Raw genomic sequence first — 140,977 nt, 5'->3', positions numbered from 1 at the left:
GCTGGTACCACTGTCCTCCACCTTTGTCAGACCCCATTGGGAGCACTGTGTTCCATTCTGGGCACCATGATTTAAGAAGAACATGGATAACCTGGAGAGTATCCAGAGAAGGGAAGGACCTTGAATCCATTACATTGACATTGGAAGGAACTGGACACAAGAGAAGACTGTGGGGTTAGACAACAAATATTCAAAGGACTCCTCTGGGTGGGGGTGGGGGGGCGGGGAGAGAAGTGGCAAATGTGCTAAATTAGGTCAAATGGTAAGAAAAGCTTCCTAAAAGTGAGAGCTGGCCACAAGCACAAGGGCTTCTTGGAGAGGAGGTTGGCTCCCCCTCCTTGGAGGCCCGCCAGCAAAGACTGGAGCACCCCTTGGGAGGCCCTTCACTGGCTGGATTGGACTTGGGGGACCACTGAGCTTCTTCCCAAGGTTCAGGCTCCATCGGCTCCCTCGTGGTTGGGCTGTGTCTATGTAACCGAAATTCTAAGACTACGTGATTAACTTACAGATCTAGGGCCATATCAAACTACCAAAGGTTTACTTTGTAAAACTAGATAAAGTAATAACAAAATATATTTGGAGGAACAAAATGTCAAGAATTTCAAGGGAAATAATGAAAAAAGTAGGCAGGAAGTGGGCCTAGCAGCACCAGATATAACACAAAGTAATAATCAGCACGAGTATTCAGCGCCGATTGAAACAGAGAAACGTTGTTCAGGGGAACAGATTAGGGACATAAGACAGAATCAAAAATGTTAACTTAGAGTTTACTAGTTTCAAGGACCCCAACTTTGGAGGCCAGGCCCAACCATTGGGTGGGGAAATAAACCTGCTGGGAAAAGAGGACAGCAGTTTGGCTTAGGAGTCTACTCACATCTCCCACCGTCATAAGCTCCCCCTGTTTCCATGACCTAGTTTTGAAATGTCATCTCATAAACTAATTAGAAAAGAAAGGAACCTGATACCTCTCACATTTATGGTCTTAAAGGCTAGAGGACATCATAGGAAGTAAATGAATCATCTTGGAGCATCCATAGGCACTTCTCAAAAGAAGCATTGCAAGGAATCAACATCCATGTGTAAAAAAAATGAGAGAAAAGCTCAAAAAGAATTAAAAAGAAGAGAAAAGCAAAGTTTTCAAAGTTGAGGTTTCGTTTCCTAGCCCTCAGATGGGCCGAGATGAACAGAAGGAGGACAATGGCAATTTTTGGAGGGGATCTGGGAGGTCAGGCACACAAATGCATTGTGGGTGGTCCAGGCACTCCAGAAAGTTTGGAACTAGCGTGTTTACACTTTGACCCAGCAAGGCCACTGCTGGACCTATACCCTAAAAAGTTCAAAGGCAGAGACAAAGGGCTCCTATGTACAAAGTCACCCTTGTTGTTATAGCAAATTGCAGAATGGATGAAGAAGTGATCATGATGGTAGATAGATTTAGATACACATATATTTATACATACATATATATATATATATATACATTTAGATGGACAGACATGCACACACACACATACATATGTGTATGTGTATATATATATCACCAGTTCCTTAGCCATCCCCCAAGACACACACACACACGCACGCACACATACACACACACAATGAAACATTACATCAGAAATGATGAAAGGGATGGATTCAGGGAAAACTAGGAAGCCTTGTGTGAACTGATACAGAATGAAGGAGGAGGAGAATAATTTATATTGACAATTATTCCATGCAATGTGTGAACTACAATGTAAATTGTGCTATGTAATGACCCTGTAACTAATAATGTGTACAACAATCAGGGAAAAGGTCTTGAAAGACTTCGGAATCAATGCAAATCCGCAGTATTAGCAAACCCAGCAGCATGCCCCATGTGCCCCAGCACCTCCTGGCAGAAAGCTGAGACATGCCAACACAGTGTGGAGTTGGGCTGCTTGACTGGATTTGCTTCAGAGAAGGCCTTTCCCTTGGATGGGGGTGGGCAGGAAGGTGTGAGGTGAGTGAGAGTGATCAACCTTACAAGGAAGAAAAAAAAGAGCCTCGAGGAAGCAGTTTTTAAGAGTAAATTCTGAATGAGCCAGGAGTCAAGCAAGACAGTTGGGTTAATTTCATATCTACTTGTAAGAGTATCTGTAATAGACTTCACAGATTTGTATATAAATCTCTCACTCTCGTCTGTATATGGAAATGTTCGTGTTTGTCAAGATCACAATAAAACAAAATTGTTAAAAAGGAGGGAGAGACACAGAGACAGAGGGAGAGACACCCAGAGAGAGAGAGAGAGAGAGAGATGTTAGGTTCTGGATGGGGAGGAGGGGAGGGAGGGAGAAGGGCAGGCTGGAAAGAGGTCAGGAGGGAGGGGTGGGGCAGCTGAGCCTTAGAGAATCCAGTAGGAGGCAGTTGTTCTGCAAATCTCCAGAAAGACACACCCCTTACCTGTTCTGAGAAGTCAGAAGCCTGCCTGATTCCTCTCCTAGCCCTGACCTTCACCAGGCCAGAAAATGGACCAAGGTAAATGGGCATGGGTTGGGAAAAGGGAGGAGGGGAAGACTAAGCCCCATAGGGCAGTGGAGACCCTAAGGATCCCATTTGATAAAGGGAGACTGAGTCCCACATGGTGGGATAGTGCTGGTGGTGGTGGGGTCCCGAGGACTTTTGCAGAGGAGGGACCCTGAGCATCCCAGGGCTTAAATCCAGGAGTTGAGAGACTTCAGTCCAACACTCAGATCATTTTGTGGAGGTAAGAAATTGAAGTTCATAGAGGGCAACTCTCTCCTGCTCACTAATCTTTAGTTGGCCTTTAGAGACCACTCTTCTCAACCCTCTCACTTTACAAGGCATGAAACTGATCCTTGGTGAGAGAAGTAGTCTCTAGTCAGCTAGAACTTAGGGATCAGAGCTTCCATCAGACTTCTTAGAAAGTCACTCATTTTACAGAGAGGAAAACTGAGGCTCAGAGGGAAAACAACTTAAGATCACAGAAGTTCAGTGTTAGCAACAAGGCCCTTAGAGTCCATCAAATCCAGCCCTATAATTTTACAAAAGGGAAAATCGAGGCTCAGAAAGGAATTGGGAGGAGACTTTTAGGCTCCCACACAGAAATTCAGACCAAGAATCCCAGTACAATTTTCTCATTTTACAGATATGAAGCAATCTGAGACCTAGAAAGGCTGAAAGCGATTCAGCGTCACTGAATGTCAGAGTTGAGAACTCAATCCATAGAGCCAAAGGGAAACTGAGGCCCAGAGAGAGGGAGTCATTTAGAAACTCAGAACATCTGAACTAGAGCCCTCCCTGAGATGACATCCAATCCAACTCCCTTATATTACAGCTCAGGAAACTGAGGCCCAGAGAGGAATCATACATATCGCCAATATTCAGAGAAGGAATCAGTCTCACAGGACATCGGGTTCATTGCCCTTAATTTGCATGGGATGAAAAGTATTGACAGATAGCAGAAGACCTTTGGGATCAGAGAATCCCAGAGTGACAATTCTGACCCTTAGAGACCAATTCGGAGGCCTCCTCCCCACCCCTACCTTTTGAATATGGTTTCTTTACTCTCCGCAATCTCCTTAACCATTGTCCTAGAGCCAATAATAATAGTGCACATTTACATAGTGCTTACTATGTGCCAGGTTCTTTATAATTATTATCTCCTTTGGTAGGTGCTGTTGTCATCCCCATTTTACAGAAGAGGAAGCTGAGGTAGCCAGAGGCTATGTGACTTGTCCAGGGTCACACTGCTAGGACTTGTCTGGCCACATTTGAACTCAAGTCCTCCTGCCTCCAGGCCCAGAGCTCTATCCACTGAGCTACTCAGCTGCCACAGACCCTGGCAGGCAGTTCTAACCCTCTTCCAGTACAGAAGAATTGAATTGAATTGAAAACCCCACCTTATTCCTTTTCCATAATTCCCCCTGCTAGCTTCTGGTTATCCTCAAGTTCAGGCTTCCTTGGTGAAGATAGCAGCCCTCTCCCTCCCTTGTTGGCTCCTCGAAGGAAATGAAACTCAAAGGGCAGCTCCTTTGTCTGCTTCCAAATCCAGGGTTCTTTTTTACTATGTAATAGTCCTCAAAGGACTGTCAGCTTTTGGAGGACCTTGAGAGACAACCAAAGAAGTATAGATGGGGGGCCATGGTGGGTAATGGGGAGGCAGTGCTGGGCCCTGGTGGGGGAAGGACTGGCTGAGTCCCAGAGCCAGGCTTTAGGCAGATGACTCAGGTGGCCTGCACAGGGAGGACCAAAGGAGCAAGAGTCAGGTTGGAGCCAGCAGCTACAAGGCCTGGAGAGGAGCCCAAGGGAGAAGAAGGAGGGCTGCCCCACAGTGGGACTATGGGTACGGAGGCAGGGAAGAAAACTCACCCCACCTTCTTTGCTTGACAAGCTTGAATGAATTTAGAAAAATGGAAAAAAGCAGGAGACAGAGAGAGGAGATAGAGGGGGAGAGAGACAGACAGACAGAAGCAAAGAGACAGACACAGAGAGAGCTGTACATGTTAGCTGTTAAGTTCAGTGCCTTGCAAATGTCTTGCAGGTAGACAAAGAGACAGTCATTTGGTCATTGAACAAAGGACTAGGATAGAGGCTCTGTCCCTTTGCTCATGGTCTGAACACTTCTGTTTCCTATGCATGCAGCAAACAGAGCAGGGATGCCACATATGCACCTTGTCCAGGAACTACATGGTTTAATGTCTTCTGTAATGTCTTTACAGTTTGAAAGCATTTCATCCCATATAGTTTAGAGTTGCTGAGTACAGTATTCAGCATGGTGATAGATTGTGAAAAACCTTTCAAGATGTACCAGTCCATGCGATAGCTACGTCAGTGTGGCCAATAGCCTGAGCCTTGGGCCACAGTGATCAGCCAGGTCTATTACCATCTGTTTGTTCACCATGTTACTTTGGGGGTATGTTTGTAACGATCATTATTATTATCTATTATCAGACAACATGTCCGATGGAGCCAAAGTTGACTTTCCTTTTGAGAGTGGTCAGCCAAGTCAGTTGCCCAAGTCATCCCAATTCAAAAATGATGATCCCCAGAATGTGAAGCAGGAGTTTGTGCACATTAAGCAGAAAGTGGATGCCCTGCTGGATCACCTGGAAAAGTTCATGAAAGAACCAGCCAGGTTCCGGGAGATGGTGAGGACCAAGGTTGCAGAGCAGGAGCTGGACGAGAGAATCCCGAAGAAAGCTAAGATGAGCCAGGAGGCCGAGGTGGAGAATGATGGGGCAGCCGGTGGGAACCAAGCTTAGGAGGGCTCCCCTGGAGGAGGAAGAGGACCCTGAAGATCCAGGCAGCAGGACCAGGGCCAGCCCCACCAGGTCCCTCCTTTGGTCTCTGAGCATGTGCTCCCCTCTGTCCTCTGTCTTAGTCACTCCAGGCCTCTTAGCTGCCCACCCTCTGCCCTTCATGCTTTCCCACTTCTTGCAAGTCTCCCAGGAGACAGAGTAAAAGCTCAGTAGTTCTGCTTTTTTAACTTTGACACTTTTATTCAGTTGATAATTAAAGGAAAGTAAATTGCACCTTTTGCCGTTTTGTTTTTTAAAGGGGGGCTGTTGGGGAGGAGGGGGGACAGCCTGGAGTTAGGAGGAGTCTCCATCTTTGAAGGCCTTGTTGGGCAAAGCAGCCAAGTGCCCCTGGGGCCAGGTAAGATGAGGTAGCAGGGGCTGGCCTGGGCACTGGCCTCAGTGGCTCTCTCACACTCAGTCACCCTGGCCAGGCTCTCTTGGGTAAAGCCCTAACCAGGCAGGGATGTGGGGTCTTTGCTTCAGGGAAGCAGCCTGCAGGGGCCAAGTCTTGGCTGAAGCATTGCCCTCGAGCCAGGTGATACCATCAGGTGCCTGCTCCTCTTCCCAGGCCCAGCTTTGATCTCAAGGATCTGGCCCCACATCCTCTCCCCCTTGAGCTGCCTTTTTCTGCAGGCCTCAGACCAGCTGTCTGCTATGAGGGAAGCCTTTGCAAGGCCTGCTCCACCCTCACCACCCTCAAATCTTGTCTGGATCCTTTAGCTCTGGGAGCTATTTCCACTGAGCACTTGGTTGTTGATTCAGACTCCTAGGGGGGACAGCACCGAGGACCTGGGACCATGAGTGCAGGAGGGAGGAATGTGGGAGAAGGAGCAGAAGGAGCCCTTAGCCCAATGGGCCTGAGCAGGAGCCCCCACTCTGGGGAGCTCCTTGGGCCCTTGGCCACCTCTGGTTAGGGGCATGGGGCAAGTCAGGGTCAGAAGGGGACCTCTGGGTCCCTCGTACCTGAAAGCAGGTGTGTGTATGTGTGATTGTGTGTGTGAGTGTGTGTGTGTGTGTGTTTGTGTGTTTGTGAGTAGGAGTGTGTGATTGTGTGTGTGAGTGTGTGTAATGGAAACTTTCACTTCCATGGCATAAAAAAGCTTCAAGATGTGACAACCTTAAATCAAATAAGTGGCCAGGTACCAAGGGGTGAGTGTCATGGGGCCAGTTGGGGGGCATCCAGGCTGCTTCAGTGATGTGTGTGGGAGGTTGGAGCAGAGGGCCATTGGGGGAGGGGGAAGGGATGGGGGGGCTGGGGACAGAAGGATGGGGGGCCTATGAGGGAGGACTGAGAGAGGAGGCTGAGGAAACGTGGTGGTCTGTAGCCTCTGTGCTTGGTGGTATGGGAAAGGCTGTCCTGTGGGGGAGGGAGGGGGTTTCTTCTGAGGTGGGGAGGTGGGAAGAAGGCCAGGGAGAACTTGGGGGGATGGGGGAAGCAGATTCAGACGATGTAAGGAGAACAGTTTCTAACAAGGAGAGCTGTCCCAGGGTGGGATGGGCTGCCCAAAGATGATTGTACATTGACGTGGCTTTGGAGCTTTTGGAAAGACCAGACAGGTTCGATGACAACTTGGGTGAAGTCAGTGCCCATGAAGTACCTCGGGATCTGGGCTTGGCTATCAGTTAGTGGGAGTCTCTATCACAGAGAAGTGGAGGTGGCAGCAGGCTCCTCCAGTGAACAGAGGACCCGGAGCTGGGAGGAAGAGGTCACTCACACACAGGGGTAACATAGTCAGGATCCCCAAACATGTCAACAGGCTGAATTGAATAAGATGGAGTCCACTGAGGAAAAATTTGAGGTTGATTGGGGGTGGTTAAAACCTGTCACTTCACAAATCTGGGATGGGGAAAACATGAGTAGATAGTGGTCTGAGTGCAGGGTTCTGGGGTTTGACTTGACTCCAAGCCCAAGAGGAGTCACCATGGTGTGATGTGGCTGTCAGCAAAGACATCCCATCTTGGACAACCCTGAAGTGAGTTGGAGGGTTCAGGCTGAGGGGTGTGAGCCTTCCTGTCCCCTGCTGTGTTTGGAGGTTGGGCTTGCCTCTGAGGTCTAAATTTAGGAAGGACCCTGACCCACTGGTGTATGGCCAGTGGAGGGTGATCATGATGGAGAGTCATGTCATGTGGGGGTGCTGTTGAAGGAATCCCATTTTCAGCATCAGATTCCTCCATTCTCATCCACTAATCTCCAAGTTCTGCCTGTGTACTGACTGTTTCCCTTTTGCCTACAGATATGCCCACTTCTCCTCCTTCCTGATAACATCCTCACTCCTCTACCCCTCCTCTCTAGCATCCTCCACCTTGCCCTTTTTTTTAATGGTTTGCGCCCTTGAGAAGGCTGTCCACAGCTGGTCATTCCACTTGCAGTCCTCTCGTTTCATTCTAAAGTTGCCTCAGTTTGGTTTCCTACCTTCTCACTCAACTGACACTACTCTCCAAAGTTACCAGGGATGTCTCAATGGCCAAAGCCAAAGGTATGTTCTCGATCCTTATCCTTCTGGACTTTTCTGCTGCCTCTCATATTGTCCCTCCCCCTTTTCTTGAGACTTTTCTCTCTAGCTTTTGGTGACAGTGCGCTCCCCTGGTTCTCCTTCTACCCGTGGGATTTCTGTTTGTCAGGCTCCTCGGCTGGCTCTTCAAAGAGCTGTGCCCATTAACCACGAGTATTCCACATGGTTCTGTCCTGCGCCCTCTTCTCATTTCCCCATTCTGTTTCACTTAGATCTGTATTTTCAACTCTCATCCCTCTCTTGACCTCACCTCCAACTGGCCATCTCATAGGCATCTTAAGCTCCTCAAATCAGAATGGTAACTCATTATCTTTTCCTAACTGCCCTATCACTGTGGAGGCCCCTACCATCCTCCCACTCTCCCAGGCTGGAAACCTATCTTTCATTATTGATGGCTTACTCTCTGTCACCTCCCATTATAGTCAACCAGATCACTTCCTGTTTTTTTTATTCAAAATCTAACAGCAACTACCGTGAACCCCATGGCCTGGGAGCCAATTGAGCTCTTTTTCAATTCTCCCCTTCAGGGTTCTCTGGTACCCTGAAGGGGGAGGGGATTGTCTAGTCTCTGCAAATGGCTCCAGTCCCAACTTACTGGCTTTCCCCTAGCGTGGTGGTGGTGGGGAGGGTTGGCCCTCTATACCTTAGTTCCTTTTAGCTACTAACAAACATTTATATTTGCTTTTACATAGAAATATTCACTTCAAGAGGTAAAATCACAAATCAGTCCCTGGGAGGCATAATTGTACTCCTCTGTGCATGGAGTGAACTGGGATCTTCACCCTCTGGATGTGCAGACTTTTGTCACTGAAAAAAAGCAGCCAAAAAAGCTTAGGGTAGAAAAGAGGATTGCATAGTGCACCGTTGTTGTTCCTGTCCGACTTTCCTTGAACCCATTTGGGCTTTTCTTGACAGAGTCACTGGAGTGGTTTGCCATTTTCTTCTCCAGTTCATTTAACAGATGATAAAACTGAGGCAAATAGGATTAAGAGACTTGCCCAGGATCACCCAGCTAGGAAGTGTCTGAGGCCACATCAGCACAGTCTCAGCAGTTTGAAAGATGTAGGCAGCCACCCAAAAGATACTACCCCCACCCATGTGGTAGGGGATCCAGTGGGCTACATGTTAGGAAATCTGACCATGTTCCAAAGGTGCCTTATGCGGCCCTAATTGAACATGCTCAGGGAGGTCTGGGTTGCAAAATATTTCTTGAATATGCTTCCTTCTCTGCTCTCACACTTGTCCCCCACCTTCCCCAGCTCACCGTGCTACAGACCCTCATCTTCCCACCCCTGGATTACAGGGTAGCTTCTGGGGGGTGAAGGGGAGGTCTGCCTGCTTCCAGGCTCTCCCCACACCAGGACATCCTCCATTCACCAAAGGGGTCTCCCTAAAGCCCAGGAGGGTCCATGGTACCTACTCTCCTCCTCAAAGTCCAGGGCTCCTTTTATCTTCCCCAGAAATTTTCTGCTTGACCCATTCTGGCCTTGGAAGCCGCCTTCCACTCTATTCCCCTCTACATACTCCTTTTCTCCTTGTTTCTTGCAAAAGACCCTTGATCTCCAGCCTCTGGGTACTTTGGCTATTTGTCCCTGGGCCTCTCCCACATCTCAGCTAAAATTCTACCTTGGAATCAGAGGTATTTAGAGTTAGAATTGCACTTATCCTTTCCTGGTGGCCCTCGGGGTTGTCCTGATGGCATTTTGTATGTACTCAACTCTTTCCATGATGTCTCCTACAGTAGATTGGGAGCTTCCTGAGGTCAGAGCCTTGCTTTTCTCTTTCTTTGTATCCCAAAGGCTTAGCAGAGTGCCTCCAAAATGCTTCCTGACTAGACTTGACTCCCTCCGCCCCTGCTCCAGAATCTCCTAGGCCTCTCCTCCACAAAGCAGCCCTTATAAGTCGTTGAATCAGCCATCCCATTACATGGCTCTGTCTTCTCTTCTCCATAGCTTGGTGGCACAGTGGATGGAGTGCTGGGCTTGGGTCAGGAAGAACTGAGTTCAGATTAGGCCTCAGATATTTTCTCGATTTGAGAACTTGGACAAGTCATTAACCTTATTTGCCTCAGTTTCCTCATCTGTAAAATGAGGCTCATAATAGTACCTACATCCCAGGGTTGTTGTAAGGGTCAAATGAGATAATATTTGTAAAAACTTACTACCTGTGTGACCCTGGGCAAATCATTTGACCCTGTTTGCCTCTATTTCCTCATCTGTAAAATGAGCTGGAGAAAAAATGGCAAAGCACTCCAGTATCTTTGCCAAGAAAACCCCAAATGGGGTCACAAGAAGTCAGCTACAATTGAAACAACTGAGCAGCAACAGCACATAGTAGGTATTGTATAAATGCTTGTTCCTTTTTCTTTTCCCCAGTCAGTCTCTGGTTCCTCCAATGGATCCCCTGACTTCCCAGCGACACCCTCCCCCCTGCCCCTGCCCAGTTTTCTCTTCACTCCCCAACCAGCCCCTGAGGAATACTAGATGGACTTGGAGGTGCTGTGGGGAAAGAGCATGGAAGCACTTTAATCAGGTTGTGACCAACTCTTCATCATACTGGAGCCTGATTCCTAGGGGGATCCAAGGGAAGCAGGGAGGACAAAACCCGATATTGTCATGGTAACCAGGCGTATGGGGAGCGGGGGGTGGAGACAGTCTCTGAGGCCCACTTCAGTCACGTGGTACTGCTCCAGGGCCCCACCTCCTCCCCATCTGCACATTCTCAGAGAACCTTCCCCTGTAAGACCAGGATTTCCCAGAAGCCAAAATGCTGTGCATTCTTTTCCCCATCAAAGCCCATTTGGTGCTTGATTTGAAAGGACATGGAAAAATAATTTACACCAAGGTTCAAATGCCCCAGAGCAGGGGTGGGAAACCTTCGGCCTTGAGGTCACATGTGACCTTCTGGGTCCTTGGGTGTGGCCTTTTGATTAAGACCACGTTTTATAGTCTTTTATGAGGGGGATTTGTTCTGTGAAGTTTGGATTCAGTCAAAGGGGGGGTGGGCTGCACTTGAGGACCTAGAAGGCCACATGTAGCCTGGAGGCTACAGATTCTCCACCCTTGTCCCTGGCCTGGAGTGTTTGGGATTTCAGAACAGAAAAGGTAGTTCCTTTATTCCCTAAAACACCTGGCAAGGGGCCATCAAGCTGCACTCTGGGAAAAATCTCCATTTGTGAAAGGTTTTCCTTACGCCCAAGTGGAAGTAAGATCCCTTTTCCATGAGAAATGCTTTCAAGCCCTTGAAGACTGCTCTCCTGTTCCCAACTCACTAAGTCTTCTCCCCTCCCTTGACCACTACCTCCCTCCAACTCTAATGGAGAAAATGGCTGCTGCTTCCCCCAGACCCCCAGGAATAAGAGGCTTCTTCCCCGCCATCCCAGTCACTGGCCCCACTTCTGGCCCAGCCCCTACACCTGTCATCCAGCCAATCAGCCTTTGGGAAGGTGGGACCTGTCAAGTGCGTCCCCAGCTGCTACAGCCCCTCAACCACCCAGTTAAGAAAGATCCCCAAAGAGCAATAGCCAGCAGGCTGGGGTCACTGGATTGGAGAGTATGTGTTGAGGAGTAAAGTATAAGAGGACTGGAAAGGTGAGAGGGGTGCTTGGAATGCCAAACGGAGCATTTGTATTTGCTTCTGGAGGTGATTGGGAGCCACTGAAGATTATTGAGTAGGGGAGTGATGTGCTTGAAGCTGAATTGTAGGAAGGTTACTTTGGTGATTGAATGGTATGGAGCGGGGAGAGTCTGGAGGCAGGCAGACCCTCTCACAGCTAGGTCCAGGTGGGAGGTGATAATGGCCGGCACTAGGATCAGGGTGGGGCAGAGGAGAGGAGGGGTGTACGGTCGAGGATTTTCAGAGGTAAGATTGAGATTGAATGTGGGGGTGACCATAACTCCAGGAGCTCCAGAGATTGGAAGAACAGTGGGGGGAGTGGTAAAGTGGGATTTGGGTGGAAGACAGCCTTCTTCTTTGGACATTAGGAGTTTGAGATGGTGCCTGGATGAATATCCAGTCTGATGTGTCTGAGAGGGAGTGGGAGATGCAAGGCTGGAGGTCAGGAGAGAGATTAGGGCTGGAAAGAGCACATGTGGAAGTGACTGAGCAGAGATGTTATTATCCATTTCCCTAGCGGGCCTTCTAGTGGAGAGGCAGAGCAGTTCCTGGGCGTGGACACTAGGGGGTGGCAGCAGCAACAGCCTCAGGCACCTGTCCCTGAACCTGGGCCTTTTTCCAATCTGAAAATGGCCTTCAAAGGTAAGTGGAGGCAGATGGGGAGGGACAGGTGGGTCCACTGGGCACCAAAAGAAAACAGAGGCTCCAAGGGTGTGTATATGTGTGTTGGGAAGGGTATCAAGGCCTTTCACATGAGTTGTCTTTTTTCCTTCTGAACATGTCAAGTCACCTTGACCTCATTCCCCATTCTCCCTTCTCTATAATATCCTCCTGCCCCTCTTTCCTCTCTGTGGCTATCTCTGTCTTTCTCTCTCCTCCTCCCCTCCCCTCTCTTCTTCCTCCCCTTCCCCCTCCCCTCTCCCTCTCTTCTCCTGTCTCTATCTCTCTCTCTCTCTCCCTCCCCCACTCCTTCCCTCTCTCTCTATCCTTCTGAGACAAGGTTTTCCTATCAAGGTCAGGTCAGAAATGCAGGGGGAGCTCTGGGAAGCCACCTTTTGTGACCTAGGGCTGTATATCCTTTCCTAGGCATCCCAGTGGCCCTACTGCTGCCTCCTCACCCCCCCCCCCCCCCAGAATTACCAACCTTGGCACCAGACTTAGTGTGGACACCAGGTAGGATTTAGGCCTGGGTCAGCTCCCATGGGGCCAGATCTCTCCACCCCTGCACAGTCTCTCATGCACATCCACATCTTCTCTTCATTCACATAGCTGCCAATCTACATGTAGAATATTGCCATAGCCTCAGCCTTCCTGCAGCTCTGATACATGGTGCTTCAATATCCCATCTCCACACCTTTGCACTGTTTACCATCCACCCCTGGATGCGCTCTTTCCTCACCTCCAACTTGGGATTTCTCATTTTAACCACAACCTTCTACACAAAGCCATTTCTCATCCCCGCAGCTGCTAGTACCCCCTCCCAACATTCCCCATTGCTTTGCTTTCTCCCCATATAGAATGCAGGATCCCTGAGGCCAGGGACTGCTTTGTTCCAGTCTCCGTATCCCTAGTGCCTACAACTGTATCTGCTACAGAGATGTTTCTCAGCAAACATTGGTTGATTACATGATTGACCATCTAGTCTCAACTCTTCATTTTAAAAAGGAAGAGGGTCCTAGTACCCACTGTGACACAGGTGAGGCTGGCACTGAGGGGACTCCTGCATCTCTGCCTTTGGGGGCACCTTGGCCTCGGGGTGCATGGGCTGCCTGGCCCTTGGGCCTTCTTCCTACTGCTGAATCACAGGCTGAACTCTGGGGCCACCCATAGGCTATGTAGCCTGGCTATGGACAGAGACCTTGCCCTCTGCCCTGGCCTCTACCAGCACATCCCAAATGTGCCCTGTCTCTAGGCTCCAGGAGGAGCCCAAGTGTTGATCTTGAGGGAGAAGCATCACCACAGGCCTGGTGCCTGAGCCACCTTGGGTAAGCTGCTTTCCCATTCTCTGGGCCTCAGTTTCTCCACCTGTACAATGGCAGAGTTAGACTAGAGAACTTTCAGGTCCCTTTCTGGTGTGACATCCTGTGCCTGTGATCACTCTGGGGTCCAGGCCTCTGCAGCAAACCTGGTTCTCCTGCCACTAGCTTGTTGGACACTTGCCTGCTTGTGAGATCCCCTCCCCCAGCCTCTACAGGAGCTAGAAATTAATTTCCTGGGTCTTTGTAATAGAGTCTTTGGTAAGAGCCTGCTAGTCCACCAGCGCTCAGAGAAGCATGCCTACTGGCGATTGCCATGGAAACTGGAACCTAGCTAGCCACCTCACACAGCCCAGCATTGGTGAGACTTCCTGCCATGATGTTGAATTGGCTGGAGCATCACAGCTCCCTTGGTGATGTCTAAGGTCTCTGCTGTAGCTAGCTCTCTCAGCCCCCACCCCCACCAATGTCCCTTCCTCCTCAGGAGCTCCCTGCTGTTTCACAGACACCTGTCGATTGTTTACAGGGGCTCCATCTTAGCCCTGACTGAACCTTCCCCCATTTGCCTGGGAGCAGACCAGGGGAGGGATATGCTTACTGTAAAACCTAGGCACACCTAAGAAAGTCTCTGTCCCCAGTAGGTTCATTCTTGGATTTGCTTGTTGCGTAACCTCAGCCATGTCCCTGCCCTGAGGTTCCTCATGTGGCAGAGGAGGGGATTGGACTCAGTGATCCCTAAGGTCTCTCCCAAGTCTAACCTTATAGTTCTCTAAAGGTCAGGGAAGGCCCTGGTCTGTAAGATGGGCATCCCAGCACACCTACAGCATCTTAGGGTTCCAGGGGAGGATCCAGCGCCATGCTGCATGGAAGGGTCTTTGTGACCTACACCAGGTAAATGCCACTGAATAGCATTTTTACAATTTCTTTTCACAATTTTTACATTTTTACAATCTATTATCAGGCTGTAGCTCCCGCTGGGGCAAAAGTGGCTTCTGTTCCAAGTCTGGGCAACGGTTCCCTTCATTCAAATTGATTGAATTAAAAGATGATGATCCTCAGGCCATTAAGCAGGAGTTTGTAAAGATTCGGCAGAAAGTGGATGCCCTTCTGAGCACCCTGGAGAAAGCCCCAGACCCACGGACAGAGAGGCAGACGACCCAGGAGGTTGCTAGCAGCGGCAGCTCCAAGGATCCCCCGACTAACATGAAGATGGCCACTGAGGATGACAGCAGCAGTAGCAGTTCCGGAGACTGGGCCTAGGAGAGGCCATCCTGGAGGAGGAGGATCAAGACTGGGAGCACCAGCTGGGGTGGCTCAGGGACAGTGAAGGAGGATCAGCAGCAGCGCTGCTGGGGATGGTGGTGTTGGGGCCTTACGGGGCTCCCCCTGACCTCACTATAACACCAGGGCCCTTGTCCTAGCGCCAGCCTCACCAGGTCCTTTCCCTTGGCACATGCTCACTGTTGTCCTCAATCTTTGCTTCTCCCTTGATCCCCTCTGCCTGCCTTTCCCATCAAAATCATTTGAGGAGTTAGATTAAGATTTCTGTATTTTTCCTCATCTAACTGAGAAACCTTGTTTTGGCCAAAAAAATAAAGTTTTGTGGCTTCTGCCGTTCATTTTGTGAAAGGGAGTTGCCTAGGTTTGGGGAGGGTGTGGGCTAAAACCTGGGAGATAGCGGGAGTCTCTTTCCAACCAAGCTTGTCTTGGCCCAGGGCAGACAGGGCAGTGGGGGTGCGGGTGGCCTGAACCCTGACCTCTTCTCAGCTGCTCCTCCCAGACTGGCAAAGATAACAAAAAAGGAAAATGACACATTGTGGGAAGGCTGTGGAAAAACAGGTGCAATAATGTTCTGTAGTGGAACTATGAATTGGTTCGGCCATTTCAGAAAACAACTGAGATCTATGCTTCTATGATCCAAAGTTACTAAACTGTGCCTGCCCTTGGTCCAGTGATACTACTACTACATCTGTCACCCAAGGTGATGAAAAAAAGGAAAAGGACCAATATGTACAACAATATTTGTAGCAGCTCTTTTCATGTTGGCAAAGAATTAGAAATTGGGGGTGGTCCATCCATTGGGGAATGGCCAGACAACTTATAGTGTACATAAGTGATGGAATACTATTGTGCTATAAGAAATGAGGAAAGGGCTGATGCCAGAGAAACCTGGGATCAATTTCTATAATAATACATATATTGTAAAGATGATCAACTTTGAAATACTTAGAAATTCTGATCAACACCACGACCAACCACAATTCCAGAAAACTCATAATGAAACTATTTATCCATCTATTTGTCCATGGCTAATGTGGGAATTTGTTTTGCTTGACTATACGTATTTTTAGCAGGCTTTGTTTTCCTTGCTTTATAATGGAGGAGGAGGAAGAAGTGAGTGAGAGGGACTTTGGAACTGAAAATCAAATGGAATTAAAAATGACAGGACTTGGTAACAAATTGGATATGGGAAGGAGGGAGTGGGAGAGAGTGAGGAGTTGAAGATGATATAAAGGTTATCAGTAGGGGTGACCATGAGAATTCTAGTGTTCTCAATAACTGGGGCCCAGCACTTAGCCTGTGATCAGCTAAGCTGGTTCAGAGATTTGAGCATTGAGTCCATGATCCCCTTTCACTTCCATTCCATAGTTCCTGTCTTAGTCACTTGTCTTTTGGTTGAATTTGCAATATTAGGCTAGAAACCTGACCTACTTTGGTTCCTCATTGGATTTCCATCACTAGTCAGTCTGGCATTATTTTCAGATCATTGTTGGAGAAAGTGTAGGGGAAGCTGGGCTGTACTGCTTGATCTTGCCCCTCTCATGTTGACTTTGTCCAATGAGGATTTTTTCAGGATGGAGGAGATGTGGGGGTGGGGTTTGAAGGCAGCAGGCAAGTAGCCAATAGACAAGGAGAGATTGAAAATGAGTGAGATATCCAGGGAAAGAACCATGGAGTCTGAATGCAGATCAAAGCATACTTTTGGGGGAGGGTTGGTTATTGTTTTTTGTTTTTTCTTTCTTATGGTTTTTCTCTTTTATTCTGATTTTTCTTTCACAACATGACTAATGTGGAAATAGGCTTAACATGATTGCACATGTATAACATACATCAGACTCCTTGTTGTTTTATGGAAGGGAGAGAGGAAGGAGGGAGAAAAATTTGGATCTCAAAATTTTACAAAAATGAATGTCGAAAACCATCTTTACCTGTGATTGGAAAAAAGTACTATTAAGGAAAAAAAGAAAATGTGTGAGACAAATAGGGATGACAGAGAGGACAATCTGCATGTAGAAGGATCTCCTTGGCAAGGAGAAGCATCCTCTCTTCATCTGAGAGAGAGGTGAAGGAGAAGAGAGTTGGGGAAGATGTCTCAGTGAGACAAGATGAGGAGGGGAGAGAAGAGGGAGCTCTTGCTGACTGGCCCCAATATTAGAAAAGGTCCTCAGCTAGGAGAAGTGTCCAATGGGAGGGGCGAAGGAGGATGGAAAGGTTTTGAAAAGCCATCGTGACAAATGGGATGGTAAATTCATTAGGGCATCATTAGGGGAAAATTTGTATCTCTAAATGCTCTAAAAGAGATCAAAACCAAATCAATAGTTAACCCATTGCCAAAGAATAATAGACCAGTTAGCTCAGTGGTGATATTAACAGACATCAAGCAATCTTGAGTGAGTAAAATACTACTAATAAAATAGTCATAAAACAGTCATTCTCGTTGGTGGAACTAAATCACAGGCATTAATATTCACAAGTGTTTGAGTAGTATGTAGGGTCAGCTCAGGTAATATTGAAAAATCAAACAATTCCAAATCAACTTCCAAACACATCCCATCTCAGAAGCAAACAAAAAACAAAACACACACAACAACCCAACAGCAGCTTAGCCTTCATGGCATTCACCACCTGATACTTCTCAAAATTAACCACTAGTAGGCTTAATTCAACTCCTAACTCAAGATATAAAAACGTTAAAACATAACAATAAAAATCCATTCAAGGTCAAGATTAGAATTAAACCCTGGTAGTATTTGTAGCTTTTGGGCTGGCCACAAAGACCCTGGGTATTGTATTGTTTCTCAAGGGCTTTGTGACCAGCCAAAGCCTTACCTTGGGGCAGCGAGGTGACAGTGGCTATGGAACCATGCCTGGCTTCAGGAAAATCTGAGTTCAAAACTGGACAAGTCACTTAACCTTGTTTGCCTCAGTTTCCTTATCTGTAAAATGAGCTGGAGAAGAAAATGACAAAGCACTCCAATATCTTTGCCAAAAAAACTCCAAATAAGCTCACAAAGAGTCGGACACAACTAAAACAATGGAACGACAAAGCCTTACCAGAGGGTTTTTGCAATAGGAATAAATAAACCTTTCCTTAACCTGGTACCTTGCCAATAAGGATCAAGAGTAAAGCAAGGAAGAACGTTATCACTATGTGAAATAGTAACATAGTGCTAAAAATATTACCTGTAGCAATAAAATAAGGAAAAGAAATTGAGGGAATAAATATAGGCAAAGAGGAAACAGAATTGCTTTTTACAGATGATATGATAGTCTATATAGAAAACCTCAAAGAGTCAACTAAAAGTTAATTGAAACAATATATGAATACAACTATGAAATGTACTTTATAGAAATACAGACAGACATATAATTGGAAAAAATGTTAATTGTTCACAGGTAGGGCATGCCAATATAACAAAAATGACAGTACTATAGAGACTCATTTACTTATTGAGCTAAAACAAGCTACCAAAGGATTATTTTAGGGAGCTAGAAAAGCAATAAAGAAATTTATGTGGAGGAACAAAACCCAATTTTCTTACAATGGTTAGAAAAGCTGGAAATCAGTCTGGTAGAATATATAGCTTTAGACAAATCCCATATTTCATAGTAAAATAGTTTCCAAATGGATATATAACACATATAAAAGATCATATAATAAATAGATTAGAAAGGCAAGAAAGAAATTTCCTTTCAGTTTTCTGTACAGAGGAAGAATTCTTGACCAAAAAGGGGATAGACAGAATTCAGAAGATAAAATAAATGATTTTGATTACTCAAAATGAAAACATTTTTGCACAAACCAAAATCAATGTGACAAAACTTAGAAGAGAAACAGATATTTGGAGAAAATGTTTGTGGGAAATTTCTCTGATGAAAGCCTCACTTTCAGGCTATGAAAGGAACTGATTTAAATTTATAAGGAAAATACCATTCCCCAATTGATAAATTCTCAAGGCTATGATCAGGCACTTTTCAGAACTAGCAACAGCTCCATGAAAAAAATGATCAAAATCACTACTAGTTAGAAACATTCAAAAATTAAAGTAACTCTTTAGTTCCACCTTGTACCCATCAGATTGGAAAAGCTAACCAAGAAGGAAAATGACAAATATTGAAGGGGTTTCAGGAAAATGGCACATTAATGACTTTTGGTGGACCTGTGAATTGGTCTCTCCATTCTGGAAGGCACTAAATGGGACATATACACAAAATGTTGGGCATGGTGCTAAGAGCTTTTTACAAATATTCTCTCATTTGATTCTCACAACAATCCTGGGAGGCAGATGCTATTATTATCCTCATTTTATAGTTGAGGAAACTGAGGCAGAGAGATGAAATGACTTGCCCAGGGTCACACAGCTGGTATCTGAAGCCACATTTGAAATTAGCCATAAGCAAGTCATTTAGATCTCTCAGTGTCCCCAGGCAACTCATTTAAAAAATAACATTAATAGCTTTTGTTTTCTATCCTCAGAATTTCTCCTACACCCCCCCCCACAATAACTATTCCAAATAATAAGGAATAATTTTTAAAAGAAAAAAAGATAGAAAAAAACAATATGGAAGGAGATCAATATTTATTAAGTGCCTACTATGTGTTGGGCACTGTGCTTTACAAATAATATGTTATGTGATCCTCACAACAACCCTAGGAGCTATTATTATTATTCCCATTTTACGGTGAAGGAAACTGAGGCAAAGTTTAAGTGATTTGCCCAAGGTCACACAGCTGGGAAGTGTCTGAAATGGGATCCAAACTGTGGTCCTCTTGACTTCAAGTCCGGCACACTATCCACTGTGCCACCTACCTACCACCTGTTGTTGTTCAGTTGTTTTTCAGTCATGTCCAACCCTTTGTGACCCCTTTTGGGGTTTTCTTAACAAAGATACCGGAGTGGTTTGCCATTTCCTTCTCCATCTTATTTTATAGATGAGGAAACTGAGGCAAGCAGGGTAAAGTGACTTGCTCAGGGTCACACAGCTAGGAAGTGTCTGAAATCAAATTTGAACTTAGGTCTTCCTGACACCAGACTCTGTGTTCTGTCTATTGCACCAACTACCTTCAATACATTTAAAAAATCTGAAACTATAGGCAGTGTTCCATACCCATGGACCTCCCAACTCTGCAAAGGAATAGGATGGGGAGATGTCTTCTTTTCTTTGATTCAAGCTTGGTTTTTGTAGTTTTGCAACATTCACTTTGTGTCAGTCAATAAACATTAAGTGCCTACTGTGTACCCTAGTATTATTCGGTACTCTGTACCCCTGTGCTAAGTGCTGGTTAGATTGCTCTGAGATTGTTTTTCATTGTTGAAATCATCGTGTAAATTGTTTTCTTGACTGCTCACTTCTCTCTGCATCATTTCATGGAGACCCATTTGTAGTTCTCTGGGTTCATCACAGTCCCCCTTTCTGCATAGTATTATCCTATGTCATTCATGGACCACTTTGTTTGGCTGTTTCCCAATCAATGGGCATAGTCTCTGTTTCCAATTCTTTGTTACCACAAAAAGTGCTGCTATAAAGATTTCAGTGGATACAGAGCCTTCCTTTTTGTCAATGGCCTCCTGGGGTGTATGCCTAGTAGTGGAATCTATGGGTAAAAGGGTCTGGACATTTGAGCCACTTTATATTTTATAATTTTAAATGACCTTCCGCAATGATGGTCCTGAGTCAGAGCTCCGCCCATGATGCACTAGTGTGCCCATCGTTCCACAGCCCCTCCAAAATAGACTATTTCTACTTTTTAGCATTGACCAATTTACTGGTGAGAGATGAAACTCAGTTGTCTTGATGTGCAGTTTTCTTATTACTACATTCTCTTTTAGGGTTTACAACAGTTCAGAATTCTTTGTTCATATCCTTTGAGCATTTGTCTATTGGGGAATGGTGTGTGTGTGTGTGTGTGTGTGTGTGCGCGCTGTCTATATATCTTGGGATAACAAATATATGTAACACTGCCTACACTGGCTCCTATTGCCAAGTGAGGAGTTTCTAAGGGTTTGGGGTATTTCCGTCCCCCACTGGTGGCATACTTGCAGTTTTAGGAGGTATTCTCTTGTACCCTGATTCATTTAATTACTTACAGTCAAATTAGCTTTTAAAAAGGACAATTTGCTTCAAAGTTATAATAACAAATATATAACATATTCCGCCCCCTGGGTCATAATTCCCCTGTGCACCACCTCCTACTCTGGAAAAGGGACAAGGTTCCCAGCTTAGCTGAGTTCTTATAGAGAGCCTCCTTGGCTTTGAGTCCCAGGTACCCGGGCTGGCTTCAGCATCCCTCCTGGAATCTTGCCTTCAAGGTTGCCATGGCTTAACCTCCCAGTCCCATGAGAATCGCTGCTGTTACCTAGAACTGAGATGGACAAACAGAACAGAAACAAACACCAGGCCTGCTTCTGGGGCCTAAAAAGCTGGGGGCAGGGCAAGTAAACCCTTCTTCCCAAGCAGGCTCATTTCACCTTCAACTCTCGCTGGACTCAAGAAAGAGCTAGCAGAAAAGAGAGCAAGACCATCCCAATGTGGCAGTCATAAAGATGCAGTCTCTTCTGGCTGTAATGATAGAAAGATGTGATGGAGAAAAGTATGTCTTCTCTCTGAAGCAGGGTGCCCCCAAGTTAGGCATGCTCTAAAGCCCCCACTACATATTCATGCATGTATATGTGCATATGTATCATGCATATGTATGTATGTTGGTTGGTTATCTTTGTATTTTGGATCCCAAATTCTTATCTGAAAAATTTGATGGAAAGTTCTTTCCCATTTGACCATTTTCTGTCTTAACTTAGAAGAATTAATTTTGTTTCTCTAGAAACTTTTCAATTTCATGTAATCAAAAGTATCTATTTTATCTTTTATAATTGCCTCTATCTCTAGTTTGGTTAAGACTCCATCTCCTTTGACCCAAAGATTCTGCTACTAGCCATATGCTCCAAGGGGGCCGCTGAGAATAAGAAAGGCCTCATGCCCACCAAAAGCTGTGGAGCAGCCCTTTCTGTGGTAGCAAAGAACTAGAAATAGAGTAGATGCCCACCAGTTGAGGATGGCTCAATAAATTGTGGACTGTGAATGCAATAGGTCATCACCTGCTGGCTATGAGCAACAAGGCGTGTGTTCATTAAAGAGAAGCATGGAGTTACACACTCTTGTGCGGAATTAAGTGAAAGGAGACAAGAAAATATGACGCAGCCTGACTCCAGTAAGGCAAACAACACACAGGGAATGCTGGCCAATTGCAAAGCCCGAGAAAGGTCCAGAAGGACAGAGAGGTAGGAGGGAGGTCCATGGCTGCGGAGCATGGCAGATGGTTTCAGATTTTTCAATAAATTGATTCACTTCGTTGATTTTAAAAATCTTTCCCCTTTTTCATTTTCTTTAAGAAATATGCTTTCTTATCTGGGATGGCTCCATAGTATGTTAGCCCCTTGGTGGCAGGGCCTACTTTGTGGTTACCTGGCGCACAGCAGGCACTTGGTTAACCAATTGATCACATCCAGGCTTGAATCATTGCCTTGGCCTCTAAGAAATCAGTGCTCTTAAGTGAGCCACTAGCTCTAGCTCTCTCCATAACCCTGCCCCAGGTCTGCTTGCAAAGAGGACAGCACTGATGTGTCTTTTCCTCTGAGCCATTTTCTTCTTGGTTGAAGATCGAGCAAATGTGCAAGAGAGTTGACCAATCCTCAACTCCCTGTAGGGCGAGGCAGCATTGGCCATATACCTGCATCTGCTCCTAATCTAGAGTGAGTCTCTAAGGGGTTAAAAGAAGAGGTTCGAAGAAACTTTGCTTCTCTCCTCCTCCCTCCCCACTGCCAAGGCTAAGAAGGCACAACAGAGCCGGGTGCTCCCTCTCCTGTACTTATTAGCTCAGTTAAGAGCTGCCTCCTGAGAGACCAGAGATTTTACTCATTCCAACTCCTTGCTTGTATTCAATGTTCTAGGCAGCAGCGAGCAGCTATCAAGTCCATCAGCCTGCTCCTGGCTCTGGACTGTCCAGAGATCAGTGCCTGGCATGGCTCCGCAGAGCCCCCAAGGGCAAAGGGCCACAGGAGGAGGCTGGTAGAAGATGGCCCTGTAAGGGAGCAGTGGGAAGGGAGAGGATATAGAGTAGACCGCATTAGCAAAGACTTCCCCAATGGAACAAATCTTTCATCCTCATTTGTCCAGGTCCTAGGAGATGTCCTTGGACAGGCTGGAGGCCCATGCCAGCTCCGGGAGGGAGTCCCACTCATCCCATTGCGAGCAAGGTAAGGCACAGTGAAATGTGATCCCATCAGCCTCTGGCGACCCCCCTCCCGACCCCATGGGCAGCAGCTGCCGCAGGGGAGGAGCCTCTATTCCTTCTCTTTCTGGCAGGTGTAGCAAAGGGGCTCCAGGCGCCCCCGAAGGAGAAGGCAGACAGCCCCTGTTTGAGCAAGTATGCTAATTAAGGAACAATTGGAGTAAGGCAGGCTGCAGAAATAGCCTGGTGTTTTCCCCCCACTGATGCTGAAATCTATCCCACTGTGGCCCCTTCCTCACTCAGCTTGGCACTCAGCTTCCAAATGCAAAGGGTGCTGGTGGCTCCCAGAAGCCTGAAGTACCTGCTGGGTTCCCATTTCTCCTGAATTCTGCTCTGTAGTTATCTGGGCAGTTTCAGTACCTGCAGGTGCCCAGCAGCAAAGCGTCACCCCCACCCCTACACCCCTTTACTTATTTGCAGAACTTTGAGCAGGTTAGTGAAAGGAAAAGCTGCCCTGTCACCCTGCTCCATCCACTCACCAAAGCTCATCCCATCAGCCCGCCAAACTCCATTGCTAGCTTGAAAAAGTGCTAGGCTCCTGTTCCATTTCCCAAAACAGGGGCCAGAGTAGACTGGGTGAGGGGGAGCTGGAATGGGAGAGCAGCACATCCAGAGGCCAGTCACCAGGCCAATATCCCAGTTTAGTCAAGAAGTTAGTGAATCATAAAGCTAGAATACAGAAAAACTGCCCCTGCTTTTCTCCCAAACCCTAATTCTAAATCTACTATGTCAGCTAGGAAAGATCTAGAAATCAAAAGTACGCCTAGGTTGCACATATGTACGTGCATGTATGTGTACATGCATGTGGACACATACATGTGTGCACATATGTGTTTCTGGTACTTTGTTTTACCTCCTGCAGTGACTGTTAACAAGCTCCCTCTGGATAACGTTGGGCCTTAAGGCACCAGAAGCACTCAAACGTCACCTGGTACTAAAGTTTGCTTGATCCTTCTAATATTTTAACCGATTACTCAAAACTAGCTGGAATTTCCACCTCTCATCCCCTGTTCCATTCACATTCATTTAGGGAGTCTTCTAACCATTTCTCATCATGAAAAGCAATGTTGGGATTGATTTCATTTCATTCACTAGCTTTCCCAAAGCTTGATACAATGCCAGGTACACAGTAGGTACTAAATAAATGCTTATTGGTGGAAGATGTGAAAAGTATCAGGTCTGGGTCTTTCCACAAAACAAAGATCCCTTGGAGTAAAGAAGGAGGGCACTTGCTTTAGAGTCAAATCCCACCCCCTCTCACAGTACCTGTGTGACCTTGCACAGGTCACTTAACTTCCCAGGGCCTCAGTTTCCTCTTCGGTAAAATGAGGGGTTTGGACTAGGTGGCCTCTCTTGAGTGGTTCGTGCAGCAGAGTCTTTCTTCTTTCCTAAGGGTACAGATGCCAAATGCATGAGAGGACCAGTCCTTTGATTACCTAGTTAGCCAAGAGAAGGTTCAGAGGTTCTTATTCTAGAGTGTTTATTTTCCGGCACAGGATGCGGCTGACCAGGGAGGCAGGCAGGCAGTCAAATGGATGTGTTTATGTACAACGTGAACAATGAGTTTAATGTCTGAAACAAGACATTTGGAGGTGATGCTGTTTTTGAACTAGAGAGTTGGCATGAAGGCCAATCTCTTCTATAATTGAGTGAAACCAGTGCCTGGCAGGGGCCTGGCTTAAGGGAGTAGAATGAATAATTGTTGTGGCCAAGCTGTTACAGAAACCAGGACTCGGCCTTGGCTCACTCAGAGGAAGGGGAAGGAAGCTTCATGAAATTCCAAATGGAATTCCATTTTCAAATCCCCGAGACTCCCCTACTGATGGGGCTTTGGGCTCTCCATGTCTTTCTTCCAGGAAAATCCAAGGGCAATGTCTCCAAAAAAAAGGCTTTGTCCTTGAGTCCCAATTCTTTCCATTTCAAGCTTTTGATTCTAGGGGAAGGAAGAGGGGATGGGGTGAGGGGGACTCATAGGTGAGCTTTCCCAAGTCATAGCAACCCAGAGCTAAGGAAAGAGTGCGCATTGTATTCAGAGTAAGAGATCTGATTCAACAAATACCCACGAAATATCTGCCACGTACAAACTCCTGGGCTGAGTGAGAAGGGAAATGCGAAGAAGCATAAGATGGGAACCTTGCCCTCAGTCTAATGGGATAGGACAATACACGCAAACTATGAGAGATGACTTAAGAGACATACAGTGTGTTAATGGGAGGTTCAAAGGAGGGGAAACACATCCGACTGAGATCATGAGAGACTGAATGAAGATGCTGTGTAAACTGACCCTCGAAGATTGGGGAGGATTTTAACAGCAATGGGCAGGGGGAGGGCACTTTAGGCAGAGGGCACAATGTAAGCAAAGGCACAGGTGTGGGAAACACAAAGGCAATGATATTGAAAGAACAGTCTGATTATAGCGTAAGGAATGTGAAAGAGAGTAGAAGAACCTCTGGAGCTGGGGCGGGACGGTATAGCTACATCACGGAAAGCTTTGAATTTAGATATAAAGATGGGGACATTTGTTTTTGTTGACTATGCATGTTTGTAACAAGGTTTTTTTTTCCTCTTGCTCAATGCAGGGAGGAGGGAGGTGGGAAAGAGAAAAGGCAGATTTTTATTAATTAAAAAAAATGAAAAGAAAGCCTCGAATACCATGATAAAGAGTTTATACTTTATTGTTGTGGCCAGTGATTCCTATTTTATGAGCAGCAGATCCCTGGGGAAGGGGAGGCAGTGAATTTATTGAAAGGATTTAGGATCTGAGCCCCTACTAAAGGTAACTCTAGCCTTAGAAATCTAGACCTTTGGTACGGCTGCTCACTTTATACCTCCCTTATCCTGTGGGGTAGAGCAGCTACGTGCTGCAGAGGATACAGTGCTTGGCCTGGAGTCAGGAAGAGCAGAGTTCAAATGTGGCCTCAGACACTTAGGGCCTCAGTTGCTTCATCCGTAAAATGAGCTGGAGAAGGAAATGACAAAGCAGTCCACTCTCTTTGCCAAGAAAACCTCGAAAGGGGTCACAAAGTGTCAGAAACAATTGAAGGGCAGTATCCTTTGGGGTGAGTAATGTGTTTTTTCCATCAAGGTTTTCCCTCTTGTCTTGCACCTTCAACTTGGGTCTGAGAAGGCAGAAAGGTGTTCATGGGGCACTACGTCAGTCAGAGAGAAGAGGTTAATATGTGCATGGGAGTGGGGAGAGGGGCAGTGTGAAATATAGTCCAGGGCAGATGGGAGAAGCCAAGAATCCTTAAATCACCTGTGAGGGGCAGAATTCTTCAAAGAGCTCTGCTCCAGATGGGGTCTACACCAGGATCTGATTCTGGGTCCTAATACACTATGACCTCAGGGCAGCTGTTTCAAATGGGATCCTCCCAAATCACCACTCCCCATCCCGAGCCCTCTGAAGTCTAGAAAGATGAGAGAGCCCTGGTGCTCCCAGTGGGGCCACCAGTCAGTCAATGAAACAGAGGCAGCTAGGTGGTGTCACAGTAAGCAGAGCGTGGGTCTGGAGATAAACATGAGTTCAAATCCAGTCTCAGACACTTACTAGCTGGGTGATTCTGGGTAAGTCACTTAATTGTCTTCTGCCTCAGTTTCTTCAGATGTATAATGGGGATAATAATAGCATGCATCTCCAAAGGTTGTTGTGAGAACTGAATGAGAAAACATTTGTAAATCACTTAGCACAGTGCCTGGCACATTGTAGGCTCTTAATGAAGACTTTTTTCCTTCAATCAATCACCAAGCATTTTTTAAGCACCTACTATATTCTAAGCATTGTGCCAGGAGCGGGAAATACAAAGACAAAAATGGAAAGGTTTCTACCCTTAAGAAACATTTGCTCTATTGGAGAGATAGCATGTAGATACATGTGTATGTAAGTACATAGGTATGTATTATAAAATACATGTAACATGTGACACATATAATCCATATGTAGATACAGAAGAAATACAAAGCAGTTATGGAGGGAGGAAGAAAGGCTTCCTATATGACAGAGGTTCTGAACCTTGGGAGTACTCTGTGGATCAATTTTAGGGATTCCATGAATTTATCTGGGAAAAGCCCTCCATCTTTATTTCAATGATTGGTTTCCTTTGTGCTATTGTGTATTTGATTTTATTTATTTAAATTATTTATTTAAAAGCCTGATTCTTTCCCTCAGCTGCCAAAGGGATTCAGGATGTTAAAAAAGGGAAGAGTCCCTTGACTGGAAGGAAGGTGATGTTTGAACTGAGTCTTAAAAGAGGCCATTTTTTGCCTCATTTCTTACCTAACCTTAAGTTATCTCAGACAAACTGAGACCTGGGAAAGACCTTAGCTTGAAAAGGACAAGTCTCCCTCTGCATCCCAGGCCATCTCCAGTCATTCTAATCTATATCTGGCCACTGGCCCCAGATGGTTCTGGAGGAGAAAGTGAGGCTGGAGACCTTGCATAGCCTTCCCTCACTTACATCCAATTCACTTGCATGTCATAGCACCACCTTCCTGATGTCATGGTCCTCTTTGAAAACAAAGACAAACCATGACAAAGGAAGCGAGGGCTTCTATATGTGAAGCTGAAGAGGAGGATTTTCAGGGAATGGAGGGTAGCAGGCCAATGAGACAACCTAGAGAATTCGTATGTGGGGATTAGATTGGAGGCTGCGAGGAGAGTCATGCATGTGACAAGGCTGGGTTCAAATTGTGTGGTGCTTTATAAGACCAAAAGAGGACTTTACATTTTATTCTAGAGGCAATAGAGAATCACTGGAGTTTATAGAGTAGAAGAAGGACAGAGTTAGATTTGCCCTCTTTATTGGGAGAAGGAAGTGTCGGTGTGCATGTGTGCGTGTGTGTGTGTGTGTGGGGGGGAATTTGAGATGAGAGAATGCCCCTTAGGTTTGTTAATTAACCTGAAGTCAAAATTGGCCTGGAAAGTAGAAGCTAATGAAGATCATCTGGGGGGGGGGGGTGGGAAAAGAAACCCCTTCCAATTTTTCCATAGCGCATTTGAGTCAGGTTATACTGAGTGAGCTCTTGAAAGCGATGAAAGAGGCCCGAGGCCAGGCAGGAAGCAGGCAGTCTGGGTCACAGGATCCTGGGTCTGGGGTTGGGGGGACGGGGAACTTGGAGCCTGAGTGCCCCCAGCTCAGCAGCAGGTCTTCACGGAATGGTGGGGAGGGAGGGTCAGGAGTGTGCGTCAATCTCACCCAGAGATGCTCAGCTTGACTCCTTCGCCCCTCCCCTAATCATCCTGCCCAGCTCTCTGCTTGACAGATGGACTGGCTGAGTCACTGTGATTAGCATCTCTTTTGGGAGATGACAATCGATGATGTACCAAGGCCAAGCTTCGCTTCCTGGAATTAATAAGAAAGGTCCTACTGGGATTTTTGTGATGGGCATTAGAGTTGTGTGTGCGTGTGTGTGTGTGTGTGTGTGTGTGTGTGTGTGTAGACACACCAAAGCCACGAAGCCTTGGCTAATGAAGAGACCCTGGAGCTAGCTTTGCCTGTTTTTCCCACAGAAAATGACCCCATTGGTTTGCTTGGTTCTAGACAAGTCCCTTGTTCCTGCCACCCTGGGCATTGAGATCTCTTCTCCAGACTCCTCCTGGCTTGTTTAAAGGCACAAAGCCCAGATTTTGGCTTCACCCTGCAGCCAAATTCCAGTATTGAATTTCATGATCAATTCAGTTGACAAGCATCTGTTAAGGCCCTACTATGTTATTTGCTAGGTGCTAGGAAGGACAGAGAGACAATGGAAAACAATTCCTGCCTTCAAAAAGCAGATATTCTCCTGGGGGAAAGCAATATGCACCCAGAGAAGCAAACACAAGATTATCTGAGGATATGAAGAATGCTAACTGTGGAAAGGCTGCCATGATGAAGTGGTGTCTTAGCTGGGCCTTGAAGTAGGTGAGGGTTTGTAAGGGGGAGGGCATTGCAGGCAGGGGGCACAGTCTGGGCAAAGGCATGAGAGCCTGACTTTCCTTCTGCTCTTAGCAACATTAGCATGGAGGCTGATATTAATTTATTTATCAGTGATTTCCCTCTACAGAGGGCAGCTTGCCACAGCAAAGTCATTCAAGTGTTCTAGGAAGCTCTAAGTTTCTGAGTTCCCTACATCCATGAATTTGGGGATCCAGTTCCTACCCCTCTCCTGCCCCATTCTTCCCTAAGCACATGAACTGGAAGACAATGTGAATAGTGTGGGCAGTATGCCATGTCATAATGGGAGAAAAGGGAGTACATGATGCAGGCTATACTTTATTGGAGAAATTTGTGGAACACGTGTACTGCTTCTCTTTGCCTTAGACCCAGGCATGGTATTGGGTATGGCTGCCACCTTCAGTCAGCCCCTGTCCCATCAGTGGAACCCAGGAGATATGGAGTACACAAGAGGTCAAGGCCACATGAAGGCTGAGGACATGGAATCCTCTGCTAGAGGGGAAATCTGCCTCGAGATGTGTGATTTGGACATTTTTCTCCTAGAAGAGGAAACTGATAACTTATAGCATTTCGAGCCCCATTGGGAATGAGCCCATTTTCAATGTTATCTAAGGCCGAGAGACCTTCTCAGTAATCCACTATATATTAAAGATACTTCTTGGGTTTGCAGGCCTTTCACACCCATAAGCGTGTCCTTCCCTGTGCCTACCTGAGAGTCCCTAAGGCCAAGATACATCTTCCTTAAGTCCCATGTGTCTTGATCAAGGGGCCACTCAGCCATGAACATCAGATAGGATCTCCTCTCCCTTTCCCAGGCTCTGAAGCGGCTTCGTTTTTGATCCTCAGCTGCTCTTATCCATCCTATCATCGGGTCTTCTGCACAGCATGACTAATGGCTAATTAAATCAGGAGGACTAATGACTTATTGAGTTATGGGTTGCTGTTTGGTGATTTGAGTTGTTCCATAACTTTCATGCACACATCTAAGAGAAAGCAAATGTTCAAAATCATAAAACCTTCAAATATGTCTAAAATTGTCTCAGCCACAGCAAACTATCTTCCCCAGAGATCTCTTTATTCCTAGGGAAATGTCTCAGTCCTTGTTTAAAAATTTGCTTCTTTAATTGTGTGTTTGTTTGCAGGAAGGCAAAGCTTTAGATGCATCTAAACGTCCATGTCTCCTGAGCACAGAGTTAGTGAAACCAGTTTCTCCCTGTCCGTTCACCACTGTGCAGTCTTCGGCTCCGACATTTTCCCTTCAACTTAAGGACAGAGGGGAGAAGAGAGTGTGTGAAAAGTGTGTCGCACAGACTCCCCATTGTGGCACTGTGACAAAGACCTGACAAATTCCTTTTTAGGGGAAGGTGGAGCAAGAGGGCCAAATTGGAGGCCAGATGTGCTAAGCTGGACACTCCCCCCAAAATCTGCAGAGAGTTTCATTTTCCTGGAAGTTCTTATTGTAATCCAGACCCTCTCCTAGGAGAATCCTTGAAGCTGAGAGTCAGAAGGAACCTCCAGGTCACATCCAAAGCAGGGACAGAATCATCTAGATTGAGCTACACCTTGGATCAAATCACTTCCCCATATCTACTATCAGACGGAGGCAAATCTGCTATCCTATAAGGTGGTTAGCCTTAAAGGGGGGTATTAGGCCTATCCCCCCATCAGCATTAGAAAGGACTCCCACTCTGTTTATTTTGAGTGATAAAAGAATGAAGGCAGATGAAAAACAGGGATCAAAGCTTCTTGTGTTAGGGCTAAAACCCCAGCTTCCCTGGTTGAGATTGCTGCCCTGTTAGAGCTCAGCCCTAGTCACGTAAGGCCCTCTGAAGGCTAGTGCTCTAAAGGGGACCCCAGTATGGTGCAGAGTCTGTTAAACTGCCCCATGAATGTGGAGACTAGTCAAGGAGGCTGCAGAATACTGAGAATCGAGCATTAACATTAGTCTTGAGTGATGACTGAGGTCTATTTTCGTCACCATGGAAACCTCACCGGCAGGGCCCACTTTCCTACAATGGCAACCAAGGCGGACACCACAGCCGATAAGTACTCCAGCCTCTACATGTACGTGGGCTTGTTCCTGAGCTTGCTGGCTCTATTGCTCATTCTCCTCTTTACTATGCTTCTGCGTCTTAAACACGTCATCTCCCCCATCACCACTGATAACACCAGTGGCAGCCCCCAATTCACTGATGTGGAGATGCACAGCCGAATCCCCACCCCTTAAAGTCAGGCCAAGTGTTACTGGTGACCTGGAGAGAGTGTCCTGGCAGGGATGCTTCACAGACCTTCTTGCGGTGGTGATCAGGATCTTAGGGTCCCTTCTGGCCTTATTCATGTGACCTGACTCTGACTGAGAGACACTGGAGAGGTCTCTCATTTTCTGAGACTCATTCTTTGCCAAGAAGCCTGAAAGAGGCAGCTGGTGGAGAGGCCAGGTTTCCATAGCGACACAAGAGCCCCTGGGCCTTGCAGAAACCCCTGGCTACAGAAAACCCCATTCTATTGTTGGGCCAGACATCGGATCCTTGGGAAGAAGACAAAGTAGCTTGCCCACAAAATGGCTGACTATCTGAGGATCGTCATGTCCTTATTATAAGGTTATAAGCATTCACTTTTGATACCTAAATACTAAAGCAACACTTGTGTAGATGTTCTCAAAGGAGGCCCCAGCTCTCTCCAAAGGGAAGAGTGGTTGAATCACGTTGGGCCATCTGTCTGTCTCCGGGGGGAAGCAGATAATCAGGAACTTTTCTCTACTTAAGGAAGCAAGCTGACAGTGGGGCATTTCTGGGGAATTAACTGAGAGGCATAGAAATATGTGCCTTTTGTATCTGTTGTACTATTACTGCCGGACCTTGAAAAGCCCAGATAAGGAAAGATGTTTCATCACAAACCATCAGAAAGAAGAGTTCCTAACCACACAAGGAAAAATCAAGCTAAAATGCTAGCACCAGAACAATGAAGCTTATATCATGCCAAGGGCTTCTCTTCCTTTCTCTCCCTCCCCATCCTGGTCCAGGATGGAGCTGCTAGACAGAAAAGACAGGACTTTTCTTTAAAGGGTTTCTCAGGAAAGGAGGTGTGAGCTAAGCAGGTTAAAGAGGGAAGTCAATAACCCTGAGATTCTGCCCCTGAACCACTGGGGCTTTGGGCAAAACAGTGAAATCTTCTGGGCCTTGAATTTCCCATTCTGTAAAATGGGCAAATAAATGTTTACTGGGTAGTAGATTGTTCTTTGTGGTGTGTGCGTGCGTGTGTGTGTGCGCGCGTGCGTGCGTGTGTGTGTGTGTGTGTGTGTGTGTGGTATACAAAGCTGAGCAGAGCAAAAACATATATCAAATCTGCATCTGTGATCCCTAGCATGTTGTACCATTAGGAAAGGGGAGCAGATGTTATATTTTTGCTCTGTGTATGAATGTTTGTCTAAGATGCCTCATTAAAAGGGCCCTTATTGAGACTGATGCCCTCAAATCGGCTATTTGTTTCTTTCCTAGAAGTCCCCTCTTCCTGCCCCAAAGGTCATTTCTTACCTATGAGTGTGAAGGACTCAGTTTTCATGAGCAACCTTGGTATGACCTACCAGCAAAGGAGACAGGATTGGGTAGAGCTAGGAATTTTCTTCAAGGAAACAAAGGAGATAAACACCATTTTGCAGGAAGTCTAAACTGTAAATTGGATCATGACCTTGTCACACAAGAATCCCAAGGTCTGAGATAGTGTTTGCTAGACATGGTGACTTCTTGGCCCAAAACCTGAAAGGTGGCACTTTGGTTTCCCAGGGTGCTCCTCCAGGATGAAAGCGGAGCTGAATGACTGATAGTGCAGCCCAGCTTAAGCCTGTGGCCCTCTGTGGGTTGTGACTACTTTCAGGTAGCCCCTTTGCTGTATTCTATATCTGGCTTGATGGTGAAACTCCCAAGGGTTTTCCATTTTTATACGCAGTCATTTGCCAATGCTTACCTCTCTAAGGGGCCCCAACATATTAAATCCCCACACGCAGAACTGAAATTAGCAGCAGTCCTGACCATGCACCTGTTCCAGACCAATAGCATTCTCCATCATCCAGGGTGGCTGGAACAGGTGGGCTGGCCCTTTGTTAGTGTGCATGACTCCCCTCTGGCCCCACATTTTCTGAAAAGCCACCAGCATCTTTTTCTTTGTTTTTTTCCACTTAATTGTATTTTATTTTTTCCAGTTACATATAAAGAAGGTTTTCAACATTCACTTTTATAAGATTTTGAGCTCCAATTTTTTTTCTCCTTCCCTTCTCTCCCCCCTCCCCAAAATGGCATGCAATCTGATATAGGCCATACATGTACAATTATATTAAACATACTTCCACATTAGTCATGTTGTGAAAGAAGAATCAGAACAAAAGAGAAAAACCATGAGAAAGAAAAAACAAAAAAAGGAAGTAGTCTGCCTCGTTCCGCATTCAGACTCCATAGCTCTTTCTCTGGCTGCATCTTCCATCATGAGTCTTGGAATTGTCTTAGATCCTTGCGTTGCTGAGAAGAGCCAAGTCTATCAAAGTTGGTCGTCACCCAAAGTTGCTATTACCATGTAGTCTTCTCCAGCCAGCACCCTTTTTTCTTCATTTTTAAATGCCTTATACCTTAGTGGCTTGAGCTCAGATCCCTTGGATTCTTTGTAACAGGTATTTTTGCAGACACAACGGGGACATCAAGGGCTGCCACTATCACTGGTAGCCCTGTAAATCTCCTGAAAAACACAAAATACCAGCTCATTCCAGGTATATCCTTCCTCCTTAGAATATATGATTCCATTGGCAGTGAGGGAATTCCCTTTACCACTGCATTACAGTGCTAAACTAATCTACAATTTGACCCTTAAAAGATGATCTGGTGCACTGAGAGAAGTCAGATGACTTGCCCCGAGTCCCACAGCCAATATGTGAAAGGGGTAGGCCTGCCCCTCAGGTCTTCCTGACTCCAAGGCCAACCCTATCCCTTTTACCCCCCTACACTGGCTTCTCTAGGAAGACCCTAATGCACTGAATTCTTTCCACAGCAGGAAGTAATCATGAGTCCCCTCTTTCTGTGCTTCACCCTCAGTTCCTAAATACCATGGGTTCTTCAGTTGGCCATTTAGTGAGTCACTAGATTCCTCAGGATCACTCTGGGCCCAGATTGTGCAAAGAAGCCCCATGACTTGGTTTCAGTTGAATAAGGCCAGAGGACAAGAACCTGTTGGTAAAGCACTTTCCTCCTCCCCGTTACCAGCAAAGTGACCTACACAAAGCCATGGTTTCTCCCATGGAAATGAATTCACTGGCCTCTTGTTTTTGACCTTTTCCTAATGTGAGCCATAGACCTACAGGACTGAGATAGTTCCTCAATCACTGACAGGGCCCAAGATTCCCAGTTTATTAGGTGATTATTCACCTGGAAACCAACTCCCTGCTTTTATCACAAGCCCCCTTGGGAGTCAGACTTCCACTGAGCATCAGCCAAGACACAGCTCCAAGCCGCCCATTAAACAAATAAAGCAACATTCAACCCCACAGTATCTAGCAATAATACAAGGAGAGGAGCAGTTAAGCAGCAACTTTATTATAACAATTCAGGGCGCAATTAAGCTTTCAAAAAAGCAATTGATTCCATAAGCGGAGTTACCCTGCTGTAAATAAAAGTGCCTCTCTTACATCCAGCAATATTCCATGCCGTGCATAATTTATGACATCAGTAGATCTTATCACCGAGGTAGGTCTCACAGGAGTGGACACCATTTGCAATGACCTCTCTTGCCTTCTTGCTACCCTCTGATCTCCAAGGCAGAAGAGTTTGATATGGCCCAAGCCACATAAACCAGAGTGTGAATGTGCCCTTAGTAATCACCAATGAGGACTTCTTGTCTGAAGGACAAGCTCCCCTAGCACATTTACAAACATGAGTTTGCACATGTGCACCTTAGAGCAAAGCCCAGCTGTCTGGAAGCTACTTATACATCCTAGGCCTGCCTCAGTTTAGGCTTGCCTTGGGATTTTTACTCTGTTTACTGACTGCTTTGTGTTTTACTCTTTGCCATAGGCATGTATTTCCAGCCAATGGGTCCCACAGACTGGGCTCACTAGGAAGCAAACAAAATCATCCATCCCCAAATAACTGAGTCTGATAGATTTTATGGTCGCATCCCTGCAATTAAGGAGGGTGAGGCTGGCAGGTCACTGGAGCTCAAGAATCCTGGGGTTGGGCACCAACATGGCAATCTCCAAGGCTCCTAGGAAGGGTCAAAGCAACTCAGGTCAGAGGTGGAGGTCAAAGCTCCAGTGCCCATCGTAGTGGGGTTAGAACTGTGAATGACCACTCAACTCCCAGCCTGGCTGAGATAGGGAGACCAACCAATCAAAAAAGCCCATCCCATTCCCACATGTATTGAGAGAACAACATCTGCTTATTGGTCAGTGTACACATATTCACAGTGTTTAGTGTGACAAGTTGACTTACTGTATGTTATGCTATCACACCACTCTCCCCCTCCCCCACAGCCAATCATATTTTCATGAGGCCAATTTGGACCTCCAGTGGGCACAACCTTCAAGCTTAGCCTCGTACGTCAGAGGGTAGGTAGTCTTCTCATGATACTGCTGGTTTCTGGGCTGCGGGGGGCAGGCCCCATCATGTCTGGATCTATAAGAACTCTGGAGCCTTCCTCTCTCCGGGTTGTGGCAGACCTTTCCAAGATAAGGACTAGAAGTTGCCTTCAGGTCTCTGGCAGTTCATCAGCTAAACCAGAAATGTAGGCTTTGTTCAAGTTAATAGTCCTGGCAAGTGACCCACCGGTTATCTGAGGTGATTATCTGATGCTGGCAGTAGCATGTTGTACAAGGGGTTCAGAGTATCGTACAAGGAGTCCAAGAAGCTTTTCCCTGACCTCTGTTACCCTCCCTGAGGGGAGAGGAGTTCTTACCTGGTCCCTGAAAAAACCAAGTGTTGGGTGGTAGGGTCTGAGACAAGGACAGGAAGGGGATGCTTTCCCTATTTCATCTTTGAAAGGGAAAACCACGACTTCATAACTGGCAAGTTCTAAAAGTCTTTTACTCACAAAAGTCAAACTAACAGCATGTTTGTCTGTTGAAAATTTAGGTTGTTGCTGATAAGTTTTAAAGACAGCTTTTGGTTGCCATTTGGCATTTATTTATGACATAAAAATTGCAATTATAACTATTTTTAGTGACCCCTGAATGAGATGTTGGAAATCTGCTTAGAGAAAACTCCAAACTGGGATAGAAGAGCCAGTTAATCTCCCTTTGAATGTAATTTGGAATGTCATTCTGCTCTTGTAATTCTAAAGAGCAGGCTTTCTCCCACCCCTATTTTTAAATTTCCCCACCCCGAGTGCCACATAGTAGGGCCAGTTCATTGGATCATATTGAATTGATCCATTATGATCATCGAAAAATATTAAGCCCTTTTATGCACATGGCCACAGAGCTTTTAAAATAAAACCAAGTTACATAACAATAATTAGACTATCTGAAAGCTATGATCAAAAAAAAAGAATACTGATACAATAATACCAAAAATAATTAAAGAAAATTGTCCTGAAGTGTTAAAACAAGAGAAAAAGATAGAAATAGAAAAAATCCATGAAGTCTATGAAGAAAACCTACAGGAATATCATAGTCAAATTCCAAAACCCCAAACTCAAGGATAAAATATCACAAACAACAAGAAAAAAAAACAATTTAAATGTGGCAGTACCACACCTAGAATCACACAAGACCTAGTAGTGACGACACTAAAAGACCATAGGTCTTGGAACACTATATATTGAAGAGCAAAAGAACTGGCATCGTGGCCAACAATATCATACCCAGCAAAGTTAAGCATAATCCTGAACGAAAAAAGTGGATGTTTAATGAATTGCCAGACTTTCAGGATTTTGTTAAAAAAACAAAAACAAACCTGAACTGAATAGAAGATTTGACATACAAGATCCATGATAAATATAAGGTACAAATCCAAGACTGATTACAAGGGACTCAATAAGAACAGACTGTTTACCTTTAATATGAGGAAATATAAAACACGTCTAAGATCTTTATTAGTAATTGGGTAACTCATAAGAAAGACTGGGGTAGATCTCAGGAAGATGTGATTTTAAAAATTAAAACTGTTTAGGAACAGCTAAAGAGTGATTACACAAATGAGGTTCGGGAGGAAGAAATGACAGAGGAATTAGATGGGGGAGGAGGGCTGGCAGTTCTGGAACCCTACTCTCATTGAGAATGGGTTAAAGAGGGAACAATGCAGACATACATACATACATACATATATATATATATATATGAATATGAAAGTCTTCTAAATTCAGAGTGAAATAAAAGGCTAAGGTGATAAGGAGGGGGGAGAGGAGAAGGGAGGGATTTTTAGAGGGGACGGTGAGGGAATAGGATGGGGGTTATAGAAGGATTCTTAAATTAATGGGAATGGGAGGATAAGGGAGGGATCCTTGGAGGCGGGGCAAGGCAGCAGGTAGGAGTAAAGTAGAGGAGTCAGGAGGGATAGGAAATAAGAGAGACACACAAACATAAAATAAAGATCAGGAGTGGAATTTATCAGGGAGTAAAAGTAGGGAGAGTAATGATCAGCTCAGACCAAGTTGAAGCTAAAATAGATTTAATCAAAAGAGAAAAATAGGGAAAATAGACTGTACATCAGCCATATTAGTATTGTTTTAGACTATTTTAGATAACTAGACAGTATAAGGTTGGGATATCGCTGTGGTGTAGGAAATGACAAGTGGGTAGATGTAGAAAGATATGGAAAGACTCAGATTTATGAAGGAAGAGGTTATTCACCTTCAGAAAAACAGAAGGTAAATAAGGATAGTGTGGTCTTACACAGATGCACTGAATGTATATGTCTATAGATGAGCATGATTATGGGTATCTAAGTATATGTATGTGTATATATATATCTTTCTGTGTGTATGCGATACATGTGTATATATACACATATGTATATGAGTATATGTATATGTATGTCTATATTATATATATAATATCCACAATTAATTGTAGCCTCCTGGGTGCAGGAAGGAAAGGGAAAAAGTGCACAGCAGAGAGCAAAAGAAAATTTATAAGGAAGCGAAGGAAAGATGGACAGCTCAGAACGCAATGTGGAGTGTTTATCATATAGGCTTTCTTGAAAAGGAAACTTATTACTATTTTGAATCCTCTTACTATCTGCTATGCACATGGCAATGCTTGTTTTCTTTTCTTATTTGGTATATGTTTTAATATTTAAATTTATAATATTTCTTTTTCTTTTCTTATTGTATATTTAAGTTTAAAATAAGTTTTAAAAAGCCAGTTAAAGAGCATGGTGAGCCCAGCCTCTCTTTCCCCAGGGCTGTACAGTTGGACTCACTGTCCCTGGGCAGCCAAGAGCTCTGGGTGAGGAGGCTATTTTTAAGTCTACAGTTGTTTTATCTTTGAAATGCTAAAGGAGTTAGTGAAGGCCATGGACTATTGTAGTGTGCTCCTAGTTTTATACTGTAGCAAACTGAAGAGCAGGAAACTCAAATCAAGACCCACAACTGCTCGTTCCTCGCAAGTTAAGGTTGGATTTGCTGCCTCATCAGATCCAGTTGGGAGTTTCTGGGACTCGAGTCTTGGTCTTCTTTTTGCCAGAGCCCTTCTTAGGAGCATGGACCAAGGCATCCTAGACTTGCAGTTTTCCAGGGTGAATGACTTCCTCCTAAATAGCTTCTAGCCTTTTCCTCCCCATAACATTTTCCCACCGAGCTCTAACTAGCAGCAAGGGATCAGAGAATTGAATCTGGAGTCTGTAGCAGCCGGAGTTCATTGTCAAGTATAGCTAGTTAAAATATGAGGCTAGGCCCCTCTCCAGCCATGTCTACCACCTCCCCTTTGGTGGCTCTGCTCCCCCACCCCCTAATGAGGAAACTTTGTCTATCACTTGTCATCCAAGCCTGGTTTGTCACCTTATTCTAAAACCCCCCAGATTCCTTGTTTCAAGTGTGTTTTCTCTTACATCAAAGCATTTGCTTCAGTGTCACTGGTGTCCCAGAGGCTACCCCTCCCCTTCTGCCTTGACACCCATATCCTAAGAGGGGCAGCCTAAAGAGAAGTTTAGGAAGAACTCCCGATTGTGACAAAACCCTCTCCTGCTGTCCTTCCCCCAGTCTTATGCAGGAGCAGGAACCAACCAGGGTTTTCAAGGCTTCCGAAGATGGACACCATCTTGGCCTCTCCTTAGGGACTTTGCTCTGCTCTCTGCTTACCAAGGGCAGGTGACCAGAAGTTCTCTCCCCCATGGTCTCTGCTTGGCTACTCCATTAACTGCTGCTGCCCTTATTCCTTGATTCTGAGGCCCAATGGAAAAGGAGCCCCTCATTGGGGACCTTGACTCCCATCTCCCTTCCCATCCTCCATGGCCTGAGGGGGAGGGTTAAAAAGTCTCTTCCTGAAGGCAGGGACAAAGGTGTTTTCCTTTGTGTCTCTGTTGCCTAGAATATTCCTACCCAGGATAAGCACTTAGAGTTTAGGGGTGGGGTCTGATGGCTTCAAAAACCTTTTGGCCCTAAATACTTCAATGAGAGGCAGGAGAGAAAAATGAGAGAAAATGGGGAGGGATTGAAGGGCAGGCACCCTTTCTGCACCTGGGATTACTTTTCACCCAAGGAAAGGCAAAGAGAAGCCCATAGGAGAGTGAGTGAGGCCATGACAAAGGCTTCCCTGGAGGGGGGGGGGGGGTGCCCCGTGCTACTTATTTCTCATTCTGATAATTCAGCAGGGCTGGCCCTGACCTTGTTTTTCTTCTCATGGTTCTCTGCTTTTTCCATTTTTTCTCCTGGCCTTTTTCTTTACAGCTTCTCCTTCCTTTTTAGGTCTGGCAATGCCACCTTTACTTTCTCAAACTCAGTATCTGCCTCTCAAATAAAATGGGATGGGTTAGAGAACATGAATTTAGTGCCTACACTCTTCGGCACCGACTGCTCAGGCTCCCCCTTGAATGCTTTCCCCTTGCCTTTGCTTCTGAGGCCTAAGAGTGGGGGGAGATTTCCACTCCCCTCGATGCTTTCCCTCTCTCTCTGGCTATTTTTCTCCCTTCCTGCCCCACCTCCAAATTTTCTACCCCCTTCTTCCCCTCATAGCACTTTCACACAAGTCTTAAGTTCACCCCCAGTTTTCCAAAGCCTTCTCCTCTCCCAGCACCCCCTTTGTCTTTTTTCCTTTCTTCCTTAGCAATCCCCTCCCAGCATCCCAGTTTTTCAAAGCCTTTCCCCCACCACCAAAGTCTCCTCTAGCACACAAACTTCAACTTCCTTTCCCCAGAAGCCTCAGGGCTTCTTCCCCGAGGTGGGTGGTGGCCTCCCCTCATAAGAGCCCAAGGGTGATTATTCCCTTGAAAATTAAAAAAAAAAAGGCACTGCTTTATGAAAAACACTTTGGTAGATGTGTGGAGCTCTGGTTCTGGCTCTGGCTATTGTCCTTCATCTTCGAAGAGGACCAAAGTGACATCACCATGATAAAGTGTAATTTCAGTGTGTCCAACTGTGGCTGATCAGACCAATACAAGCTCGGAATGCACTACCACAGGTTGGGCACAGATAGTTCATGTGAACACATGGGATGGACATCCCAAATCTGCGCATCCTGTGTTTACTTTGTGCTATTGTACATTTTGTACAATTTTTTTGTGTTTCGACCCCATAGCGGGATTCCCCGCCTGCCGCGGTAATCAGGCCAGGGTTGGGTAAGCAGACAATGTTTAGGGCACCTTTTCTAGCCCCCTTCCTCACCCCAGGAGGTGAACAGTGCGATCCTTAAAAGGCTGCTCAGACACCCAGGGGGCTGCCGAGTCCCACTGCTGCTTCCAGTGACAAACGACCCTGTGACCTGGGCCACCTGTGTGCAGGCTTGTGACTCCAGCTCCTAGTGTGTCTGCACCTGCTGCTTCATCACTTGCCTGTTGCCACAGGACTTTGAATAATAGTGAAATGGTATGGGTGATGTCTTTTGATTTGCGAATAAATTGGATTTAAGTGAGGCAGAGTTGCTCGAAGTTGTCAGCCTCACTCTCTCCTCCAGAGTCATCATAGTCCAATGGCAGGACAGAGTCAAGACAGCGGCCATGGCTCAGGCTGCAGTGGATGACCTTGGTGTCTTCAGTGTCTAACTAAGCTCTAAGCGCTCCACATCGCCTGCTTCATCTGCCTTCACAGCCGTTGGAACAAATTGCTCTCATCTGCCATTCCACCAGAGGAAGTCTTCACACGCTTGGGGTAGACACCCCCTATCTCACCAATGGGTTTGAGAACCCTTGGTTACCCTTATTAGGAAGCTATTGCAATAGTCCTGAGTGTGCGGTGTGTGTGTGTGTGTGTGTGTGTGTGTGTGTGTGTGTCTGAATTATGGTGGGGGTCTGTGAATAGAAAGAAGGGGATGGGAGAGATGTTGGGAAGGTGGAATTGACAATTCTTAGGATGTGGGGGTGGGGATGTGAGTGAGGAATCAAAGATGGAAAGTTACCTGAAGGATGGTGGTGGGAATGCATTGTTGGTGGAGATGTGAATTAGAACTACCATTATATAAATACATTGGAATTGGGAAAATAAATGGTCTAAAATGTGCATGCCTTTTGACCCAGACATTCCACTGTTTGTAATATATGGCAAGGAAGTTACTGACAGAAAGGTCTATATACCCCCAAATATTTATAGTGGCACTTTTTGTCATAGCAAAGAAATGGCAAAAAAAAATTAGATGATCATTAATTGGGGAAAGGCTAAACGAATTGTGGTACATGAAAGTAATCTAATATTCATCCTGTGCTGTAAGAAATGGTGTGTGTGAAGAATGAAGAAAAAGGCTCATATGAAACAACGCAAAAGGAAGTAAGCAGAGCTAAGAAAACAACAGTCACAACGGTTACAATCACGGAAAAGGAAAGAATCATATCCCATTCCCTCCCCCCAAACAATCAAAGATAAATCCTGTGAAATTATAATAATAAAGAACAAACTTTGGCATCAAAGAAGAGAAAAGAGACCTCTACCTCAACCTACCCTACCATGTAATGTCGGATTTTATATAGTGAATGGTTTTGCGGATTTCCCCCTCTATTTCCTTTTTTTTGGTTGTTTTTCTTTTGAATTCTTTGTTAGAAGGGAGGTCTGTCTGGGAGTGTGTGTGGGTGTTGGGGGGGGGGGACAGAGATAGTGAGGGTATTCTAGGCAGAATAAAGTCAAAGGATAGTCATACAAATCTATTTTTACAAATTGACTGAACAAGCTAAGGTGGGCAGATTGATGGTTCCCTTTCACTTGGTGGCTTGGTTTCTGTGTTTAAAAGCTCTAACAGAATGTTCCTTTTCTTTGGGAGGCCTGGTCCAGGAACATTCACTGCTTTCCCTCTGCTTTTGGATGTTGCCATGTCTGAGGGGGTGTGCGCTCCCTCCTCTTCTGGGGCCATGTCATTTCTGCCACAGTATCTCTGTGGCTGCCATCTCCAGAGGCTGAGAGGTTCCCTGGGGTGCTGTGCAGATGCACAGACTTCCCTCCCCAAGGATCAAAGCCTGCAGTGGCTTTGTGGGAGTGTCTGTGTGCTCAGCTAAGTTCACTCTTCTCTGGTTCAGCTACCTTTTATGGACCTGAGCAAAGGCTCAGATCAAGAAGAACCTGATCCAATCAAACTAGGCCTCAGACATCCTCATGGGGTCAGTCACATTGACCCTTTAAAGTGGTCACACCCTGCCCAGAACACTCTACATAAATATACTGCATAGACATATAACACACAGACACACACACATACATGTAGACACACAGAGACCCATATGCCCTACACAGAACGCTCTACATAGACATACAACATAGAACACTCTACACAGAACACAATCAGCCAAAAGATCTGAGAGAATGTCAGCCCTGGAAGGGACTTTAGAACATCTCTAGTTCAACCTTCTCATTTTACATATGGGGAAACTGAGGGCTCTGAGGTGCAGAGAGGGGAAAGGACTTGCCCAAAGCTATTGCTGCTAGCTAAGAGGCTAATCCCCTGACTTCTTGCTTAGTCCATTGCTCTGCCCTGGCTCCCTCCCTAATAGAACCCTAATGAACGCTAATGTGGTTCAAAGTCAGATTCAAAAAGCCAAACATCTGGGAATTTACCTATGGGAGCAGCTAGGTGGCTCAGTAGATAGACAGCTGGGGTTGGCATCTGGAAGACCTGAGTTCAAGTGTGGTCTCAGACTGGCTGTGTGACCCTGGACAAGTCACTTAGCCCCTCTCAGCCTTAATCTGCTGAAGAAGGAAATAACAAACCAGTTCAGAATGTTTGCCAAGACAAGCCCACGGACAATATTGGTGTGCTACGCTCCATAGGGTTGTAAAGGGTCAGATGCAACTGGATGACTCAACAACAAACAACAACATGCACTTTGGGGGCTGTTTCCAAGGGCCCTAGTGCAAACAAAGTCATTGCTGGAGGCATTTGTAGACGGATTTGCCAGTAGAGGCAAAGTCCACTCTATATGTGAAAGATTTGTTCACTAAACAGTCAGCACTGAAATCCTAGATGACAGCAGGTGCAGAGAGTTATGTGTGTGGGATACTACAGGTCAGGAGGCCTGCTAGGGTCAGGAAAAACACTATGTCGTAGATGAGACAACAGAAGAGCACAAAAGCCCAAGAGACACCAGGAGCAATGAAGGCCTGACAAATACTTGAAGAACTGCCAGATACTAAGGGCCATTGCTAAGGGAAACTGAAGAGCAAAGTTGAGGCCTTAAATCCCCCAAATGAATGGAAATCAGAGTGAATTTCTTGAAATCTGAATGAATTTCTACTGGGGATTTTGATACGGTTCCTATTGAAGAGGGGGCCAATCCCAGCATGTCTTGTCTGTCCCCATTTTGAGAAAAAAGGCCTAGAGCTACCTAACCAGAAGAAAGAAGCTGGTGGTACAGGCAGCTTCTGACAGTGGGCTCCTAGTGGCAATGAGAATATGAAGGAGGTCAGGATGGGTCCCATATTTTCAGTGATAACTCTCCATCATCTTAGAAGACAAAGATTATGTTTTCTATAAAGATGGCTTAGTCTCTTTGACAGTAAGAGCTTTTATTCTGTGTTTATGAGTTGAGGAGGCTAATAAAAGCTACTGAAATTACATGTCATAAAAAACATTCCAAATCTCCAGAGATCTAATGAAAATTCACACAGGTATACAGTGTTTGTTTCTCCATCTAGGTTCAGTTGATTTTGATCTCTCTTCATTTCTACCCACTTCTCAATATTCTTATGGCCTTCCTATGGGCCCAGTGTCCAAACATCTATCCTGACCCAGGAGTGACAATGTGGGCACTGTTTGGCGGGTGCCTCTCCCCAAATCTCTTACCTAAGCTCTCACCCAGGGAATCTCTGGGAACTTCAGTCCCTGACTCATTTCGTTTCAGTCACTTAGGGAACAGTCATTTAGTAAGTACTTACTGGGTACCAGCTACTGGGGGTCCAAAGAAAGGCAAAGATATGATCCCTTGCCCTCCAGGAGATCACATATTATCAGAGAGAGGGAAGGGACACATGCATATATAAGAGTCTCTATGTATCAGGACTAAGATATACAACTTTTGGGATAGGGGAAAGCCCCAGTGTTTGGGGGGAAGGGATGGGAAGAGATCAGGAAAATTTTTACAAAGGAAGTTGCTCTTGAGCCGAATATGAAAGGAAACTGGGGGTTTTAAGAGGCAGTAGTTGTGGAGGGAGGGGGAGATTTTTGTGGTAGCAGAGAACTGGAAAAAGGATGTCCACCATATTGTAGTCTGTTAATGTAAGAAATGACAAATAAGCTGGCTACCAAGAAGCATGGGAGATCTCCATGAAACCAAAGGTAGACCTACATGAAAGCAAATAGAGCCAGGAAACCAAGAGACACAACGGCAAGAATGCCAAATGAAGAGTAGGATATGGTCAAGGTCACATAGCAAGATTGAACAGAATGGATGGAGACATGGAACGGGTGAGGGAGTTGGGAGCCTGGTGACTGGGAGGATAGAAGGGAAATTCTGAAGAGGGCAGGGTTTGAGAGAAAGAGAATCAGTTCTACTTTGGACGTGCTAAGCTTTGTGATGCTATAGGTCATCCAATTCTATGTGTCCAAAGGTAATTGGTGATGCAGAATTAGAACTCAGAAGAAATACTGAGGCTGGATAAATAGATGAACAGATCATCTACAGAGAGATCAGTGTTGAACCCAGGAAAGTTTATGAGTTCACTGAAAAAACTAGTATAGAGGTAGAAGGAAAGAAGGAGCTGAACACATACAGGGCTGGAGGGGAGGGCTTCACTTACAGTTAGTGGGCATGATTTGGATGTGAATCAGCAAGGAGCTTGAGAAGGAGTGGTCAGACATGTAGGAGGAGAAAGAGAAGTGAGAAGTATCACAAAAACCTAAAATAGGGGTGGGGAACACTAGGCCTTGAGGTCACATGTGACCTTCTACATCCTTAAATGCAGCCTTTTCCTTTGTTCTGTAAAATTTGGATCTGGTCAAAAGGCCGCATTTAAGGATCTAGAAGACCACATGTGGCCTCAAGGCCACAGGTTCCCCACCCCTGACCTAGAGGCAAGGGTAGCTAGGGTCATTGTAGGAGGTCAAGAAGGATGGGGACTGAGAAAAGGCCAGTAGGTCTGACAATTAAGAAGTCACCTGAGAAATCACTGGAGAGAGTGGTTTGGGTTGAATGAGGAGGGTTTAAAAGAGAGTGAGAGGAAAAGAAGTGCAGGCATTTGGTCTAAATCATTTTCTCAAGGAGGTTAGCTAAGAAGAGGAGGAGAGATATAGGCTACCAGCCTGTGGGGATGGTGGGATCCAGTGAGGGTTTTCCCCAAATGCACCTCCATGCACTCCTCTGAAAGTGCTCGTAGTAGTTCAGTGTAGTAGTTAGAGTCAACTGTAGCTGGAAAGGTGATCCTAGGCATTTCAGCAGAGGGAACAGACTGTGCAAAAGTTCAGAGAGGGGAGATGGAGTGTCTGATACTTCCTAGCTGTGTGACCCCGGGCAAGTCACTTAACCTCTGTCTGCCTCACTTTCCTTATTTATAAAATGAGAAGGCTGATCCTAGGCCAATTTGGTTCTAATGTAAAGTGAATAACTGGGAGTTGTATGAAGTAAGGCTAGAGAAGTAGATAGGAACTGCATGGTAGAGAGCATTAAATGCCAGGCTAAGGAGTTTGTAGTTGATCCTAGAGGCAATAGGGAGCCACTGAAGATTTTTGAGCAGAAGAGTGGCATGGTCAGACTTGTGTTTTAGGGCAGTAGCTGTGGGGAGGTAATTGGAGAGGAAAGTGACTGAAAGCAGGCAAAATAATCAAGAGGCTATAAGAGTAGTCCAGACAAGAGGTTGAACTAGGGCGTTAGCCTTGTGAGTGAAGGGAAGGGGACAGATGTGAGAGATATTGTGGAGGCAGAATCAATAAGATGGAGCAATTTACTGGATGAGGAGGGGAAATAATCCAGGACGGCCCCAAAGTTACCCATCTGGTGAACCAGAAGCAAGAGAAATAGGGAAGTTTGGAGAAGGGGTGTTATAGGACCTCTTACACTGACTGCTGGGATTCATTTTCTAGTGTCTAGTTGGTGGTTTCTATGGCCTTGCTTACAGTGTGGATACAGCACATCTGCCCCTGCCCATCTGGTATACTCAAGTGCCACACCTCCTCTGAGGGATGCCAATGAACTGATCCATCTGACTAGAGGATCTATAGGGGCACATAACCCCAGATGCATCCATCTGCACACACACATTGATACCTAGCTAGATTTGTAATCCAGGCTTTCCCCTTTCTGTTAGGATCATGGCATTATGGATTTCAAGCTGGAAAGGATCTCAGAGGTCACTGAGTCCAGAGATCACACTGAAGAGCATTCTGGATTGAATAACATAGTCTCATCTCCCTCACCCAATGACTGCTCAACTATTCCAAAGCACAGAACTGGAAGTGGAGATCCCAGGTAACCCCTTCCTCCCCACCAATCATCACAAAAGCAAAGATGATGTAGCAGAGATAGGAAGACTCCTGGACAAAAGGGCCAATTGGGAAAGCTCTTGTGAGAGCTGCTTGCCCACCACCCCAATCTGAAGGCAGATTTGGAGGGACCCAGCATCCTCCTCCCATCTCCAGTGGGCTGTAAAGAATCGTCTGCAGATATGCATAGGCAGTTTTTAGATGAAGAAATTAAAGCTATCTATAGTCATATGAAAAAATGCTCTAAATCACTACTATTAGAGAGATGCAAATCAAAACAACTCTGAGGTACCACATCACACCTATCAGATTGGCTAATGTGACAAAATAGGAAAATGATAAATGTTGGAGAAGATGTGGGAAGATTGGAATGCTAATGCATTGTCAGTGGAATTGTGAATTGATCCACACATTCTGGAGAACAATTTGGAATTATGCCCAAAGAACTAGCACTTCTAGGTCTGTATCCCAGAGATCATGAAAGTGGGAAAAGGACCCATATGCACAAAAATATTTATAGCAACTCTTTTTGTGGTGACCAAGAACTAGAAACCAAGGGGATGTCCACCAGTTGGGGAATGGCTGAACAAGTTGTGGTATATGAATGTAATGGAATATTATTGTTCCATAAGAAATGATAAGCAGGTGGACTTGAGAAAAACCTGGAAAGACTTACGTTAACTGATGCTGAGTGAAGGGAGTAGAACCAGGAGGACATTGTACACAGTAACAGCCACGGTGTGAGATGATGAACTTTGATAGACTTAGCCCTTCTCAGCAATGCCAGGATCTGAGACAACTCCAAAGGACTCATGATGGAAAATGCCATCCATATCCAGAGAAAGAGCTCTGGCATCTGGATGCAGAGTGAAGCAGACTATTTTCTCTTTTCTTTTTTGTTTCTTCCTTCTCGTGGTTTTTCCCTTTGGTTCTAATTCTTCTTTACAGCATGACTAAAGTGGAAATATGTTGAATATGTTCATACACATATGGACTATATCAGATTGCATGCCATCTTGGGGAGGGGGCAGGGAAGGGAGGGGGAGAAAATTTAGAACTTAAAATGTTATAAAAGCAAATATTGAAAACTAGAAAGAAAAGAGGAGTAGGCTTTGATAAATCTCCTTCGGATCTAAGCCTTTAGAGTGACTTTCCTTTTTGCTCTGGATGCTAAGTTACCACATAATCACTCATGCCAAGAGGCTCTGGCTGCCAAATGTAGGGATTACAATGAGTGAGCGAAACAGCTCAAGACTCATCACTTTAAAACTCCTTGGACTCACAGAGAAAAACTCTCATTCCATTACTACCGAGTGGCCCTAATGCAAGGAGCAGGCTTCCAAGGCAAGTTAGCAAGTTCTTTCTGGGGCATTTGGAGTTTGCTATGCGGAGGGGCTGTCTAGGAGACAGCCACACTAGGTCCACTTGACTTCTTCTTCTTTCCTCAAACACCTATGAGAAGCCTCACCAACCGATATCCTGCCTCTAAATTCCAGAGGCAGGCAGCAGAAGCAGACTTGGTTGCTATTATTTCTGTAACCAAGAGATTTTTCCACTAGAAGTGAATGGGCTAAAAGGGCAACGTGGCATAACCCACTTTGGAGTCAGGAGACCCTGGGTTCAAGTCCTTCCCCTGACAAGTACTGGCCAAGCGACCCTGGCAAGTCACCTTAACCCTCCATGCCACAGATAACTCTTAGACTAGAAGTTGCCAAGCAGATCTTTCAGGAGAGGGGGTCCCCTAGAGTACTAAAATCATGAGGCCCATGCGGCCAAACCAGAGGAAGCAAGCACCTCATCAGGGCAGCCTTGGAGGTGAACAGCTTTGGAAGATTTTCAAGGTAACTAGAATTCCAAGGATGCCCCAGCATCAGTTCTGACTTCATCTGATGTTTCACTTGCTGGTTGCCTGCAGAGCCCAGAGCTAGAGGAACACAATTTATTGAAAGAAGAAATAAAGGGTTGGGAGAGAGACACAGAGGGACAGGAGAAGAGGAGGACTTGTTCTAAGTGAGAGGTTTCTTGGCCCCTTCTCTGCCCAGCCTTCAGCTTGTAAAATTCTTCTTGGAACACCAGTATGACCTTGGGAAGTGCTGCCTGGACCCTCTGGAGTCCTTCAAAGGGCACTTGTGAACTTTACTTAGTCCTTTTAGCGTGGAAAAGGGCCGAACAGGCCACTGAATCCAGTCCTGTCATTTGGCAGACGGCAGACTGACCTAAGCTTTCTGAGCAGCTCTGGAATTACAGGTGGAGGAAAGTAAGCCACTGAGAGTGCAGTTTGTCAGCTGGTCATTTGGGAAGTCTTGGGGAGCAACAAGCGGCATTTATTCCAGTTACTGAGGGGAGCTTAGCCAACCTGCAGGAGGCATAAAGCCCTCAATTACTGTAGTCATTGAATAAAAGCAGGCAACCTGTCTGAGCTTATGGTGGGGCCAATTTAACACAGGCAAGGGCCTGCACTTTCCTGTTGTTCTGCCAGCTGCAAGGTCAGCTGACTGAGGCTGCCTTGTGGTTGGTGGGTAAGCAGCCTGGGGCCCGAGCTGTACAACAGGGACATTTCAGCCTGCCATCTTCTGGGAACGTTCAGCAGCACCCAGGCTTTGCTACCTCCAACCAGCACTCAGCAACTGGTTCTCCTTGACCACAGATTTATTTGTATGGAAAAACACACGGGGTATTTGCTATGGATATGCAATACATAGCGCCTAATTGGTACCTCTGGGTAGGTTGTTTGTAAACAGAACTCAATAAGGGCCATGTGCAATATCCCCAACAGTCCTCTCTCTGCTCACTGTGAGGCCAAGGATTCAGGCAGGAACATGGTGCACTTTGGATGCAGCCTCTAAATGGAACTGAATCTCCAAAGATGAACCATCACATGAGACTGGGGATCATAGATGTCAGGACTGGGAGGGACCTCAGAGGCCATCTTGTCTGACCCCCTCCCTTTACAGAGGAAGAGACTGAGGCCCAGGGAAGGGAAGGGTTTTATACAAGGTCACATAGGTAATAAGTACCAAGGCTGGGAATTGAACCAAGATCCAATGACACCAACCTTGGTACATTTTGCTCTGTATCGTTTTACCAACACACTGGGGGAAAAGAGCAATAAGAAATGGTCTCTTCCAAGAGGGTTGGGGACAGGCAGACTGAGAAGACTGGGCATTTTGAGAAGTGGAAGGAGTCTCTGGCCAGGGTGACATTAGCTGGCCCAGCTAAACCCATCTGACCCCACCCTCCCATCCCACCCCTATCCAAGCTGGCAGCAGCCACTTAGTGACTGGCTACTCCAGAAGCATTTTCTAGCTGGGGTCCTTCTCATCAGTTTATTCTCAAGCAGAGTCTGCTGCCATCTGGTGGTTTCCCACCAACAGAGGGGCAAAGAGCTGGTATGGCCTGCATGGGTCAAGAAAACCATTGTTTTCCTTTTGACCATTTGGGACTATACTCCTTGGTTTCTTACCTTTCTCAGTATCCCTAGTATTTAGCACAGTGCCTTGCACATGGTGGATGGTAAATAAATACTTATTGACCTAACTTGACAACATACATAAAGCTCGGAAAATGTACAAGTACAAGATGAAATGTGGAATGTGGTCATTTGCATGTCTGCTTTGCACCAAAAGGTTAAAGGAAACATACTATATGCCCAGGTGAAAACACGGAGATGAATCACTTCCTGTTCTTAATATGGGGGAATGAGGATATTTTCCCAAGTAAATACAACTTAATGGTAAATCCATTTGCATTTGAAAGTTGATGGCCACATTTTTTCTTTCCCTAAAAGAAAACCTTGAGAACGGAAATGCTATCTTTTTATTGGCGGAGATGTTGTGGTCCCATTAGGCTCAGATTTTCACTGATCGTCCTTGCAACCTTGGGCAAGTCACTTCAACTCTCTCCAACCTCTAGAATAAGGCAAGATCTCTAAGGTCCCTTTTAGTTCTGACCAGTCTATGAAAGTGCTGTATAAAAATGACAGATGGATTATTGGAGGGAGGAGTTTGCGCAGAGGTCCTCTCCAATGCCTTCTGCCCACAACTTGGGAGCTGTCACTTTTGTTTATGATTCCTTTTGGAGAATGAGTGTAAACTCTCTTCTAGAGAGCTTGATAGCATACGTGCTCATATAAAAATAATGGTTATGGCAATGTGCCCAGGGTAAATATTTTATGTGTACAATCACTGCAAAAATTCAGTGAAGAAAATTTTCAAGAGATCTTATAGCTCTGATCTTCCAAATTTTTCAAATGTTACCTCCACCAAGTTGATTTTAGAATGATGTCTCTTCCACATCAGCTTACAGAGCAGTGTCTGAAAGTATATTTTAGTCAATAGTTTTCTTTTATCAGAAGTAGTGTTATTTTTAGTTTGAATGGTTAAACTTTTACCCAACAGAGGGTTAACATTATAAACAATCTATTCTCTTTAAAAGTCATGAAATTGAGAAATGAGGTGGATCGGTCATCTTTTCTTATTCACTGTAACTAATAGAATTCCATGTGTGATTAAGGGAACTAGCTTACAATCACAATTTGCTTTTACTTTGATAAAAAGCATTTCCTGGTTTGTGTGGCTTTCTCTCTACAGCTTGTGAAATAATTTTAGGAAAATTCAGTGTTGAAAATGATATGTTTCTGGTTTTATGGCGATATATTGGTTTGGACTCCTATCTCACACAATACACACACAAGAAAATCAAAGCATCTTTGTTATTTGCATTTTGAAGTCATAAAAACCTTGCATGTTCTTTGGGCAATATGCAATATTGTGACTGTTTTTCTTTACAGTCTGTATCTGCAGAGTTCAGCACATTGCTTTGCAAATAGTATGCATTTAAGAAATGCTTGTTGGATTAAATTGGAGAGGAGGGAGTTTTTTTATCAATCAAAGAGAAGAAACCATTGGAGAACACCTGTATGAGTTGGATTACATATGATAAAGGGCTTTGCACAATGAAGAGCAGTGTCTTTGAAATGAAAAGAGACAGATTGAGGGAAAATATTGAAGTGAATGTAATAGACAAAGGTGTGACATCCATGATTTATAAGGAACTGACACTTATCTCTAGGAGCAGAGAAGAATGTGTAGTCCTCCATGGAGACTGAGAAGGAGTGGTCTGCTAGGTAGGAGGAAAACCAGGAGAGCAGTGTCATGCTAACCTAAAGAAGAGAGCATTCAGGGTATGAGGGTGATTGGCAGTGTTAGAAACTTCAGAGAGGTCAAAAAGGATGAATATTGAGAAAAGGTCATTAAGAGATGATTGGTAACTTGGGAAAGGGCAGTTCCAATTGACTGAGAAGGTCAGAAACTAGTCTATAGAGTGTCAAGGAAAGAGTAAGAGGAAAGGAAGTCAAGCTACCAATTGTAGGTGGTTTTCTCAAGGAGTTTATCCATGAAAGGGATGAGAAACAGGAAATGAAATGGGGATAGATAGATCCACTGAGAATTTTGTAAGAATGGGGGAGACATGGGCATGTTCATAGGCAGCAGGGAAGCATGTAGTAGATTAAGGGGGAGATAAGATTAATGAGAGAGTGGGGCTGGTAGGGGGGAATGTTCTGGAGAAGATGGAGTGGAATAGGATTCCTTGTGCATGCTGGCCTTGGCAAGAAAGACTCCATGTGAGAGAGGAGTAAAGGAAGTAGCAATAAGAGAAGGCATTGGAATGATGTGAGATGAGCAGGGGAGGAGAGGGAGCTCTTGGCAAATGACCCAGGTTTTTTCAGTGGAAGATGAGGCAAGGTTCTTAGCTAAGAGGGTGAGGTGAAGGGAGAGGTATGGGAGACTTGGGGAGGGGTGAAATGATTTGGAATATTCATGGTAGTGAGTGGGATAGTGAATTTATTAGAGAAGTACAAAAGGATGGCCGTGTTGGAGTGATGACCCAGCTGAGACTATGTGACATAGTTTAGTATGTTAGTATGTTTAGGAAACCATTTAGTGTGGTTTTGTGATTTACTCCAGCTTTGTTCAGCAGCATGAATAGGCGTGAGAGAGGAGTTTGGTGGGAGTGATCTAGGCTGGGGCTGGGCAGGGCAAGATTAGCAAGAGCATAAGGGGAAAAGGGACAAAGGAGTGTAGTACAGAGTTAGTTCACCCAAGGGTCTAGATGGGGAAGGGAAATGGGTAATGCCCTGGGAGAAATTTGAGGGGTGGAGGGATTGCCGATCCCTCCTGAATAACCCTGAAGTTGAGCTGGTAGGCAATAGCCACCAGAATGTTAATTGGGTGATAAATATGGATTGAATAAGCCTCAGAAGAGGAAAGGTTCCTGAGTGATAATAGTAGAATACTTGGAAGTAGTGATGGGGAACAAGGAATATTCTTATCACCCTAGCATGGTTGATGAATTTGGGGGAGGTGTGGGTAGCAATGATTGAAAAAGAAATCAGTGTTCCAAAGGGTGGCCAAGGAGGTCTTGTCATGAGGAGAGAACTGGGGTTCAGTGAGTACAAGATGGAAGAGATGAAAAAGGAAAAGGTTTATTACTAATGGAGGGAACAAACATTTCAGGGAGCATAGTAGAGGGCTGAGTGTGTGTGTGTGTGTGTGTGTGTGTGTGTGTGTGTGTGTAGGAGATTGAAGGGGATGGGAAGGGGATGGGAATGAAGGAGAAGGCGGTGGGGGTGGGCTGGGGAATGGAACCTAGTTTGGGTAATGGCATCTGAGGGGGTTAGGGTTAGGTATGCTAGTCAGTAAGGAATGAACTGAAGCAGATTGTCATCATGGGGGGTGGGGGTGGAGGGGGGCAGCCCATAAGTACTTCTGGGTAGTCTCTGAGGGTTAACACAGGAATGAAAGTCAGGGCCCTCACCGAAAAAAGACCACTCTGTACAAAAATATTCAGTTGCTTTATTTGTAACAGCTCCAACCCAGAAACCACAGTTGGTGAATGGTTAGATGGGTGTAATACCACGCAACATTATGCCTGCTGTTCCAAAAACGGGTTTATCTAGAAAGGTAGAAGCTGGCTTTGACCCCCAGGGACCTGCCTGTTTGCTCCAGCGCTAAACAGCAGCGTGAGCTTGGCTTGGTCTCCCTGGGCCTCAGTTTCCCTATGTGTTAAAAGGAAGGGGTTGTCGTAGATGACCTCTCTGGTGGGGCCCCAAGGATACAAAGGAGGAAGGCGTTATTGGGGGAGAGGCGGAACGAAAACAGCAGAACCCCCCCGGCTCCATATTGGCTATCTATAATTCACACAAAATGTCGCGATACGACGGCTCCATTGGCTGGAGGGAGGAGGGGTCCCAGAGTGAGTGAGGACGCTCCCCCGCCCCCGAGGTACTTCCGGCAACGCCGCCGACGCCGCCGGGAAGGCTTTGTTGTTAGCAGCTCATTGGCTTACTGGGCTCTAGGGACGCCTGCGCAGTGAGCAGGGTGGGGCCAGAGCCGCCGGCGTATGACGTCACGTCCGGCCGCTCTGAGGCTGGCTCACAGATTGTGGCTATGAAGTCCGTTTTCGTCACCGTGGGCACCACCAGCTTCGACGAGCTCATAACCTGCGTGTCTTCCAGGGCTGCCCTCCAGGTGAGCGAGGTCGCTTCGTCAGTCCGTTTCTTAGTCCGAATTTTTCCCGCCCCGCCCATCTTTTGGATAGCGGCTCAGACTGCGCCTGCGCTGCGCCTGCGTACACCCTGCCGCAAGGCGCCTCTACAGACCCGCAGAGTGCCGCCTGGCCCCCCGCCCCTGCGCCTGCGCACATCTTTTGGCATGGACCTCCCCCCCCCCCCCCCTTCGCCTCTTCAAACTCCTTTCCGAAACCCTCAATGCGAACTACGCCACCCCTCAACACACACCAAGGCCCCCGCTCCGGAATGGCACATGTCCCGTTCCGTCCTGCTATTGGGACAAATGGGTCCTTGTGATGCGGCATAGGGTGTAGGGACCCCAAAATACCCAGAGTTGTCTCAGGAGAATTCACATACTCAAGCAGTCTTCCAGTCAGGTGATAAAAAGTTTATTATGATGTTAATAAAGGCGTTATAAAGGGCAGAGCTCCTTTAGGGAACTCACAACCTAACAGGAGTGATGCTGAGGCTTCTATAGAAAAAGCCCAGTAATTAGGTGGTGAGGATACAGTTTCTGTCCCTTGGGCACAGGCATGTTCCGGGGCGGGGGCGGGAGGCTCTTAAAGGGGCCGCACGTCTCAACAGCTGCGACAAGCTAGCCTTGGGAGTTGACGTCTGTAACTTGACGTCTGGATTGTATACGGCAACCATGGCAATCAGGACATGATGGGTCTGCTGGTACAAGGTAGTCCTGGTCATACAAGGGAAATTCTCCAGAGGTCAGCTTGTTCTTGTAACAGGGAGATGTAGTTTGCCCCACTGGGTCCACTCATGAGGTGTTGCCAGAGATAGTTTCCTAGGGCTGGGGTCCCAGCACCCCATCACTTACACATACACTGTTGAGGTCAGAATCCTTATTTGACACAGGGAGAAGCACTTGACATCACAAAGAGACTTTAGAGACCAATGCCATCATTTTACAGAAGAGAAACTGAGGCCAAGAATGGAGAATGACTTACAGTCTCAGCGGTATGTCACGACACAATGCCACTTTAGAGATTAATCATCTAATTCAACCTTATCTGACAGATAAATAGAAAATGAGGCCCAGAGAAACAAAGGACCATAAGATCATAGGATTTAGTGAGGAAACAGGCTGAGAGAGGAAAGCTTAGCCCAGGTTGCAGTTCAAAGTTGTCTGACTCCGGAGCTGATGTCCAGGGCATCACCAGGGCATTAGGGCCCTTTGATATCACATTCAGACTTACTTTTCAGGAGCATCAACTGAGGCACACAAAAAGGTACTAAGCATCAGAAACCTTTGAATTAAAGCTTTCATTAGAAAAAGGAGCAAACTTGGAGACCACTTAGGGTAGCAGACCTTAGGTAGCCCAAGTTCTCCAATCCCAAATCCCCCAGCTGCTACCCAAAGATGTATTTTTTGAAAGTGAAGATTTTTGTTCTTTTAAGTCATTATCACTTACTAATGAATGACCTATCTGATAACACTATGATATCTGATGTGAGTGGTGGCTAAGCCAAAGCTGAATCCCACTCACTGTTCTGACTTTCTTGAGGGTAGCTGCATTGTCCCTTTCCTTGAGGAACTTGTGGCTGATAGAGTTAGGACCATGATTGAGTGTATGCATATTCCAGGAGTCAACTTCAAGATAGTAATGAAAAGTACCTTTGCTAGTTACTATGAAAGTCACTGTGGCCAAATTCTTGGTCCTGCCTATGACAGGGTTGTACTAGGTGACCAATATGGGCCCTTCCTCTGGGAAATTCATTGAAATAAGACTCAGGGAATCTTGGTTACTCCAAACCTGACAGTATGGTATAGTGCATAGAGAAACGACCTCAAAACCAGGAAGACTCGGGTTCAACATCTGCATTACACATGCTGACTGTGTGCCTTGGGACAAATCACAACCTTTCCATGTTCTATGCTCCTTTCCCAGAGTATAAATTGCCAAGCAGCCTTTTCAAACTTCCTTATCTGGAAGTCCCCTGATGAAATCACAAGTTTGATCCCTCTCCCTGTTTCCTCGAACCTGCCACTAGGTGACACTGCAGAGCACGGGACCCAGAGTCAGGAAGACCTGGGTCATTTACTAGTTGTGTGGTCCTGGGCAAATCACTTCACCTTTATTTCCCTCACTTTCCTCATTTGCATAATGGAAATAATAGTAATAACAGAACCTCCTCCCCCAGGGCACTGTGAGGATCAGAATGAGATAATCATTGTAAGGTGCTTAACACAGTACCTGGTGCTTACTAAGTACTAGAAAAATGTTACTTATTTGATGATGATGATGATGATGATGAGCATATTTCAAAGTAGCCTTTGTTGATTTTTCTGTTATTTTAGATACTCAGGAGACTTGGTTATCGAAAACTTGTTCTACAGATTGGAAAAGGCACAGTGGTACCAGACTCCTTCGCTTCGACATCTTTTTCTTTCATTGTTTACAGGTTCAAGAATTCCTTGAAAGAAGATATGAAGAGATCAGATCTTATCATTAGCCATGCAGGTATGGCCTCTTGCATTTAGAATCCCAGCGTGCAAAACTAGACTAGAAATCCGTGATGGATTTAGGTGTGTGATGAATAGCAGTGACATAAAGGTCCCTGAGAATGTTCCTCAGGTTTGTCGATCACTAGAAGAAAAATGAGCAGGGTCTTTGTGCCCTAATGATGTTGTTTTCCACATATGGAAGCACAAGCACAGGAGGCAGGACACACTTCCATGGCAAGTAAAATGTCAGCGTGTGAGGATTGTAAACAAATGGGACGATAGAAGCTTCTAAGTTTAAGTGAAAATTCTGCATTTAAAATGTGACACAAGCTTGAAAAATAGATTTTGGAAGCAATTTTATTGTTTTATTGTGAATGAATTCAGTTAATAATAGTCAGCATGAAGGTTACCAAAGTTTATCTAGTCAGCTGACTTTAGAATTAGGAAAGCCTGTGTTCAAGGATGTGTCTGACATTTTACTAGCCATGCAATCATATATAGCTCATTTGATGTCTTATTGCAGCAGTTCATTTTAGACATGTTGCTAATCTGCAGGAGTAGAGAGGATTTTCCACATCAGGAGCTCCCCATGCTGCTTAAATCAAGGTGAAAAGTCAGCTCTGCCTTCTGCTCCCCCAACCCAGGAAATGGTGGACATTATTCTGAAAATAGTCCTTTAGGCAGTTTTGGAAATGTGACAGCTAGTGGGTAGTGGAGGGGACCAGGATTTCTTCTTTTGTTAGGTATCTTTCTTCTGCAATTTTAAGGGGGATATTTATCTGAATGGAGCTTGCTAACAGAAGTCAGGGATTTATTTTACAAGTCAATGCTGACCTATGTCACCCACCTCTTGACAAAGAGGAGGGATTCAAGACATACAATGAGAGACATGGACAGTACGGGACTTGGCTTTTCTTTGCTTTGCATATTTGTTGCAATACTTTTTCTTTGTTTCTTTTTACATTGGGAGTGAGGTAGGAAGGAGAGAAGATAAATGCTTGTTAATTAAAAAAGAAAAGAAATTTTTAAAAGGTATGCAGGACCCCCCTTCCAACCTCTCAACCCCTGTGCAAAGAGTGATTTCTAAAGTGTGGAAGTTTCCAATTTGCCAGGTGGAGTTATTCCTCGTGTTATGTCCACATCTCAGGTGCATAAAGACCTGTGCTGCTGTCAAGCACTGTGTTTTGGAAAGTGCCTCTCTCCAAAGAAGTGGACAAATGGGGGAGCAGCCCTGGGTATCCAGGTGGCTCCCCTGACCCCAGGCTCCTCATGCCTCCCTTCTCCTGTCTCTTTTTTTTTGGATGTTCAATTTTTTAATTTAGTATTTAATTTTCCACCAGTTATATGTAAAAAACAGTTTTTTTAACATTTGTTTTTAAAACTTTGAGTTCCAAATTCTCTCCTTTCCTTCCTCTCCCCCTCCCCCTTCCCCGTTATTGAGAAGTCAAGCAATTCCATATAGGTTATAAATGTGTAGTCATGCAAAACATATCCATACTAGTCATATTATGAAAGAAAACACAGACCAAAAAACCGTCAAAAATAAAGTGGGGAATAACCTTCAAAAGGTGCTTCAATCTGTATTCAGATTCCATCAGTTCTTTCTCTGGAGATGCATAGCATTTTTCACCCCAAGTCTTGCAGAGTTGGCTTGGATCATTATATTCTGAGAATAGCTAAGTCTTTCACAGCTGATCATCACACAATATTGTTGTTGCTTTGTACCGAATACATTTCACTTTGCATCAGCCCATGCGAGTCTTTTCTGAGAGTATCCTGCTCATCATTTCTTATAGTACAATTGTGTTCCATCATAATTACACACCACAACTTATTTGACCATTCCCCAATTGATGTGTATCCCCTCAATTTCTAATTCTTTACCTACAGAAAAGAGTTCTATAAATATTTTTTACATATACATTCTTTTCCTTTTTTTAAATCACTTTTGGGTTACAGACCTAGTAGTGGCATTGCTTGGTCAAAGGTTATGCATGTTTTTATAGCCCTTTGGGCATAGTTCCAAATTGCTCTATAGAATGGTTTAATCCACAACTCTGACAACAGTACATTAATGTCTCATTTTTCTCACCCATTTGTGGTGGGAATTCCTTCCACCATTTGTCATTTACCTTTTCTGTCCTATTTTCTAATAAGTATGAGGTATTGCCTCAGAATTGTTTTAACCTGCATTTCACCGGTCAACAGTGAATTAGGATATTTTTTCATATAGCTTTAATTACTTCATCTGAAAATTGATTATATCTCTTGATCATTTACCAATTAGGGAATGGCTCTTATTTTTATAAATTTGACACAGTTCTCTATATGCTAGAGAAATGAGACCTTTGTCAGAGAAATCCTCCATCTTCTTAAAAGAATAAAGGTGGATCTGGGAGACTTGACCATCATCAACCCAAACAAAGAGTCAGAACCCGGAGAGAGGTCGTTGACATTTTTCTTCTTTGTTTTTCTCCCTCATCTCAATGAGATGGATGTGTGGACATTGGTTATTATTTTTTCATTCTTGCTGCAAGACAGGTGGAGAAGAAGTTGCAAAAGCCACATTGTTTGGAGGTTGGATTTCTCTTTCTAGGTGCGGGGAGCTGCTTGGAGGCCCTGGAAGAGGGGAAGCCCTTGGTGGTGGTTGTAAATGAAAAGCTGATGGATAATCACCAGTTAGAGCTGGCCAGACAGCTGCACAAAGAAGGGCATCTTTTCTATTGCACATGCAGGTAGGTGGCAGGCTGGCACTGACTCTTTGGAGGTCCTCCACCCCCCTCAGATTCATTGAGCACTTCCTTTCCCACCTGCCCAAAGACCTGTCTACCCTCCCCAACCCTGTGCCATTGGCATACTTCAAAATAGCCACTAAGTGACGCCACAGACAGGCCTGGAGGTAGGAAGACCTACATTCAAAGCCAGCCTCAGACATTGACTAGCTGGGTGACCTTGGGCAAGTCACTGAATGGCTGCCTGCCTCAGTTTCCCCAGCTGTAAAATGTGGGATCCTAAGAGCACCTACCTCTCCTGGTTGTTGTGAGGAGCAAATGAGTGTTTGTAAAGTGTCTGTACAGTGCCTGGCCCACAGTAGGTGTGCTATAAATGCTAGCTATTTTTATCCTTATTGGTGCTCTGGGCATGTCTCTGGACTTGGAGAAGTGTGGCTCTTCAGAGACAGCCGTGTTGGGTGTTGGGAAGGGGTTTTTTCCCTCCATAAGCCCATTGGGCCCTGAGTAAATGATAATATGTTTCATTGCACAGGTGTATTTGAATTTGGGGCTGACTCCTATGATGATAGTGGAGACTCTTATCTAAATCATGGGACCATTTAAATTAGTGAGAATGAGAATGAAGACAGTGGCTGTCACTTACATAGTGCTTGGAGGTTTGCAGAGGGATATGTGTGTCTTGGCTCATGTGCCCCTCATGACAGCCTGGGGAGCTAAGCGCTCCATTTTACAGATGAGGACGCTGAGGCTTGACCAGGGCCACACAGCTAGTCAGTGTCTGAGACTGGCTATGAAGTCAGACCTTCCTGATGCCAAGTCCCTTCCTCTGGTTTCTCATACCTGGCCTATGGTTAGGCTTCATGATGGAAGCCTAAACAAGGCCTTGATCCCAGGGTTTCCTGCTAGGAAATGAGGAAGTCTATAAGATAGTAATCCCCAGCTTATTCTTCTGTGTTTCTTAGGAAGTTCAGCACTGGACTCACCACAGTCTTGCTCTGTTCTGCCTGTCTCCTAGGGAACATATATTATATCTCCATAGATGTTTCTTCAAACTTCCTAAACCCCCAATTCCTCACTTCCTTCAGAACCATGACTCTCTTCACCTCAGCCACCCATAGAGATGGTCACCTGCTGGGTCTCCCCATTACCCACAAATATTCCACTTCTTCTCTCTGCCCAAAACTTTCTGTCATTCTTGTGTCTCACCCCAAGTCCTTTCTTGGGCCAGTATCCCTGCTCTCTGCCCAGTCTCACCCCACTACTTAGTGAATTCAAATCTATGCTCTACTCTGTTCTTGAGCCATTTTCCCCCTTGTCCTGCCATGGTCTTCTCTTGCCAAACTCAGTCCTTAGAATATTCCCATCATCTCCAGGACAAGTGGCTGAAGGCAGCTAGAGGATGTCTCACCAGCATGCCAGATGGAAATGTTTCAGATTCAGTTATTTAATCTGAACTGGGGCCTCACTGTGGAAAGTCAGGTCTTTGGTTCCCGGCTGATTCTCTCCTCCCCGAATTTATTCTGGAACTTTGTTTCTCACACTTACTGTTTCCCTTCCATTTTCTGCTGAGGATTAGGCCTCTTACTTTATGGAGAAGTTGGAGACTGTTTGCCACGAGCTCTCTCTTTTCCCCTTCTCTCCACCTCATGTCTCCTCAGCGTCATTTTGTAGTCTCTCCTCCTTTCCCCTAGTCTTATAATGAGTTCACCCTTCTTGTTTTTTTTTTAATTTATTTTTAGTTTTCAACATTCATTCCACAAGATTTTGAGTTCCAAATTTTCTCCCCATCTCTTCCCTCCCTCCACCCCAAGACACCATGCCTTCTGATTACCCCTTCCCCCATCTGCCCTCCTTTCTATCACATCCCTCCCTTCTCCCCATCTTCTCTCTTTTTTTGTAGGGCAAGATAGATTTCTATTCCCCATTACCTATATTTCCCAGTTGTATGCAAAAACAGTTCTCAGCATTTGTTCCTAAAACTTTGAGGTCCAACTTCTCTCCCTTCCTCCCTCCTCACCCATCCCCACTGAGAAGGGAAGCAATTCTTTTGTATGCTATATATGTATAGTTTTGCAAAAGACTTCCGTAATAGTCATGTTGTGTAAGACTAACTATATTTCCCTCCATACTATCCTGCCCCCATTTATTCTATTCTCTCTTTTGACCTTGTCCCTCACCTAAAGTGTTTGCTTCTAATTCCTCCCTCTTCCCATTTACCCTCCCTTCTATCTTCCCTTCCACCCCACTTATCCTCTTCTCCCCTACTTTGCTGTAGTGTAAGATAGATTTTCATACCAAATTGAGTGTGCATGTTATTCCCTTCTCAAGCTCAATGTGATGAGAGTAAGCTTTACTTTTTCCCTCTCACCTCCCTCCTTTTCCCCTCCATTAGAAAAGCTTTTTCTTGCCTCTTTGATGAGAGATAATTTATCCCCATTCTATTTCTCCCTTTCTGCTCCCAATATATTTCTCTATCACCTCTTAATTTTATTTTTTTAGATATTATCTCTTCCTATTCAACTCACACTGTGCCCTCTGTCTAGATGTCTATAATCCCTCCAGCTACCCAAATACTGAGAAAAATTTCAAGTTACAAATATTATCTTTCCGTGTAGAAATGTAAACTGTTCAACTTTAGTAAGTCCCCTTATGATTTCTCTTTCCTATTTACCTTTTCATGCTTCTCTTGATTCTTGTGTTTGAAAGTCACATTTTCTATTCAGCTCTGGTCTTTTCATCAAGAATGCTTGAAAGTCCTCCCTTTCATTGCAATTCCATTTCACTCCCCCCCCCCCCCCCGAAGTATTATACTCAGTTTTGCTGAGTAGGTGATTCTTGGTTTTAATCCCAGTTCCTTTGACTTCTGGAATATCATATTCCAAGTCCTTCGATCCCTTAATGTAGAGGCTGCTAGGTCTTGTGTTATCCTGATTGCATTTCCACAATACTTAAATTGTTTCTTTCTGGCTGCTTACAATATTTTCTCCTTGGCCTGGAAACTCTGGAATTTGGCTACAATATTCCTAGGAGTTTTCCTTTTTGGATCTCATTCAGGAGGTGATCGGTGGATTCTTTCAATATTTATTTTATCCTCTGCTTCTGGAATATCTGGGGAGTGTTCCTTGATAATTTCATGAAAGATGATATCTGGGATCTTTTTTTTGATCATGGCTTTCAGGTAGTCCCATCATTTTTAAATTGTTTCTCCTGGATCTATTTTCCAGGTCAGTTGTTTTTTGAATGAGATATTTCACATTGTCTCTATTTTTTCATTCTTTTGGTTTTGTTTTGTACGTTTTTGGTTTCTCATAAAGTCATTAGCTTCCATCTGCTCCATTCTAATTTTTGAAGAACAGTTTTCTTCAGTGAGCTTTTGGACCTCCTTTTTCATCTGGCCAATTCTGCTTTTTAAAGCATTCTTTTTCCTCATTGGCTTTTTGGATCTGTTTTGCCATTTGGATCACCCTTCTTGTTAAGGCTGGTCTCTATATGGGCTCTTCATCCTGTCTCCTCCTATCTCTCTCTATCATTATCCTACCATTCTCTCTGCCCTCCTGCCTTCAACCATGCACAAGTCTCTCCCGTCCTTCTGAACCTTTCCTAGATCCTCCATTTTGTCCAATACCTCTGTTCCCTTTGTCAGCCAAACTACTGGAAAATGTTGTCTCTTGCTGCCTTCACTTCCTCTCCCCCATCTTGCTCCTCAGCCCTTTATAGTCTGGCTTCCAACCTCATCCCTCCAGTGAAACTGTTCTCTCCAATCTCTTCATTGCCAGACATGATGATTTTTTCTTGACCTCTGGGCAGCCTTGCTGTTGTCTCATGTCTCCTCGTGGATACTCTGCTCTCTGCTGCTCTCTGACTTTTTGGAATGCTATTCCCTCAGGTTTTTCCTTTCTTTCCATCTATACCTTCTCACCTCCTTTGCTGTTTCCTCATCCATATCACCCCATCACACCCCCCAACAGTGAGAATTTCCCCAAGTTCTGGTCTAGGTCCTTTTGTCTTCCACATTCTTTCTCCTGGTAATGTCATTAGCCCGCATGGATTTAGCTGTCATCCCAGTGCAAATGTCTCAGTTCTCTATAAAGTGTCCCCAGAGTTTGAGTTTTGAGCTCTGTACCTTAAAACTGTATCACATATATAGCCTTACAGCTTAAAACCACACTCAGACTGTGGGGACCCCCTGTATAAATCCCTCTAGTCTCAGTCTGGTCCTTGAGCTTTAGTCCCATGTTATTGGTTGTCTGTTTCACATCTCAGGCTCAATGCTCTGGACATCTCTTAACTCAGTAAGTCCAAAATGGAATTTCTTTTCTTTCCTCCTAACCCATTTTCCAAACTACACAATTTCTTTCAAGGGCACTACCATGCTTCTAGTCCCCTGGCTTCATAACATCAGCATTTTTGTGGACTCCCCTTTCCCTCCCACTCCACTTGCCATGTCTTGCCCTTTCTGCCTTCCCAACATCTCTTCCATCCAGCTACTTCCCTCCAGTCACACAGCTGTCACCTCTCATCCTGATTTCCTAGTGAATCACCTTGTTCCAAGTCTCTCCCTGTGCTAGTGCACACTGCTGCAGTCAGAGGAATATTCCAGAAGCACAGATCTGAGCATGTGACTCTTCTGCTTACACAACTTCATATTACCTCTAGGATGAAAACCAAACTCCTTTCATTAGCTTTTTACAAAGTTTTAGCTCTACACACCCTGGACCAAACCTCTCTTTCCAGTCTCATTAGAAATTACTCTCCCTCCTACACTTTGTAATAGCCAACAAACAGGCCGTGTCTTTGTTCATCACATGCAGTACTCAATCTCCCATTTCTGTGTTTTGACACTGGCCATCCATCCTCTGAGCTAGAAATGGCCTCCCTCCTTACAGGCTCCTCACAGAGGCCCTGGATTTCTTGAGTACACAGTTCAAGCATCATCGTCTACATAAATTCTTTCCTGATTCCCCTTACTTCTTCTAGTGCTCTTTCTTCCATAAGGCTTACAAACTTACTTACAAACAGGATTTATTTAATTTAAAAATACAAATATTATACTTTCCATAGTCATGTATTTGTTTAGCACAGTGCATGACAAATAGTGTTTACTAAATGTTTCTTGACTTTTCACTTTATAATTATGATTTGTACATTATTACATCTACTAATCTTGACCTTTATGAGAATGTAAATTCTTTGTTGGCATTTTTCAAGCCCTTGACTGATATCCACAGCAGTTATCACTTTGCCTGATGTATACCAGCACTGATTGATGTGGAAATAAGCTGCTTTCTGGAGAGTGAGGTCATTTCCTATATGCTTTGAAGAGTTATCCTTACCTGATTTATTTTGTTTCTGATAAACCATCCCTGAAAGTATTTGTAAATTATGTTTATTCTGATAGCAATAGTTGGAGGTTCTGTGGTTGTGTTAATGTGGGTCCTTCTGTGGCAGATTAGGATTACACTCCCTCTTTGACTTTGCCTTCAGGAGCTCCTGTACCCCATCTATGAACGGGGCTGCCTTTCTCCTCTGAACATTTTCTTGTACAACAGAAGTACATGCCATTGGCAGACCTATGCTTAAAGCCCTTCTTCCTTGGTAGTTTAGTACATTCAAATAGTACATTCAAATCACCTAATTTTAGGAGATTTCATGAAACCCTTAAGAGAAATATCCTAAGAAAACAAAACAGCCCAAGGTGTGACCAAAGCTAGATGGGGAGTCACTGGGTTGGCAGCTATTTAGACTTCTCTCTTCCTTTTTTTTGGACTTCCAAATAAGTTAACCTTGAGGAATGGGGGGGGGGGGGCAGGGAAGAGGAGAAGGGTGGAGGTACAGAGAGCTAGAGGCAGAGCTCAGTGCTCCAGTTGGCAGGAGGCAGGACCCTCAGTGTGTAGTTGTTGACAGATTGAGGATCAAGTCTCTTGCAGGGACCGTTAGTTAGTCCTCGTTGATGGAGTGGGCCAGGAGAAAGGGTGACTTTGCCAGGCTGAGAGAAGCCAGGCTTGGAGGTGCCATGAAACAGAGGAGGAGGCAGGAGAGGGCCTGGCAGATCACTTGGTCGGTTAGTCCTGGCCCAGGAATGGAGTGTGCTTTATAGATTAAGGGCAAACCCAGGTTGACATGGTTCTATGAGAGGAAATTAACTGTCACCTTGCTAACTGATTTATGCAAGTCCACTTTGGCTTATGGGAAGTTCAGCTGCTTCAGGCCTCGATTCTGTCATCCAAATGCTAACCTGAGGATTGTGCCTCAGAGGCTAAAAATCATGCCAGTGAGCTCAGGGTTTGGAGAAAGTGAACTGACTTCTGATTTCCAGAAGCAGTGTATGGACAGGATTGAGTCCATGTCGACCATCAGCCTGCACCAAGTTTCCCTAATCCTTTCCAGCTCCTCCAGTGTCATCTGACTGAAATGAAAGCCAGCAGTCCAGTGTTGTTTCTTGCCCAGAGGCTGATGTATTTTAGGCATGGATGGCGGGCATCTGTCTCCCCTAATGTATGTGCCTCGTCTACATTCCTCCAAGTGTTTGCTTGGTGGTGTTGCTTAGGACGATCCTGGAATATCCCACTTGTAGCAACTGGAATCCAGACAGGCACACATTTCTATTTATTTTTATTTAGGTTATTTATTTATTTTAAATAGTATTTTATTTTTTTCCCTGAGTTGCCATGTGACCATTTTTAAAAAATGGTTTTAGTCTGACTTTTTTCACTTTCCATTTTTTCAGAAAAGTCTTTCTGGGTTTCCTTCTCTTTATGCTTCATGATGTTTGTTGCCATCCTTACCCTTTCCTGACTGTTGGCCATTGACAGTACCCTCAGTTGTTTTTTTCATATTTTTTAAATAATTATTTTATTTGTTTTCAGTGTTCTACAATCACTTCCATATATCTTAGATTTTTTCCCCTCCTTCCCCCATTTCCCCCCCCCCCCCGTATCCTCCCTCCCCAAGACGGTGTGTAATCTTATATAGGCTCTACACGTAAATTCCTACTAAATAGAATTTCACCTTAGTCATGTTGAATAGAAGAATTAAAATGAATGGGAGAAACCATAAAACAAAACAAAGCATAACACAAGAGAAAATGGCCTGCTTCATTCTGTGATCCAATTCCATAGTTCTTTCTCTGGATGTGGAAGGTGTTTTGCCTCAAAAATCCATTGGGAATTTTTTAGATCCTTGCATTTCTGTGAAGGGCTAAGTCTACCAGAAAAATTCCTCGCACACTCTGGTTGTTGCTGTGTACAAAGTTCTCCTGGTTCTGCTCCTTTCGCTCAGCATCAGTTCACATAAGTCCTTCCAGGACTCTCTGAAGTCTTCGTGTTCATCATTTCTTATAGCACAATAGTATTCCATTACATTCATATACCACCACTTGTTCAGCATTCCCCAGTGGAGGGGCATCCCCTTGATTTCCAGTCTTTGGCCGCCACAAAGAGCTGTTATAAATATTTTTGTACATGTGGGACCCTTTCCCATTTTGATGATCTCTTTGGGATACAGCCCTAGAAGTGACATCCCTCAGTTGTTTTGAGTTAAGAATTTGATGTTAAGATAGAGAATAGAATTTCTCAGGGTGGGAAGAAAGTGGGATCAGAACCTAAAACGATGCTCAAGTCTCAGAAAAGGGATAAAACAAGCAGAAGAAAATAGTAGCAAGGCATAATTGTTCAGCAGTCTGGTCCCGTGTGCCCTCATCTCCCCAAATCCAATTCTCATCATGTTGTCTAGCTGTGTCCTTTGGTTTTATTCACTGCCTTTCCATGAATTTAACTTTGGACCATCTTGGTTTTTACCAGCTGTTTCCTGAGGGTAATTACAAAGCCTTCTGAGTGCACTGTCCTGAGGTGGCATTGACCAAGCCTCACCTTTAACCAGTCACTCAGGGAGGGAAATGAGAAAGGATGTCTTGCATTGACATTGAGGGTGTAGAGAAATGATGGTTTTGTTTCTGATATAAAAAGAGACCTTCCCTAGAGGGAGCTCCCAGTATATGGAAGCAGAAAGCCCTGGTGAAATCTCTACAACAGTTTGAAAACCCCCAGGACTATTAGTGAGAGTTTGACGTTGCCCCGGAATGGGCAGCACTAGACTGTAGTGTGGCTCCTGTAACCTAATGGCTTCTTCTTTCTCTTTGTTCCAGCACCCTTCTCGAGCTCTTACAATCAGTGGACTTCTCCTCATTGAAACCTTTTCCTCCTGGCCAGCCAGAGATATTCTCTGACTTTTTGGATAAAGTTGTGAGATTTAAAAAATGAATTCTAGTGTCCCTTTTTGCTTCACTCATTTGAAAACACAGAGATACACACACAGACAAGCCTTCCTAGACAATGCAGTGAAATCCAATCTTCTCTTTAGTGTGTTTGTGTAGTATGACCTGTCCTCAATAAATTTTTCACATCTAAGTATGGATCCCAAGTTTCTTGTGTGAACATTTGTAAACGTTCACTCGGATTGCTCTGGCTAGTGTCAGTGTTTTGGTACATGCACCTCATCTGAACACTTGTGGTGGCCAGACAGACGTGGATTGTATCCTGGCTTCCCATATGGAGATTTTTAAAGCCTTTTGGCTTTTGAGCAACAATCTGCAGAGCTTGCCAGTTGGTGCCCCCAGAGATGTCCAATGAAGGAAAATCCCCCCAAAAATCACAAGGTACTCCACTAGAAACAGTGAATGAAAATGGCTGTTAATTCACCTAGTTTGATTCACTGTCTCCCCACTGAGTGAGCTTCTGCCTGTCATGCTAACCTCTGATAGACAACTCATCCCGGTTTGCCAATCCTACAAGCCTTTATTAAGTGCCAGCCATGTGCCAGGCACCATTCTTCACAGTGGGAATCCAAAGACAAAAGGTGACCTAAGCCCTGGCCACAAAGGGTTTACCTTCTGCTGGGTATGTAGAGTTGGGAAGGGGTAGAGCATCCACATGGAGGAGTATCATGTGAGGCAGAGAATCATGGGGCCCCTGGAGAGACCAGAGGGCCCTAGGAACATCTGAGGAGCGAGGTCACACTTTCAGCTGGGGTGAATGAGGCATGGCACCAGGACATGTGAAACCTGAGCTGAGCCAAGCCTTGAAGAGAGAGGAGGAATCTGACAGGCAGGACGATAGAGGGAGTGCATTCCAGGCATGGCCCAGGGCATGCTGAGGAGCAAATGTAGCAGAAGCAGATCAAATTGCCTGGATGCACTGTGAGCCCTAGAAGGGTTTCAGGGAGGAGCTCCCTCCATTTAGTACTGTAAACCTTGGCTGTAGCAGAGAGAAAACAAGGAAAATCAGGCTGATGGACTTGAGCTCCCCACACAAATTCTGATGTTGGGGAAGCCATTCCCAGCAACGTCTTCACTGAAATCAACTGTGTCCCCAACTCTCCTAGAGAAAGTGGAAACTGACCTTACAGCCCTTTCCTCCAGATAGATTTATATATAGAGATGGGGAAACATGCCTGCCTAATCCCTTCAAGCATGGGGGGCTTAGGGAGGCCTGGAACTCAGTCAAGTCTCCATTCCATGTACTTATGGTGAGCACTAGTAGATCAGATCATCTACATTTCAAAATATTTTCCTGGCAGCCTCTTACCTAGTATTCCATAGCTGATTAACTTTCCCTGTCAGGGGTCCATGGTGAACACATTGGCCTTAGGGAGTTCCACACTGCTGGTAGAATTTGGTGGCTCAGAAAACTTGTAGGCTTCAGAAGATGTGCCATGAGATCCATTTATCCTAAGGAAGAGCCAATGGCACTGCAATTCTGCATGTGCTTTATACCCCCCTTTCAGGAAAAGTGCTGTCCTGAAAATGGAAAGAATCCGTGTTTCTGGGCCCTCTGTGGATCCAGGCATTTTCCATTGCAGAAAGATACATGGAACTCAGGTGGGTTGCTCCAATTGCCATGGTCCTTTGATGTGATCCAGCAATCCCCACCACAGTGAAGTTTTAAAATTAATTCTGTTTTTGACTGTACTTATTATTCCATCCACGTAGAGAGCACAGGGAACTCATCCCCAACCAACTTAAATTATCCAAAGATATGAGCAGAAGATGGAAGCAAGGACAAGGAAGAGAAGGTGAATCCTGGCAAGGGCTCTGGCCCTGAATGCCCTGAGGCTGGCGAGGGAGCCTCAGGACCAAGATACTTTTTGTTAAGATACATTGGGAGAAAAACAACAAGCAGAGGAGGAGTAAGAATTGTGCTTGGGGTGGACAGAGCAATGATGACTGTCAGCAGAGAAGGCAGAGCTGCTTAATTCAGCTTTCCTTTCTGTTTTCTCTGCCAAGGAAAATCACCTCCCTCACACTGGAAAGACAGAATAAAAATGGCTAACGTGAAGTTGGACCCCAGCATGAGTACAGAGAGAGTGGTGGAGTACCGAGTTCAAGTCGCCAGCCCCAACAAACTACACACTGAAGGAACTAGCAGATGTATTTGCCGGGCTTTTGACCGTGACATCATAGAAAGTCGTTGAGATCCAACCAGCTTGTAAAAGGGTAAATGTTTTCTTGATTTTCCGAAAGGAAAGAGAACAGAATCTGTATAATGAGGCCAGTGACCTTGACTTGGTTTCATGAAAATATCTAGGTAGCGATCTTTAAAAAGCTTGTTGGCGAACATCCAATCTGGGAAGCATTCATTACAAAGAGCCAGCCTTGCTTCCTGAACAGGATGCCTCAATTCATTGATGAGGAGCATTCTGTGGCTAGGGTTTACCTAGAGTTTAGCAAAGCTTTTGATAAAGAGGCATGGATTAGAATGGATGATAATCCAATTGGATTCATAATGATTGGCTGGTTGTGCTCAAAGAGTGCACATTCATGGTTCAGTGTCAGTCTAGCAGGACATCTCCAGAGTTGCTCCAAGAATAAAATGTGCTTGATCCTTTGCTGTTTAACATTTTTATCAGCAATAGTTCAAACCATTGATGATCCACTCACCGCATTGGCAGATGATACCAAGCTGACGGGGCCTACCACATGAACTGACAGAGCTGGCATCCAAAAGAATACTGACAGGCAGGAGCAGTGGTTAGAATAGAGCAAATTCATATCCATTAGGGCCAAGTGTAAAGTCTTACGCCTAGATACACAAAAAATCAACCTCCTAAGGTGTAAGATGGGGAAGATAGGGCTCTGAACAAGATACGGGGGTTTAAAGGACTGTAAACTTAATATGAATCAGCAGTACACTATAGAAACCAACAGAAACACCCACTACTGTAATTTCCTGTATGCCAGGCACTCTGCTAAGAGCTGGAGATACAAAGGAAGGGAAAAACACAGCCCCTGCTCTCTAATGGGTGAGGAATGATGCGCACCAAATATGTAAGTCCAAGCTATCTAAGTACAGGACAGCTGAAAAGGAAGGCCATCTTGGAAAAGAAGGCACTAACATGAAGGGGATGGTGGTGAAAAAAGGCTTCTTCTAGAGGTAGGCTTTTAAGTGGGACGTCGAAGAAGCCAGAGAAACCAGGAGTTGGAGATGAGGAGGGGAGAGGATTCCAGGCATGGGAACAACCAGTGAAAACACTTGGAGTCCAAAGGACCCATGATGAAAAATACTCTCCATGTCTGGACAGAGAACTGAATGCTGAATGCAGATTGTAGGATACTTTGTCATTTTATTTTTCTTTTATAACATGGTTAACAAGGAAATATGTTTCTTATGACTTCACATACATAATCAATATCAAATTGCTTGTGTTTTCAGGGGGAGAGATGGAAAGGCAAAAGAAAATTTGGATACTGAAATTTTTAAACAATTTGTGTTAAAATGTTTTTTACATGTAATTGGGAAGTATTTAATGAAATAAATACATTTAGAAAAATACTTGGAGTCAGGAGATGGAATGTGTTGTGTGAATAATAGTAAGGAGCCCAGTGACAATGGATCATTGAGACTTGAAGGGTAGTAACAGATAAGAAGACTGGAAAGGTTGGGAAAGACTTTAAAAACCAAACAGAGGATTTTGTATTTGATCCTGGCAGTAATGCGGGGGGCCGCTGGATTTTATTGAGTAAGGGGTTGACATGGCAGAACCTGCACTTTAGGAAGATCACTCTGAGAGCCCAGTAGAGGGTGGGCTAGAGTGGGGAAAGACTTGAGACCCACACACCAACCCAAAGATTATTGCAGTAGGCTAGGTGTTAAGGTAATGGCTGTGTCAGAGGAGAGAACAGTAAAGAGGTATTGTGAAGTAGAATTGACAAGACTTGGGCGGGGGCAGCTAGATAGTGCAGTGGATAGAGCACCAGCCCCGGGGTCAGGAGGACCAGAGTTCAAATTCAGCCACAGACATTTACCATCTGTGGGACCCTGGGCAGGTCACTTAACCACAGTTGGTTCCAAAAACAAAAAAGACAAGACTTGGCAACAGGGTGAGGGATGATATAGAGTGAGGAGCCAGGGCTGACACCTAGATTGGGAGCTGGGAGGTTAGAAAGATGGTGCCCTAAACAGTACTATGCAATTTAGGAGAAGGTGAAAGGTTGTGTGTGTTTGTCCTTCGTTGCCGAAGAAGACCATGTCATCAAAGAAATACCGACATGACTTGCACTTGACTTTGTTTTGAGTGAGTAAGGGCTGTGCAGGTCACCAGCCTCACTTCTCCTCCAGAGCCATCTGAATCCAGTGACCAGATATTCATCAGGATGACTGGAGATGACCCAGGATGAGGCAATTGGGGTTAAGTGTGCCCAAGGTCACACAGCTAGTGAGTGTCAAGTGTCTGAGGTGAGATTTGAACTCAGATCCTGCACTGGTGCTCTATCCACTGCACCACCTAGCTACCCTAGGTGAAGGGTTAGGGGAAAGGTAGAGTCAGTTTGGGATATGTTGAGTTTAAGATGTCTACAAGACATTTGGTTTGAGATGTGAGAGTGGATATTTGCAGAGAGGTTATGGCTGGATCAAACGATCTGACAGTCATTTGCATAGAGATGACAGTTGATTTCATGGGAGCTGAGGAGATCATCAAGTAAAATAATATAGAAAGAGAAGAGAAGAGGGTGCAGGACAGAATCTTGTAGGATACCCTTGGTTACCAGGCCTGACCTGGCTGCAGATCCAACAAATGAGCCTTAGGGGTGCTCAGATCAGTGGTAACAGATCCAGGACTGAGCAGTGCCATAAGAAAGGGTCCTGGGGTCCTAGAAAGAACTGAATATCAGGGAGAATAGAGAACAATGTTGGAAGGGTGAAAAGAGGTCAAGAAGGATGAGAATTGAGAAGAGGCCATTGACTTTGGCATTTAAGAGATCATTGGCAACTTTGGAGAGAGCCCTTTTGATGGAATGATTGATGTTGGAAACCAGACTACAGAGAGCAGAGCAGAGCAGAGAGGAAGAAGACAGAAAGTGGCAGGTTCTAGATGACTTTCTCCAAATGGAAGAGAGATATGGGCTGCTAGTGGGGGTCATTGGAGAAAGTCAGGGGCTTTTGAGGATGGGGGAGACACGATCATGTTTGTAGGCAGTAAGAAAGCAGCCAGGAGACAGGAAGAGGCAGGAGCTAAGTGAAAGAGTGCTTATGATGAAGGGAGCATTCTGCTGGGGGCAATGGGATAGACTGGGATCACTTGTGCAGGTAGAAGGGCCACCTCTCCTGGGGTTGCTGTTTGCTTTCCGTTTGCTGGGCGGTGAGGCCGCAACATGCAAGTGAATTGGATTAAAGTGAGGGAGGCCGTGCAGGCCTCTGGTGCCCTCGGATGAGATCGGGGTCAAGGAGGAGACAAAGGCCTTGTTGTTGTTGTCCTTTTCTATTTTTAATAGCGGAAAGGGAACTCTGGGTAAGGAGCTCCCTGTATCAAGACTGATGGACATCTGCTCTGCCGCTGTTAGTGTTAGTGGACGGAGGCACCATCACACAGCATGTTGGTCAGACTTGAACCCAGGTCTTCCTGACCAGCTTTTTCACCACCTTGCCTTCCTACTTCTCCAATATGGTAATGAAGATATCCCATTTATACATGTGTTTATATAAATAAGTACATGCACATATGTGCACGCTTATGTGTACATATAGTCAGACAGACGGACTGAAAGAGAGACTGAGGGAGGGAGGGAGGGCCCAAGCCTCAGAGCAGCCCAGTCCTCTGAGGGGGCAGATCCAAGGAATCTCCCTCCAAGAAAGAACAGTCTAGATTCAGTCAGTTCCCATAGGACTACCTACTTGGGTCAAAAAAGTAGTAGCTTTGCACACTTTGCCATCAAATTATACATTAATTTTGCACATTTCCAATTGAAGAGTTTTGTACAGTCATAACTGTTACAAGGCAAATGGAATCTTGTTTGGTCTCCTTACATTGCAGATGAGGAAACTGAGGCCCAGGGCATTAGGTGCCCCTCAGGAGGCCCACCAGGGAATAAAATGCCAGGGCCAGGCTTCCTGGCCCCTGGGCAGCCCAGCACTCTTCCTATCACAACATACCAATCTTGAAATGTATTTACTGATTATTTCCTTAGAACTTATTTTCTCTTTTCTTCTGGTTCCCTTTTGATCTTGGACTGTTGTGTCATTCTGTTCTGGGAGAAATTTCACACTTACCTTTTTTCTTCAGTATTACTGGTTTCTATTAGGTTTTTTATTAGAACTCAGTGAATTTGGAAGTGCAAATTCTATTATCCCCAATTTATAGATGGGGAAATTGAGGTCCAGTGAGGTGATACATTGAAAGGCACATCGACAGTATGTGGGCGAATCAGGACTTAGGTGTTGATTCCTAGACCAGAGCTTTGGCCACTGTACCACACTCCATTTCTCAACTACTTCAAAGGTACAGAATCAGAATTCAGAATCTATAATTAGTGGGACAGTGATTTGGGACACACAACAACTCTGAAGCAAAGGCTACAGCTTGATGATTGACTGAATGGGAAATGCACAGAACATCAGAGACCTTGGAGGGATAGTGAGTCCTGTCACAGTTAAGAGCATTGGCCTGGGAAAGAAGCAGAAGGAACGGGACTCAGCTTATCTCTCTGATGTGTGAGCATGGGGAAGTCACTGATGCCCAGAGTGCTCCAGGAAACTTTCTGGGACTCTGAGTTTCAGATAAGTGGCCATTTTGCATGTGTAGAGCAGGTTTCCACACTGGTTGCTCCTCAGGCCCATGGCATTCAATCAGTTTCAATGTGCCCCATACCCTCCACTCTTTCCCTAAAGTAAATGAATGCAGGTTATTGGCTGCAATTCCAAAACAGTTTCTGGGACAGTGGTAAATTTGACGACTGCATGGGGGAAGGACAAAGTTATTCTCTGAGTATCTTTTTCTTTCAAAGATTGAAGGGAGAAACGATCATGAGTGGAGACTTCAAAGAGAAATCAAGGATTTATTTTTACAAATAGAAATATATGCAGAGCTCCCCTCCCAGCCCCTCAACCCTTGTGCAAAGAGTGATTTCTAAACTGTGGAAGTTTCCAATTTGCCAATTGGAGTTATTCCTCCTGTCACGTCCACATCTCAGGTCCATAAAGGCCTGTGCTGCTGCCAGGCACTGTTTTGGAGAGTGCGTCTCTCCAAAGAAGTAGACGAATGGGGGAGCAGCCCTGGGTGTCCAGGTGGCCCCCCTGGCCCCGGGCTCCTCTTGCCTCCCCTCTCCTTTGTCTTAAAAGGATAAAGGTGGACCTGGGAGACTTGACCATCATCAACTCAAACAAAGAGAGAGACCATGGACATTTTTCTTCTTTGTTTTTCTCCCCCATCTCAATGGGATGGATGTGGAGGAATATTAGTCAGCTAAATCACTGGATGTTCTGTTATTATTTTTTCACTCTTTTGCTACAAGACAGGTGGAGAGGAAGCTGAACAAGCCACCATGTTTGGAGTTTGGATTTTTCTTTCCAGGTGCAGGAAGCTGCTTGGAGGCCCTGGAAGAGGGGAAGCCCTTGGCGATGGACTTAAAAAAGATCATGGACAATCATCAGTCATTTCTACATCCTTCAAAGTAGCCGCTAGGTGGCGCCACAGACAGGCCTGGAGGCAGGAAGACCTGCATTCAAAGGCAGCCTCAGACATTGACTAGCTGGGTGACCTTGGGCAAATCACTGAATGACTGCCTACCTCAGTTTCCCCAGCTGTAAAATGTGGGATCCTAAGAGCACCTACCTCTCCTGGTTGTTGTGAGGAGCAAATGAGTGTTTGTAAAGTGTCTGTACAGTGCCTGGCCCACAGTAGGTGTGCTATAAATGCTAGCTATTTTTATCCTTATTGGTGCTCTGGGCATGTCTCTGGACTTGGAGAAGTGTGGCTCTTCAGAGACAGCCGTGTTGGGTGTTGGGAAGGGGTTTTTTCCCTCCATAAGCCCATTGGGCCCTGAGTAAATGATAATATGTTTCATTGCACAGGTGTATTTGAATTTGGGGCTGACTCCTATGATGATAGTGGAGACTCTTATCTAAATCATGGGACCATTTAAATTAGTGAGAATGAGAATGAAGACAGTGGCTGTCACTTACATAGTGCTTGGAGGTTTGCAGAGGGATATGTGTGTCTTGGCTCATGTGCCCCTCATGACAGCCTGGGGAGCTAAGCGCTCCATTTTACAGATGAGGACGCTGAGGCTTGACCAGGGCCACACAGCTAGTCAGTGTCTGAGACTGGCTATGAAGTCAGACCTTCCTGATGCCAAGTCCCTTCCTCTGGTGTCTCACACCTGGCGTGTGGTTAAGCTTCATGATGGAAGCCTAAGCAAGGCCTTGATCCCAAGGTTTCCCACTTATCTTTCCCTGCTAGGAAATTAGCTGATCCCTAGTCATTCTTCCTGTGTTTAAATATTCATCTACTTTTGATTTTTTTTTTTTGGTGACAACACTCCTGAAGTAGGTTTATAGTTTTATGCTCTAAGATCAACATTGTAAAACCAAATGACTTTGAAAGACAAACAGAGCAAAGCAGTGATTAACCATGATTCCAAGTGATGAAGCAGCCCTAAAGCAGGCTCCCCACTTCCAGACACAGCAGTGAAGAGCCCAGGCTGCAGAATTTGAAGGTACAGCCAGTGAGGAGTTTGTTTTGTTTAACTCTGCATATTGGTTACAAAGTTTGTTTTGTTTGTTTGTTTTCCAGTGGGAGGTGGGGTGTGTGATGGGAGATAGGAGGCAGGGAACAGTAATGCTTGACAATTGGAAAAATGTTTTAATTGTTAAATGTGTGTATGGAAAGTGTTTATTCTGATATCAATAGTTGGAGATTCTGTGGTTCTGTTAATGTGGGTCCTCCCTTGGCAGATTAGGATTACACTCCCTCTTTGACTTGGAAGAGGGTCTTTAAGAGCTCCTATAGCCATGGGGCTGCCTTTCTTTTTTTGTTTATTATTAATTTGTTTTCAGCTTTGAACAATCACTTCCCTGGGTTTTAAATTTTCTTCCCCTCCTTTCGCCCTCCCTCCCCGGGACAGCATGAAATCTTATATAGGTTCTATGCATACATTCCCATTAAATACATTTTCACATTAGTCATGTTACATAGAAGAATCAAAACAAATAAGAGAAATCAAAAGAAAAGCAAAACAAAACATAACACAAGAGAAAATATTCTGCTTCATGCTGCGTTCTGATTCCATAGTTTTTTCTGTAGATGTGAATGGCATTTTGCCTCAAATCCTTTGAGAATGTTTTAGATCCTTGTACTGCTGTGAAGCGCTGAGTCTGTCCTCACAGTCCTCACACACTGTGGCTGTTACTGTGTATGATGTTCTCTTGGTTCTGCTCATTTCACTCTGCATCAGTTCAAATAAGTCTTTTTTAGAAAATTATTTGTTTTCAGTGTTCTACAACTGCTTCCATATATCTTAGATTTTCCCCCTCCTTCCCCACTCCCTCCACACTCCCTCTCTGAGACAATCTTATATAGGTTCCACATATACGTTCCTATTAAATACATTTTTACCTTAGTCATGTTGAATAGAAAAATTAAAATGAATGGGAGGAACCATAAAACAAAACAAAATATAACACAAGAGCAAATGGTCTGCTTCACTCTGCGATCCAATTCTATAGTTCTTTCTCTGGATGTGGAAGGCACTTTGCCTCAGAAGTCCATTTGTATTTTTTTAGGTCCATTCTTTTCTATGAAGGACTAAGTCTACCAGAAAAATTCCTCGCACACTGTGGTTGTTGCTGTGTACAAAGTTCTCCTAGTTCTGCTCCTTTCACTCAGCATCAGTTCATATAAGTCTTACAAGCCTCTCTGAAGTCCTCCTGTTCATTATTTCTTATAGCACAGTAGTATTCCATTACATTTATGTACCACAACTTGGTCAGCCATTCTCCAATGGATGGGCATCCCTTTGATTTACAGTTTTTGGCCATCACGTAAAGAGCTGCTATAAATACTTTTGTATATGTGCGTACTTTTCCCATTTTTATGTCTTTGGGATGCAGTCCTAGAAGTGGTATTGCTGGGTCAAAGGGTATGCACATTTTTTTAGCCCTTTGGGCATAGTTCCAAATTGCTCTCCAGAATGGTTAAATCAGCTCACAGCTCCAACAACAATGAATTAGTGTTCCAACTCTCCCACATCTCCAGCATTTATCATCTACCTGTTCTGTCATGTTAGCCACTCTGATAGGTGATATGGTAGCTCAGAGTTGTTTTGATTTGAATCTCTCTGATCAATAGTGATTTAGAACAATTTTTCAAATGAATGTAGATATCTTTAATTTCTTTCTCCAGAAATTGCCTGCTCATATCCTTTGACCATTTATCAATTGAGAAATGACTTGTATTCTTGTAAATTTGACTCAATTATATATTTTAGAAATGAGGCCTTTATCATAGAGACTAGTTGCAGAAATTCTTTCCCAGTTTTCTGCTTCCTTCCTAACCTTGGTTGCTTGGTTTTGCTTGTGCAAAAACTTTTCAACTTAATGTAACCAAAATGAACCATTTTGCACTTCATAATGTTCTCTATCTCTTCTTTGGTCATAAATTTCTCCATTCTCCATAAATCTGACAAATACACTATTCCTTGCTCCCCTAATTTGTTCATAGTATCAGCCTTTATACCTAGATTGTGTGCCCATTTAGACTTTATTCTGGTGTACAGTTTCAGGCATTGATCTATGCACAGTTTCCACCACACTGTTATCTAGTTTTCCCAGCAGTTTTTGTCAGATGGTGAGTTCTTGAGGCTGCCTTTCTCCTCTGAACATTTTCTTGTACAACAGAAGTACATGCCATTGGCAGACCTATGCTTAAAGCCCTTCTTCCTTGGTAGTTTAGTACATTCAAATAGTACATTCAAATCACCTAATTTTAGGAGATTTCATGAAACCCTTAAGAGAAATATCCTAAGAAAACAAAACAGCCCAAGGTGTGACCAAAGCTAGATGGGGAGTCACTGGGTTGGCAGCTATTTAGACTTCTCTCTTCCTTTTTTTTGGACTTCCAAATAAGTTAACCTTGAGGAATGGGGGGGGGGGGCAGGGAAGAGGAGAAGGGTGGAGGTACAGAGAGCTAGAGGCAGAGCTCAGTGCTCCAGTTGGCAGGAGGCAGGACCCTCAGTGTGTAGTTGTTGACAGATTGAGGATCAAGTCTCTTGCAGGGACCGTTAGTTAGTCCTCGTTGATGGAGTGGGCCAGGAGAAAGGGTGACTTTGCCAGGCTGAGAGAAGCCAGGCTTGGAGGTGCCATGAAACAGAGGAGGAGGCAGGAGAGGGCCTGGCAGATCACTTGGTCGGTTAGTCCTGGCCCAGGAATGGAGTGTGCTTTATAGATTAAGGGCAAACCCAGGTTGACATGGTTCTATGAGAGGAAATTAACTGTCACCTTGCTAACTGATTTATGCAAGTCCACTTTGGCTTATGGGAAGTTCAGCTGCTTCAGGCCTCGATTCTGTCATCCAAATGCTAACCTGAGGATTGTGCCTCAGAGGCTAAAAATCATGCCAGTGAGCTCAGGGTTTGGAGAAAGTGAACTGACTTCTGATTTCCAGAAGCAGTGTATGGACAGGATTGAGTCCATGTCGACCATCAGCCTGCACCAAGTTTCCCTAATCCTTTCCAGCTCCTCCAGTGTCATCTGACTGAAATGAAAGCCAGCAGTCCAGTGTTGTTTCTTGCCCAGAGGCTGATGTATTTTAGGCATGGATGGCGGGCATCTGTCTCCCCTAATGTATGTGCCTCGTCTACATTCCTCCAAGTGTTTGCTTGGTGGTGTTGCTTAGGACGATCCTGGAATATCCCACTTGTAGCAACTGGAATCCAGACAGGCACACATTTCTATTTATTTTTATTTAGGTTATTTATTTATTTTAAATAGTATTTTATTTTTTTCCCTGAGTTGCCATGTGACCATTTTTAAAAAATGGTTTTAGTCTGACTTTTTTCACTTTCCATTTTTTCAGAAAAGTCTTTCTGGGTTTCCTTCTCTTTATGCTTCATGATGTTTGTTGCCATCCTTACCCTTTCCTGACTGTTGGCCATTGACAGTACCCTCAGTTGTTTTTTTCATATTTTTTAAATAATTATTTTATTTGTTTTCAGTGTTCTACAATCACTTCCATATATCTTAGATTTTTTCCCCTCCTTCCCCCATTTCCCCCCCCCCCCGTATCCTCCCTCCCCAAGACGGTGTGTAATCTTATATAGGCTCTACACGTAAATTCCTACTAAATAGAATTTCACCTTAGTCATGTTGAATAGAAGAATTAAAATGAATGGGAGAAACCATAAAACAAAACAAAGCATAACACAAGAGAAAATGGCCTGCTTCATTCTGTGATCCAATTCCATAGTTCTTTCTCTGGATGTGGAAGGTGTTTTGCCTCAAAAATCCATTGGGAATTTTTTAGATCCTTGCATTTCTGTGAAGGGCTAAGTCTACCAGAAAAATTCCTCGCACACTCTGGTTGTTGCTGTGTACAAAGTTCTCCTGGTTCTGCTCCTTTCGCTCAGCATCAGTTCACATAAGTCCTTCCAGGACTCTCTGAAGTCTTCGTGTTCATCATTTCTTATAGCACAATAGTATTCCATTACATTCATATACCACCACTTGTTCAGCATTCCCCAGTGGAGGGGCATCCCCTTGATTTCCAGTCTTTGGCCGCCACAAAGAGCTGTTATAAATATTTTTGTACATGTGGGACCCTTTCCCATTTTGATGATCTCTTTGGGATACAGCCCTAGAAGTGACATCCCTCAGTTGTTTTGAGTTAAGAATTTGATGTTAAGATAGAGAATAGAATTTCTCAGGGTGGGAAGAAAGTGGGATCAGAACCTAAAACGATGCTCAAGTCTCAGAAAAGGGATAAAACAAGCAGAAGAAAATAGTAGCAAGGCATAATTGTTCAGCAGTCTGGTCCCGTGTGCCCTCATCTCCCCAAATCCAATTCTCATCATGTTGTCTAGCTGTGTCCTTTGGTTTTATTCACTGCCTTTCCATGAATTTAACTTTGGACCATCTTGGTTTTTACCAGCTGTTTCCTGAGGGTAATTACAAAGCCTTCTGAGTGCACTGTCCTGAGGTGGCATTGACCAAGCCTCACCTTTAACCAGTCACTCAGGGAGGGAAATGAGAAAGGATGTCTTGCATTGACATTGAGGGTGTAGAGAAATGATGGTTTTGTTTCTGATATAAAAAGAGACCTTCCCTAGAGGGAGCTCCCAGTATATGGAAGCAGAAAGCCCTGGTGAAATCTCTACAACAGTTTGAAAACCCCCAGGACTATTAGTGAGAGTTTGACGTTGCCCCGGAATGGGCAGCACTAGACTGTAGTGTGGCTCCTGTAACCTAAGGGCTTCTTCTTTCTCTTTGTTCCAGCACCCTTCTCGAGCTCTTACAATCAGTGGACTTCTCCTCATTGAAACCTTTTCCTCCTGGCCAGCCAGAGATATTCTCTGACTTTTTGGATAAAGTTGTGAGATTTAAAAAATGAATTCTAGTGTCCCTTTTTGCTTCACTCATTTGAAAACACAGAGATACACACACAGACAAGCCTTCCTAGACAATGCAGTGAAATCCAATCTTCTCTTTAGTGTGTTTGTGTAGTATGACCTGTCCTCAATAAATTTTTCACATCTAAGTATGGATCCCAAGTTTCTTGTGTGAACATTTGTAAACGTTCACTCGGATTGCTCTGGCTAGTGTCAGTGTTTTGGTACATGCACCTCATCTGAACACTTGTGGTGGCCAGACAGACGTGGATTGTATCCTGGCTTCCCATATGGAGATTTTTAAAGCCTTTTGGCTTTTGAGCAACAATCTGCAGAGCTTGCCAGTTGGTGCCCCCAGAGATGTCCAATGAAGGAAAATCCCCCCAAAAATCACAAGGTACTCCACTAGAAACAGTGAATGAAAATGGCTGTTAATTCACCTAGTTTGATTCACTGTCTCCCCACTGAGTGAGCTTCTGCCTGTCATGCTAACCTCTGATAGACAACTCATCCCGGTTTGCCAATCCTACAAGCCTTTATTAAGTGCCAGCCATGTGCCAGGCACCATTCTTCACAGTGGGAATCCAAAGACAAAAGGTGACCTAAGCCCTGGCCACAAAGGGTTTACCTTCTGCTGGGTATGTAGAGTTGGGAAGGGGTAGAGCATCCACATGGAGGAGTATCATGTGAGGCAGAGAATCATGGGGCCCCTGGAGAGACCAGAGGGCCCTAGGAACATCTGAGGAGCGAGGTCACACTTTCAGCTGGGGTGAATGAGGCATGGCACCAGGACATGTGAAACCTGAGCTGAGCCAAGCCTTGAAGAGAGAGGAGGAATCTGACAGGCAGGACGATAGAGGGAGTGCATTCCAGGCATGGCCCAGGGCATGCTGAGGAGCAAATGTAGCAGAAGCAGATCAAATTGCCTGGATGCACTGTGAGCCCTAGAAGGGTTTCAGGGAGGAGCTCCCTCCATTTAGTACTGTAAACCTTGGCTGTAGCAGAGAGAAAACAAGGAAAATCAGGCTGATGGACTTGAGCTCCCCACACAAATTCTGATGTTGGGGAAGCCATTCCCAGCAACGTCTTCACTGAAATCAACTGTGTCCCCAACTCTCCTAGAGAAAGTGGAAACTGACCTTACAGCCCTTTCCTCCAGATAGATTTATATATAGAGATGGGGAAACATGCCTGCCTAATCCCTTCAAGCATGGGGGGCTTAGGGAGGCCTGGAACTCAGTCAAGTCTCCATTCCATGTACTTATGGTGAGCACTAGTAGATCAGATCATCTACATTTCAAAATATTTTCCTGGCAGCCTCTTACCTAGTATTCCATAGCTGATTAACTTTCCCTGTCAGGGGTCCATGGTGAACACATTGGCCTTAGGGAGTTCCACACTGCTGGTAGAATTTGGTGGCTCAGAAAACTTGTAGGCTTCAGAAGATGTGCCATGAGATCCATTTATCCTAAGGAAGAGCCAATGGCACTGCAATTCTGCATGTGCTTTATACCCCCCTTTCAGGAAAAGTGCTGTCCTGAAAATGGAAAGAATCCGTGTTTCTGGGCCCTCTGTGGATCCAGGCATTTTCCATTGCAGAAAGATACATGGAACTCAGGTGGGTTGTTCCAATTGTCACAGATCTTTGATGTTGTTTTACAAGATTGTAAGATGGTAAATACTTTCCTAATTTCTTCAAAAGGGAAGAGAACAGAGTCTGTTTACCAGAGGCCAATGAACTTGACTTGAATCCCTGACAAGATTCAAGCACAGATTATTAAAGTGGTGCTTGATGAACATCTAAATAGCAAAGTAGTGATTATAACCCATGAGATTGTGAACCTGTCTGTTGTACGGTGAGGCCCTCAAGTTTGCAGTGAGTCCCTCTGTTATGTAGCAAGTCCCTTCATTATACAACAAGTGCCTCCATTATACAGTGAGCACCTCTGTTATATGATGAGTCCCTCTGTGATATGGTGAGTCCCTTCATTCTATAGCAAGCCCCTCCATTTTCCTGTGAGCCCCTCCATTGTACGGTGAGTCTGTTACATGGTGGGCCCCTCCATTATACAGTAAGCTCCTCCATTTTACTGTGAGCCCCTCCATTATACAGTAGGCCCCTCCATTTTACTGTGAGCCCCTCCATTATACAGTGAGTCCCTCTGTTATATGATGAGTCCCTCTGTGATATGGTGAGTCCCTTCATTATATAGCAAGCCCCTCCATTTTCCTGTGAGCCTCTCCATTGTACGGTGAGTCTGTTACATGGTGAGCCCCTCCAGTATACAGTAAGCCCCTCCATTTTACTGTGAGCCCCTCCATTATACAGTAGGCCCCTCCATTTTACTGTGAGCCCCTCCATTATATGGTGAGTCCCTCTGTTATGCGATGAGTCCCTCTGTTATATGGTGAGCCGCTCCATTATATGGTGAACCCCTCCATTATACAGTAAGCCCCTCCATTTTTCTATGCCTCCATTATATGATGAGTCCCTCTGCTATATGGTGAGTCCCTCGAATATATGATGAGCATCTCCTTTATATTGTGAGCTACTTCATTAGACTTTGACATCCTCCATTAGATTATGAGTTTCTTGAGGGCAAGCATTATCTTTTGCCCCTTTTTGTATCCCCAGCATTTAGCACAGTGCGTGGCACGTAGTAGGTGATTAAAAAATGCTTATTGCTTGATTGACCATGCTGGTTTCTTCATGGTAAGTCATGCTATCCTAAACTCATCTCCTTCATTGACAGAATTCACAAACTAGTAGAAGAAAGGAATGCTGTGCATCAAATTTATCTAAATTTTAGCTGAAATTTTGCTAAAGCACCTCATGCTAATCTTGTGGATAAGATGAATTGATATGAATTAGATAAGGATGAAGTCAGATGGACTTGGCATTGCTTGGATGGCCAGACTTGAGAAGGGATTTGGAAAGCTTCCATATTGCCATAGAAGGCAGGCCTCAGTGGATGAGCCCAGGGATGAGTGTGTGCTTGGTTCTATGCTCCTTAATACTTTTTGTCAGTCAGTTAATAAACAGTTCTTCAGTGCCAACTATATGCTAGCCACTGGGCGCAGCCCTATATGAAGTACTTCTAAAAGCTGCACACAGTCTCAGTTCTCCAGGAGCTCCTGATTTAATGGCAAACGACCGTGTCTAAGCAAGGTTTAGATGAGAGAAGTAGGAAGTGACCACCAGAGGGCAGGCATGTGCATTGAGGGTGATCAGGAAAGGCTTCTTGTAGAAGGAGGGATTTTAACTGAGACTGGAAGGCAGCCAGGGAAGCTAGGAGGCCTTGCTGAGGAGGGAGGGCATTCCAGGCCCTGGGCACAGCCAGGAAAAATGTCGAGTTGGCAAGCTCATTGTTACTGGATCAAAGAATATGATCTGTAAAGGTGTAAAAACCTGGGAAGCAGAGGGAAGGCAGCCTCTGAAGGCCAAATTTGATCCTCAAGGTGGTAGCGAATCTGTAGTTTGTTCAATGGGGTTTAACATGGCAAGATGTGCTATAGGGAGATTACTTTAGTACCTGCTCGGAGGCTGGATTAAAGTGAAAAGACATGTGAGGCTGAGGGAGCCAAAAGGGGGCCATTGTAATAGTCCAGGTAAGAGGTGAGGGAGCCTAAACTCCTGTGGTGGCTGTGTGAGTCAGCCATTGAGAGATGGTGGAGAGATTTGGGTGACAGTATTTGGTGACCAACAGGATATGTGGGATTCAGTGGGGTGAGAGCCATTACAGTCAGACTATAAACTTGGGCAGCCAAAAGACTGTTGATGCTCTTGGCAATAATAGAGAGGTTTGGAAGAGGGGAAAGGTGAGTTTTGGAAGCCAGATGACTAGTATTCTAGACCTGGAGTCAGAAATATCTGAGTTCAAATCCAGCCTTGAACAGTTAGTAGCTGTGTGACCCTGGGCAAGTCATTTAACGCTTTGCTCAGTTTCTTCATCTGTAAAATGAGGACCGTAATAGCACCTACCTCACAGGGTTGTCATGAAGATCAAATGAGATAATGTTTGTGAAAGCACTCCACAAACTGTGAATTGCAATATAAATGCTAGCTATTATTATGAATTGAGTTTTGGATATGTTGAGTTTGAGATTTCTCTGGGACATCACTTTTAGAATGTCCAAGAAGCAGTTAGTCATGTTGGAGTAGAGCTCAGGAAAAAAAGTGATCTGGCTGTATTGATCTGGGAATCAGTCTACCAATCTGTCAACATCAATTAAGTGCCTACTATGTATAAGGCACTGGGCTAAGCCCTGGAAATACAAGGAGCTCACAGTCTAATGGCAGAGGTGACATGCAAGGTGTATATGGGATAAATGGGAAATAATGAAGAGGGATTGAATTGGGATCACAGGAAGCCAGGGAGATCAGCCACTAATGTAGAGGTGGTAGAGCAGCCAGAGAGAGAATGCCAGAAGCTGAGAGTTGGAGGAGACCAGAGTCTCTGGATCCATGGCACATGCAGGGTGTGAGGCCTGAGAAGACTGGAAAGGCAGGGAGCTGGTAATGAAGGACCCTCAGTGCTGAACAGAGCATTTTATATTTGTTCCTGGAAGTGACTGTGGAGTTGATGTGAGTGGACGTGCATTTTGGGAAAATAACTTTAGTGGCTGGTTGATTGTTGTCCTTTGTTCTTGGAAAGGACCAACATGACATTGCTATTTAGTGGTTGAATGGAGAATGGAAGGAGTCAGGGAGACCCACTAGAAGGTGATTGTCATAGTCTAAGTGCCTGGGTGGTGGCAGCATCACAGTAGAGAAGGGAGCATATTTGAGAGATGTTGCAAAGGTGAAATCAGTAGGCCCTGGCTGGTAGGTTGCATATGGGGGGAAAGAGAGAGACGGGGAGGGGGGAAGGAAGGGAGGAGTCCAGGGTACCTCCTAGTTTGGAAACCTGATGAACTGGGAGGATGGGGGTACTCTCAGAAGTAGTAGAGAAGGTAGGAGGAGGGGAGGAGTTAAGGGGAAAAAGAGTAAGTTCCATTTTGGACATATTGAGTCATCTGCACAGAGATGCTGATTAAGCCTATGAAATTAATAAACTGCATGTGGTAGGGGGAGAGAGAGAGAAGGACAGAGAAGGAGAGAGAGAGAGAGAGAAAGAGAGAGGGAGAGGACAGACAGAGGAGAGAGATAGAAGGAGAGACAGAAAGAGGAGACAAAGAGAGGAAACAAATAGAGAGAGATAGAGGAGACAGATTTTATATATATATATATGGAGAGAGAAAGAGGAGAGAGAGTGAGAGAGAGATAGAGGAGAGAGGGAGGGAGAGAAGAGAGAGAAGGAGAGAGAAAGAAGAAGAGAGAGGAGAGAGAAAGGGAGAGAGAGAGAGAGAGAGAGAGAGAGAGAGAGAGAGAGAGAGAGAGAGACAGGGAGAGAGAGAGAGAGAGAGAGAGAGAGAGAGAGAGAGAGAGAGAGAGAGAGAGAGAGAGAGAGAGAAAGACTTGTTGGTATCAAGAGAGACCTGAATTCAAATCCTGCATCAGATACTTACTTACTAGTGGTGTGACCTTGAACAAGTAATTTCACCTCTCACCCTCAGTTTCCTCACCTAAAAATGGGGAAATAATAATACTTGCCTTATAGGGTTGTTGTGAGGATTTAAATGAGATAATATTTGTAAAGTACTTCACAAACCCTATTATTTTTCATTGGAATCATGGGGTCCTAGAACTAGAAGGGACCTTAGAGATCATCTTCTCTAAATATGGGACGATGGGAAAACTGAGACCTATAGAGGGGAAGTGACTTAGTCGAGGTAACTTAGCTCAGAAGTGGTATGGTTTGAGCTGCTTGAGAGAAGGGATTCTCATCTGCTTTTCTTTCTGTCCCTAGCTCTTAGCATGGTACCTGGCACATAGTAGGCACTTAGTAAATATTTATTTATTGACTGGCACACAGTAGGCACTAAATGTTTATTGATTGACCTGCCATACTTGGCACTTAAGAAATACTTGCTCATTGGCACACAGTAGGTACTTAAAAAACATTGATTTGCACCTAGTAGGCACTGAATGTTCATGATTGACTGGCATATAATAGGCACTTAAATGTTTATTGATTGGCACAGAGTAGGCACTTAATAGGTGCTTGTTGACTTGACTCCCCCCCCCACCCCAGATCTCTGGATTCAAAATCTAGTGCTTATGCTGCTGCACTTTGTTGCCCCTCACATCTCCAACTGCCTCTCAGGTATCTCAAACTGGATGTCTAGTAGAATTTGAAACTCAACCTGTCCAAAACAGAACTCATTGTCTTCCTCCACTCCTACTTCCCCTATTACTTTCAGGGCACCTTCATCTTCCCCATGCTCAGTCTCCCAGCCCAGGAGTCATCTTGAGCTCCTCACTTTCTCTCCCCCCCTATCCAATGTGGTGCCAAGGCCTCTCCATTGCACCTCTGCAGCATCTCTCTTCTGACACTGTTGGGCTGTAGGCCCTCATCCCCTCCTGCCTGGACTATTGCAATCGCCTCTGGGGGGGTCTGCCTGCCTCTAGTCTCTCCCTATTCCAGTTCATCCTCCATTTGGCCACTAAAAGTATCATCTATGTAATTGATAAATTTCAGCGACTCCCTATGATCTCCAGGATCAAACATAACATACTCTGTTTGCATTCAAAGACCTTCATAACCTGACAGTCTCCTTACACTTTACTCCCCTCCATGGGCTCTACAATCCAGTGACTGTTCCTGGCAGGAGATGCTCTGTGCTCTGTCTCTTGACCACAAGTATCTTCAATGGGTGGCCCCCACGCCTGGAATACTCTCCCTCCTGGGTTCCTTCAAATCTCAGTTAAGTCCCGCCTCCTACAAGAATCCTTCCTATCCCAGTCCTCCATAACCTTCGTGCCTTCCCTGGAGGGATTATCCTCAGCTTATTTGTACATAGCAGTTTGTGTGCTGTGAGTTCTGTGAGAGAAGGGACTGGATTTTTTCTTTCTCTCTATCCCTGGTGCTTAGCACAATGTCTGGCACACAGAAGGCACTTAACAAATTCTTAGTAACTGACTGACTTACTGACCTCGTGATGTGTTGGAGTTGGTTTGCTCATATTGGCTGAGAGCCTGTAGTGAAATTTTCAGGAATTTTGTGAACCATTTGTTAAATATGGCCAGCACACAGTTCAGTCCACGCCTACACCGGGACTGTTATTTGTGGCTTTCAAAGCATTGGTGCCAACCACAGCAGACTGTATTTTCAGTTCACTTGAAATGATTGTGACTTTAATAATGAATATTGGAAAGCAAACTTAATTGCATTTTGTTCTGATGGTGCTAATACAATGAGAAAAGAAAGTCTGGAGTAGCTACAAAGTTATCTGAAAATTGTCTGAAAAATCATCCTTTTGGCACTGTTTGAATCACTGATTGCAATTATCACTTGATGATTAATATCTAGGGTAAAACAAGTTAATCATTTTTAAATATTTTTGGATAAAATGTATTATATTTATCACAAATTTAATTAAAGTCTGAGCTAGAAACTGCAACTGGAGATCCTGAAATTCCATTAAAAGCAGCCGAGTTCTGGGAGTGAGACATGAGGTGCTTGCTCCTCCTGTGTAGTGTGAACATCAGGCATCATAAAGGTATTTTTCTCATATTTCTCCTTATTCTGGTTTGGCAAAGAGATTAGCCAGCATTAATTTCTCGTAAGACTTTGCTGACATGATTGACATTCCTGAAGAATTTTCATGACTTTCAGCTGCATTGAAGTAAGATCAACTAACATTAAGAAAGTGCAGAAAATTAATTAAATGCAACATATGAGCTTTGGAAAACAGCAAGAGTGGTCCCAGAAAGCCAGAATCTCCGAGGGCAAATTGGATGAAGTCCAGTAAGTATAAAGACATTCCACTGAATAAAAATAATAAACTGAATGCTCTAGGAACAGGTTACTAGAAAATAGAATTCAACAAGGGAATTGTCTTTTATTGGATAGAAATGACAATGAATGCATTTTAAACGATTTTGATTTATTAGAATCCTCTATTTGGCCTTACTAACTTCACCATAGAGGCTGGTGAAAAAAATATATCACTGAAGTGACATTTTAAAATGTGAAAATGATTTGAACTGTTTTCAGGATTTTGTGGCTAACCGTTTGAAAAGCTAAGAAGACAGCATTATTGCTGTCAGTAGTGCTGATGCTGCTGAAAGAGGTTTTAGTTGAATCAATAGAATTTGTACAAGAGTAACAGTTTTAACTGCAGCCCCCATAGCTGATTTAATGATAATAAACCTATTGAGGGACAGCTAGGTGGCATTATCGTGAGCAGAGCGCTGGGTTTGGAATCAGGAAAATTTCTCTTCCTGAGTTCAAATCCAACCTCAGACACTTCCTAGCTGTGTGACCCTGGGCAAGTCACTACACCCCATTTACCTCAATTTTCTCATCTGTAAAATGAGCTGGAGAAGGAAATAGTAAACCACTCAAGTGTCTTTGCCAAGAAAGTCCCAGATGGGGTCATGAAGACTCAAACATGAGTGAACAACAACAACAAAACTTAATGGGAAAGAGCAAACATCCAATGAAATCAGGAAATGATCAGCCAGAGCTTTCTGTGAGAGAACCGATTGGCTGTCTGGGATTTACAAGTGAGGCATCATATATTTATTACTATTTGTAAACTGTCTGCTTGAGTGAAATTTCTAATAAACATTTCTGAAGACCCTACTGTGTGCCAGGCACTGTGCTAAGCTTACCTGACTTAGATCTTCACTCTGAGGTTCGTGCTTCCAGTTTCCCAAAGCTCCACTGATTGTTTGATTGATTTTTTGAACTTTATGAATGTTACTTGATCTTGTCTACAATGCAGTTGAAAGTAAAAATTCTTCAAGAATGTTAAAAAGAGGCAAAAGACAGTCTGTGCCCTTCAGGGGATTGTAATCTGATAGGGGGTACAATATGCAAACAAATATGTGTGTATACATATATATGTATGTGTGTGTATACATGCACACACACACACACACAGGGTGTGGGGGAGAGAGTGAGAGAGCCCTACATGCAGGATAAATAGGAAATAATTAAGACAGGGAAGGCACTAGAATTGAGAGGAGTTAGGTAAAATGTCCCATAGAAGGTGAAATTTTAGTTAGGACTTAAGGAAGCAAGGGAGGTTAGTGGAGAAAGGAGCATGTTCCTAGCATTGAAGGACAAGCTGGAGACAAGGACAGGAGCTGTCAGATGCTGCGAAACAGCAGGAGGCCAATGTCACTGGATGTCACAGGAAGTATGAGAAGTGTAAGAAGACTGGAAAGGGAGGAGGGGGCAAGTGCTGAAAGGCTTTGGATGCCAAACAAGAGCATTTTGTACTTGCTCCTGGAGGCCAGAGGGAGGCAGTGGTTTTTTGAGTAAGGGGGTGAGCTGGTCAGACCTTTGCTGCAGGAAAATCACTTTAGTGGCTGACTTGAGGATGATTTGGAGTGAGGAAGACTTGAGGCAGGCAGTAGGTAGGGCAGTAATCCAGGAAAACCTCAGTGTCAGAGGAGAGAAGGAGGTGTATTTGAAAGGCCTTGGCAGCAGCTTGGATCTGGGGATAGGCAGACGTAGTAAGGAGTCCAGGCTGACTCCAAGGTGGTGAACATGGGCCACTGGGACAATGGCAGTGCCCTCAGCAGTGACAGGGAAGGCAGGGAGGAAAGGGACTGGGGGAAGATCAGGAGTTCTGTTTTAGCCATATTAAATATTGGCGATGTCTGAAAGTTAGATAGGAGAGACTGGAGATAAACAGAGAGTTTAGGGCAGGATAGGGAGATTTGAGGATCCTCAGCATGTGGATAGATGCTCGTTAAATCCATGGGAGCTGACAAGATCAGTAAGTGAAATAGTCTAGAGGGAGAAGAAGATTGGACCCAGGGAACCCATGGTGACAGGAGAAAAGAAGTCAGAGAGGGAGGAGGAGGACTAGGGGAGAGTGGTACCCCCAGAAGCTAGAAAGAGGAGAGGATCAATGAGGAGAATGGTCAGCGATGTCAAAGCTGTGTGTGTGTGTGTGTGTGTGGACATACATATACAGTGTTAAAGGCTACGTACATATACATAGTTTTTTCCTGCCAACCAGCTGTTAAAATATTTACCAGTGATACCGCTGGACTCACTTCTCTTAGGAGGCTTGTGAATATATGCTTATGACTTGTCTTGGAGGGGAGAGGGTAGAAGAACTGGAATGATTCTGGAGCAAAGTGGTGTCCCCAAAGTCTCAAGTACAGATCCGGGGAAGAAGTGAAGGCCAAATGCCCGATGCCCTGCGATGGGCATAGTAGCCGCTTGGCCTACTGGAGGGAACATTCGACTTTAATCCCCTTCGGACACTTTCAGGGTGTATGACACCCCTCCCCCAGACCTTCCCCAACACAACCATGTATCACAAGGCTGGAAGTTGAGGGAGGGCCCTGAACAGTTTAAATCATGGGCTCAGTGATGGACTTCTCTTGAGCCTCTGCCTGAAGTCATTCCTCAGTGATGAATCTCTCTCTACCTTGACATGCCCTCCCTCTCCCAGTGAATCTCAACTCCCCTTTCACTATTCAAACCTCATTTTTTATCCTCACACTCCCTCATTCCCATCCCTCTCACAGGAACTCTCCCAAACCTCCCACTCTGAAGCCCCCTTCTACTTTGTTCTCTGGAATCCGGGTAATCTTGGGTAACAATCTTGCTTTCATTTTAACCCTTTATCTTTCTCCCTTCTTCCACCTGCTAGTACTCAGGGAATCTGTGTTCCTGCTGATGACATGGCATTCCTGGCTACCCTTCCAGCACTGGTAGCATTTTCTCCTCTCACTCATCCCCTCCCACCCCCACAATGGTCTTGTGGATCCTTCTTACTCCTTCCCCCTGTTACCTCCAGGCTCTCCCTCTATTACCATAGCTCAATAACTTGTACTCCTTGGAAGTTCATTCAATACATATTTATCACCCCACTGAGATACTGTTATCTACCATCAAGATATTCTTTCCTTCTTCACTGAGTTCGTTTTGTGTCCTCCCCATTCCAGTCCTCAGACTAGGGGACTTCAACATGGATACTGTATCTAACTTCACCTTAGCTACCCACAGGAATGGTCTTCATCTTGATCAGGTGTTGCCCTATTCATGAACTCTGAAATAGCCTCGCCTGCTCTTTATCTTTCATCATTCCTACTCTCCCTCTCCCTTTCGATCCCTAAGGTTGTTCTTTGTCCTCACTATGACCTCCAATCCCTCTACCCCTCAGTTCATAAGTGCTACACTATCCTCTTCTCTCGAGTTCCATACCCTTTATCCTATCACCCCTGGTCCTGGCCTGGACAGTGAGCATCAGTCTTGGCCCACTCCCACCATCTGCTGCGTTCACTCTTCTTCACATGCCTCTTAACAGAGCTGGAGGACATCACAGGACCAGGCTGAATGGCTCCCCTGAAGATTTCGGTTGTGTAATCTCCACTGGGCCATTGCTTAGACAAGGCAGTCCTTTTTTACCTGCTTAATTAATCTCCTCTCCCATTCTCCACAGTGGCTCTTCCCAACCTTTTCCACCTCCCTCCAACCTAACATGGCACCTCCTCCCTGACCTTCCCCTGCCTCATATTTCATTACAAAAACAACTGAGGCCATTTGCTGAGAGCTCCCTCTTGTCTTCTCCCCATGTCCTCATGGCACATCACTCAGATGCTCCCTCCCTCCTCCTCCTTCCCCTGTGTGTCACATGGTGAGGTGACCCTTCTCTCAATTCACCTCCTTCACCCCATCCTAGCCTGTCTTCTTCAGTAGGTTGTTCCATCTATCATCCCTACTCTCTCACTAATATTTTGTAAAAATGAGTTTTTCTTGATATCTTTTATATTTTTATACCACAATAGTTTCCAGCAGTATTATTCCTCTTTTCCCTCTTAGAGAACCATCTCATATAATAAATAGCATTTTTAAGGACAAAAAGAAGGGAAAAATCAGCATAGTTGGTCAACATATTGAAAAATTCTGAAAGCAGATGCAATGTCCAACACTTGTGGACCCCCCACCTATGTGAAGGGGTCAGTCAGAAGGGTCTTTTCATGTCTGTCTTTTCAAACTGTGCTCGTTCTTTATAATTTTATGTTCACTTTTGATCTCTCCTTAATCTTCAGCCTCTCCCTGTCTGTCTGTTGGCTACTTCCCTACTACATATTAACATGCCCATGTCTCCCCATACTTAAAAATCCCTCACTTGATCTGTCCTTTCCCCATATTTCTCTTCCTTTTTATGGCTAAACTCCTTGCTGTTGTGTAGAACTGAACAGTAATCTCAGTGCCACATGTACCACATGTGCCACATGCAGTGCCTGTCTACAGGATGAGGATTGCATTAGGTGGTCTTGAATGTCCCTTCCAGCTCTGCTCTGTGACCCTAGAAACTGACTAATGATATCTCCATTTGTCAAAGGTGGGTGACCAACTTCAGGTGGAGTGACTGACCCAGACTGCAGACAAGTTCTTGACATTTGAAACTCATCACATCCTAGGCCTAGAACTGGAACATTTCAGTCATTTGGGCACTTATTTATTTTTTAATTAATCAATTACTTTTTATAAACATTGATTAGATCTCCCTCTGATCCCCCTACTCCATTCCTCATTGAACAATAAAAAGAAGAAAAGGAAAATGCATAGCAAATAGGCATAAGGCAGCAAAACAAATTTCCCATTGGCCATGTTCAAAAATGCAGTCCCATTCTGTGTTTTTCCAGCCCATCCCCTCTCTGGTGGGAGGTGGGCAACATCTTCAGTCCTCTGGACTTGTGATTCATCACTGCATTGAGCAAAGTACCAACAAAGCTTTTTGAAATTGTTCTTCTATATTATCCCACACCTTTCATTTTAGAGAAGAGGAACATGGGGTCCAGATAAGGTTGGGTAACCTGCTCAAGGTCACCTACCTTGTGCCAGATGTGGAATTTGAACACAGGTCATCTGACTTTCCACCTGCCCAGTGTCACACAGCTAGTGTTAAAAGCAGGTAACTTGACCCCAAGTCCTCCTGACTCTTCTTGACAAAAGTAAAAGATGAGAAACCAAGGTGAATCCTAAATGGGCCCAATGCTTCCCCTGTCTCCTCTGCTCCACCACCTGAATCTCATAGATGGGAGACCTGCCAGATCATTTACCCCAACTACAGACTCAAAGTTCTGCTCAACTGTTTTCTCCTGCAGGGCTTTTGTAAGACATCAAAGCAATTGTACCAGATACTGCGGAGCAAGGAGACCATCCATGTAGAACTTTCTCTTCTGGCTCCAGTTTTAGGGAGTAGGCCCTAGAGGCTGTCACTTGGAAACCAGCAAAGAGAAGCACAACCCCACCAAAGTTCATGTTGGCTTCTTCTCTTTTCCCCATTTACCCACTAGGCCTGCAATTGGGAATGCTCTTTCCCTAAGGCGTTAAATGAAAGACCTCCAGGGCTTTTTGGGATAGTTCTCATGTCTCTTAACTGAAAGTTAATGACTAAGCATGTGATGGACTTTGCTGTTGTGTTAAAGAGTATTTTTACTGTCTGTTTCTTAAGAGAAAAAGCATGTTATACTGGAAAGAGTGCGGAATTTGAAGTCCAGTGTCACCTCAGACAACTCACCAGTTGTGTGACCTTTGGCAAGTTCTTCTGAACCTTAGTTTCTTCACCTGTAAAATAGAAGTCATAATAGCACTTCTGGCACAGGATCAAATGAGATGAGCAGACCCTGAAGGGCTATTGGAATGAGAACTGTTGTCATCCATTATTTCTTGATTTGTAGTAGCGGTAAATGAAAATGCAGAAATTGTTTGTGGGCTCCTCCTTTGCTGAAATCATTATGAAGTCCGTGAATTTTGTGGTTGATTGTCGTGGTTTGTCCAGGGTTACAATGACATACTTTGTCAGCAAAGACAAATATTTTAACTGTATCGTTGCTGATACTTATTCCCTTGACTTTTTTCATGCCTGATGACTATTCCTAAGATTTCTAAAATGATGTTAAAAAGGAGTGGGGACAATAGATTACCCTGCTTCACCCCTGCTGTTAACGGAGATACTTCTTGTGGTTTTCTCTAGTATGTAACATCCTTCCTTGAAGTTGTTCACAGTGGCAGACTGGTATGGGAGCTCTCTCTGGAATGGAGCCTGCCCCAATGTCTTTAAGACTGACCACATTCTGTAGCTGCCCATTTGTAAACAGGTCAGTGGCACTGCTTTGTAGGGAGAAATATCCTGCTTCCTTCCTAGGTAGTTGCCTTCCTCTTCTTTGTCATTTTTCCCAGTGTGGGACATGTGGAGGTCAGGGCAAAGAAGGGGAGCCTGGGTCTTCCTTTGGAGACTTTTCCAGAACCCACCTGATTCTTCCCTCCCCTACCCCAAGCATTAAGAAGTTGATAGAAAGGTCCAGACAGAAAGATATGCAACCTTAGAATCAGGAACTATGGACAGGGAATTGAGACAAGCCCCAACCAAGATTCATGTCTAGATTTTTCAGAGGGAGAGGTAATTGATGGCCAGCCTGTGAGTCCCAATGAGTGCCTGAGGAAATTCCACCTCCTCCTCCCCCCCTCCCCCCACCTGTACCGAACTTAGGTGAGGACTTGGATGAGAGTTGTGCCAGATGGGCTGGCTGTGACTTACATCACTGGAGGGAATAACTACATTGTTGAGAACACAACTCCTTTGGAGTTGTGGAGAAAGACCTTCATGTTAGAGATTCAATTTGAGGGTCCAGATATCCTGGAGCATTGCTGCTTCAGAGGTTGGTAGAGGGGCAGGAACAGAGAAAGGCCCCTTGCAAAGTGGCACCATCTTGGTAGCCTGCCCCCGATAGAGTACATGACTGGCTTTCATGGGAGGAACTTGCTGTCAGATGCAGTTGGGTTGGGAGAGGGATGTCATGGTGGCAAAACTCTGGAGGATCTGTCTTGTACAAAGGAAATAGGCCTCTCAGACATCAGCACCCTAGGACATGCTCATATTGCCCACCTTTGTTACAGCTCTGGTAATTAACACTAACGTCTCAGGTCTTAGTTCAAAATGACTTCCTAATGTTCTCAATGTCACAAGGAAAAATGTAGCAGGTATACCTGCTTCATTTTTTTTGCCTTCATATCCACAGACCCTGGCACAGGAGTAGGAGGAGACACTTCATAAAAGCCACGAGGGTTGGCTTGAATTATGGCCTCTAATGGCAGTGACTCAGTTAGCTTAGTTGCTAACTAGGTCTGAATTTAAGCTTGCTTTCTCCGTGGAACATTTATTTTTACTATGCCAGTGACCACTAGGACACCCCAGAGTTTATGTAGCCATTTTCATAGATCTTGTGCTTGCCAGGGACACTAGTAAGCAAGCAAACATTTATTAAGTGCCTACTGTGTGCCTTATAAGTAGAAAGTGAGACAAACCTGTGGGCCCTCTTCATGGTAGGTTAGTATTTAGGTCTGTCCAGAACTGTAACCAGGACAGGGCAACTGGGACTTTTGCCAAGGGTAGCAAATTTAGCAGGTGCTGACAGCACTTCTAGTCATTTGGTAGCCCAGGAATGACATAGTTTAGTGCCTAGTTAGCAAGAATAACGTGCTAAAATCCTACCTAAGATTGGGGTGAACTTCTCCATGAAAGGATATTTTTTCATTGATCAAAATACTGTATTTTGAAGGCTCAGTTGGCAGGGACTTCAGCAGCCAACTAGTCAGGCCGTTCCTAAAAGGGATCCCTGTTTTAACATGTCTCACCAGATTTATTTTCGTTCTTTCACAATAAATTAAATGTGAAATAAGGAGGAAAAAATGTTTGGGGCCTTAAAATCTTCAGTTTATATCTCCTGGTTCAGTATGAACAGTACAGTACAGTACAAATCATCCTTCTAAAACCAGAGCTAGCGTGCTGTTGCCCCCTGTCTTCCCCCCCCCCATTGCAGCAGCATCAACCCCAGTCCAGGGCAAAGAGCGTCCAAGTGTCATTGGTGGGGTGGCTGTCAGACACCAGGTCCAAGGAGATGTCTGCTGCTGCTTCTTCCTCTGACTTCTCTTCAGGATGGGGCCTATAGGAGGTGAAGGAAGAGAGCAGTGAGAGTTGTGCTCAGTAACAATAGCTGCCCTTTGCCTAATGAGATCAAGGCTGGAGTCCTCAGCCTTTTCTCAGGTTTCTGGCCACAGGAAGCTAGCCAACCTGGATGACTCAGTATCCCCAAAGCAGCCTTCTGAAATGTTCTTCTACCGTTCTTCCAGTCTAGGGTGTAGAATGAGGGCATGTTTGTGGTTTGTGTTAACTGTCTGTGGGACACTGTGACCAACTGGTTCAGTTCCATGCCTCAGTTTCCTTTTCTGTAAGAAAAGGACTAAATCAAGGGTTTTTCACGTTTTTGCATTATGGGTGTAGTAAACCTTATGGACCCCCTTCTCAGAAGAATGTTTTTGACATAATTGAGGGAAATACCAAGTTTCAATTAGCGGACAGTGAAAATGAAAATGTCATTTCCCACCATCTCAGTTCCTGGACCCTTGATTAAGAACCCTTGAACTAAATCATCCTTTGGGGAGTGAAAAGAACACTGGCTTCGGGGTCACACAACCTGCCTCTATTGCTTGCTTCTTTTGTGTGCCTCAACTTCCTCATCCTGTCAAATTGTTGGAAGAAAGTGAGTAGGTGTGGTTCTTAGCCTGGAATCAGGATGTCTGAGTTTGAATTCTGCCCCATATACTTACCAGCTGTGTGACCCTGGGCAAGTCACTTCACTTATGTTTGCCTCAGTTTCCCCATCTGTAAACTGGAGATAATGACAGCACCCATGTCACACAGTCATTTTGAAGATTAAACGAGCTCACATTTGTAAGTGCTTTGCACCTTCAAATGTTGTAAAAATGCTGGCAGTTGTTATTATCTCAAAGAACTGTGCATTTCAAGGTAGAAAGGACCTACCTTCAGGGTCTTTCACTCCAGCCCCTTCATCCTGCAGATGAGGAAACTGAGGCCCAGAGAGATTAAGAGAGTTGTAGATTACTCAGTTAATTACTCAGCACCTGGGATGTGAACTGAGGTCCTGTGTCTAAATGAAATGGTGTTTCTCTCTCTCTCTCTCGCTCTCTCTCTGTCTCTCTCTCTCTCTCGCGCTCTCTCTCTCTCTCTCTCCCTCTCTCCCTCTCTCCCTCTCTCCCTCGCTCTCTCTCGCTCTCTCTCGCTCTCTCTCGCTCTCGCTCTGAAAAATGAAGGGTTCCCAGCAGATGCCAGATGCCAAGTATGGATCCCTGTCACAGATCAACGTGGTGAACCAAAAGCCAGTGTCTCTCACCTAGGGACTTCTTGCCTTGTCTGGGAGAGACAGAGACAGCGAGAGAAAAGAGTAGTAGAGGCACCTGCAGGCGTTTCACCTGTCCCAGTCTCCGTTCCTTTATCTGTCAAATGAGGCCAATAATAGCCCCCCTTTTCCCACGGAGGGTTTCCCACCCCGAGGGTGTAAATGTCAGCTTGTTATTCATCCTGGGGTCGCGGCGTCGGGGAGGGGAGGCGAGGCGGGGCTTTCTGCCCAGCCTGGACCCGGGGTGAACGGGGGGATGGTGGGTCACCCCGAGCCGCACCCCATCGCCGGCCTTCCCAGCGCACGTGGGCCGCCCCCGCGGCACGTGGGGCTCGGTCGTAGCCTCTGCGGGCGCAGCCTCCGCGGGGCCCTTCAGGTGAAAGTGCCCCGCAATTGGGGGCAGCCGCCTCCCCCTGCGGCCCACGAGGGGCGGGCCGAGCGGCTCTCCGGGGGATCCCCAGGCGGGGAGGGCAGCTCCTGAGTGCCCCTGGCTCCAGGCCCTGGAGGGCGAGGGGAAGGCCCCCGGCTGGCACCCCGCTCCTCGCCCCCCCCTGCCGGTGCCCCCTGGCGCCGCGGCGGCCCCGCGGCCCCGCCCGCGCCCGGCCCCGCCCCCGGCCGGCGCGCCGCGGCTCCTCCCTCCTCCCAGTTCTCAAGTCTCCCAGTCCGGTGGGGCCCCTGCTCGAGGTGCGCGCTTGGGTGCCTCTCCCCCGAGGCCCCCGCCCCCGCCCCCCCACCCCCCGCCGCCTCCCCGCCTCCCCCCGCCGCCCCCCGCCGCCATGCAGAAGGGCTGGAAGAAGCCCCCGGCCCCCAAGCCGCAGCCCGAGGTGAGGATGGACGACTACCTGAGCAGCCTGGGGCTCCACCGCAAGCTCATGCCCAAGGATGCCTCCTGCCTGTTCCGGGCCATCTCGGAGCAGGTACGCCGAGGCCTGGGCCCCCGTGGGGAGGTACAGTGAGCGCCCATCGTGAGGTGGGGGGTGGCACGGTGAGCCCCAATCGTGGGGTGGGGGGCGCAGTGGGCCCCCGTCGTGGGGTGGGGGGGGGGTCTAGTGAGCTTCCCTGCGGCTGCCCACCCCGGGGCCCCATGGTGGGGGGGGTGGCACGGTGAGCCCCCCGAGGCAGCCTGCCCCGACCCCCCCACTCCTCCCCGCGTCCGCATGGTTAGCCATGGGGTGCTGACCACGGGGCGTCAGCCACGGGGAGCCCGACTTCGAAGGTGATCTCCTCTCCTTCAGCTGTTTTGTAGCCAGGTCCACCATTTGGAAGTCAGGAGGGCTTGCGTGGCCTTCATGAGAGAAAACCAACATAGCTTTGAATCTGTAAGTGGGACAGACTGGAGGGGAGGTGTGGGGGACACTGCCCTGGGGTGGGGTCTGCCGAAAGTCCTGCTGCTTTCCTTCAAGCCGCCCCTCCACGTGGCTCGACTTTCCAAGGCTTTATGCGGATCTCGGGGCTAGCCCTAGTTCTCCGCGGTTAAAAATCATGGTTCCCCAGCCAAATCCACCCTCTGCCTTCAGCTCAAATTAGGAAGCCAAAGCAAAGATCCCCACAGTTAGCCATCTAGACTGATGGTGAGGTTGTGGCTTGAGGTGAGAAAGGCCGTGAAAGACAGGAATGGGAAGTACCTTGTTAGCTGGCCGGTGGTGGGGCAGCGCTCAGGACCCACTTTCTTGAGCCAACTGAGGTTTTCATGGCTCTTAGGAACATCTGTATGAAGATAACTCAATGCTTACTTGTAAGGATGCACAATTAGTTTCAAACATCTGGCCTTGTACATAATAAACCAGTGGAACTGGCCCCACTCCCCTAACGTATTGACTAGGAAAAAACCCCAAGCAAGCCAAGTCCTAAGTCAGCCCACTTCTGATCTATATCCTGATAGAAGGGCGTTTGGTGATGGCTCTATTTCAATGGCTTTACCCGTCTATTTCACACCCCACATGGCTTCTATAGATTAGCAGAAAAATCCTTTGCAAAGGGGCCCTGCCAATGTTTGTTGGCTGTTGAAAATTCTGAGCACATTCAGCAGGGCTTGTATCCATCATGCCTCCTTCAGGCAGAGGTAAAAGGTGAAGCAGACAGCCCTTCTGTGCATGGGATACAATACAACACTGTGCAGATTTTACAGTTGTGAGGAACCTCCAAAAAGAGATGCAAGGAGGGGCCAAATCTTAGCCCAAGCCCTTACTTATCTTTTAATGACACAGCCAAAAAGATCTTCAACAGCCCCAAAACAGAGACCTGCCTAGGTTTGGTCATTAAGGATCCATACCTCTTCCCTGGTTCCTTAAAACAGGGAGGTGGCCAGACTCTTGAAACTTTCTCAGTCAGATTGGTTTGAATGTAAAGCCAACTGGGACATTTTACAGAGTTCCATCTTGCCCAAACCAAACAACACTGCTGAAGCTAATGAAAACCCAAACCATTAGTGTAACTACCCAGACCTTCTGGTTAGAAAGGGCAGTTCATACATTTTCAAGGTTCAGCCGGGGTCCACCACTCATTAGCTGTGTTGTGTGACTTTGGGCAAGTCACTCTGTAGGCCTCAGTTTCTTCACCTGTAAAACAAGAAGTGGGGGAATGAGAGGAGCTCCCAGGTCTCTTCTAGCTCTCTCAAACCTGGTCCTATGGCACAAGTCAGACTAAAAGTCTTCCTTGTACGGTCTGATTTTGTTGGAAACTTCACACCCTAAAGTTGTCCCTTAACCTCATTAATGAGGCCAAGCATCCTGTAGGTTTTCCAGCTCTAGTGGAGGTTCCTTGAAATGTGCTGATTGGCCATCATTTGAGAAATTGGCATTTTGGAGGCTACCAATAAAAAAGGCAGGCCTTTGGAGAATTGTGAAGTGGCTTCCATCTAAGCAACTGAGGCAGCTAGCCCTTAAGCTTCTTAGGACTTGTTGCTGCTGACTTCCCTCCCCCTCTCCCCCACCTCCTTAACTTTTTTCTTAGTACTCCAGGAGGTGCTGTGCCAAGTGTAATCACCTTATTAGCTTCAGGATTGTGGGGCTGAGCAAAGTGAATACATGCTAGGAGTTTAAATGCAGAAAGCATTAACTCTTGCTTAGGGTTTGCATGGTGTGATACTCAGTCCTAGTAATGAGTGCCATGGAGCTGCTTACAGTCAAGTTTGTTTTATTTTCCAAGTACGTGGAAGGATCTTTTGAAAAGTACCTGGAGAGGTTGGGAGATCCCAAGGTAAGCCCAAATGTAGTTCTCTCAGCTTTGCTATTCAGGGGCCCTTGAAGGGTTGGAGAGTGGGCAAGGAGGGTAAGGCAGCATTTGGGAGGATGTTGCCAGAGCCCACGCATTGCAGCTCTGGCCCTTTAAGGAAATATGTAGAGGCTTTTAAAAAAAAAAAAACAAACAGCTGTTGGAATCAAATGTATTTCTTGGAAAAATTTTAAGAAGTTGACAGCTGACCTAATTCAATTGTCCAGTTTTGAGAATTTATTAATATAAAAGTCACTAAATCCCTTAGTGTATGGAATTCAGAATAGCTTTTTTAAAAAAACATCTATTTTGAATATATCCAACTTGAACTGATAATTGAAAAGAGGGGTTTCGGCCCTTTGTCATAACTTCCTCATAACTGGAAAATGTTAATGGCCAGAGGACTTACCCCTTCCCCTTTCTGGGTCTCTGGAAAACGGAAGATTGGATTACTAAATGGGTAACTTCTAAGGCTTCTCTCTCCTCTAAAATCTTGGATCCTAGGACCCAGCTCCAGACTTGGAGCCCTAAACTGGGCTTTATAGTACATTCTCAATGAGCAAAATGGGGATGGAGGGCTACATCAAGGAACTCACAGTAGTTGACTGGGGGGCTTTTAGCTCCAAAGTGCTCAGAAAGAAAACCAAACAAAGGCTGTATATACTGTTTCTCCCTAGGAAAGTGCTGGCCAGCTGGAGTTAAGAGCCCTTTCTCTCATTTACAAGTAAGTTTCTGCATCCTCTCCTTTCTGATTTCTAGAACATGGGACCCAGGGCACTCCAGTTACCTTGAAGTGACCTCTGGAGTCTCCTCATGGATTATAGTTGTCATTTAAAGGTGGTGGGATAGACTTGGCTTCTCATGTTAACCCTTTAGGACAGGGAAATGCATCTTTTTCGGGGAGCCAGAAGGTTCTAGGGCTATCTTAGTGCCTGACCCTCTAACACTTGTATCCTTGTGATGGTTTTTTTTTTAACCACAGAATGTACATTTTCCAGTCTATTGGGTCATGGGTCTTTTTTGGCCTGGGACAAGAGGGGTGTAGGATGTCTCTTGTTGAAGGGCATGCCAGTCTCACGATTTATAGTTCTTATGCATTGGTCAAGACAGGTCCAGTTACAGCCCCCTCCTCTGGCCTGGTGCCCAGACTCATGCTTTGGGCTCCTCCCTTCTTCTCCCAAGCTCCTGGCATCGCCTGGGAGGGGGGAGTGAGATCCTGGCTTGGCTGCTTCACCCATATAAGCCAGCACATATTTGGACAGCATTCACTGGGGACCTTGCACTGTGCTAGGCCTCTACCCTTCTAGACCTCACCCACCTTGTTTGGGGTGGGGGTGGGGAGAGAGAGAGAGACCCATCCTCCTTAGCTGTGTGACCTTGGGTAAGTCACTCTGCCTCTGTGGGCCTCAGTTTCTTTATTAAAATAGGGAGGAGGGCTGGAAAATATCTATGGTCTCTTTTAGCTCTAAATCCTGTGATAAAAGAATCTGGCTTATTTAGAAGATAATATTTTTCTCCAAAAGGCTCCAAGACTCCTTTGTGGAGCACACTCCCCCCCACCCCGTTCCCAGGACTTTTTTTAATTACTGCTTTTTCCCTTTGGAGGTGGTCTTTGCCAATCATCACATTCATTTTAGCCAGACTGTAACTATATGAAGGTGTGTTGGGCCAGAGATAGTCACACAGTGTGATTGACCTGAGTTCTTACACCTGCCTTGGGTCTGGGATGGCTGGTGTTCTTTAGATGAAAGCCTGCCTAGCTCACAGAAATGCCAACCCCAAGCCTAGAAGAACTTTGACCTTGGGGAAGTGAGATGACTTTCGTGAATGTCCCACCAAGGCAAGCTCCCTGCTGTCAGAGGGGAGAGACTTGGGGCTTTTAAAGGAATCTTGCCAGGATCTATCATCAGGTTTTGGGAGCAGATGGGCAAGGGTGTACTGGGGGGAGGGTGTCCCCTTTGAGTCTGTGATTAAGCTTTGGTGGGACAGTATGGTGCAGTGGGAATTGTGCTGCCTTTGGCGTCTGTCTTGGCTTGATCATTTAGTCCCTATGTGGCCTTGGTTTGCTTCTCTGTGGGATAAGGTGGTTGGACTAGGTGATGTTGAAGGGCCCTTCTGGGGGTAAATCTCAAACAGCTCCCACACCCTGGCCAAATCCTTTGACCTGTGTGAGTTTTGATTGCTTCCCCTTTAAAATGGAGTTGTTAGGGTAGATGAGGTTCCCTTGGCCCCTTCTGAATCTGTGAGCCCAAGATTTACTTTATTTGAGCAGTTACTCATAATGTAATGACACAAGCTGAGGCTCTCGGGCCCCTTCGGTTACTCAGAGGTCTTAGCTTGTCTGGACCCTTGCACCGCCCAGCCCTGTGGAACATTCAGGAGGATCCAATGTGAAGGAACAACTTAATGAGGCCCTTTGCACTTACTTTTGTGTTGGGCACACACAGGCATTGATATATGTGTGTCTGCCTTCTCTTGGAAGATGCAAGTGTATGCACACGCTCCTGAACAGTCAGATAAATTCTTTTCCTCCCATTCAGGACACTTGAAAAGTCCTGTAGGCCTTTAGGGACAGTCAGATTTCGGATACTGCCTGCCTTGCTCATTTAGAAGCATGGCTTTGTCTAGCGCTAACTGCCTTTGAAATGGGTTTGGTTATTTTTTGATGGTGTCTGACTCAAGGGAGAGAGGTACAACATGGCAAACAGATTTTCTCAAGCCAAGTTGCTGCTTTGATAGGCTCAAGCCACTTGCTCATGTATAAGTTTTTGTGTCTGTGTGGAGCATACCATGAGGGTTCTCCTTTCACCCCTTCCTCCTTCCATTTCTCTGTCCATCCAGTCGAGACTTCATTCTCTATCGGTACCCTGGAAAGCCTCCAACTTACGTCACGGATAATGGCTATGAAGAAAAGGTAAAAACTGGAAACAAAGGAGAAATGGATGTGTGATAGGGTAGGGTCACCAGATGGTTAAGGAAGAAAATCTCTTTAGAATTTGGCAAACCTGCTTTACGTCCCCAAGTGATGAGGGATGAAGGGGCAGATGGCTCCAGTGACATTTCTTCCTGCATAGATTTGTTGATCAAGGCTAGTGAGAATGTGCCATTGGATAAGTGTCTGAAATGAACTTGTCTTCTATTTCGTTAGAGGAAGCCAGGGGCATCTTGGAGAGCAGAGCTGACCTTGGAGCCAGCTCTACCATGTTACATTTTCCCACCTAAATGGAGAGGGTTTCTTTGTCTGGGAGTTCCCGTCCTAGAGTGAGATCCTGTCTCTATCACTATCCTTAACGTTTTGCTGACAAGCAAGGCTCACTTCTTAAAAGTGATTGAAGGCAAGTCCCCTAAGGCTCTGCTTGTAACTCCATAGCATTGGGAAGAGAAGTACAAGGTAAGCATGATTACCAGATTTGCGTATGGGTTTTTTTTTTTTTTGCCTTTGTGAAGGGAGCCTTTTAGTTTCTTGCCATGATTATACCTGGCCTAAGAAATAGGAATGGAAGATTATAGGCTGTTACTTTCTTCTGAGGGCCCTAGACTTGGGGAGAGAATGGGAATTTTGATTGGAGGTTAGGAAGAGGGTAAGAGGCCCTGGAGGGAGGACGGATGTGAGTGGAACTCTGCTTTGGGGAGCTTGGACTGTCTGAAGATGGCCGAGAAAGAGGGGAGCATGTGGATCTACCAGGAGGTGAGTGAGAACCTGGAGGGCCTGAGCAGCCCATTGGAGGGGGCCCTCCCACTGCCCCTTCCAATGGTTAATGCTTTAGAAGATGATTTCACTTCCCAGCCGCCCCCACCCTAGGTCCTTAACACAGAAGCAGACATTTGGCACAGCATTTTGAATAAGGGTCAACTGATTCAAGCTGGATTTGTTACAAGCAAGCAGGGAAGAATGTTTACATTACAGAGACAGCCTGACTTATTTATTGATTTATTTTTAGTTTTCAACATTCATTTCCACAAGATTTTGAGTTCCAAATTTTCTCCTTATCTCTCCCCTCCCCTCACCCCCAAATGCTGTGCATTCTGATTACCCCTTCCCCCAATCTGCCCTCCCTTCTGTCACACCCCTCCCTTCCCTTATCCCCATCTTCTCTCTTTTCTTGTAGGGCAAGGTAGATTTCTATACCCCATTACCTGTATTTCTTATTTCCCAGTTGCATGCAAAAACAATTCTCAACATTCGTGCCTAAAACTTTGAGTTCCAACTTTTCTGCATTCTTCCCTCCCCATCCATCCCCACTGAGAAGAAAAGCTATTCAATATAGGCTGTATATGTGTACTTGTGCAAAAGACTTCCATAATAGTCATAATGTGTAAGACTAACTATATTTCCCTCCATCCTATCCTGCCCCCATTTATTCTATTCTCTCTTTTGACCTTGTCCCTCCCCTAAAGTGTTAATTACTCCCTCCTCCCATTTGCCCTCCCTTCTGTTATTCCCCCTCACACCCCACTTATCCCTTTCTCCCCTACTTTCTTGTAGTGTAAGATGGATTTCCAAACCAAATTGAGTGTGCATGTTGTTACCTCCTTAAGCCCATGTGATGAAAGTAAGCTTTACTTTTTCCTTCTCACCTCCCCCTTTCCCCCTCCGTTGGAAAAGTTTTTTCTTGCCTCTTTTATGAGAGATAATTTGCCCCATTCTATTTCTCCCTTTCTCCTCCCAATGTATTCCTCTCTCGCCCTCTTAATTTTAGTTTTTTAGGTATCATCCCTTCCTATTCAACTCACCCTGTGCACTGTGCGTGCGTGCGTGCGTGTGTGTGTGTGTAATCCACCCAACTACCTAAATACTGAGAAAAGTTTCCAGAGTTACAAATATTGTCTTTCCATGTAGGAATGTAAACAGTTCAACTTTAGTAAGTCCCTTATGACTTCTCTTTGCTGTTTACTTTTTCATGCTTCTCTTGATTCTTGTGTTTGAAAGTCAAATTTTCTATTCAGCTCTGGTCTTTTCATCAGGAATGCTTGAAAGTCCTCTATTTCATCGAATGACGATTTTTTCTTCTGAAGTGTTATACTCAGTTTTGCTGGGTAGGTGATTCTTGGTTTTAATCCTAGTTCCTTTGACTTCTGGCATATCAAGCCCTTTGATCCCTTAATGTAGAAGCTGCTAGATCTTGTTATCCTGATTAGATTTCCACAATACTCAAATTATTTCTTTTTGACTGCTTGTAACATTTTCTCCTTGACCTGGGAACTCTGGAATTTGGCTACAACATTCCTAGGAGTTTTCCTTTTTGGATCTCTTTTAGGAGGTGATTGGTGGAATCTTTCAATATTTCTTTTACCCTCTGGTTCTAGAATATCAGGGCAGTTTTCCTTGATAATTTCATGAAAGGTGATGTCTAAGCTCTTTTTTTGATCATGGCTTTCAGGTAGTCTCATAATTTTTAAATTGTCTTTCCTGGATCTATTTTCTAGGTCAGTTGTTTTTCGAATGAGATATTTCACATTGTCTTCTATTTTTTCATTCTTTTGGTTTTGTTTTGTAATTTCTTGGTTTCTCATAAAGTCGTTAGCTTCCATCTGTTCCATTCTAATTTTTAAAGAGCTATTTTCTTCAGTGAGCATTTGAACCTCCTTTTCCATGTGGCTAATTCTGCTTTTTAAAGCATTCTTCTCCTCATTAGCTTTTGGGACCTCTTTTGCCATTTGGGTTAGTCTATTTTTAAAGGTGTTATTTTCTTCAGCATTTTTTGGGTCTTCTTTAGCAAGCTGTTGAGTAGCTTTTCATGATTTTCTTGTGTCACTCTCATTTCTCTTCCTAGTTTTTCCTCTACCTCTCTTACTTGATTTTCAAAATCCTTTCTGAGCTCTTCCATGGCCTGAGACCATTGCATATTTATTTTGGAGGCCTCTGATGGTAAGCATTCTTCCTCAACTAAAAGAATGGAAGAAAATACCTGTTCACCAAGAAAGTAACCTTCTATAGTCTTATTTTTTCTCCCCTCTATGGGCATTTTCCAATCCTGTTACTTGACTTTTGAGTCCTTTGTCAAGAGGAAGAGCGTACTCTGGGAACACCTGTAAGTTCTCAGTTCCTCCATGGTGGCACAATGGAGAGGAGTAAACCCTACGCTCTGATCTTGGAGCTGCATAGCTTTTCTGCACAGGATTTGCAAGTAGAATTCCCTTTCCGGAGCCTCCACCAGCTCTACCATGCCAACATTCTTCCTCACCCCAGGGCAGCCACTCAGGGCTGAGATGCAGATCAGCGGCTCAATTCCCTCAGGGGCTTTAGGCTGAGGCATCCAAAAATGGATGCTGCTGCTGCTGCTGCCGCCACTGCCGCTGCCACTGCCACTGCTACTGCCTGGGCCAGGGCTAGGGGAGGACCCTGTTTTCTTCTCACCCAGGTGAAACAGGTTTCTCACTGACCTTTGAAGCGGTCTTTGGCGTTTGTGGATTGAGGGATCTGGGAACTGCAACTGCTGCCAGGGATTCTGCCTGCTCTAGTCCTGTCCCTGCCTTGTGGCCCACATTGGGCTGCGCTCCACGCTGGTGCAATAGACCTTTCCCGTCAGCCTTCTAGGCTGTCTTTGGCCAGAAATCTCTTTCACTCTGCTGTTTGGTGGCTTCTGCTGCTCTAGAATTTGTTTGAGTCATTTTTACAGGTATTTTATGGGCTGTGGCAGCAGAGCTGCTCCAGTTTGTCCTTCTACTCACCATCTTGGCTCCGCCGACAACCTGACTGTTTGAATTACTATTTTATGAAAGTCAGGGGGTTATGAAAAGTGATTACAGCAAAGTTACTTTGTGATTTCCTAAAAGCCTCACAGAATGAAGGTTTGGTTAGTTAGCGAAGGGCTGGAAGTTTCGATGTGTCCTCTGCTCACAAGCCAGCTGCCAGCATGTGGTCATGTGGCAAAGGCTTTAGCTTTCCTTGGGCATCAGTCCAAGTATCTCCTAGGAGGAAGCAAAGGTTTGGGAGCCTTAGTTTTGGTCAAATTTTCCGGTGGAGTGTCTTCTTGATACACACAGACACAAAGAATACAAACGTGATGACAAGTGTCCAGGGCATATCTCAACAAGGATGGTGTCTTCCATTCTCCTTGATAAGTGTTCCTTTGGCTTCTGGTGAGGGGGAGCCTGGTAGCTTCCAAGGCAGCCCTTTCCACTTTTAAATAGTTTGACTCATTATCAAGCTGGTTGTCAATTCTGTGTTTTCCCAGATGTCCAAAGTTCTGTCTGCTGGGGTCAAGTTTGACTTGGCCCGCCCATGTGACCACTCTCATGTCTCATATGTCCTAATGGTCTTCTCTTTAGACTGAACATCCCCAGTTCTTCCAACCAATGGAAAAGTTGCTGAATTTGGAGGCAGGAAAGGTGGGTTCCGAAGTCTGGCCTTACACAGCTGTGCAACTTTGGGTGAATCCTTTGATCTCTCTGGGGCTTAGTTTTCTCTTCTGTAAGACAAGGTCATTCACTGGAATCTAAATGAATCATTTCAGAGGCCAGGCTTGAAGTCCTTTGCCATCCTGGTGACTTTTCTGTGGACCCTTGCCTTATCACCAGTGACCATCTCAATTTTCAACCCTAATCTGTTTGGTTTATAGAGGATCTGATCTCAGGGCCAAGCCTAGAAAGTAGATGCTCCCTTCTCTAGTCTTGTGCCCTGCTTTTCTTAAGCAACCTAAGGTCACATCAGCTTTGGGGACTGTTATATCATCCTTGACAGTTCACTGAGACCCTCAGATCTTTTTTCAGATAAACTGAGATACTGATGTCTGTGCGCATGCCCCCCATTTGTGATGATTTTTTTTTAAAAATCCTAAGTGATTTGGTCATAATATTTAGGCTCGTTGAATTTTATCATCTATTACCTTTGGTAATTCTAGGCTGGTGAGCTCTTTGTAGATCCTGACTTACATGTAATGTGCTAGCCCTCCTCAGCTTTGTCTCCTCTGTAAACTGGCGACAATTGCCTTTATCTGAACCCTTGATAAGAATGTTAATTGTGCAGGGTCAGGCTGATCCTTGAAGGAGTTTTCTAGAGATAGCCTTCCAAGTTGAAGTTGCCACATGCATTCAATGTCGTCTTTGGGTCTGGCCAGTTGACCAGTTCTATGTCTGTTCAGCTTTCTAGTTCACTGCTCTTATCTTTTTTGTCCATGAGGGTGGCATGAGAAGTTTTATCAGATGTGCTCCTCTAGCCCAAGCTCTATAGTATTTTTTTGGCATATCAAGGAATTGGGAGTAGTGTAGTCTCTCTTAGGGTTGATGGGGATCGCTAGGAATCTTCAACTCCTGGGAGGCTGGTTGGGTTTTGAGTTGGTACAGACAGCTTCCGTGGGGAGACTTGGTGGGAGCCCGTCCTGAGCTACAGTTATCATTCTACCAAATACTCTTTTTGTTGCACAGCCTTCCCAGAAGCTGCCCCGGGCTTTGGGGCCAGTGGTGGCTGGCTGAGTGTAACACAAAGCTGCGTGACTGTAGCTGCGGTACATGTATGCTCTTCCCCCTCCCCCTTTAGATCATGCTCTGCTGTTCCAGTAATGGGCATTACGATTCCGTGTACACCAAGCAGTTTCAGGCTGATGCTGCCGTTTGCCAGGGTATGTAAAGGCTTCGGTGATCTTGGCCCTTTTTCCCTTGGTTTGCTAAGGGGGGAGGCGTTGAGCGGATGGTGCCTGATAAGTGGTGGTGGTGGCGCTCCTGCTGGGGGGGCACAGTCCTGGCCCTGAAAGGGGAATGTGCTCCTCTCCTCTCAGCTGTACTGTATGAGATCCTCTACAAGGATGTGTTTGTGGTGGATGGGGAAGAAATACGAGCTGCCCTGGAGGTATTTCGTGGCACTCCCAGGAAGAACAGAAACAGCGTCTCCCCAGGCAGTGACGACAGGTCGGATCTCTACAATTCGTTTTGTCGTGATCGTGATCGCAGAGCGGGAAAGGCAGGAAGTGATCCTCCTCCCCTCAGGAGAATGACTTGTTGGCTTTTTATGTTAGGGGGGGCCAGGGGCTCTCACAGTAATGAGTTGGAGGATAGATAGGCTTTTGTTCAAATTCTGGCTCTGCCACGCAATTGCTGTGTGACCTGGGGTCAGTGGGACCTCAGTTTCCTTCTCTGTAATGTGAGGTGAACAGATTCCGTGGCTTCTATGACTCTTTGTAGCTGCAGATCTATAGCCCTGTATTCACTTTCCAGCTGTGATGTACTGTCCAACCCTCAGACCCTGTCCTGTTCTGGGTTCCCTGTGACTTGTTACTCTGTGGTACCGGTGGTCCTTGGGATGGGGTGGGAATTGAGGGCCATGCTGTGAAGACTTGAATTTTCCTGCTGCTGGTGAACCACCAGATGGCGCCATCCACCATGGCTTCCACTTAAACCGCTGACAAGCCTAACCTGACTTTATCTTTGCTGATTGAGCAGGGTGGACGATTGGGGCCCGAGCACCAGCAGTGGCCATGATAGGTGCAGGCACGGACCAGAGGAAGGAAAGGTTGGTTACCTGACCCGAGCCTCTGGTCTTCTTGGCTTGATGTTCTTTTCTCCCCAGGGAGCACACTTGACTTGAGACTCCCACCTTTATTGACCTTTCAGCCTCCAAACCTCCTTGTTGTTTAAATGGAAAAAAACCCACTTGGGCACAAACTTGGGGTCCCCTAGCCCTGGAACAAGCACTTGTGAAACTCTTTTCTAAAATCCAGTCGGAAAGCCTTGTTATAAATGCAGCCAACCCCCAGGTTTATCATTAGAACCTTTGTAATGAAAGCTTTTCCGTTTATCTTCCACAGCTTTGCTTTCTGTCATTTGAGAATTCCAATCTAGAAAATTCCGTAATTTCTACAATTCGTTTTCTGAAGCTCCACTAGGTGGACGTCTCTCCAGCCTTCTCCCAACAAGGCATCCTAGCATAGTGATTTGGAATCCGGCTCTGGGGTCAAATCGTGGCACTATTGTTGACCCTCTGAGTGACCTTGGCCAACTTGACCTTCCTTGGGCTCAGTTGTTCCTTTTTTTTAAAATGAGATTAGCTCCTGTCAGCTCTGCTGTTGTATGAGTGCCCCTGTCTGGGCTCCCTTTTCCTCTTCTCTCAAAGGAGGCCATTAAACTAATCCCTTCAAGCCTTAATGTTGTGACACAGCTCTTTGGGTGATACTCTTACCTCTCTTTTCTGGGTCTCAGTTTCTTGCTTTTGTAAAAACGTGGAGTTAGACCAAATTTTCTTTGAAGTCTCTTGAAGTTCGAATATTCAGTAACCAAGAGTACATCGCTGCCCTGAGGCCTCCTTTTCTCCTTCTCTGTAAAAGGCAGGGCTTTGAATGAAGTCCCCAAATGCCCTTCCCCTCGGCATCTGGGGATCTCTTTGGTATCCATGCTCACATAGCAAGTGATCTTAATGATAACAATGCCGCAGGCCCCAGGAAAGGCTTGGTGGCAAATCTCAATGCTGACTGTCTAGGGTGTATTGGGCTGGCCAAGTGGAAAGGGAGGACTTGCCAGCATTTGGTACACAAGCCAGTCACCCAGGTGAACTCCACATGGCTCTCACTACCCATTCTTGGCTGCTTCACGTGGTTGCCTTTGGCCTCTTTGTCTCTTTGGGTTTCTGGGTGTCAGTACACAAAGGGCCTCTCCTTTTTAAAGAACGATAAGGGGAGGATAGACATCACCTAGATATTTGTCCCAGAAACTGGGAAAAACAAGAAGGAAAGGGAGTTGATGGCCTGGCTTGGTCAGTTCTAGCTATTTGGGAATCTTGTTTCAGTTTTCAGATTATCAGTCCAAGATGCTTTTCCCCTACAAAGTAATGAAAGCTCTGGACCCAGAGATCTACCGCAATGTGGAGTTTGATGTTTGGCTGGAAAGCAGAAAAGGTGGGTACTCTGGGTATCCTCCTCCCCTTGGGGCCTATGGGCTTCACCTTAGCCTTGCAGCAGCCTCACCAGGGAGGCATTGTAAGGATACCTACCCTTGTTCTATACCTGGGGAGCCTGTGATGCAGAATTACCATTTCTTAGTTGCCCGCGTACAGAAGAACAGTCTGAGTCAGCTGTAGAGACCCTAGAGGGGGCCAGTGGACTGGGCACGGTTGCATTGCTTCTATCTGGCTTTTTTCTTTGTTTCTTCATTTGCTTTGTAGAACTTCAGAAATCGGACTACATGGTGTTTGCTGGGAGACAGTACTTTCTGGGAGACAAGTGCCAGGTAGGTCAATGCCATCCTCTGCAGGCAACAGGCACTCTGGCACAGTCAGGCTTTCTACCTGCCCAAGGTCTGATTGTAGTGCTCAGAGCCTTGCCTGCCTTCATGCCAACTCTGCTGTCAGTGGGTGGGTGGAGAATCTGCCCGGTTTACCAGCTGTGTCTGGCTGTGTTGCTAAGAGCTTACTGACACAACTGGCCTGAGCTGGTCATCATGAGAGGAGTGGAAGCCTTGGTACCTCATGGCCTTAAGGCCAAATAGAAGATTCACTCATCGCTAAATTAAGGGATGGTTGGTGAGGCAGATCACCTAGAGTGGAAGCAGTTGTAGGACCCTTGGTCCGAAGTTTTGCACTTTCAGATGCTTGAGCCACATCCGTGATGGAAAATAGCACCAATTCCTTCCCCCCCTCATCTTATTGGCCCTTTCTATTCTTATCAAACCTTAACAGCCTGTTAGGTTCTCGGTGGTGAGATCCCAAAGGACAAGTGCCTAACTTGGGCCCAGCATGAATGGGCTTCCTTTGGCACTTTCTGTTCTACATCTGCCTTCTGTTTGTGACCCCCTCCCCGTGAGCAGCTGGGTCCCGAGTGGCATCCCTGGGGTGGGACTGCTGGGGCAAAAGAGACTGAAGCCCTAGCTATACAATACCTCAGACTATTCTCACCCCCTTTCCTCTTCAGGTTCGATTAGAGCCCAGTGGGAGATATTACAGTGCACACATTCAGGAAGTCAGCAATGACACCTCTTCTGTCACAGTCTTCATTGAGGAGCTGGCAGAGAAGTAAGTGCGTGGGAAACCTGGGGTCAGCTTTCCGCCTTGTGAACTGAGCAACTGCTCACTGCCATCCAAATGTTATGTTGGGCCATTTTGAGGCTTCTGATGACCTGGTGAGGGAGCTGGCCCCAATGCTGTTAATGCCGTTTTACAGTTGGGTAAACCAAGCCATAGAACAGACCAGGACACTTGCCTGCAGGTCACACAGCTAGTGAATGCCCAAGGCCTCAGCTTCCAGTCCAGTATGGTAGCCACTGAGCTATAGCCAGCTCATTCTCTGAGCTGTATGTCTACAGAGTTGGCTTCCCCAGCCCAGATTACTCACACTGCAACTTTTTAAAGTTGGGAATGTCCAGTGAACTGATTGGCTCCTACTTTCCAAGGGGGCAAGCACTTAATAAGGACCTACTCCCTATATGCAAAGCCCCGGGCTAGATCCTGAGAGTGGGGTATAGGTGCTGTGGGCTCCTGCGGGCTCTGCCCTCCAGTTGCTTCCATTCTACTGAGTGGCAAGGGTAGAGAACCGTGGGCAAGGCCCTGCACTGGGGACAAGATGGTCCTTGAATGAGTCCCAGCCCTTGCCATCCCAGGCCTTAGACCCAAATTTGGATGTTGAAAATCCTCTGCAGAACTGTCTCAGTGAAAGTAGATGCTACGTACAAACAAGTTGGGGCTATGAGCCCACTCTGGAGAAGTCTTTTGAGATTTTTTAAATTAAATTATTTTGTTTTCAGTGTTCCACAATCACTTCCATATATCTTAGATTTTTTTCCCCACTCTCCCCCTCCTCCCCTCCCTCCCCACTCCCTCCCCAAGACAGCATACATTTTTATATAGGTTCTACATATACATTCCTATTAAATGCATTTTCACCTTAGTCATGTTGCATAGAAGAATAAAATGAATGGGAGAAACCATAAAACAAAACAAATCGTAACACTAGAGAAAATGATCTGCTTCATTCTGTGATCCAATTCCATAGTTCTTTCTCTGGATGTGGAAGGCATTTTGCCTCAAGAGTCCATTGGGAATTTTTTAGATTCTTGGATTGTTGTGAAGGACTAAGTCTACCAGAAAAATTCCTCGCACACTGTGGTTGTTGCTGTGTACAAAGTTCTCCTGGTTCTGCTCCTTGCACTCAGCATCAGATCATACAAGTCCTTCCAGGCCTCTCTGGAGTCTTCCTGTTCATTATTTCTTATAGTGCAATAGTATCCATTACATTCATATACCACAATTTATTCAGCCATTCCCCAGTTGTTGGGCATCACTTGGTCACTACAAAGAGAGCTGCTATCAATATTTATGTACATGTGGGTCCTTTTCCCATTTTTATGTTCTCTTTGGGATACAGTCCTAGAAGTGATATTGCTGGGTCAAAGGGCATGCACATTTTTGTAGCCCTTTGGGCATAGTTCCAAATTACTCTCCAGGATGGTTGGATCAACTCACAGCTCTGCCAACAATGAATTAGTGTTCCAACTCTCCTACATCTTCTCCAACATTCATCATCTTCCTGTTTTGTCATGTTAGCTAATCTGATAGGTGTGATGTGGTACCTCAGAGCTGTTTTGATTTGCATCTCTCTAATCAATAGTGATTTAGAGCATTTTTTCCTAAGACTATAGATAGCTTTAATTTCTTCCTCTGAAAACTGCCTGTTTGTCTTTTGAGATTTTGTTAGGAGGGGGTTCCAGTTGTCCATATGTGCCCCAGTAGGAGTGATTCCACACACAGGAATAAGACCTTAAGGGGTCACCGCATCTGGTTGCCATGTTTCTCACCCAACACATCTGCTGCTTTGAAAAAGCCCTGGTGTTCCTCAGAGCCTTTCTTCTGAGAAACACAAGGGTTTTTCTGGGCAGATAAGATGGAACATGGTAGCAGCACTGTGGGAAATGAGGCGGGGGTGTGGGGGGAAGCAGGCAAGTGTGTTGGCAAAGGGGTCTCCCTCTATTGTGCCCTGTCTTTCTCTCAGACATGTTGTACCGCTGGCTAACTTAAAACCAGTGACTCAGGTGACACCTGTCCCTGCCTGGAATGTGCTTCCCAATCGAAGAGGAGGAGGGGGCAGTGGAGGAATGTACCCCAAGATTGCCAGTGGCTACATTCCAGAAATGGGTTTGTATTGGAAAGACTTTCCTCTTCCCCCCCCACCCCCCCATTGTTTCCGTAATACATTTCTTACTTCCTTCCCTAGTTGTTTTGCCAGGGACTTAGAGGCATATAGTGGCCCCGATTCCTGCATTGGGGACCTTTGCAATTAGACCTTGATGATAAAAGCCCAAATCCCAGGAGAGTGTCTGGGTTGGGTGTCAGGCGCAGTGCTGGGCCCTGCCCGCACTGAGCTTAGACTGGAGGAGATGAGTAGGAATGACTTGCCTGGCTGAGCTGGAACTGGTCCTGACCCTGTTCCCGAGCTGCAGCTGCTGAAATTCTGTCGGGCTTTTTTGTTGGGGGGGGGGGGGGGGGAGGGTTGCGGCTTGTGGGACCAGAGGTTCGATTCTGAGCCTACCTTTTACACTCTTACTTCTGTTACCCCCCCACCCCCCCACCCATGACAGACCTGGACATGAAGGGACAGAAGAAGATGCTGAAGAAGGTTCATGGGAAGGAGGTTTTCATGACAGTGGCTTGCAGCAGGGGTGAGACCATGCTCCCCCCTCGGCTCCAGCACAGCTTTCACAATGCTCGTGCCTCTCCCATTCAGTGCCACCTTCCAAACACTGGCTCCATGATGACTTATGAGCAGTTTCGTCCCCAGCAGCTGCAATCTCAGCGACACGGACGGGGCCTTGGCGTTGCCAGGTAAGGCTCTTGAAGCAAAGAACTGCTTGACCTTGTAGTCACCCAGTGGGACCGCGGAGGACATCTCAAGCTCCTTTGCACTGTCTTTCCTTTTTTCTCTGTTATACAACTCTGAACTTAGCAGCCATAACTACAACAAGCACAGTGGAACAGGGAGAAAGGGGGCCTGTGTGGGGCTGTCATGTCTAAGCTGGCTTTTCCTGCCTCTGAATTATATATAAAAAAACCTACCCAATCACTTTCAAAGCTGGCCTGCTTATCTGTGCTTCTTTCTCTACTGTGCATTTCAAGAACACACTCCCCCCTCCCCTTTTGCCTAGCTTCTGCTCCCCCAAATGGAAAAAGACCAACCCAACCACCACATCTGCCTTGGCATGCAGGAGGAATCTTGGAGGTGGCCACTCCCCCGACATTCGGCTGTCTCCTCCTCTTTCGGGGAGTGGGTGTCATCCATCCCTTTGGGTCCCTGCATCCTCACTGGGGGCTCACTGCATCTTTCTGCGTTGGGGGTTTTCTTGTGCATTGTTCTCTGGGTTCTGCACACTTCCCTGGGTGTCCTGGTTAGCGTTCTCACTTGACTTGTCTTAGAAATGTATGCCTCAGGTGAGTAGAGGGCTGCTTCAGAGAAGCTTTGCTAGCAGCAGCCCACAAAATGGGGAGGTGCAGAGAAGATGCTGAGTGGGGCGTCATGTTGACAGACTGGCTGTGCCACAAAGCCTTGTGGGAAGGTCCCCTGGGTGCACTGTGGTGTGGATGGGACCTTGTGGCACCTTTAGGGGCCTGCTGACCACCCTTGGTAAGGATGTACAAAGCCCCATTTTTTCTGTGTAACTGCTGAGACACATAATTTTGCACAGTCAGCAGTGAGCGTTAGTCAGTGCTTGGTTTCTGTAGGGGAGGAGCACCTCGATTCGTAAATAGAAACAACCTGGTCACTCCAGAAGTTACCTTCTATTCTGGACCGGGGAAGAGATGCTATCAGAGCTATAACAACTTCTCCTTTCGGTCCCGGTGAGTCAGTGTTCCAGGGAGAGAAGGATGGAAGACCCTGGGGGGGAGGATGGACTTCTCCCTATAACCCCTCTTCTTCCCCCCAACTGCCCCAGGTCTTACAGCCGGAGCCGCCGGCAAATGCACTGTATGAACAAGGAATACAGCTTTCCCTCTGAGACTGGAGCTCCACCTAGAGGCATGGAGGAAACAGTCACCTACTATGAAATTGAAGAAGGCGATGAGACTGCTTACCCAGCTGTAGTGGTGAGTGGGTGCTTCCCCACTAACCAGACTTTTGGAGGGGTCATTGGCCAGCTGTGTGACAACCTTGGAGGGTCATAATCAGTCATCTCATTCAAAGAGAGACATACAGAAGGGAGAGAATCGGCAGGCCTGAGGCCGGGCATACGTAGCTAGAGACTTTGACTGGTATTGATGGGCTGGCATGTGGAGCTAAAGCTAACAACATAATTCACTTCACCAGGGATAAGTGTCCAGTCCAACATTTGGCTTCAGACCACCTACTTTATTGGGACGGAATGGGAGAGGCATGTTTAGACAGCAGTTTTTCTGCAAAAGAACTGGAGGTTTTAGTGGACAGAAAACTCACTGGTATTTGAGAGTAATAGGTCAGCCAAGGAAGCCAATGTAACCTTGGGCTGAGACTTCCAGAAATGAGGAGAGGATACTCCCTCTGTCCTCTGCCCTTGTCACATTGCTCCTGGAAGGGTTAGTACAGTTTTGGGCAGCACAGAAATAAGCTACTTGCTATCCAGAAGGAGGGTAGCCTTGAGTCCCTGCCGTAGCAGGAGCACACAAAGGAGCCAGGGCCATGTAACCTGGAGAAGGTAAGATTTGGGATGGTGTATGGTGGCTTGCAAGGAGGAGGCCCTTTTCAGTTGGGTGTCAGGAAGAGCTTTCGAATCATTGGCCCTGCCCCAAGTGGAATCCCCACTTTCTGGATGTCTTTGGGTGAAGGCTGAGTGGCTCTTGTCAAGTTCACTGCAAAAGGGGGCCAGGCTGGATTGGGCAGCTGCAGAGGCCCTTGTCAAGGCCCAGGGCCGAGAAGCAGGGATCCTTGCAGCAAAGTCAATGACAGCCACTGTTGGCCCACCTTTTCGTAGTGGAGGCTTCAGTGAGTTATCATGACCCAAAGCATCATCCTGGCTGGCTCCCCACCTGGTGAGGCAGGGAGCTCCTCTGGCCTTGGCCAAGCTGGTCTTCAGGCACACTGAATGTGTAGTTCAGTTTGGCTTCCACTTCTCAGTTGTGTGTTTGCCTCCAGCAAAAGCCTCCTCTGCTTCCTTGTAACTGAGCCCAGGTTGGGGTGAGTTCTTCTAAACCCAAAGGCCTGAGGAGGAAATTGTATTCACCTGCAGACCAGCCTTTTCTGACTGAGAGAGGCATCCACATCAAGAAGGAAAGTTGGCATTGTACTTTTTATGCCCCAGATAAAAGTGCACCTGCCATACTTATACTTATGTGTGTTTTTTGGTTTTCAGCCTCAGAATACCACATCATCAATGGTCCCTCCTGCTGCTGCTGGATTCTGGGTAGCAAGACAGGGGCCCACCCCTACGGCTTCAGGCAAACCAGCTGTGGCTTCATCCGAAGAAGAGGTAGATGAGCCCAGTGACAGTGGTGGGTATCTCACAGTGGCCTTCGCAGTCAGGGCTAAATTTCTGTGGCATCCTGGTTGGCTGCAATTGGTTGCTCTGGCTCCTGAGGCTGGATAGGTAGCAAAGGCATTCACCTATTTGAGGGGGCAGAGCCAGTCATTTCATTAGGAAGAAAAAGAGGAGGAGCTATGGGATTAGCAGATAAGAAAAGAAGGGCAGCTGAATGAGTGGCAGTGGATTGGCATCAGTTGACACATGCACTGTGCTGCCAGTCCTGCTTCCAAGGAACTTCCAGTCTCCCTGATGTGGAGGTCCCAGCTTGCCCTGGGATCAGGGGAAGGCCTAAGATTAGTAAGTGAGGGAACAGTGACCACTGAGGGCCAGCCCGACTGTGTTGGGAACAGGTCCTAGCAACACTGGTCAAGACTGGTTTCTTTTCCCTTTCTGTGCAGGGTTAGTTATCCAGAGATATTAGTCGAATACCTAAGATCCAGGGAATGCTAGAACCAGAGTTTTCCTCAGGTTATTTTTTGTGGGGGTAGGGCTGGGGCTAGACCCTTGACTTGTGGTATAGGGAAGTCTTGGAGAGCAAACCCCTTCTGCCACAGGTCAGTTCTTATTCTGCAGCTTTGGAGCCTAAGAATTGCCTGCAGTGATGGGAGGGAGGGATGTGCCCTGAATCCCATGGCCAACTCTTGTCTTGTTAGGACGTAGATCTTGAACCCAGCTCTTTTCTTCCTGAAGTTGGCTTCTACCCACCATGTCATACAGTTTCTTGCTTACTTAGATTTGAGCAAAACATTTGTTGGTCTTGTGTTTTTCCAATGAACAACATGCACAGGTGTAGGCTAGAGAGCAGTTGAATTCTGGAGTTGGTTCAGTGATTGGTCCCAAAGAATAGTCACAAAGGGGACAGTGCCAGCTTGGAAGGACCTCTCTGATGGGATGCCGCAGGTGTCTGGGATAGCAGGCTTAAAAAATGAACTGGTGCCACTAACTGGTTTCTGGGAAGAAGATGTTGTATGAAGTGTTAGGTGGACGTGTATCTGGGTTACGGGATCCTGTTTTGTGCCTGACTTGGGGGCAAATGGTTAAATTTTGAATTGTGAATCCAAACAAGGGCTTTTTCAGAAACTAAGGTTGAGGTTACAAATGTATGCCTTGAGTGAAACTGGCAAACGGGTAAGACGTAGCTTGGCCCTTTGACTTTCCTCAATTGAATTCCTGGATTGTGGTTGGAAAGGAAACCTGGAAGCAACTTCCCTGCTGTCTGTCGGCTCTCCCGGATCCTTTGGGGTCGAGGCATTCCCACAGGAGTAGCACCTCTGCTTCCAAAACAGTCAATTATGGGTAACAGGAAGTTACCCTGATGGGACTGCGCTTGTCTGTTAACTGATCCCTGGTCACGAACCTTGTCTTTTTTTTTTTTCTTCTAGGCGAATGCCAGGATGACTATGTTTATCCCACAGGTCAGTAACCTTTGACTTATTGTTTCTACCTTACAGAGTGGTATGTTACATCTTGGGATAGTGTACTCATTAGGGGCTTTCACTTTGTGTCTACCCTGCAGACCCAGACTATGAAACTCCATCGGTTTATAGCACGACTGAATCAACGGCTAACCTGGTAAGTTGAAATCCCTTGAGCCACAAGCAACTCTGCCAGAGACAGGAGGGTTGGTAGGAGAGGCAGGGCTGACTCGGACAAGCATCCTGTGCTGGTTCTAGGGCGTATCTTTTCCTGTCACAACTGACCCTTATTCTAGTCCCAGGTTGACAGAGGTAGGTCAGATCTCCCAAATCACTCAGGACAAGAGATGTGTTGGCCTCACTGGAGTCTCCTATGGTCAGACTGAGAGCTGGCAGCTGCCCCACATGTGCTGAGGTCAGCAAGTGGAAATGAGAAACTAAGAGAAACTCTGCATTGACCTCCCCCCCACCCCAGCTAGCTGACTTCTGACTCCTGCTGAGAGCCAGCAGGACCTCAGAGGATTTCCTGGTGCTGGATCAGAGAGCTGGGGGCCCAGTGGGCCAGAAGCAGTCATTGGAATTTGGCATCTCCCATAGAGGAGAAATTGTTGAACCTTGGCAAAGGCCCCAGGGCTAAAGGTTCAGAGAATTTGGGCAGATAATTTGTAAAAAGGAAACAGGTTATTAATTATTACTTGAACAGTTGTTCAGTCTCACTAAAGGAGACAGGGGGAAGGTACAGGGGAAAGAGCCCTTGTTCTGGAGGCAGAGGCTGCAGGCTCAAATCGTGCTGCTACTTCTTACAGCCTATGTGACCCTGGACAAGTCCTTGCTTTCCTTGGGCTTTGCTTTCCTCAGGTGTAGATTGAGGGGTTGGTCATCTCAGCCCTAGTCTAAGACCCTGCTTGCTAGTCCAATGACCCAGGAGATACTGGTTCACAATTGGGAGCTTTCACCTCTGCCCCATTACATGGGCAGAAGTCAAGATAACAGGAGGAGAACTTTTCACAGCAGCCATCTTTACTCATACCAAACCAGAGCCACACATGTGCCCTCGGATCAGGGGTTGCTTGAAGAAAGTAGATATTAACACCAGGTAGCATCTCTCAAAACCGTGATGGTCCCACAAGTAGGAGGCAGAGAAAGAGCTAGGAAGCCTTTTGGGCATGGGACAAAGTGAAGAAGGCAGACTGGAGCACCTAACTTTATCCATCGAGGAACACAGAGTGAATGGGCAGAGATGGAGAAGCAGAAATCAAATGGGGGATGGAGAAGGGAGAACGTGAGCAGCTGGCAAGCTGTGACCTTTTGTGCTGAATTTCAGAAAACTAACCCTGGAGTGCCATGGGCACAGGGAATGCCTTTTATTCATCTTACAGTCTTAAGGGAGTTGCCTCAAGCAGTGGGGTTGAACTCAAATATACACAGGGGCCACCAAAGGCCTTTGGATTCCTGCAGGCCACTGATTGACTTCAAAAGCCACAGATTCATGTTCTCTGTTCTTTTTATCTGTTGTGAAATTTTTTGCAATTTTACATCAACCTGACTTGGGGACTCTCTGACCTAGAGGGCTGATGGGTCATAGAGCCAGGATGTGTCAGAAATGGGATCATAATCCAGGACTTCCTGAGTTGGAGCTGCCTCTGCCCCCTGGCACCATGCCACCCTTACCTAGTTGCAGAGCCAGTTCATTAGGTTTGTATTAGTAACGTTAGGTTCGTAATTAAAAAACCTCAGTGATCCTATAATCATCTGTGTATGGGACGAGAAGGCTTGGGCTGGACGTCTGCTTGGCTTTTCCCCTCCGGGCTGCTGTTCCTGAGCACTTCATGCCAGAGGCCTGTAGACTTGGTCTCTGTTGAGAAGCCCAGGTTGGTTATTGGGAGGAGGCATGGAAGCTTTGGTGCACATTTGAGGCCTGTCATGACCCAGTTTAGTATAAAGCTGTTTCCAGTTCTTCGAATTAAGTAGTAGTTGACCCTGGACTGCTCTGGAGCTGGCCCTGGGCCCAAGACTCCCTCACAGCCCATTGCCCTTAGGGCTTGTGGCATCCTATCTGACTGTCAGGTGACCTGCGCCAGGGGTTGTTTGGGCTCTAGAGCGCCTTCTGGAATTCATCAGAATGCAGATGTCTGAAGGCAGGCAGGGCGGATGTGGCCCAATCAAGGTATGGAAACCTGTGCAGGAAGTAGTAGAGGCCTGAGGTCATAGCTGGTGAAGGCTCCAGGGAGGGTGGGAGACATCACCATGTGCTTTCCTGTGCTCTGGGAGCCTTAGTGTTGCCTTTCCCCCCTCCAGGTTGCTGGGCTCCTGGGGATTTTGACATAGTTTCCATTTACCAGGCATTCTTACTGAAAGGGGACCTTGTTTTAATTATAACAACCCCAGGGCGACATTCTTAGGTCCTGAGAGGCAGTGTTAGACATGTCAGGAAGTGAGGCACTAGATGGGATTTTGTGTTAGCACATCTGTGTCACGTATGGACTGATAGAAATCAAATTTATTTTTGAAAAAAGTTTTGTTCTCCACTCCCCCCCCCATTTTTATAACTGCCTTCCCCCACCCAAGTCCTTTTCTAACGAGAAAGTTCAGTAAAATAGACACCATGGCCATTCCCCACAGTGTATACCCATTCTGCACCCCTGTTTCCTTTCCCCCTTTAGCACAAAAATGAAAATAATAAAGCTCTTTTGTTGTTGCCACAAAGCAGAGTAGGAGAAGGCGATGATGTCAGGCCATTCCTGGTCTGATGGGCGGGAGCAGCACACCAGGTGGGGGATTCTTCTCCAACTCTGTGCCTTGGGACTGGACCTGATGGAGCATTGCTATGAGGATTTCTGGCAAGGAAATTCTCTCTCAACCACTGCAGCTTGGTGCTTTCTAGCTTTAGAGAGCTGACCAGGCACCATGAGGTTTAGAGTTTCCTGAGGGTCCTTCAGAGACCCTCACATGGTGTCTTGGCACATAGCAAGCATTTAAGAAATACTAGTATATGTCAGGCCATGTTGGAACTCAAATCTTCCTGAAGTCCAAGAACGATGGCAAGTCTCTCCATTTTTACTGTCCTGCCTCTTTGATAGCTTCAACTCTGGCTCTCACGATCCAGGGCCCTTCAGGGAAGGTGTTCATAACACTTGGTGTTTCTCTCATTTGATTTTCATGAAAACTCTTTAAAGTATAGGTGTTGTTAATCCATTTTGCAGATGAGGAAGGTGAGGCAAAGAGGTTAGTGTCTGCAGCTTCCTCTTGGCTCGCCCCTATGTTGGGGCATGATCAGCAAAGCAGGTCTACCCACTTCAGAAAATAGAGAAACCTGTGAAAGATTCTGCCCCCCATTGTCCCCCACCTCCATGCGCACTGGTCCCTTTTCTGTCGTATTTCTTAGTCCCGTGTTTTGCTTGTGGTTATCTGTAACTTTGCTTCTTATAAGTCTCTCCAGGATGGAAGAGCATGTTCTGTGCCTTCTCAAGACAGTGCTGCCTACAGCTACCCTCCAAAGGTAAGCTCCCCAAAGCTACCACCAGGTGGGGCTATGGCCTACCTGCTTAAAGGGCTCCAGCTGCTTGTTCCTGAACTTTTGGTGTCCTCCAAAGCCCTGGGGAGCCGTGGCTGTCTCTCCTGCACAGAGATTCCAGCCCTGGCTACTGCAGGGTCAATTAGTCACTTTGCCAAAAGACCCTGTTTGGGGGAGGAGGAAAGGCCCTTTGCTGCTAGTGTAGCAGAATGCTAGTCTTGGAATGTAGCTGGGCCAAGCCCCTCACTTTCTCAACAGGGGCTGGGCCCCTGAGAGCTTGGGAGGATCCCAGAGCGATCCAGAAGGGGCCTAAATCTGCCTCGTAGTGATGCTCATTCTCTGGTTTTGGCCCTGCCATCTGGGGTGAACAGTAGGCCAGGTCAAGGTCTTCAGGTTCTGGATCCCCTAAGCCTTCTCTTCTGGCTGCTTCTCCCCATTCCTTTGACCAGTGCTCAGGTGGTATGATTGGAAGGCCCTTTGTCATCATGCCTCATCTTTCTGATATCCTTAAAATCCTGTTCCCAGAAGCACCTGATTTTCCAGCCAGATGATGTCTGACATGCGCAGAGGCTGCTGGGACTGTCTCTGTTGTCTGTGTCCTGTGAATGGCTAGGGGTTAGGACTCGATAGTCTCCCATGTCCCTTTCAGCTCTTACCTTACTCTTCGTTGACCTTGGCCTATGTCCCTGGGGGTCATTAGGAGAAAACAGTGATTGTTTCCTGGACTTCACCATGGCTGTGCTCTGAGCTCATGTTCACAATTCTTCCTTCCCACTATTTAGATGTACATGAGCCCATCAGGGATATCTCCAACTTCCTGTAGTAGTTCCATGTCGCCAGCTGTATTACCAAGTTGCCCACCAAACCCTCAGGCCGTTGTCGCTGCTGCTGCCTCTGTGCCCTCCCAGGCCCCGATGCAGCCTGTCTTTGTGGCTCCAACCCCATTGAACCGTTCAGGTGGGTCGTTATGTTTTGAACCTTATCAGCCTTGTTCCTTCCCTCCCTCAGGTGCATGTGCGCATGTATGTGCGCGTGCGTGTGTGTACACATACACACCTAGTGAATGGACCAGGGAACGCTTGGCTACCAGGACCTCAGAGTTCCCATGCATCAAATGGTGATGTTTCAGGGGTCATGGACTGGTTCAGTGAGACTTGACAGAATTCATGGGGAGTCTGCTGGGGATTGTGGTTTGTGTTATACTTTGGGGAGTTGACTGTGGGGAGGGCCATGGTCTGCACATTTCTTCCTCCCTGCCTCCACCCTGTGATTGAGGTTGTTCATGGACCCACATGTACCTCCCTGTTTTTGTGCAGTAGGTCTTCATCCAAATTGGGGCTGGGCTGGATTTCTCTGGACTCAGTGGAGATGATGGTAACCCCTGTGGCCTCGTACATTGCTCCAAGTTCCTACCCAGTGCTGCTTTCTAGGAGAGAGCAGGGCCCCTTGTCCAGGCGTGGGCTGGGCTGGTCCCTGGAGTTCTCAAATCTCCTATTCTCCAAGGTGGAGAGCTGGTGGCTCCTTTACCTGCTGCACCTTCCCCCACTTCCCCCTGCACTTGGCCACCTGCTTTTCAAGAGCCTCTGTTAGCTGGTAGCGACAGCAACTGTGTGGCAGTGGCTTGTGGCTTGTCTGCTTTGGGTTTTGATTGTGGGACCTTTTGGCTAAATCCGTCACAATATAGTACTGGGCACATGGCAGCATGGCACCCCTTGGCGCATCTGTCATTATCAGCAAAGGTTTTAAAGAACTGGCATTTGTTTATATGCTACAGTTTTTTATTAACTCATTTATTTTTAATTTTCAACTAAACTTCCATATGGTTTCAAGTTTCTCCCCCCGCCCCATCCCCAAGATAACGTGCTGTCTGATGTGGGCTCTACACGTACATTCCTATTAAACGTATTTTCGCTTTATTTACGTTGTGCAGAAGAATTAGAACGAATGGGAGAAACCATGAGAAAGAAAACAAGAGAAAATGGTCTGTTTCATTTTGCGTTCTGACGCCATAGAGCTTTCTCTGGATGTGGATGGCATTGTGCCTCAAGAGTCCTTTGGGAATTTTGCATTGCTGCGAAGGGCTAAGTCTACCAGAAAATTTCCTCGCACACTCTGGTTGTTGCTGTGCACAAAGTTCTCCTGGTTCTGCTCCTTTCACTCAGCATCAGTTCATATAAATCCTTCCAAGCATCTCTGAAGTCCTCCTGTTCATCATTTCTTAGAGTACAATAGCATTCCAACACATGCATGTACCACAGCTTGTTCAGCCATTCCCCAGTGGAGGGGCATCCCCTTGATTTCCAGTTCTTGGCCACCACAAAGAGAGCTGCTATAAATATTTTTGTACACGTGGGACCCTTTCCCATTTTTATGATCTCTTGGGGGTACAGTCCTAGAAGCGGTATTGCTGAGTCAAAGGGTATGCACATTTTTGTAGCCCTTTGGGCATAGTTTCACATTGCTCTCCAGAAAGGTTGGATCAGCTCACAGCTCCACCAACAGTGAATTACTGTTCCAACTCTCCACGTCGCCAACATTTATTGTTTCCCTGTTTTGTCATGTTTGCCAATCTGATAGGTGTGATGTGGTACCTCAGAGTTGTTTTGATTTGCATTAGGTGCTGCAAATTAAATTAATCTTTCTTGCAGGAAATCTTTCTCAAACATATTTTGTCCATATCCCCCAAAGAGCAGTGGGCACTTAGGGATCCCAATTTGACCTTTTCCTGATGGCTTGTTGTTACCTTGATCACCACCAGGGCCAATAATGGCATAGTAAGCCACTGGCTTTGCCAGGATTTGCTAGGCCTTTCTTTTGAGCTTTTTGGTTCCCTTGATATTGAGCTGCTGCGAGGCAGGGGCTGTCCTCCTCATTGCCCTAAGAATTTGCTTTGCTTCCTTCCCCCATCAGTCCGTTTAAAGTTGGCTGCTTCTTCGCCGTGTGTGGAAAACCAGACAAAGACATACAATTGATTTGGACAAGTTGGGTTTGGTCGTGGAGGCTCTGAGAGCCTCTCCTAAGAGAGCCAAGTTCACAGCAGCATTTCTGCTCTGAGATCTTTGTATCCAAGCTGCTGACCTTTCTCTTGGAGGGCCTGCTGGAGGCAGGCAGGGCAGGCTTCCTCTCAACAGCCTGATCTCACATGGGGTCACAAGTGGGCCGGTGATATGAACGCCCCACCTGCAGGCGTGCCAGCCACAACTTCACCACCAGAGGGATCCCTGAGAAGCCAGTTGAGAACAGCCATGCTGTCTGAGATTGTGTGGCCAGCTGTTCCTTGGCAGCTTTATCAGTGCTGTCGGCATGTGGGGGATTGGGGGAGGGGGCTCAGATGAAATGACCCCTCTGTGTTCTTTCCTGTCCTTGACTCCATTCGGCCCATGAGACTCCTGGGCTATGGCTTGACCTTTGTTCCTGTTAGATCACATCCACATGTCACAGTGTTAAACACCTACCTCTTAAGGACTTTGCTGCTACTTGCTGAGACTGCCCGAGAAGAAATGGATGAGGCTTGGTCTGAGAAGCTGTTTGGGGGGGAAACACCAAATCCCTAAGACCTCTCCTGCTCCCAGGGATTTCTGAATGGTAAAACCGGAACTCGTGTTACTATCTCTGGCAAATGCTCTGTGCACGGGCTGGCGAGAAGCAGCGTTCTTTGTACTGTTTTAAATCATTGGGAGAAAATGGTCGGAGTAGAACCGCTTCTGGATCACAGCCTTAATGGCCACGTGGTTTGTTACTGTTATCAAGAGTCAAGGCCTGCTGCTCAGACTTGGTGCACGTAGACCTCGAGGACACCCACAGTACCCTCAGATTTATTGCCTAGTGCTCTAACAGATGAGATCACTGAAGCAAGTGATAATGGGATTTGGTATTTTGAAGGATTCTCTCCATCTCCAATGATTCACCCAAGTTTTGACTAGTTACAGGCTCCATTTTGCAGGCTCTCCTTTCTTGAGGCCATTTCAGGGAAATTCAGCACAGTTTTGGCAAATGGACTTGGATGTGTTTCTATTTTCCTCAGATATGATGTTACTGCATAAGCATTTTACCTTTTTGAAAAACAGTAGGCCAGGAGGAGCCAAAGTTCAAATCCAGCTTCAGGCTGTGTGAGCCTGGGCAAGTCACTTACCTGCTTCAAAAACCAAAACCAAAAAAAGAAAGGTAGTGGCCACAGGCATGCAGGGAATGGGAAGAAAACCCTGCCAAATTTTCAGTGCCCCTGAGGGCTATATCCTAGCCCCTTCAGCATTGAGGCCAATGTTTATTGGCACAGTAGGTACCTGGACACCTCAGGATTCCTTTTCAGGCCCTGAAGCTCTGAGCTTGCCATCCATTCACCTGTTGCTTCCTCAAGAAACAAGCTTGGGTCCCAGCAGTTTGGGGGGGCAGTGCTGTGGAGCTGGTTGCAGGGGCCTCTCGCACTGGGCCCTGTGCTTTGGTGGGGGAGGAGGTCATCGATGTTAAACCACTGATTGGGTGCCTGCTCTGTAAGGCCCACCAACTGAAACCTTCTGAGTAGAAAGGCGAGCCCCCCGCCCTTCCAGACCACAGGAATACCCTCTACAAATCCTTCACTTAATGGCGTGTCTAGATCCCAGAAGAAGAAAAGCCAACAACAGCACGGACACCTCACTGCTATCCAAGGTGGCCCCTTGCACTTTGGGTGGGTTCTGATTCTTGGGGGAGTTTTCCCTTAAGTCTTGATCTTGACTCTCTGAAATCCCTGGCTTTTCACTTGCTGGAGGATGGCTCTCCTTTCCCTTAGGCTTCTCCAGGGCCAACGTCCCCAATGACTTCTGCAGTACTTCATTGGACTGTTTGCTTTCCTCAGGGCACACTCTGGCTTCTTTGTGTCCTTCCTAAAATTTGGAGACCTTGAGCTAAGCATTTGAGGTGTCTTCCGGCCAGGACAGAGCACCGTGAAACTCGCTGCCTTGTTGCAGTTCAGTTCTTCTAGCTGTGTCTGACTCTTTGTGTCTCCATGTGTGACCCCATCTCAGTAGAGATACTGAAGTGGTTGAAACTTACTTCTCCAACTTATTTTCCAGATGAGAAAACTGAGGCAAACAAGGTTGAGTGACTTGCCTAGGGTCACACAGCTAGTTGGTGTCTGAGGCTGGATTTGAACTCAGGTCTTCCTTACTCCAGGCCTGGTGCTGTGTCCACTCTGCCACCTTACTCCTTGCTTAATACCGCCCATCTTGCTTCGTTGGCTCTAGTAGACTATGTTGTTCACTGGTGATGAATTTGTAGTTTCCTCCTTTTGGGCCATGAGCTTGGTTTATCTGTAAGGTTTTGGGTTCAACCAAGTTCAGTTTATTTGTTTTTAGAGACATTCTGTCTGCACCAGCTCAATAATGAGCGAGGGCCAAGTCCATGAACAATTGTATGAACCTTCTTTTGGTCCCAGAGAAGCGAAGAGAGGGCTAGATTTGGAGTCTGAGGCCTGGCTTCGAATCTCACCTCTGCCACTTTATATTGAGTGACCTTGGGCAAGTCACCTAACCTTGGTGATGTCCAAGGGTTTTTGGGACTTTGTCTGTGATCGTATGAGCCTCTCAGTGGAGAGGTGAAGGTTTACAAGTGCTGAATGTTGCATACTCTGCTAGATATGTCACTTAATTTTACTCAATGAATTTTATTTAAAGGAAAGCTCATTTGAGGTGGGAATGGGGGAAGGGGAGTGATGTTTAGAAAGGATTGATATCAAGACACAAGGCAATAGGAACTTTTTTTTTGTCTAAGAGAATTTGGGCAGGCAAGTTTTCTGGAAGAGAGGCCTCTGCCCACTGACTGGTCTTTTCCCCCCGTTTCCCCTCCCCCCCACTGGGCAGATCTTAACCATGAATCATTGCTTCATCACAGCGATCCCATCAGCAATGTTCTCTTACTATCCTGCTGCAACTGGCCCGCCCAATGAGCTGGGAGAACCTTCAGGCATCCCCATGCCGCCACCTTACTCATGTGACCCGAGTGGTAGTGACCTACCTCGAGGTAAGGAAGTTGGGGTTTCACTGAGATCTAATTCTGTTGGAAACCATGGACTTGTGGGTTGGGGCATGAAAAAACCAGCAGGGATCAGAAGCAGCCAGTGAGTTCTGAAATGGTTGGCAGAGATTTCTTCCACCAAATGCTCTGATGTCACAGACTCCACGTCCATGCCATAGTCTCCTCCAAAGCATGCTCTGTTTCCCATTTCCCTCCTTTTGTACTGGCCGCCCTCATCCCTGCCTGCCTCTACCTCTTGGAATCTTTTCTCCCAGATTTGACTTGAACAGGTTCTGCCTTCTGAAGGGGCCTTTCCCAATCTCTAAAGCCGCTTGAACCTCGCCCTCCACCAAAAGCCCTTTTAGCTTCTCAGTCTGGTTTTTGTGTGTGCTGTCTTTCCCATTAGAATAGAAATTCTTGACCTAGTACAAGAAGAGGAGTCAGGACCTTAGGGGCCTTGGAAAAGAGGGTTTATGTGCAGTCACCCAGCCCAGTGTCAGAGGCCCCAAAGCCGGCAGAAGGCCCTCCTGTCAGTTTTGTACAATCGGGGGGATGCTTTTGCCTTGATTGAGGGCAGACTAGACCAAGGTCTAGGGCTGCCTTGGGGCTTAGTGGCCTGTTTTGCTATGCGATGTTGCAGAATGGCATCCAGTCTCTGGCCTGCTCTGACAGAATAGCATGGGGGCATCTTAATCATTGACCTCCCATCTCAGGGGACCTGAGATGGTGGGCTCCTATTCTTCCATTCCACTGTCAGAGTCTCTGCTACCTGGACACTTCCTGTTATGTTGGAATAGTCTGCCATTCCCTTGGCCCCTGGGTAAGCCTAAATCTGCTACCTCTGCTATCTGGGGTCCTGCTGGATGGTGCTGCCACTGCCACTGCCCCTCATTTGGGGGCTTGCTACAGTGGAGCTCATGCTGCTCTGGCGGGCTCTGCCGCTTTATCCCTGTGGGACTTTGGGCCAGCCCTTTCCTCTCTCTGGGCCGTGGTTTCCTCTTTGGTAACATGAGCCCAGCAATAGCCCCTTCCGGCCCAAGAGCAACAAATAGATCCCAGGAGCTGCGAGGTCAGAGTCCCAGCTGGCTCGTGGCACACACTTGCTCCCAAGGAAAGCCGAGAATGTGGTTAGTATTTGTGATGGGCCCCAGAGCTGCTCTTCTGCCTCCTACTCCAGTGTATAACCCTGCTGACTCTGTTGGTATCTTCCTTATTTAAACTCCACCAACAGGTCTTTGCTTAAGCCAGCTTGGGCAGTGCTGAGGAAACTCTGAGTAGCATTCGGGGTCTCCTGGTTGGTTATGGTGGCACCATCTGGCAGAGATGAGTCTGCCCTCTGGACTCTCACTGTTGTCTCTCTGCTTAAGAAACCCCTGTTCACTTTCCCCACAGTTCCATTCCCTTGAGTACTTGGCATGATTCAGTTTTGCACTTATTTGCATAAAAAGGAGTACAGTTGGAATTGGTTGAACCAACTAAGAAAAAGACTTTTTACCTGGATTGCTAAAACTTGGTAGTGGTGGAAGTTAGCCTTGGGCTATTGCCCTTAGAGGCCTGGGGTGGGGGGCTGGGGGTGGGGAGGAAGCTACTTCCTTGGCCGCTGTGCTCTGATTCCACATCTGTCTTGCCCTTGTACTCTGGTTCAGGGATGCTGTGGGCCCTGAGATCTGGCCAGGGGCAGCCTGCTGGGAGCTGGTGTTCTTGCTGCTCTTGCTGCTTTTGGTAGCATTTTCCCCAGGTAACAAAATTGTGGAGCTGGAGCCTCCTCCCTGGCAAGCAGCTAAGGAACAGCTCTGATCTCAGAGTTACGCTCAGCTAATTGGCTTTGCTACACTCTCAGCTTGCTAAAGCTAGGGATAATTAATGCAGTTTTGCTCTATTGATTTGGAAGACAGCGCTCAAGTCAGCTTCCTTAAACACCAAGGGCCTTGTTTGCTTGGGGTTGGCGTGGGAGCCTCATGAGCCTACTCTCTTTATGTTGCAGATACCAAGGTGTTGCAGTATTATTTTAACCTGGGGTTGCAGGTAAGAGTTTTGGGGGCACGCTTGGATGCCAGCTGAAGGCTTTTCCTCCTCTCTTCTGACTCATTTGGTTCCTCCTTATTTGGCCATTAAAGGAGTGATTTAGTGATAGTGGCCGAGGGGGAAAGCAGACTCCGTGCCCAAGTTGGGGCCGAGTTGGCCTTCACGGCACTAGCTGCTATACCCACTGGCATTTCTGGCGAGTTTCTGTGACTTTGGGCCCTGAGAAATTGTAACAAGGCTAAGTGGCATTTCTTTGGCATGTGCAGACTTCCCAAGCTCTTGAGTTATCTGCCCACTGTCCACAACAGTGCTAGCATGCTGTTACTGGTTTTTAATTATTTTCTTTGTTTTCCGTGTTCTACAATAACTTTCATATATCTTCATTTTTGCCCCTTCCCTCCCCCCTACCTCCCCCCATTCCTGAGACAACATACCATCTTCTGTAGGTTCTGCACATATGTTCCTATTAAATAGCATGGGGTTGTTGTGTCACTACGTGGTAGCAGAGCCTTAAGTCCTCATTTGACCAATGAGGAAATGGATGTCAGTCAGTTTGCTGAAAGTGGCCCAGTAAGTTGTCAGAGGATTTGTGCCCAGGCCTTCTGAATTCCCCAGTCTAGTCTTTGGTCTGTGGGGGTGGGGAAGGAAATGAGCATTGATGTGAACCTACTGTGTGCTAAGTGCTGTGCTGAGCACTTTACAGATCTTATTTCACTTGATCTCCATAACAACTCTGAGAACTAGATGCTAATATTCTGATTTTACAGATGAGGAAACTGACACACACAAAGTGCCTTTCTCAGGGTGTTTGAGGTCAGATTTGAATTAAGCTTTACAATCCTGTTATCTTACCGAGTGGCAGGGCACATCTTCTTTTAGGATGACTTGCCATTTGGAAGGCTCTTGAGTGGTGAGGGAGAGAACTCTAAACAGATGCCGCCTCTCTAGACCAAAGGTAGGAAAGGAGAGGAGGGGGTGACTCTGTGCACTTGGGGGACATTTCAGTGCTTGTCTAGAGCCTTTTCCTTGTCTGGAGGGGACAGAGATGACTTTTCTGCTTGTTCCTCTGCCTCTCTCCCTGTAAAAACCCCGTGAGGGCCAACCGAGAAGCAGCGGCCTTGGCAAGGCTCGCCATCACCTGCAGTGCGCGTACCCAACAAGTCCCTGGCTGCTCCGGCCCTTTTTGTGTAATTGGAGATTTGGCCAGACTTGTACTAAAGAACGATGGGATTGTCTGAGAAGCGGTTTTTTCCCTTGAGTTTGCAGCTTCTGGCCCTCCTTTGTTTTCATGGTCTCCTGGCAAGGGGAGACTGGCTGGGGCTGAGCTTTGTCCCCTGGGGTGGTTCCTCCCCTCATGACCCTTACTCGTGAGACTGGCAGTCATTGGCCACATGGTCGTCCTTGGGCCAGAAGGGCTCCGAAGGATTCAAAAACTCTTCTTTTCTTCCCCTTTCTAAGTGTTACCACCAGAATTACTGGCAACCCATGGTCTGTATGCCCAGTCTTCAACAACAGCAGCAGCAGCCACCAGTGCCACCACCACCGTCCCCGGCATCTTCTCAGCACGTGGCTCCTCTCGAAGCTTACCCTGTTTATCCTGGTAATGTCCCAGTGGCAGACCATGCAGTGTCCCAAGTGTACAGTGAGCTGGGGAGGGCTGATAACCGGCAGGTCCTTCCTGAAGCAGCTGCTGGGAGTGAGTATGGGAGGGGAGCCATGTTGGGAGTAGGGGGGAGGTGTTGTGGCAAGGACATGCCTCCGGACCTTAGTGCTGCCCCTTGGTCCTTGACCCTTTTCTCTTCCAGCAGATGAGGGCTTTGTCAGACCCTGAGGTCATGGGGTGCTAATCCCTGTGGCCCAGAGCTGATGATGCGCCAGCTTAGAATTCCTGTGGTGGAACGACAAGCCAGCATGTCCGGCTCTCGGCTCAAGACCCCCTTCTGACCCTAACAGAGCATAGCCTGGCCAACTGAGGGACAGGGTGCTGGTTGTAGTTGGCCCCAAGGACCTCTAGCATTGCAGATGGGAGGCCCCTGGCTCTCTTAAAGCAAACAAGAGAGTGGATATCTTGGTGCTGGCTTTGACTCAGTTGCCTTTAAGCCAGCCCTGGTCCTCTCAGGGTCTGTCTCTATTATGGAGGCATTTTTTTCTCTCAATACTCGTGGCCGCTGAGGCCAGGCTGTCAGCAAGTGGCTTGTTCTGATACCTTACCACTTAGTGGAGAAGAAAGGTTCATCAGCGTGCAAACTAATGCTGAATCTCGAGATGCAGCCCTTAGCAAGCCTGTTCCTGTGGAGTCTGGGCTGAAGCATTGTGTGTTGTGAATCTGTTGTGTGTTGTGAATCTGTTGTGTGTTGTGAATCTGCTGAACGCCTGAGTCTTAGGGGTGTGTTCAAAAGTGAAAACGTGGAGATTCCGAGTCTGCTTCCCCAAGAATCTGCCAAGATCTCCTTGCTCTTAAAGTCTAGATCCTTCCTGGTGGTGGAAAGTGATCAATTTATGGTTGGATGGGCCTGTAGAGGGTAGCTAGTCCCCTTGACCCACAGTTTCAAAAGCTCTGAAGGGGTCACAAATGGAAAAAGTTTAAGAAGCCCTGAGCTAGTCCAGCCATTGGGGAAACTGAGGTTGGGGCGAGCTAAATGGCTTACCCAAGATCACATTTAGTAAGTGGCAGAGTTCTCCTTTGAAGCCAGGTCCTCAACTCCATGTGCCACAGCTTTGTCCTGTGCACAGTTAAAATGAACAAATTGTTTGGGTCCCTTTGTGTGCCGTGAGATTTGGACCTACAGTGAGCATCCGTGTTGATCCTGAATGGCTTATGTAGGTTTTGTGTGTCCTTTAGATGTCTACGCAAATTCTGAGCAGCCACCACCATCCACCGGGCCTGTCTACTATCCAGTTATGCCAGATGTCTATGGCCAGCATCCTCTGCAAGGCTACGACCCCTGTGTTTCCATGGTCCCTGCTTATCAATATACTGCCCCATGGCATCAGATGGGTACATATGGCACCTCACCCCGAATCCATGGTGCTTTGAATTCTAGCTCAGTGCCCCAGGTGAGCTATGTTCCTTCAGCAAATTCTGCTGTAGCTCACTATTCCCCTCCAAACATGTGAGGTTGAGCAGAGCATTCCCACCACCATGTTGCTTGCATTGCCATGAGATGTGGGAAACAGTTGGATAAGGATTGGCGTTACTTTTCTTGCTTTCAGATGGTTTTCCTTTTGTTAGTTGTTTACTATAACATTAAGCTAGACTAAAGTGTTGCCCGTGGAGAGTTAGGTTTGATTGCATGCTGAACCCCCAATATCATGTTCAGCCGTCTGAGGCCCCTTGGCATCAGGTGACTGGCTTTGGTCTGAAACAGCCCTTGGGTCTTATTTAGCCCAGTAGAAATGGTCAAATCTCGCTATGAGCTCTTGTGAAAAAGACCACTCCTTGTCATCAGGGCTGGTGGCATGAGCCCTGATCCATTGCCCATGAGCCTTAGGTTTGCCTCAGACTTCACTTTCCCAAAAGGGCAGTTGTTACCCCTTGCACCTGTTTTGATTGAACTGTGTTGCTTTGTGATGCTCATTGGGGAAGGGCATACAGAGCTCCTCTGTAGGAGCAGCAGAACAGATCCACTTGTTTGTGTTCACAAGTGCCTTAAAGTCTCCCTCCCAGAGAGAGAATCAGTTTGTGTTGTGTGCCCAGACTAGTCAATTAAAAAAAGCATTCAAATTGCCAAAGTGTGGGCTTCTTTTGTGGTGACCTGGTTTGTGTCATGTAGAGACATGGTGGACCTTGATGCTGAGTTGCAACTGTGAATAAATGAATGACAGAATGAATGATAACGGAGGGCAGGATGGTGAGTGGGACGTTTTTGGTTTGGATGCTTCATAGCCCTGGGGGCCTTGAAATAGGATCCTGCCTGGAGAAAGAGAATTTTTCTCCAAGAAGTGAATTGGTATGGGGGGAAATGGGAAGGGGTGCAGTCAGCTGAACACTCAGACAAGGAAGTGGACAAGCCGAGCCATTCGACTGATGTGACCAACCAAGGGCTGAGATGGCACGAATTCACACACAGTGGCTCCAGACCTGGCGCTAGCACAAAACATACCTGAAAAAAATAGAAAGGCAGAGACCAGAAGGACCTTTTGGGGATGAAGTCTTTGAAGAAAGTTTCTTCCTAGCAGGCGTGGCCATGGGGGGGATGGTAGATTGTCCTACCAGCAAAAGGAATGGTTTGGGGGAGGGAGCGCTACATACTTGGGAGAAGGCTGTATAGGAGATGTTCTTTGGGGTGAGTTAATGAGGACAGTTTGGGCAGAGGGGGCGTGGAGCAGTCATCAAAGGTGGATGGGAGAGCCCAGCAGTTGTTGGTGGGTGGGCAGGCTGCTGGCATGGACTCCAGGGACAGGTGCCTAGCAGTAAGGTCACTTTGGTAACTAAATGCCAAACATAGACTGGCTGGAGGGTGAGCAGACAAACCAAAAGCATTTATGGTACTGAACAGACGCAGATGTGACATTGGGGATGGAATTGGGAAACCTGAGGTTCGAATCCTCCTTGGCACACATACTGGCTCACACCAGCCTTCTTCAGTAACACCCTTGGGATAATTCCCCAACTCGTTCTTGCAATTTGGGGCCCCAAAGTGGGCTGTTCTTTCACGTTTTTGGGCTAATGCTTAGAGACGTCTTCTAACGCTAGTGGAGAAAGCTCCCCAAATATTGGTCAAGAGCTCTTGTCAGCATGCTTCCTATTAACAATCAGCCAGGAGATAGTTTAATTTTTAGGGAGGGTATTTACTAAGATGGTGTAATAAGAAAAATTGTTCCTCCCCCCAAAACTTGGGTGTCCCTCTCTTCCAAAGAGCATCCATGAGAAGAATTAGCTCCAACTTAGAACACCCTGGGTAGAAAGGCAAATCTGTGGGGCCCTTGTGGCAAATGGTACCAACTGACTCCTGGTCAAGTGTGGCTGAGTCCTTTATTTGGAGAGTTCTCCAGTGCCCCATAAAGTTCGGTGTTTTCTGCCTTCTTCCCTTGGTAAGTGTCTCTCCACATCGCTGTCTCTGGCTGCCTGTATCTGTACCCATCTAGATGCATGCTCTGCTACAGAGGACATGGTTGATGGGCATGCGGGGTGGGGAGAAGAGTCAGGACAGCCTGCCTCACCAAGCCTCCCAGTCAAAGGGGTTTATTTATACCTTATAAAGAGGTTGCAGGGCATAGAGGCATCTAGTTAATAGTAAAACTGTGTGTGTGTGAGCACATTAACTTAAGGCTTGCAATGAACGTTTATATTAAATTCCTGCTGTGTGTAACGAACTGGAAATGCAAAGACAAAAATGAAACTTGACAAGCTTACTTCAGGGAGTGGGGGGGAGGGGGTGAAATGTGGCTGATTCATCTAGAAGTAGAAACGATAACCATCCAAAGCAGGTACAAGGTAACCTTGGAGGGAGGCGGAGAGGGGGCCAGGTAAGTTCCTGCCTCCTGCAGAAGATGGCACTTTGGAGGGGTCTGGAAAGAAGCCCAGGATTTTATGAGGGAGGTGAGGAAGGATGGCATTTAAGGCGTAGGTTATGGCCAATGTAAAGGTGTGGCGATGAGGAGTGGAGGTGGAATACCATGTGTGAGGAATAACAGAACACACCAGTATGGCTGTCCTGGCGAGAGTATGGAAGAAAATTGGGAAAGTCCGTGAGAAGCCTGTGAGCTTTGTGTCGTTTGCCCATGTGATAAAACATTAGGTTATTCCTTTCTCCAAGTCAGCAGTAATGTTGCTGTGCGGAGGCCTGGGGGCCTCTGGGATTTTGCCCCACTGATCACCCTTGGAAACAGTTGCTTTGGTCAGGCAGATGGTTCCCAACCCAGCTAAGGGCATGCAGCTCCAGCTGGTCACCAGGCTGTCATCATGAGAGATTGTAGCTATCTCAATTTCAGCAATGTACTGGGCAGCATTGCAGGCATGCTACTGGTGGGGTTTAGGAATGCCATGACCTGGGTTGACAGGAAAGAGCTGAGAGGAAGCAGATGGAGACAGCTCCAGTGACCATACCTCATTTGTAAAAGGCTCTGGCTCCCTTTACCGTCATAGAAATTCCCAGTGTGCCTTACTGGAGGAAGAGTGGGTTATACATGGCTACCTGGATCAAGCTGCTTTTCTGGATTTCAGTAACCTGTGAAGGAGGCTTTGCCTAAGGTGAGGGTGACTGTGACCCCAACTAGCTGACCCTTGTCAAAAGGAGTTGAGGCTGCTAACGAATCCATTCTCCCTTCCTAGTACTCATTTCATGTCCACTAGGTAGTAATGCAGTGGCTGGAGTCAGGAAGACTCCTCTTCCTGTGTTCAAATTTGGCCTCAGACACTTATTAGCTGTGTGACCCTGGGCAAGTCATTTCACCCTAATGCCCTCAGTTTTCTCATCTGTAAAATGAACTGGAGCAGGAAACGGCAAACCCCTCCAGGATCTTTGGCAGGAAAAGTCCAAATGGGGTCATGAAGAGTTGGAAACTACTGAGCAACAAGAGTATTCATTTCCTTTCTCTTTCTTTCTCTTTCTTTCCTGCTTTCTTTTCTGCTTTTTTCTTTCTCTTCCTTCCCTTTCCTTCCTTTCTTTCTCCCTCTCTCTTTTTCTTTCTCTTTCTTTTTCTTTCCTTCTTCCTTCTCTTTCCCCAAACCTTAAACCCAGTGCACTCTGAAGCCCATAGATTGGACAACAATAGGTCCCTGCCCAAATTCCACTTAAGGGCTGTTTTCTGGACCCTCCCAGCTTCAGAGTGATTATTAATAGTAGCTGTTGCTCTTTCCGTCCCAGCTTGATTTACTTAAATTTTTTTCTTTTGATCATTAAAGAGGCCATTCACTGAATGGGCGTCACCTCACTCTAAATGAGCACCTAAAGAGGCCTTAGGTGTAAAAGGTCCAGGTCTCCCATTGTATCCTGGGCTCTCTCCAGTCATCCTGATGAATATCTGGTCACTGGATCCAGATGGCTCAGAAGGAGAAAGTGAGGCTGGTGACCTGCATAGCCCTCCCTCACTCAAAACAAAGTCAAGTGCAAGTCGTCATCATTTCTCTGATGGTGTGATATTCTTTGTCAATGAAGGATGAACACAACAACAACAAACCACTATTGTAATAATGTGCAATAGAGGTTCCCCAGGAATATGTGGCAAACTTGCCAACCTATGTACCATCTTCCCTTTGTTGAATTCATTTGGACTCTTGCCCATCTCCATGCCTCTTGTGTTTTCTGTGGTGCCTTAGAGATTGACCATATTTGGTGTGATTCTTTTGCCTTCCTTGAATTTCATCTTCCCTCAAATATCTTTTTTTTAATCCTTCTCATTGGCTCGAGAATTTATGGGAAATCTCAGTTCGTTGCTGCATTAGCCTTCCTAATATTCTGGTAGGACCTCGCTCCTCCTCGGCCTGCATTCTCATATTGAGGCCTGACAGTTTGGCTTTTTCTTGGTCTCATTTGGAGTTCTCGCAGTCCTTCAAGTTTTCTTCATGCTCTTTATTTTAGCATCCCATTCATTTCCAAACATGCCCCACCTTCCCCATGCTGACTGCAGTGGCACCTGAACATGCATCTTGTGTTTCCGGCTCATTTTCTCATCTCTCATTGGGGCCAGTTTGGTCAGCTTTGGTGCTCATGTTCTTCTTATTTCTGTCATTCTCACTGTCTGTTCTTCACTCTCCAACACAGTGCACATCTTCCCATATTGCTCTGAATTCTGCAAAGTCACCATCTACCATGCTTAGTTTAACCATTCTCCAAGGGAGGAATAAAGTACTTTGTCTCAAGTTTTTTGCTACTACAGAAAGTGCTGCTAGAAATATTTTAGTGTATCAGAGACCTTTCTTGGTGTCTTTGACTGACCTTGGGAATAAGCATTGATATGGCACTATGTGCCAGGCACTCTGCTAAGGCTTTTTACAAATATTATCTCATTTGATCTGCAAACAAGCTTGTGAGGTAGATGCAGTTATTATTTCCATATTACAGTTGAGAAAAACAGGCAAATAGAAGTTAGGTAATAATGAAAACAATAATAATAGTTGAAATTTATATAACCCTTACTATGTGCCAGGCTCTGTGCTAAATGCTTTACATTACAATTATCTCACTTGAGCCTCAAAACAACCTTGGGAGGTAGGTACTATTATTAATCCTATTTTACAGATGAGGAAACTAAGGCAAACTGATTAAGTGACTTGCACAGACAGGGTCCCACAGCTAGTAAGTCTCTGAGGCTGGATTCAAACTCAGGTCTTGACTCTAGGCCAAATGGTCTATGCACTATACTACCAGCTGCTGTTGGGGTATATGCCTAGCAATGTGAAATCCCTGCTTTAAGGGGTGTAAGATATTTCAGTCATCTTTTTGTTTCTTTTTTCCTTTCAGATTTCTGAATTCTTTTCCAGAACTGGTTGGTCCAATTCCTATTTCTATTAACAATGTGTGTGTATTTATGTGCTTTTCTTTCCACAGCTTCTCCAACATTATTTCCACATTTTTTTTGTACTTTTGACAACTTGCAGGGTATGAGGTGGGGCCTCAAGGGTGGTTTTGATTGACAGTTCTCTTATTAGTGAAT

The 140,977-nt window shown here is 45.9% G+C and overlaps 5 protein-coding genes and 3 long non-coding RNA genes across 17 annotated transcripts; 7 read left to right on the top strand and 1 right to left on the bottom strand.

The window, feature by feature from the left end:
* The first annotated feature begins 2,379 nt into the window (after window positions 1–2,379).
* On the top strand, window positions 2,380–5,516 carry LOC140515777 (heterogeneous nuclear ribonucleoprotein C-like 2). The gene is made up of 2 exons (XM_072626622.1): window positions 2,380–2,499; window positions 4,936–5,516. Exons 1-2 carry the CDS (start codon window positions 2,490–2,492, stop codon window positions 5,244–5,246), a joined length of 321 nt encoding a protein of 106 aa, XP_072482723.1. The 5' UTR covers window positions 2,380–2,489; the 3' UTR covers window positions 5,247–5,516.
* A 5,789-nt stretch (window positions 5,517–11,305) lies between these two features.
* LOC140515502 (heterogeneous nuclear ribonucleoprotein C-like 2) lies at window positions 11,306–15,003 on the top strand. The gene is made up of 3 exons (XM_072626254.1): window positions 11,306–11,385; window positions 11,928–12,052; window positions 14,348–15,003. The coding sequence occupies exons 2-3, from the start codon at window positions 12,040–12,042 to the stop codon at window positions 14,644–14,646; spliced, it is 312 nt and encodes a 103-aa protein (XP_072482355.1). The 5' UTR covers window positions 11,306–11,385; window positions 11,928–12,039; the 3' UTR covers window positions 14,647–15,003.
* Window positions 15,004–30,014: 15,011 nt separating this feature from the next.
* On the top strand, window positions 30,015–32,110 carry SERTM2 (serine rich and transmembrane domain containing 2). Its single transcript, XM_072626107.1, has one exon. It carries the CDS (start codon window positions 30,839–30,841, stop codon window positions 31,109–31,111), a length of 273 nt encoding a protein of 90 aa, XP_072482208.1. The 5' UTR covers window positions 30,015–30,838; the 3' UTR covers window positions 31,112–32,110.
* Window positions 32,111–54,188: 22,078 nt separating this feature from the next.
* On the top strand, window positions 54,189–68,078 carry LOC140515722 (UDP-N-acetylglucosamine transferase subunit ALG13-like). 3 transcript variants are annotated; one of them, XM_072626587.1, is made up of 5 exons: window positions 54,279–54,435; window positions 55,344–55,445; window positions 56,892–56,950; window positions 59,531–59,669; window positions 67,810–68,078. In XM_072626587.1, exons 2-5 carry the CDS (start codon window positions 55,420–55,422, stop codon window positions 67,922–67,924), a joined length of 339 nt encoding a protein of 112 aa, XP_072482688.1. In that variant the 5' UTR covers window positions 54,279–54,435; window positions 55,344–55,419; the 3' UTR covers window positions 67,925–68,078. The 3 variants fall into 3 exon arrangements, with proteins under 3 accessions (XP_072482687.1, XP_072482689.1, XP_072482688.1); XM_072626586.1 differs by lacking the exon at window positions 55,344–55,445 and having other exon boundaries at window positions 54,189–54,435; window positions 56,788–56,950; XM_072626588.1 differs by lacking the exon at window positions 55,344–55,445 and having other exon boundaries at window positions 54,197–54,435.
* A 1,867-nt stretch (window positions 68,079–69,945) lies between these two features.
* LOC140515724 (uncharacterized) lies at window positions 69,946–71,491 on the top strand. Its single transcript, XR_011971179.1, has 2 exons — window positions 69,946–70,155; window positions 70,900–71,491. It is a non-coding gene; the product is annotated as an uncharacterized lncRNA (long non-coding RNA).
* Window positions 71,492–76,561: 5,070 nt separating this feature from the next.
* On the top strand, window positions 76,562–81,537 carry LOC140515725 (uncharacterized). Its single transcript, XR_011971180.1, has 2 exons — window positions 76,562–76,650; window positions 81,422–81,537. It is a non-coding gene; the product is annotated as an uncharacterized lncRNA (long non-coding RNA).
* Window positions 81,538–97,310: 15,773 nt separating this feature from the next.
* On the bottom strand, window positions 97,311–99,164 carry LOC140515723 (uncharacterized). Its single transcript, XR_011971178.1, has 2 exons — window positions 98,810–99,164; window positions 97,311–97,561 (listed from the first exon to the last, which is right to left on the bottom strand). It is a non-coding gene; the product is annotated as an uncharacterized lncRNA (long non-coding RNA).
* A 404-nt stretch (window positions 99,165–99,568) lies between these two features.
* LOC140515719 (UDP-N-acetylglucosamine transferase subunit ALG13-like) lies at window positions 99,569–136,111 on the top strand. 8 transcript variants are annotated; one of them, XM_072626582.1, is made up of 25 exons: window positions 99,569–99,732; window positions 100,051–100,134; window positions 101,963–102,013; window positions 102,706–102,752; window positions 104,870–104,942; window positions 109,301–109,360; window positions 110,508–110,589; window positions 110,746–110,875; window positions 111,407–111,476; window positions 112,746–112,854; window positions 113,121–113,185; window positions 113,866–113,966; window positions 115,939–116,081; window positions 116,525–116,768; window positions 117,663–117,779; window positions 117,875–118,025; window positions 119,264–119,402; window positions 120,817–120,849; window positions 120,951–121,006; window positions 124,289–124,348; window positions 125,146–125,320; window positions 130,232–130,360; window positions 132,339–132,379; window positions 133,838–133,979; window positions 135,222–136,111. In XM_072626582.1, the coding sequence occupies exons 1-25, from the start codon at window positions 99,592–99,594 to the stop codon at window positions 135,494–135,496; spliced, it is 2,718 nt and encodes a 905-aa protein (XP_072482683.1). In that variant the 5' UTR covers window positions 99,569–99,591; the 3' UTR covers window positions 135,497–136,111. The 8 variants fall into 8 exon arrangements, with proteins under 8 accessions (XP_072482683.1, XP_072482679.1, XP_072482682.1 ...); XM_072626578.1 differs by having other exon boundaries at window positions 133,838–134,075; XM_072626581.1 differs by having other exon boundaries at window positions 124,280–124,348.
* The last annotated feature ends 4,866 nt before the right edge of the window (window positions 136,112–140,977 follow it).

This window comes from Notamacropus eugenii, chromosome X (genome assembly GCF_028372415.1).
Source record: "Notamacropus eugenii isolate mMacEug1 chromosome X, mMacEug1.pri_v2, whole genome shotgun sequence".
Taxonomy (NCBI): domain Eukaryota; kingdom Metazoa; phylum Chordata; class Mammalia; order Diprotodontia; family Macropodidae; genus Notamacropus; species Notamacropus eugenii.
Note: the sequence above shows the minus strand (reverse complement) of the source record. Positions and strands in the feature narration are given on the sequence as shown.

Excerpts from the sequence above, each read along its gene's own strand:
- SERTM2 (XM_072626107.1), top strand. The coding sequence starts at position 30,839 with ATGACTGAGGTCTATTTTCGTCACCATGGAAACCTCACCGGCAGGGCC.
- LOC140515722 (XM_072626586.1), top strand. The coding sequence starts at position 54,355 with ATGAAGTCCGTTTTCGTCACCGTGGGCACCACCAGCTTCGACGAGCTC. Across the intron at positions 54,436-56,787 it reads CTTCCAGGGCTGCCCTCCAG|ATACTCAGGAGACTTGGTTA; the intron begins GTGAGCGAGGTC and ends CTGTTATTTTAG. Across the intron at positions 56,951-59,530 it reads TCTTATCATTAGCCATGCAG|GTGCGGGGAGCTGCTTGGAG; the intron begins GTATGGCCTCTT and ends TTCTCTTTCTAG.
- LOC140515719 (XM_072626577.1), top strand. The coding sequence starts at position 99,592 with ATGCAGAAGGGCTGGAAGAAGCCCCCGGCCCCCAAGCCGCAGCCCGAG. Across the intron at positions 116,769-117,662 it reads CGGGGCCTTGGCGTTGCCAG|GGGAGGAGCACCTCGATTCG; the intron begins GTAAGGCTCTTG and ends TGGTTTCTGTAG. Across the intron at positions 132,380-133,837 it reads ATTTTAACCTGGGGTTGCAG|TGTTACCACCAGAATTACTG; the intron begins GTAAGAGTTTTG and ends CCCCTTTCTAAG.